The sequence below is a fragment of the Hippopotamus amphibius genome, chromosome 10 (genome assembly GCF_030028045.1).
Source record: "Hippopotamus amphibius kiboko isolate mHipAmp2 chromosome 10, mHipAmp2.hap2, whole genome shotgun sequence".
NCBI lineage: Eukaryota > Metazoa > Chordata > Mammalia > Artiodactyla > Hippopotamidae > Hippopotamus > Hippopotamus amphibius.
The window spans coordinates 69,733,603-69,877,781 of record NC_080195.1 but is presented as its reverse complement, the minus strand read 5'-3'; the positions used below and the strand labels follow the sequence as shown (position 1 = coordinate 69,877,781).

General features: G+C 38.1%; 2 protein-coding genes across 6 annotated transcripts; both read left to right on the top strand.

Annotated features, from left to right (window-relative positions):
- Positions 1–34,423: 34,423 nt before the first annotated feature.
- On the top strand, positions 34,424–97,169 carry TBC1D23 (TBC1 domain family member 23). Of its 2 annotated transcripts, XM_057696862.1 has the most exons (20): positions 34,424–34,620; positions 57,697–57,808; positions 59,109–59,214; positions 60,128–60,332; positions 65,096–65,219; positions 68,354–68,478; positions 68,570–68,616; positions 69,758–69,861; positions 71,341–71,463; positions 72,925–73,017; positions 75,567–75,737; positions 79,170–79,212; positions 81,423–81,532; positions 85,571–85,710; positions 87,032–87,076; positions 90,023–90,111; positions 92,105–92,161; positions 92,511–92,646; positions 94,445–94,639; positions 95,478–97,169. In XM_057696862.1, exons 1-20 carry the CDS (start codon positions 34,568–34,570, stop codon positions 95,557–95,559), a joined length of 2,160 nt encoding a protein of 719 aa, XP_057552845.1. In that variant the 5' UTR covers positions 34,424–34,567; the 3' UTR covers positions 95,560–97,169. The 2 variants fall into 2 exon arrangements, with proteins under 2 accessions (XP_057552845.1, XP_057552846.1); XM_057696863.1 differs by lacking the exon at positions 92,105–92,161 and having other exon boundaries at positions 34,428–34,620.
- A 7,124-nt stretch (positions 97,170–104,293) lies between these two features.
- Positions 104,294–123,458, top strand: NIT2 (nitrilase family member 2). 4 transcript variants are annotated; one of them, XM_057697524.1, is made up of 11 exons: positions 104,294–104,378; positions 107,838–107,956; positions 109,570–109,690; positions 111,100–111,188; positions 116,153–116,246; positions 116,753–116,827; positions 117,929–118,007; positions 119,436–119,534; positions 122,195–122,250; positions 122,604–122,680; positions 122,830–123,458. In XM_057697524.1, the coding sequence occupies exons 1-11, from the start codon at positions 104,372–104,374 to the stop codon at positions 122,848–122,850; spliced, it is 837 nt and encodes a 278-aa protein (XP_057553507.1). In that variant the 5' UTR covers positions 104,294–104,371; the 3' UTR covers positions 122,851–123,458. The 4 variants fall into 4 exon arrangements, with proteins under 4 accessions (XP_057553507.1, XP_057553508.1, XP_057553505.1 ...); XM_057697522.1 differs by lacking the exon at positions 104,294–104,378 and adding an exon at positions 104,385–104,695; XM_057697525.1 differs by having other exon boundaries at positions 122,604–123,458.
- The last annotated feature ends 20,721 nt before the right edge of the window (positions 123,459–144,179 follow it).

Here is a 144,179-nt window from a genome sequence, read left to right as displayed (position 1 = left end):
GGCCTCCAGGGCGGAAGAGATAGTATGTGCCCTCAGGACAGCACCAGCTCCCCACCCCCACGTGTGATCCTAGAGGACCCAGGTCCATGCTGGGTGCACAGAGGTGTTCTTAAGTTGATAAAAACGTAATCCTTCCCAGCCTGCCCTAAGGCCTTCCTCGTGAAGCCTGGTTTTTCAGCTGGTTTGTTTCACGGTTAGAGGCTTTATTAACCACATGTTAGTAAAGGAAAACCAGCTTCAGACAGCTGCTGGTGGTGGTCCTTCACAGGACGTCTCGCAGAATCCCACAGCGCCGCAGCCTGCCATTGTCAATGTTTTTTTTGTCTCTGGATGTTCCTAAGTGATAGGACTGCAAAGCAGATTTCTCCTGGTTTCTCCACTGGGTGCAACATAGGGAAGCCCTTGTCCCTTTCTCAGTGCCAGGAGTCACTCAGGCGCTCAGCCCAGGGTCCTTCTCCTCAGGACTGATTCACGAGTCTGTCGCTAAATCAGCCTTGGTTTGGCAAATAAGCACAGCCCTTTGAAGTCTTTATCGCTACTAATCAGGTTTCAAAAACCTTCATTCTCCTCCCTGTTTACAGCGTCAGTACTCTTTGACACTCCTCAGATAAATGCATTCTAGGATGAGCCACTTTTTATCTTCACTGCCCCCTGCCAGCCCCCTTAAGATAGCTAGCTATCTGGTAAACGATCAGAAGAGAAGAGGTAAAATTAAGAGATTTGGGTTGCAATAACTCAGTAGCAAGAGAAGCTCATCTAGGGAAAAAAAAAAACCAAACAAAAAAAATGTTTCTTGCAACGGGTCAGGCTTATACAATATCCCCATTCTAATCCTGTGGCGGTCAGTGAGATGACTCAAAGCCACTCTGACAAATGTAGGAACTCTTCAAAGTCTGGGGAGTGAAATATTGTCTTATACTGAATCTTCCTTTTTTGATTAGTGTGGAGCCTGTATCCTGCTTCCAAAGGCAGGATCCAGTTTTCTTATTCATTTTCACCACAGTTGGAATGGAAAAACTGAAGTCATTGCTCTGATGGCAAGAAACATCTTGTGGCGCCCACAGAGCCAGCAGTCGGTGCAGACAGGCGTAGGGGTGCCTTTTGCCCCTTTTCTGTATGGAAAGAGCTTCAGTCCACTGAAATAGATGATTTTTAGTGTAGGCTAACATGGCAGAAATAACTTAGACTCTGTTGATTTTTTTCTTCTTTGTTTATAAAGATTTCTCTGTTTCTTTCTTATAATCAACATCCATGGATTGGCCATAAAAATATATTCCTCAGTTTGAGGTCAGGAACTTTCTTGAGAGGTTAGGGAGATTCCAAAAGTTTTGTGGAAACTAGAGCTGCAGAACTCCAAAAAGTAGGTTGGGGTGGAAGAGACAAGAAATGCCTTTGTTTAGGGAAGGTGAGCAGATATTTTGGATTTCCATCTTGCTTCTAAAGCTGAAAATAGGGAAGGAAACCTGAAGGGGAGCAAGAGAGAAATGAAACAAAGAAATGAGGATGTGCCTGGCCCAGTTAGACGTGCCCTACCCACATTACTGTGTTTAATCTTCACAACAATGGGGTGAGGCAGATCTGTTACCCTCCCAGGAGTCACTTCCCTTACCCTTCTTCCCGCCTGTCAAAGCCCACTTCACATGGTAAATATTAAAATGCTAGATATATACTTTGCCTTTGGGTAGGAATGGCCAAGGGACCCAGTTCTGACTATGGTTAATAAGAGAAAGTCTGTTGGCAGAATTGGGAAAAGAAGAGCTCTCTTGTCACCTACCTGCCCCCTGCTTCCTACATATGAATGCAATTGTATGAAGACATGATGCCTGGAGCAGTAGCAGCTGTCTTGCAACCAAGAGGCAAAAAAATAATAATAATTTGAGGGCCAAAAGTTTTCATACTGAGGATGGTGGAATGGAGGATGGAAAGAGCTGGATTCTTTTTTTTTAAATAAATTTATTTATTTATTTATTTTATTGGCAGTATTAGGTCTTCATTGCTACATATGGGCTTTCTCCAGTTGCAGCGAGTGGGGGCTACTCTTCATTGCACGGGCTCCTCATTGTGGTGGTCTCTTGTTGCGGAACCCCGGCTCTAGGTGCATGGGCTTCAGTAGTTGTGGCACATGGGCTCAACAGTTGTGGCTCACGGGCTCTAGAGTGCAGGCTCAATAGTTGTGGTGCAGGGGCTTAGTTGCTCTGTGACATGTAGTATCTTCCTGGGGCAGGGCTCAAACCTGTGTCTCCTGCATTGGCAGGTGGATTCTTAACCACTCTGCCACCTAGGAAGTCCTGGATTCTTTTTGATTATTATTATTTTTAATTGAAGTATAGTTTATTTACAATATTGTGCTAGTTTCAGGTGTACAGCAAGATGATTGTTATATATATTTTTTTTTTAACAATTATTTTCCATTATAGGTTATTACAAGACATTGAATATAGTTCCCTGTGCTTTACAGTAAATCCTTGTTACTTATCTATTTTATGTATAGTAGTTTGTATGTGTTAATCCCATACTCCTAATTTATCCCCCACTTTGATAACTATATGTTATCTTCTATGTCAGTAAGTCTGTTTCTGTTTTATATGTAGATTGATTTGTATTATGTGATTAGATTCCACATATAAGTGATACTGTATAATATTTGTCTTTGTTTCACTTACTTCACTTAGTATAGTATCCTCTAGGTCCATTGCTACAAATGGCAATATTTCATTCTTTTTAATGGCTGACTAATATTCCATTGTATACATGCCACATCTTCTTAAGTCAGTCATCGGCTGATGAGCACTTGGGTTGTTTCCATGTCTTGGCTATTGTAAATACTGCTGGATGAACATTGGGGTGCATGTATCTTTTTTAATTAGGACTTTTGTATTTTCTGAATATATGTCCAGGAGTGGGATTACTAGATCATATGGTAGCTCTGTTTTTAGCTTTTTTAAGGAATCTCCATACTGTTTTCCATAGTGGCTGCACCAATTTACATTCCCACCAACAGTGTAGGAGGATTCCCTTTTCTCCATACCCTCTCCAGCATTTATTAATTATAGACTTGATGGTAGCCATTCTGACCAGTGTAGGTGGTACCTCATTATAGTTTTGATTTGCATTTCTCTAATAATTAGCAATGTTGAGCATCTTTTCACATGCCTATTGGCTGTCTGTATGTTTTCTTTGCAGAAATGTCTATTTAGGTCTTCTGCCCATTTTTTTGATTGGATTGTTGTTTTGTTTGATATTAAGCTGAATGAGTTGTTCGTATATTTTCAATATTAATTCCTTTTTGGTTGCATCATTTGCAAATATTTTCTACCATTCTGTAGGTGGTCTTTTAGTTTGTTGGTGGTTCCTTTGCTGTGCAAAAGGTTTTAAGTTTTATTAGATTTCCATTTGTTTATTTTTGTTTTATTTCTTTTGCCTTGGGAGACTGATCTAAAAAAATATTGCTACGATTTATGCCCAAGAATGTTTTGCCTATGTTATCTTCTAGGAGTTTTATGGTGTCATGTCTTATATTTAGGTCTTTAAATCATTTCGAGTTTATTTTTGTATGTGGTATGAGGGAGTGTTCTAATTTCGTTGATTGAAATATAGCTGTTCAGATTTCCTAACACCCCTTGTTGAAGAGATTGTTTTTTCTCCATTGTATATTCTTACCTCCTTTGTTGTAGATTAATTGACCATAGGTGTGTGGGTTTATTTTTGGGCTCTCTCTTCTGTTCCATTGATCCATATGTCTGTTTTTGTGCCAATACCATGCTGTTTTGATCACTATAGCTTTGTAGCATTGTCTGAACTCTAGAAGGGTTATGCCTCCAGCTTTGTTCTTTTCCCTCAGGATTGCTTTGGCAATTCTGGGTCTTTTGTGGTTCCATATAAATTTTAGGGTTGTCTGTTCTAGTTCTGTGAAAAATGTCATTGCTATTTTGATAGGGATTGCATTAAATCTGTAGATTTCTTTGGGTAGTATGGCCATTTTAACAATATTAATTCTTCCAATCCAAGATCATTGGATATCTTTCCATTCCTTTGAATCATTTTTGGTTTCCTTTATCACCGTTTTACAGTTTCAGTGTATGGGTCTTTCACCTCCTTGGTTAAGTTTATTCCTAGGTATTTTTTTTGACACAATGTTTTTTTGTTTGTTTGTGTTTTGTTTTGTTTTGTTTTAGGCTACATCGTGCAACTTGCAGGATCTCAGTTCCCTAACCAGGGATTAAATCCAGGCCATGGCAATGAAAGCCCAGAATCTTAACCACTAGGTCACTAGGGAACTCCCTGAAAACTTTTAAATGAGATTGTTTTCTTTCCTTTCTCTTTCTGATATTTCATTGTTAGTGTAATGAAATGCAACAGATTTCTATATATTAATCTTGTATCTTGCCACCTTGTTCAATTGATTTATTAGTTCTAATAGTTTTTGTGTGGAGAGTTTAGGGTTCTCTCTATGGAGTATCATATCATGTGCAAATAGTGACAGTTTTACCTCTTCCTTTCCAATTTGGAAAACTTTTCGTTCTTGTTCATGTATGATTGTTGTGGCTAGGACTTCTAATAGTATGTTGAATAGAAGTGGTGAAAGTGGGCATCCTTGTCTTGTTCCTGAATTTAGCAGGAAGGCTTTCAGTTTTTCACCATTGAGTATTATGTTGGCTGTGGGTCTGGCATAAATGGCTTTTATTATGTTGAGGTATGTTCCCTTTATACGCACTTTGGTGACAGTTTTTATCATGAATGGGTGTTGAATTTTGTCAAATGCTTTTTCTGTGTCTATTGAGATGAACATATGGTTTTTGGAGAGAGCTGGATTCTTCATGATATTGTTGAGACGACTGATTCAGTCCTGGAAACACATACCTCTAGAGACTTTTTTATGTTAGATATTATTTTAGTCACTTTTAGCTGGATATTCTGTTACTTGCAGCCAAAATCATCCTAGTAGATGAAATATGACTATTTCCATTTTACTGCACTCTGGATGTGTTTCATCTGACCAGAAAATTATATCGCTGATCACTGCAGTGGAAACAAAGCATAGTTTTTTTTTTTTTAATAATCTGTTGGAAATCATCTCTTGTGCAGTTCTGTAGCTTAATGCATTTCCTCCTCACCGTCCTTCACGTGTAGATGATAACATGTAACAGTCCATGAAATGGCCATTTACCACAGATAACCTATAAATAGGTTAACCTTACATTCTATTATTTCTTATTTCTTATGATCCAGTTGCTAAAAGATTGGCACCAATCCTCAACCATTAGTCTTATAATTTGGCTAACACTATTCCTAGCAGACTAATAGAAGTTCTGAGGCTGACACAACATATAAATCTACAATTATTGTCTCCTACCATGATGATGATGATACGAGATGCATGGTTTAGAATAGTTCTGTTGTTCAGAATGACTGCTAGCAAAGCCATCAGTCACACTTAAGCTTTCCCTCGCAACTATAATACGTTACACACACACACACACACACACACACGCACACACGCACTGTTAGAACCAATAAGAAATTTCAGCAAAAATGCAGGATACAAAATCAACACACAAAAATCAGTTTTGTTTTGTTTTATTTTGTTTTTAATCAGTTCTGCTTGTATACACTAACAATGAACAGTCCAAAAGGAAATTAAGAAAACAATTCAAGTTATACTAGCATCAAAAAGAATGAAATACTTGGCAATAAACTTAACCAAGGAGGTTAATTATGCTTGAAAACTACAAAACATTCCTGAAAGAAATTAAAGACACCAATAAATGGAAAGACATCCCATGGTTATGGATTAGAAGGTTTAATATTATTAAGATGTCAATACTACCTAACATGATCTATAGATTCAATGCAATCTTCATTAAAATCTCAACACTTTTTTTCAGAAACAGAAAATTCATCCTAAAATTATTATGGAATTTTATCAAGTAACCCCAAATAGTCAAAAAAAATCTTGAAAAAAAAGAACAACATTGGAGGTCTCACACTCCTGATCTCAAAACTTACTATAATTCTATGACAATCAAAACAGTGTGGTACTACCATAAAGACAGACATATACACCAAGGCAATACGATAGAGAACCCAGAAATAAACTCACATATATATGGTCAAATGATTTTCAGTAAGGGTGCCAAGATGATTTAATGGGGAAAAGGCAGTCTTTTTAACAAATTATGTTGGGAAAACTGGATCTCCAAATGCAAAAAAAAAAAAAAAAAAAAAAAAATACAGATGCAAAAAAATTAAGTTAGACCCTTACCTTACACTATGCACAAAAATTAACTCAAAATGATCAAAGATTTAAATATTAGAGCTAAAACATAAGAAAACAGAGTAAAAAATAAAAGCTTTAGGACATTGGACTTGGCAATGATTTTCTGACACCAAAAGCATTGGGCTTCATTAAAATCAAGAACTTCTGTGCATCAAAAGACACTATCACAGATGTAGAGGACTTGAGGATGCTGAGGGGTGGGGGAAAGGAAGGGGAAGCTGGGATGAAGTGAGAGAGTAGCATTGACATATATACACTACCAAAAATAAAATGGATCGCTAGTGGGAAGCTGCTGCATAACACAGGGAGATCAACTTGATCATTGGTGACGACTTAGAGGGGTGGGATAGGCAAGGTGGGAAAGAGTTGTGGGAGGGAGGAGATATGGGGATATATGTATAAATACAGATGATTCACTTTGCTGTATAGCAGAAACTGGCAAAACAGTGTAAAGCATTTATACTCTGATAAAGATCTGAAAACAAAAACAAACAAAAGACACTATCAACATCCCACTTCTGGGCATATATCTAGAGAAAAACTTGGTCTGAAAGAATACATGCACCCCAGTGTTCATTGCACCACTGTTTACAATAGCCAAGACATAAAAGCAACCTAAATGTCCATCAACAGAGGAATGGATAAAGAAGATATGGTACATATATACAATGGAATATTACTTGGCCATAAAAAAGAATGAAATAATGCCATGTGCAGCAACATGGATGGACCTATAGATTGTCATACTGAGTGAAGTAAGTTAGACAGAGAAAGAGAAGTATCGTATAATATCACTTATATGCGGAATATAAAAAGAAATGATACAAATGAATGTACTTACAAAACAAATTCATAGACAGAAAATGAACTTATGGTTACAAGGAGGGGAAGGGTGGAGGGAAGGGATAGTTAGCGAGTTTGGGATTGACATGTATACACAGTGTTATATTTAAAAAGAATAACCTACTAGGACCTACTGTATAGAAGAGGGAACTCTGCTTGATGTTAGGTGGCAGCCTGGATGGGAGGGGAGTTTGGGAGAGAATGGATACATATATGTATGGCTGAAAGAAAGAAAGAAAGAAAGAAAGAAAGAAAGAAAGAAAGAAAGAAAGAAAGAAAGAAAGAAAGAAGGAAGGAAGGAAGGAAGGAAGGAAGGAAGGAAGGAAGGAAAGAAAGAAAGAAAGAAGGAAAAAGAAAAAAGGAAAAAGAAAGAAGAAAGAAAGAGAGAATTACAGTATGATCCAGCAATTCCACTTCTGGGTATACACTCAAAAAAGCAGGGACTTTAACAGATATTTGCACACCCCTGCTCATAGTAGCATTATTCACAGTAACATAAAGGTGACAGCAACTCAAGTGTTCATGGACAGATAAATGGATAAACAAAATGTGGTATTGGTGTGCATGTATATATATACATATGTACAGACTGACAGACATATACATACAAACATACAGCTGATCCTTGTACAACTCAGGGGTTATAGACGCTGACCCTCTGAGCAGTCAAAAATCTACATATAACTTTTCGTCTGCCCTCCATATCCACAGATCAGGGTCCAAAGAACAATCAACATGGATCATGTAATACTGTAGTACAATTTAGTGAAAAAAATCCACATATAGGTGGACCTGCACAGTTCAAACCCTCGTCGTTCAGGGGTCCACTGTGTGTGTGTTGTACGTATATTTGTATGTATATACACACAGTAGCATGTATTTGAGCCTTTAAAAGCAATGCAGTTCTAGCACATGCTACAACACGGATGAACCTAGAGGACATTATGGTAAGTGAAATAAGCCAGACACAAAAAGACAAATATTGTATGATTCCACTATGTACCTACGTCAGATTCATAGAGGCAGAAAGTAGAATTGTGGTTGCCAGGGGCTGTGAGTGGGGAGGGGTGGGAAGTTATTGTTTAATTAGTACAGAGTTTCATTTTGGGAAGGTGAAGTAGTTCTGGGGATGGATGGTGGTGATGGTTGCATAACAATATGAATGTACTTAATGCCACTGAACTATACACTGAAAAATGGTTAAAAGGGTAAATTTTATGTTACGTATGTTTTACCACCAAAACAAAATCTCCGGGTCAGTATGCCATGCTTGGAATTTAGAATGACAGATACCAAAAAGCCTTTTTGAGTGACTTTTGCACATGTGCTAAGCACTTGATCAATCCAAATATCAGGAAGGAAGATGGAGTGAAAATGGCTGTAGCTTTCAGCTGCAGTATCTTCCAACAAGTTAGGACAGCATGCTTGTTGTGTGGGGTTCCTGTCTTGCTCTTTTCACTGGAAATGAATAATGTCCACATCAATGGAGAGTTCTATTAATTAGAGTTTATTGGTTTCACTAAAACAGTCCCATTATTTAACAACTCAAAAAGTTCTTCAGCCACAGACATCTTATGTCACTACAGCACCGAACAGAACTCTGTCTAAGATGCTCTGTAGATAACTTCTTAGCACAAGGAATGCATTTTCCTGGGAACACACTGGAGCCTCCACATGGCCCTTAAGAAGACACTGACCTCTTTGAAACTAGGACTGCAAGATCCAGGAGACTGGGGGCAACTTCCAGTTGCTCAGATTTTTCTGAACTCTGGTTCTCAAGAAAGACTAAATGAAGGAATCATCGGAAGACTCAAAATAGAATCTGTCACGTACCAGTCCTGTGAGGTAATGCATGATCTTGCGGAGGCATTAAGATGAAGGAAGACAGATAATCTGGGCCTCTTTTAACATGATTTATTGGCTTCCAGAGAGACTCTAAGATTGTGGAAAAATTCTCCTCTTCTATAAAAATATATTAAAATATATAGACCTATTGGACTCTTCTAAACTGAAAATAACAGTTAAATCCTAGGATCAAGACTAGCACCGGCATAAGGAAGGTGTTTCCGACTCTCCAACCTCTTTCCAGCCAGCTCAGATATCATCAGTCTTCCTGCTAATGCAGAAAGTCTGTATTTCAAGATTTCATCTTTAACCTCTTTCTGTCTAAAACATAAAATAGCATCTCCAGGGGTTTTAGATAGCCTATAGCTTCACGTAAGCTTTTTCAGTTCACACCAGTGAAAGTTTCCCATATGGACTGAGGTCAGTTCTTGACCTCTGGAATCTTTCATATGTTATCCTCAAGGTAGCTGCTTTCTTATAAATTAGCTGTGTATTTTCTGGGATCAACCACGTCCTTGGAAAACTTACTGCTTCTCATCCAAGAAACTTGGCCTCCATTCTGTACTCTCCAGAGACAGCTGTGTGAGTTTCAGGAGCAATAACTCAGGCAGAGGGTCCTCTGTGGTCAGGGGAGCCGCAAATTTGGATAAAGTTTCACTTGAATATTCATTGGCTTTAGTAATTTGGTAAGAATAGGAGAAGACTCCTAATTCCAAGGGGTCAAATATCCTCCCTGAAACTAAAATGGAAAAGATGAACTGACTCATGGAAAGGATTTTGTGATAAACCTAATGTCCTGGGACCACTTTTGTAATAGTACCTCCTCTTCTCATCACTCATTTCCCTTGTGCGTCTCTTGAATAATACCATTTTTAAGGATTTAATAAAGATTTCTCTGTCAGCAACCCAAGTCAAAGCCTCTAGAGGAACTAGCATATTGTTTGAAAAGTCCAGGGCCCTCAGTTTCAATGAAGTGTAGGAATAAAGAGGAGGTAAGGAACAAGATGTCTACTGGGGACAGACAGCCTGAAGCCAACAGCACCCTGGGATTAGAAAGCATTAAGAGTCATCAGCCCAGTGGAGATGTTTAAACAGACAGGGAGTCAGATGGTATTAACAGTTACATATATATATGGCAAATAAACATGTGAAAGGATGCTCAACATCACATGTCATTGGAGAATCGCAAAATGAAACAACGAGATGGCACTACATACCTCTTAGAATGGCTAAAATCCAGGCATTGACAATACCAAATGCTGACAGCAAAAAGACCAGTGGTTGCCAAGAATTTGGGGAAGGGAAGGAAGGATGAATAGGTGGAGCACACAAGATTTTTAGGGGATCTATGGAAACTCTATGTACTTTCTATTCAATTTTTCTGTAAATCTGAAAATTCTCTGAAAAAATAAAGTGTATTAATAATAATAAAAAAAAGCTGCTGACAAGAGGGCTGGTAGTGCCTATGTGCTTAAGGAGGGGCCTGGCAGAGATTTGCTTCTTCTCAGTCATGTGGAATATTTGCGTGTTTGTTAAATGGGAACCAAAGGGAAGTTTCCCAAAATGAGATTCAAGAATCACCTCCATAAGAATCAACTGGGTTGATTATTAAATGCAGACTCCTGGGCCAAAATTATTGAATGAAAGTTTCTTGAAGTGGGATCTGGAAATCTGCATTTAGAACATTTCAGTGATTCCTATGCACTTTAAGGTTTGTGACCTGTTAGCGCACACAGTACAAGTCTACAGTCTACCAATTGGTACACTCTACCAATCTGTTGGTCTTCTATTTTGTTTTGTTTTTGTCCACTAAATTCTTATATATGTAACAGGGCTGTGAACACAGGGGCTGTAGATGGAAAGCGTGGGATGGACACATACAAGTTGAGGCCAATGCACAACCTGTTTGGAGAATCTTCTGAGCCTGCATCAATCAGAAATGACCAGTGGGAAACAGTTCATGAGCTTCGAGTCAAGGAGTAATAAGTGGTTTCCAGGAAGAACTGTGAAAGCAAGCCAAAAAAGAAACACACACACACACACACAAAACCCCAAACCAAAACAAAAACCCAAAACAAAGAAACAAGAATATAAAAAATGAGCATTTTCCATCCCTGATGTTACATTCATGTATTTGCCAGATTGTGGTTTTCTTTCTACTTGAATAAATTACTATAATTGTAACCTGAGATGGAGGCAACAAAGCAAATGAAAATGCAGTAGGAGGGAGCATAAAATATCTTTCTCATTTGTCCCACATCCACTTGTGTAATAAAACAAGGTCCTTTTATGTTAACATGTGCTTTGTTTATTACTCTTGTTTTAGTGCTTGTAGCCAGATGTGTACCTATCTGTCTCCTTCACTAGGCTGTGAACTATTTAAAGGAGCTTATTTACCTCTGGGTTCTCAGTGTCAAGCACATGGAATGTAGTCTGTAAATATATGTTTTGTTAATTAACTAATTAAAACAGCACCTCAGGATAGAGTCACCCTCTCCGTTGGAACTGACGTTGTATAAACAAGGATAACTGAACAAAACCTCATCAGTTTAGAGCAAGTGGAGAGGAAGATCAGCAGTAAGGAAGGTTAGGGTCAAAGAGTGAGGAGGAAGATGACCATTGGTCATTAGATTTCCCAGAGCTTGAGCATTTTTGTCAGATCATAGAACAGACCCACAATTGTGCTTGTTCTGCTGGTAACTGTAGCCTTTCCTCTCCTCTATCCAACATTGCTCTTATTCTCAAAAAGAAACTGGTAGAACTACTTAAAAGAGCCCACAAAGTCAGGTGTAGTGAAGTCAGGTTATGGACATTAAAAAAATGGGATGAATTCTGTTCTTAGTGTTTGGGTTACTAACTTTGCGTAGGAAATTAGATTTGCATTTTAAATGAGTATATTTGCTGTGTGCTGCATTTTCCTAGCCTGTGGTATAGAGTTGAGCTCCTCTTAGTTTTTACAAATTGGGAGTAATTAATCTCTGTTGCCTGTAGACCTGAAGGACGTAATTAGCATTTCTGAGAAACACTCTAGCAAAAGTAGGAAAATTTAATTCAGTTTGGTTATTGGGCTTGCTTTTATTTGGATTAACAAAGGCATAGCTTAATTAAGGCTGCCCCAGAGGACAGTAACAGTCTGAAGAGTAGTGAAGTGACATATACATTATTACCTTCAACTCACCTTAAATAACTTTGGAAGAAGACAAGCTAGTAAAACAAAATTAGGAAACATCTTGCATTTGAAGGAGAGTTATGGTTTATGACATTATTTTACGTATATTAAAATCTCAACAGAGAAAATCCCAAGTGTTGGCAAAGATGTGTAGCAACCAGATGTCTCATACATTACCTGTGGGCATGTTAACTGGATCAACTATTTTGAACAATTGTTTGGCAATCTGCTAAAGGCCAAAATACATACAAGCTACTGCCAAGAAATCCCAATTCCAGATATATACCCAACAGAAATGAAGATATTTGTTCTCCCATTCATAAAGCCAGAAGCAAACACTATCCAAATGCCCATCAATAGAGAAAAATATAAATAAATCGTGATACTTTTGTAAAACAATACTATACAGTAAGGAAAAGGAATTACCCATAAACTGCACTAGTATGGATGAACCTCATAAATACAATGTTGAGTGAAACAATCAGGCATAAAAGAGCACATACCATGTGAGTCCTTTTATATAAAGTTCAAGCACAAGCAAAATCCATAGTATTAAAGATCAGGGCAGTAAATACTCTTCTGGCAGGGAGTAGTGACTTAAAGGGGTGTGAGTGATATTTCTGGAGTAAGGTGTCTTCTGTTTCTTGTCTTACATGTTTATTACATGAATGTGCTCAGCTGGAAAAAATTTATCAAGCTGTACACTTCTAAAGTGTGCACTTTACAGTATACTCTAATAATACTTTGTTCATAATCTCAGTAGATACACAAATCCTAGGAGGTTGTCAAGGAAGCTATTATTATGTCTCTATTTTATAACTGAAAAGAAAAAAAAAAGTGAGGTAAAGAGAAGATAAATGACCTATTTAAAGTACCTAAGTTACTTTTCACATTGTGGATCAGGGCTAAAACAGAGCTTTATCGTATTGAAGGTGAAAAAATGTTGTGCCTTGTCTTAATTGTGTTTTTTTCCTTCTTTGTAGAAAGGAGTGCTTTAGAATCATGTTACTAATTATATACCGACATCTCATACATCCCAACATGCAGATATAAAGAGTGGAGTAAAGGTATATCTCACTTCTTTTAGTACGAGTAAAAATAGAGTATATAGAAGTTTATTATTCTAAATTTACCAAAAGAGGTGACCATCTAAAATCATTCACTAGTAAATTTTTACTCTAAACCAAACCAAGTAAACCAAACCAAATAACCAATCACATCTTCAGGTAAAACCTATATTTTATATACAACATTGAGTACTTAAAGTTCTCATTTTCCATGTGAGGAAAACTGAGTAGGAGAGAGCTGAAATATCCTACATGGAATTAACTACCAGGGCTAATACTAACATAAAGCAAAAGGAAAGATGATTTCTTCCACAACTAGTCTTGGTATAAATTAACTGAGACAAATTTTACAATCATACAATCATTAAAAGGAGCTAGGAGAGAAAGTGGTGAAGCAATGGCAGGAAAGCCAACGATTTAGCATTGACTGTCCTCACAAGCACTGTAAACAAAGTAAAATGTTAATTTGAAAATGGAATTATAATTTATAAACAAATTCCCAATAGACGAGATTACTCTTCCCCTGTTAGTTTTAACCTTTAAAGTTATCACATGACAGACTTTATTCGTTTTACTCTTTAAAATGTTTCTTTTCTTACCGAGAAGCCAATAAATAAGCAATCTCAAGATGTTTTTGAAAACGTTGGAACAACTAAAATCTCACTTTTTAGCACATTAACTATTTTCATATTATCTTGCAAGTGATTAAGTATATTTACATCATGGTAATCCTAAGGTATGTACTTAATTTCTTTTTAAATGACCTTAGCAGTGTTATACATGCTCACTGAAATATTTTCAAGTAATAGAAGTATGTAAAGGAAAAGGAAAAGCTCTATTCCTTTCACTCTCACTCAGGAGTAAACACTGTTAACATATCCACCTTTTTCCTTGTATACTCATATATACGCACCTACTATTTTGTCTTTTGTTACTACCACTTAACATTTTGTTGTAAATATTTTCCCATGTGTCTGCAAAATTGCTATTTTAAAGGCTATATAGCATTCCTTTGTGTGGATGTAGTAATCAGGGCTCTTAATTGTAAGTGACAGAAACCCAGCTTAAACTAGCTTAACAAAAATAGAGACTTAATGGCCTGTGTAACTGGAGTAGACATGAGAGGAAGAAATGTTAGGATCCAGGACTCAAATTATGTTTTCAGGAATGTGCCAGCTGAGTCTCTGTCTCTCTTCACCTCTTGTGTCTGCTTGTGTATTGGCTTGTCCTTACTTGATTTTGCTGCAGCTGGGCTTTCTCCATGTGCCTGGCAACATGGAGTTGTATTTTTTCAGTTCTTGACTGTAGAAGTAAGAGGATGTCTTCCTAACTAATTCTAAAGGAAAATTCCTAGAAAAGGACTTTTATTGGCTTATCCCTAAACCAGTCACTGTGGGTTGTGGAGATGGGACAATTTGATTGGTCACCTCAGGTCATGTGCCTACCCTTATGGTTAAGCAGGGAGGAAGGAAGTGATAGGGAAGAAACATGCTTAGCAGCCAGAAATCATACCCTTCATAGATACTGTATGCTGGGCTTTGAGACTGTTTTGGCATTTTGCCTATGATTAATAACCTCGAGAATACCTTCAAGGGTATTACTCCTACTGGATTTTTTTCTTTATGAAAAATACTTTGGCACAGAATTCCTGAATCAAAGAGTATCACACAGACATTCCTATGGTTCTTGCTATATGTCACTTTATTGTTTTCCAAAAGAATTGTGCCAAAGAAACAGCTAATAAAAATGAGGGCCTGTTAAAACTTTTAAGTCCATTTATTAATTCAACAAATATTTGTTCATTTATATGCCAGGCAATATATCCATCCAACATGTCACAGAGTTAGCGAGTCAGCTATGTCTAAATTCAAACCTATCTGAGTGATCTGTCTAAATTATAGTAGTAAAAATACATGTCAGGAGACATTAAGTTCTGTTTAAAAGTCACTGTGGATCCTTGTGGGTGGGCAAATGGTCTTGAAATGGATCTATCAATTATCAACCTTCCTAACATGGTTTCAGCCATTTTGAATTACCCAAATGATTCCTTTTCATTCAAAACTTTATTGTGCAATATAATTTGTAATCTGAGGCATCATCACCCACCAGCTAACGTCTTCATTTCCCTGAGCTTTGGTTTGCTCATTTCTGATGGAGAATATCTGCCACGCTGTATCCTCAGGGCCACTGAGGGGATCAAAGGTGGAGAATGAGGGGTCAAGGAGACTAGGTGCTTAAGGAGTGATAAGAAGGTTTAGAGGAGCCAATGAGGTGAATGTGATAGGAAATTCAAAGACTGAAAAAATAAATTTGGGGAGTTCCCTGCTGGCCTAGTGGTTAGGATTCCGGGCTTTCACTACCGAAGCCCAGATTCAATCCCTGCTCAGGGAACTGAGATCCCACAAGCCACACAGTGTGGCCAAAAAATAAATAAATAAAATAAAAAAATAAATTTGGTAACGTGTAATATGAATGTAAGATGTTATGATCGAGAGAGGTTCTGCAATAGCAGCTCTTTTTTATATATAAATATGGCACAAAATTATAACTTCGGACCATAAATCTGGGTTTTGAAAATCTGTCATCACTTTGGCAAAAAACATAAGGAAAAAAACATTCCTGAACATGCCTCTTCCTTTAACTAGACGCTCTTGTTAGGTCATGACAATTTTATTAAACATATAGACAGAATGATGAGTTAATAAGAACAAGTGGGTGAGTTCACATAGAGTTGCTAACTTCCCTTCAGATTTTAGTTAAATTGATGGGCAAAAATTTATCATGTGAGGCACGAATAACAGGGCATGTGAATTGTATTCAAGTTTTAGCATTGACTAAACTTTTTCAGGGTTACAGCCATAGATTTTTTTCCCCATGACTGAAAGAAATCTTAGAGATCATTTAGTTCAAGTCTCTCATTTTATAGACTGTTTTGGTTTCATAACTTTAGCAGAAACTTTCAGTGCATGCTTCCATTTGGTTAATACCCATCTATTTCAAAAAGACATGTTGTGGCTATTTTTGAAAAGTACTTTATAGAGAAACCATTAGAACTATTATGGAGTGGTCCAAATTGTTTAGGAAAACATTTTCATCATGGAATCATAAGATTTAAAAATAGTTGGCATTTACACTAAAAGGTTCATAAAATGCTTTATGAATGAAGACCTCAGTAATCTTTGAAATGCATTCACAGTTGTTTGGTTCCATTATAAGTAATGGTAGGAATGGAAATTCTGGAATCTCACCTCTATTGTTGTTCAATTCCCAACAATAGGTTCAAAGGTTTGCTTACTTTTAGGATCCACGAGCTGCCTAGAAGCTTCTTTCTGGGGCTTGTCACATTACGGGCACTATTACCAAATGGTATCTGTTGACTAAATGCCAAAATCTGGCCGAAAATAAAAAGATTCGTTAAAAGCTTAATTATCACTTTCTGCTAAGTGACTTTTTTTTAAATTAATTATTTATTGGCTGCTTTTGGGTCTTTGTTGCTGCACACGGGCTCTCCCTAGTTGTGATGAGCGGGGGGGAGGGGCTACTCTTCATTGCAGTGCTCTGGCTTCTCATTGCAGTGGCTTCTCTTGGTGCGGAGCATGGGCTCCAGTAGTTGTGGCACATGGGCCTAGCCACTCTGCGGCATGTGGGATCTTCCCAGACTAGGGCTCGAACCCATGTCCCCTGTACTGGCAGGCGGATTCCTAACCACTGCGCCACCAGGGAAGTCCCTAAGTGACATTTTGTTTAACTCATTCTTTATAATTTTGTCACTAGTGTTAACGTATGTGAATATTGGCTAATCTTATTCTCATGGTAAGAAATAGAAGGCTTATGAGTTCAAATGGCTCCCAAATAATGCCCAAACATATTCTGAGTCATGGATGAACTCCGATCAAGGTAAAGAAGCAATTACAGTCAGATGTTTGAAGCGGAAACAGAAAATTCATGAGCTGGGCAATTATCCTCCCTATGCTATTCGGTACATTCTTTAGTTTTCTCTGGTCTCTCTTTTTTTTTTTTTTTTTGGTGGGATCTTCCTAGAGCAGGGATCGAACCCGTGTTCTCTGCATTGGCAGGCAGATTCTTAACCACTGCGCCACCTAGGAAGCCCCGGCACATTCTTTAGAAGCAAACAAAGCAAGTGACAACTATAATTTCCGTCACCATTTTGACTGAAGTATGGCATGGAAGATCATTTTCTTCTAATTCAAATTTGGTCATTAAATTGTTGTGAAGCCTTGGGTAATTGACAGCACTGAATACAGACAGCGCCACATGACGTGTACAGGCTTTGATGTGGAACAGAGTCTTAACACTGACCTTCAGCTGTGGTTCTGTCACTTATCTGACCCTCATCTGACTTTTATTGAGCGTCATTTGTGTGTCAGGCATCACCTGGGAAGTGGAGCTACAAAGTTACAGAAATGACATTTGCCCTAAGGAACTTTATTTAGTGGCAAGAGGTAGGCAACAAATCAATCTATAAAGCAGGAAGATTAAAACCTACAAAAAGGGAGTTCTGTGAGGACTGAGATGACATATATAAAATACTTGACATTGTCACCAGCTTGTAATAGGCATATGACGAAAGAAAGTTGTTCTTCATTCAACTATTTATTCATTCAATAATTTTTTTCAATGCCAGATAAGCTATGGCACTGTTCTGTGTATTGAACAAGAATCAAGGTAGTACAAGTCCTAGCTCAGCCCTCAAGAGTTACCATGTAAAAGTTGGAGGGAGAAGAGTTCAAGGGAGTATATCAATTACATAGATACCTTCTGCATGAGGCAGAATTGGATAATTGTCAATCATATCTTACACGTTAGACATAATGTAAGTGGAACAGGGAGACTAAGAGCTGGATGAAAGGACTACTGCAGTAAATGTGTTTATGAAACTGGCTGTCACTGAAGTGTAGTTTACCATTCAGTAGATTTACGTGAATTTTTCCAGTAAGGTTCATCACTCAAGTTTTAGAGGAAAGAAGACTGTGGGGTGACTAAATCAGTCTGACAGGCATGAGAGACAATCAAAGGGTGGAGAGAAGCAAGAGAAGGCAACATTAAAATATCAGACCCTTGAGTCTAAGCTGGTGAACCTTGCTAGAGAGGCCAGGGAAATCAGAAGGAGGGGGCTGTGCGGGAGAGAAGGATGGGGTCACAGAGGGTGGGGGGAGCATGCTCCGTGCTCAGAGACAGAGTGGACAACATCGAAGGGCAGACGTTTGTGGTAAGAGAAAGGGAGCTCATACTCTTGAGCTATAACCTACACCTGTAAGTGGCGGCCCCAAGTAGAGTCATGTTAGGGGCCCGCGTAGCAGACATGAGATAAACCACTCACGTCGTCCTTTTCAAGAAAGGACTTGCTGTTCAGCTCCGAGCAGTGTGGTGAGCGGACAGCCTCCAGCTGTTAGTTCCTTTAAGACCTGCTCTGTGTTGGAGCTGAGGTCACTCTCTTCATGGGGTGGCCCCCCGGCAATGACTAAGCAAGGCAGTGGTACAAGGCCCTGGCCATCCCCCTCCAGCGCAGGCTCCTTGAACTGGCCGTCATAGCTCTGTGCTCCCTGCTGTGCTGGCAGAGGAAACACCGCACTCTGACCACTCCCCTGCTCAAGCCTGCTTACTTCTCTTTTACAGGTGTCACTCCCTCAGAAAACCTTTTGTACTCCTAACTTCATCTCACCATCTGTTTCCAGAAGAACCCACCTGTAGAATTTTAAGTCCTGTCACATACATTATCTTATTTTGTCCTTACAATAACCGAGGTGGTCGAGATGGTAAGAACACCTGTGCTTTGCTTTACAAGTGGAAAAACTGAAACCCGGAACATTTAAGTAATTTGACCATGTTTACACTGCTAGGTTGTGCCAAAACTGGATTAGAACCTTCCTCCAAATCTTTTCCCACGCTTGGTGCTCTTTACCTTCGGGGTGTTAAGAGGAGTAATGAGTGGCAAAAGGAAGTCCTAAAGGAAGTCACACGTGGGTATCTGCCAGGCTTTGTAGAATGAGCATGAGACTGAAAAGTAAAACATCATCGTTGAAAATGCAACTCACTGATTAAAGAATTAAGGATCGGGACTTCCTAGGTGGCGCAGCAGTAAAGAATCCGCCTGCCACTGGCAGGGGACACGGGTTCGAGCCCTGCCCTGGGAAGATTCCACATGCCGCGGAGCAACTAAGCCCGTGCGCCACAGCTATTGAGCCTGTGCTCTAGAGCCCGTGAGCCACAACTATTGAGCTCATGTGCCACAACTATTGAAGCCCACGCACCTAGAGTCCGTGCTCCACAACAAGAGAAGCCATTACAATGAGGAGCCTGCGCAGCACAATCAAGAGGAGCCCCCACTCTCAGCAACTAGAGAAAGCCCATGTGCAGCAACGAAGACCCAAAGCAGCCAATAAATAAATAAAATAAATAAATAAATTTATGAAAAAAAAGAATTAAGGATCAATTAAGAATAATCTATTAAGAATCAATACATTTTGGTTAAAGAAGAGAATTATTGAAAATTTATTTGTATTCATTTTAAGGGTTCCTTTTGTGTATGTTTAGGACAACTGTAAGGTTAATGTAGTCTTTCAGGTGTTACTTCACCATCAGTGGATCAGACCAGAGTCCCGTAATTTCCACATTCAAGGAAAATGTTACAATCCCCTTTTGAAATCATACCAGCTTTGTTTTTTGTATTTACCATAAACAAGGTAATATGCACATAACTTTCTTTGTTGAAACCTGCTGATCATTCTTTTCTCTTTCTTTCTTTTTTCTTTTGAATTTTGAAATAATAAAACAGAAAAATAAATTCATGGTTGTTAAATAAAATTTGAGAAATACAGAAAAGTATACAGATGGCAATAAATGTCAAATGGTAATGCCACTGCTGTTAGTATTTTGGCTTTAGATCTTTGTAGCCTACCACCTGGTACACATATGTACCTTCATTCCCTTACCCTGACTCTAACACCACACTGCACGCCACCCCTAGGTCTGGAAATTGCAACTATGCTTCAACCCAGGAAGTTCATGCAAGTCCAAGTTCCCTTATACTGACAGGTGATGAAGTCACTGAAATCCACCTATGACTCCCAATATGAATTAACAGTATGAAACTTCTTAAATCTCTTCTCAGATCTCACAGGTTTAGATGCCAAGCTTAGTACTTCTGTGTTTATTTTTGTTGCTATATCCTTGGTATCCTCGGACACTACTACTGTGGTCCTTGATTGAAGGAGAAGGAGAAGCATCTTGAAAGGTGTCTTGGTTGACTTTTGGCAATGAAGGAAGTGTCACCTTTGAGACAATATCCTGATCATGAAGGTCAAGTTCTGAAGCCAGGTTGTACCAGATTGCAATTTTTTTTTTGGACCCTTTTTAAAGTCTTTATTGAATTTGTTACAATATTGCTTCTGTTTTATGTGTTGTTTTTTTGGCCCCGAGGCATGTGGGATCTTAACTCCCCAACCAGGGATTGAACCTGCACCCCCTGCATTGGAAGGCAAAGTCTTAACCACTGGACTGCCAGGGAAGTCCCCAGACTGCATTCGTTTTTTTTAAAAAAGATTTATTTATTACTTATTTATGTATTTTTATTTATTTTTGGCTGCACTAGGTCTTAGTTGCAGCATGCAGGATCTTTGTTGCAGCGTGCGGGCTTCTCTCTAGTTGTGGCGTGTGGGTTTTTCTCTTCTCCGGTTGTGGCACATGGGCTCCAGGGTGTGGCGCATGGGCTCCAGGGTGTGTGGGCTCTTCAGTTGTGGCATGCTGGTTCCAGAGCACATGGGCTCTGTAGTTTGTGGCATGCAGGCTCTCTAGTTGAGGTGTGTGAGCTCAGTAGTTGTGGTGCCCATGCTTAGATGCCCTGCGGCATATGGGATCTTAGTTCGCTGACCAGGGATTGAACCCACGTCCCCTGCATTGTAAGGCAGATTCTTTACCACTGGGCCACCAGGGAAGTCCCCAGACTGGACCAGAATGAACCTCTTGGAAACATCAGGACAAACCAGCTATGGGGAGCAAGGCTTCGAACAAAACCCATGTCTGTGTCATCCTGTCCAGTGGCGACCCATTGCAGGGAAGAATCCCATTTGCTTGAAGCTCAATGCTGGGACAGTGGATCTCTATCCTAGAAGTTATTCATATAGTAGCATGTGACTGGGAGAACTTAGTATTTGCTAAGGTAATGCCACATGCTTTTATGTCACACAAGTATGTGTGTGTAGCTAATCCATGGGAAATAGTTTCCTCTACAATATTTTAAAATTTGAGATGAGAAAAAGGAAAGGAATGTGAAATCAGAAGTACAGTAGTAGGGCTTCCCTGGTGGCACAGTGGTTAAGAATCCGCCTGCCAATGCAGGGGACACGGGTTCGAACCCTGGACTGGGAAGATCTCACATGCCACGGAGCAACTAAGCCCATGTGCCACAACTACCGAGCCTGTGCTCTAGAGCCTGTGAGCCACAGTTATTGAGCCCATGTGCCGCAACTACTAAAGCCCACGTACCTAGAGCCCGTGCTCCGCAACAAGAGAAGCCACTGCAATAAGAAGCCTGAACACTGCAATAAAGAGTACCCCCGCTCTCATCAAACTACAGAGGGCCTGTGCACAGCAACAAAGATCCAATGCAGCCAATTAAATAAAAAATAAAATAAATAAAATTAAATTAACAATTAAAAAAAAAAGTACATTAGTAAAAGTAGCTGCTAAAACACAACGGACATTCACAGATTCAAAAACTCTTCTTGGTGAAAGGAGGCCCAAGCAGTCTTTCTAAAGCTGCATTATTTCCCAAGTTGCCCTTAGCATGTCCTTGGGTCTTTTAAGGGACGGAAGGAGCCTGGCAGGCAACGTGGGCCAACCGTTCCCCTTTGGAGTTACGTGAGTGCCACCTAGTGTCACTTGTTAATGCTGAAGGGGCTTTGGATAGGACATATAGTTCATCTGAAGGAACTGAGACCCTGAGAGCAGAGGTGACTTAAGCAGGCCACATCAGTGATTAGTGGCTGAGCCAGGGCTAGGAATCAGATGCCCTGCTTCAAACAGGACAACTGGTGATAACCTCTGGAGTTTGGGAGTCAGGAGTCCTGGTAGGTGGACTGTACTGAAGAATAAAGCATAAACCTTCCAGGGCCTCAGGTGTCCCATGCGTTAAACTCCTAAAATCATACTTGCTTGTTCTGAAAGTCTCTGAGACACAGAGGTGACAGAGAATAGGATCTGAAAGTTAGTATATGTCCCCACAGGCATTTTGTCTGCTCTTCTCCTCCATGAATGCCTGCTCCTTATCCAACTGTACAAGTGATCAAATTATTTCCTACAAGCAAGTGCTCTGGTCCAAAGTCATCAGCCTTAATTCAGGGTGAGGCTTCAGCTATCGCCTTTTATTGCTTTCTGCCTTCAGCCTTTGTCAACAAAGCAAGTCTGACCCCATCTAAGAGACCAGTGCCATTGGAACCACCTAGGCTTTGACTTCCAGAAGTCAGGTGTTCTCCAGTTTTCCAAGTAGAGTTTCTGTTTCAAGATTTTAAATCTCAGCCAGTGGTACTTAATGCTGCCCACACATTAGCATCACCCAAGGAAATTTCAGAACACCTTTGTGCTTGGGTCTGACCCTAGACCAGCAGAGTCAGAATCCCTGAGGGTGAATTCCTACATTTTTTTTTTTAAGCTCCTCAGGTTATTCCAATAATCAGAAGATTGAAAACCACAGTTATGGGCTGAGCTTGCACTGAATAAGAGAGTAGAAGAGGTAAAAGTAGGAAAAGTGCGAGGTAGATAAGGTTTTTCCACCCAAGGTCTCAAACAGAACTTAGTGCTCAACAAACGACTGCAGAAAGGAACTTGTCCAAGGGGAAATGGTACAATGATACTGCGGGAATTCACAGTTGACTAATGATTTCAGGATTCTCTTACCGCCCTGCATAGGAAACATCTAAGAAGAACCACAAGTAAACTCAAAAGTAGGAGAGGCAGGTAGACTAGACAATATACATCAAGAAGAAAGGTTTCAAAACGTGAATACCATTAAAGCATTCGTTGCTCTCTGCTTTCCTTCTCCCTTCCCATTTTAAATTTCTTCTTTCCCCATTCAAATCACGTGTAGCGTATCTAAAAGCACATACAGCCAAGGGGCCTGCTGTATTTTGAAAGGCTGCCCTATCACTTCTCTGAGGAAGTGACAACTGAGCTGAGATGTGAAGTAAGAGCAAGGTGTATATGTGTTGGGGGCTGTGTGTTCGGGGTGGGGGGTTTCTTCAGGGCAGAGGCAGCATGTGTAGAGGCCGAGTGCTGAAAGGCTTATTCAAGGAACAGAGAGGAGGCCAGTGTGAGGGGAGGGAAAGGTACTATGAAAAGGGACTAGAATGTTCAGGAGGTGCCAAACCAGACAGGGCCCTGTCCACTCATTTTCATGTATCAATACATACACACCACACACCACTTTCACATACGTGGTCCACCACACGTTTTGCTGCCTTGCTTTGACCTACTTTTACCTCACCTTTAGTACCAGTGACTGAATGACCTCCTTAAGAAAGTCTGAAAGTGGTTTTTCTAAAATTCCAAAATTTATTCTTATTACAAACATAATACATGCTCAGTGGAAAAAAGTCTAACAATTTATCGCTGTACAAGGTTAATGTCCCTTCAAATCGTACCCAGCCAAAACTAGCACAGTTAACCATTCCACATATTCTTTTAGACCTTTCTATGTGCATGTCCAAATATATATCTCACTTTTTTTGAAAAGTGGAATTATACTAGACATACAATTTTGCAACTTGATCTTTCCCCCACCCTTTTGTTTTATTTAAAAATAAATAAAATGGTTAACACAATTCCTGGGGGATGGAGAAGTGACTTGCTGTTGCACCCAGCTTTTCAAGGCTAGATAGAACCAGAACATGCATCAACTGAACTTATTCTGTTAGTGGTCGGGCAGGGGGCGGATTTTAAGAGGATTTTTAATTAAAATTTTTTCAGCTTTTTTGAGGTGTAACTGGAAAAATGGGAAGATGTTTAAAGTGCACATGAAAAAAATTGTGTACATGGGGATGATTTGATATAAATATTCATTGTGAAAAGATTCCTCCCATCTAGCTAATTAACACATCTACAACTTACTTTTTTAACTTAGTATATGATAGACACCTTTCTGTGTCATTATACATAGCTTTACCTCATTCTATCATATTTAGCAGCAACATGGTATTTCTTCATATAGAGCTACCATCCAATGACGGACAATTAAGTTGACTTCAATTTTTTTTTTGCCATTGCAAGCCTAACAATACATCAACGAGCATCCTTGTATATACTCTTGCTCAATTGTGCAAATATCTCTATAAGATAAATTCTACAGAGAATATTTCAAAAGGTATGCATTCTTTAGATGTTGATGAGTATTTCCAAATTCTAATCCAAAAGCATTACACCAATTCACTTCCGAGAGTGGCATGTGAGAGGTCCCGTTGTCATTCTCTGTCTCCTGATTGGTTACCTCTCATCCTACAGAAAGAGTCAGAATCAGAATTTTAAAGGATTTGTATCCTTAGATGTAGTCCATTTTCTGGGCCACAGGCCTACTTTCAACTGCCTAATATATCCCATTTCCATCAAACCTCCATCCCCAACAGATCCCTCCCGAGGGCTCTGCTCCTGCTGTGGCCGCTATCATGGAGACCACACACCCCCTTCTTTTGTCTCTCATATCTGACCAGGAACTCAGCCTCTCATACTCTTTCTCTTCTGACAATCTTTCTCATTTTCATTACTTTTCTTCTAGCTCTGTGGCTAATATCACAGTTTAGGATCTTACTGGCCCCTGGCTGGTCTCCCGGTTTCTGATCTCGTCTACCTTCAATCCAGCTGAACTCAATCCCTTGTTCATCTTTGTAAAACTCTCCTTGGGTCATAGAGTCCTTTCCTATTTGAGAACCTTCAGTTGCTCTCCATTCCCTGCCAAATCCTGGCTGAACTTTCTCTCCTGTCACTCGCCTACTCTCTGAACCACCAACATGCCTGGTGCTTTTTTGCATTTGATCTTGTCACTCCCTCCCTGAAGTTCTTTTCCATATCTCTGCCTAACTGAACACTACCTACCCTGTGAGCCATAAACATATCCAGGCAAAGAGCTTTCCAGCTGGAGGGAACACTGGGGTTGCAGATTGTGTAAAGCCTCATAGGACATTGTAAAGATGATGACTAGACAAAGCAGTATCATTATCTGTGAATCTGCTGACAGATGATCACCAAATGCTTTATACAAATCAATTATTTAAAAAACAATAAAGTTTTTATGGCAGGAAGAAATTATTTTGCTTGAGGTTAAAAATGATGACACAAGATTTGCCTCTCCCAGGAAGGATTTCATTAAGCAGAAGCAGAAACATCCAATTGAGCAAGTGCACCTACTTGTGATATATAAGGAAGTAATGTCCTCCCTCTTCTTCATCTTTTGTGTGGCTTCATTAACTTATTTTTTAAATTTAATACAAACATGGCAATCATTTCTACTTCTAAAAAAATGTTTCTTAAATCATGATAGACAACTACTTGCCTATTTAACTTGAATTCAGATTTCATATTTATTCATTACTAATTCACAGGGTTGTTGGAGGATTAAATGAGTTAACAGAGGTGCTTAGAACAATGCCTAGCACATAGTAAAGGGTCTATAAGTGTTTGAAGTAATAATGTTATAGACACACACACACGATCCATCTATCCATCTACCTATGCAGCAGATTGCAGCTATGTATGTATCAAGTACTATGCTAGGCACTAGAAATGTAAAGACATATTAAGCTGGTCCCAAGGATATCATGCCTAGCAGGGAAAACAAATATACAAGCATATAATTCTGAGGAATATTTAAGGGGAAGTGATATCAAGGTAGGAATGAATAATTCTGCTTGAGAGAGAGGGTTACAAAAAAAATGTTGCTCAAGTTATATGGCTAAGTGTAATCAGCTGAAGGAAGTTAGAATGTAACAAAACAGAGGAAGCAAGCTTTAACAAAGACATAAAGCCATAGAGCAGCAGGGCATATTTGGGGCCTGTAAATATAGAGTGACTGAGGGACTTCCCTGGGGGTCCAGCGGTTAAGACTGCATGCTCCCAGTTCAGGGGGCCCGGATTCGATTCCTGGTCAGGGAACTAGATCCTGCATGCTGCAACTAAGACCTGGTGTAGCCAAATAGAGAAATAAATATTTTTTTTAAAAAATCAAGCAAGTGTCTTAAAAAAAAAAAAAAAATATATATATATAGAATGGCTGAAGCATATGTTAAAAGGGAAGAAGGGAAGATGGGAAGGTACTTGAGATTCTGAGAGTACTGTATCCATGATAAAGAATTTGGACATTCTTTACAGGGAATAATGGGCAACTGAAGGGTTTTCAGTAGACTTCCATTGTAGAAATATACAGCAAGAGGCACAGATTCAAATACCTCTGAGGACTAAGCAAATAACAAATGTGTAAATTGGGGGCTGGTCTAAAGTGGTGGGGAGTGGTGGAGGAGACAAACAGAGAAGTGTATAAAGATATTCAAGCGATTGAAAATGACAAGAGAATAAAAGTTGGTAAGTAAATCTAGCCTGAAGCCTGTCAGTTTGAACCCCTGGTGTAGAGCCTGTGTTGACTGCTTGGGGACAAGAGTGGAAGGAGGTTGGAGGCTAACTGAGGAATCCCTTCATGTAAAACAAAACAAGGAGCAAAAGCAAGAGAAAAGCTGCAGGGGTGGTAAAGAACGGCCTGACTTGAAAAGTGTCTAAGGAGGAAAATACGCCTAGGCCCATGATGCCCCATGGGAAGCAAGACGGAAAGAAAGCTAGAATGATTCCCAAGTTTCTGGCTTAGGTGACTAGATATATAATAAAACCATTTACCTCTATAGAAATGGTATGGACTGGGGAGCAGATAGACATAATGATGCATTTGGTTTTAGAAGTATTGAGTTTGGAGTGTTTGTGGGTCATCCAAGTTTAAGCTCCCAGTAGATGGCTAGATTTACAGATGCAAAATACAAAGGCCAGGGTTGGAAATACAGATTTAGGAGTTATCAGGTTACAGATGGAAATTAACAACAGATAAGTAATTGATATTGTCCAGAAAAAGTGTGAGAAAAATTATAGAGAAGAAATTCTTTATCTAAATGTTTTAAATGCTTTTGTTTCTGTGGTCATTTCTGTATTCATTATATCCTAAGAATTCTTTTTATTTAATTTTTAAATTCCTCTTATGTGAATTTGGAATGTAGAAATGACAGTGATAAGCTGTACAATTTTTTTTTCTTTTTCTTTTTTTTTTAGATTATTTTACTATTTATTTATCTATTTTATTTTTGGCTGCGCCAGGTCTTAGTTGTGGTACACAAGCTCTTCGCTACAGCACATGGGCTTCTCTCTAGTTGTAGTGTGTTGGTTTTCTCTTCCCTAGTTGTGGCATGCAGTCTCCAGGGTGCATGGGCATTCTAGTTATGGCATGTGGGCTCTGTAGTTTTGTGTCATACAGGCTCTCTAGATGAGGCACATGAGCTCAGTATTTGTGGCGTGGGCTTAGTTGCCCCAAGGCATGTGGGATCCTAGTTCCCTGGCCGGGGCTGAACCAGCATCCCCTGCATTGGAAGGCGAATTCTTTGCCACTGGACCACTAAGGAAGTCCCTCTTTTTTTCTTTTTCTTTTTTTTTAATCTAACTGAGGTATAGTTGACAACAATGTTGTGCCAATCTCTGTTGTATAGCAAAGTGACTCGGTTATACATATATATACATTCTTTTGTTTAACATATTCTTTTCCATTACAGCTTATCCCAGGAGAAAGGGTGTAGTTCCTTGTGCTATTCAGTGGGACCTTGTCCTTTATCCATTCTAAATGTAATAGTTTGCATCTACCAACCTGAGCTCCCGGTCCTTTGCTCTCCCTCCCCTCCTTCCCCTTGGCAAACATGAGTCTGACCTCTATGTCTGTGAGTCTGTTTCTGTTTTGTAGATAGATTCATTTGTGTCATATTTTAGATCCCACATATAAGTGATATCATATGGTATCTGTCTTTCTGACTTCACTTAGTATGATGATCTCTAGTTGCATCCATGTTGCTGCAAATGGCATTATTTCGTTCTTTTTTATGGCTGAGTAGAATTCCATTGTATATATGTACCACATCTGCTTTATCCATTCACCTGTCAATGGACATTTAGGTTGTTTCCATATTTTAACTATTGTGAATAGTGCTGCTATGAACATAAGGGTGCATGTATCTTTTTGAATTATAGTTTTGTCCAGGTATATGCCCAGGAGTGGGATAAGCTGTACAATTTAGTATGGGTATTAGAGAAACCAGTCTGTAAATAACATATTCACAGAAATTGTAATACATACCTGTGTTTTTTACACATATTGTTGAAAGTATATATCATGCAATTTTATCCAGTTACGTTAGATGGTTACTTGCTAAATTTTATTTGGAAAGACATATGCCTAAAAGAAAGGGTGAATATAAGTGTATGAGGTGAATGGAGACAGACTGTACATAACGATTAGCACAGCCATTGTCTAAGGATACTGTTTACATATTGTGATTGTGCGAACTCACAAAAAGCAAGAAGTTTTTAAAGTGAAGGCTAGTTCCAGCTAACATATTATTTACTATCTCTGTTTCTAACCAGCAGTGACTCAACCCTAATAAGAGCCTTTTGTCTGAAACATTTGAGAACAAGTTTGGAAAGAGGAAGAGTGAAGTAGGCTCCCACATTAAAGCATAACCGTCCCAAACCCAAGAATGGGTCAATCTTTGTCCAAATGTTTACTTTGGATCCATCTATATAACCTATTAAGAGTCAACTTCAATTAGCAGAGACAACTACTAGAAGGATATGGGAGAAATATTATAGTTTCCAGCTCTTTTTATCACTGTTCAACGCATTTAAATGGATTAAAAGCAGATGTTGAAATTGACGCTAACTGTTCACTTGTCATCTGTGAATGGGAATTAACTTGGTTTTGTTCATCATTAAATGAAATTTTAGACTTTAGTAGTTTAAAGAGTCTTGGAATGCTGGTCCTAACGGGAGTTTAAAGTTACAAATAACTGAAGTAATTTTGATAATTGTGAAAACGTTTGTCCTTGTAAGATAAGGAAAATTCCTGGGAAAGTTTAGAATTCTGAAACTCTTACATGATACTGAAGAAACAAAAATCAATCTTTTGTTATTCAACAAGAACTTTTGGGTGCGAACTACACTTTCAGCCCTGCATTTGGTGCAGGCTACAAAAGAACTTAAATATGGTTGCCATTCCCGGAGTTAAAGAACACAAGATGCTGTATGCCCAGATGAGAGAGCCTGCCGCTCGTTCTTTATAAGTGCAGAGTAAGTAGAACTTGAGGAGAGCTGAGATGATATGGGCAGGAATGTCAGGGGAAAGTTGATTGGGCAATGAAGAATGTACAAGATTTAATATTACCTCAAGCGGCAGCCAGCCTCTAAGATGGCCCCAAGTGATTCTTGCCTTTGGGTATTCAAGCCTTTTTGTAGTTCCCTCCCACACTGAATAGGGCTGACCTGAGTAACCAACAGGGTATAGTATGACAGAACTGATGGAGGGTGACTTCTGAGGCTGGGTCATAAAAAATATTGTGGCTTTGATCTTGGTCTCTCTTGAACTCTCACTCTAGGGGAAGCCAGCCTCCATGTTAAAAGGACATTCAAGTAGCCCATGGAAAGGCTTATTTGGAAAGAACCATAGGCATCATGCCAACGGTCAACACCAACTTGTCAGGTGTGTGAGTGAAGCCACTGTCCAAGTAGATCCTCCAGCCCCAGGGAGGCCTTCAGATGACTGCATGACTGCAACTCTGGCAAATATCTTGTCCATAACCTCAAGAGATCCTGAGCTGGAACATATAGCTAAGTTGCTTCTAAATTCCTGATCCACAGAAATTGTGATAAATGCTTATTGTTTGAAGACACTGAGTTTTGGGATAATTTTTAATGTAGCAACAGATCAGTACCCCTTATTAGGTCTTCATCTTCACCTAAGAATGCATGAGAGTCAAGAAAAGATTGCTTGAGTATGAATAAAAGATCAAGAGCTAGGACTACTTCTCTCTCCCTTTTTAAAAGAAATGCTGTAATAATATTATAATGAAAAATGAAATAAACACTACTACCCTAACATAATAATTGACCACACAGATGAGGTCACAGTCCTTACCTGCCCCCAATCCCAACCAGCTGTTTCTATACAGGTGAGCGACTTCATCTGTTCCAAAATAGTTCAAAAAAAACACTTCAGTTCATTTAACAAACATTTATTGAGAATCAACTGTCATAATATGACTTGAGTATATATAATACAATGGGAATTACATAATTATATGGCACAGAACACCAAATAACGGATAAAAAATATTCTTGTTTTTTATAGTTTCATTCAAAACAAAGAAACTTTAATTTTCCCATTATAAAAATGTAATTTGATTTTATCCAAAGATAATATAGAATAATACCACACCTTCCTGTTTGGGCCTGGGTATACAAATAGCTGTAGAAGTGCAGGCAGATAACACACCCTATATAGATGAGAGGATGTGCCTTTCTTGAAGACAAATCTTGGAATGACTGCGTTGTGCACAGATCCAGATGGTCACCACTGTTAGCATCAGCAGGTCTATAAAAAAAGAAATTCCAACTCCCTCTGTTCCAGAAGGATATAAAGATATATAAAAGCAGAGAGAGCTTCTAGTGTCATTGATGGAATTGTCTTATAATTAGGAGAAAAGAGTAATGTAAGAAAATACAAGGAGATAATTTCATAATAAAATCTTCTCTAGCTTTTGAAAAGTTTTTTTAAAATTAATTTATTTTGTTTTTATTTATTGGCTGTGTTGGGTCTTCATTACTGCACGCAGACTTTCTCTAGTTGCAGTGAGCGGAGGCTACTCTTCATTGCTGCACGCAGGCTTCTCAGTGTGGTGGCTTCCCTTGTTGCAGAGCACGGGCTCTAAGCACGCAGGCTTCAGTAGTTGCAGCACATGGGCTCATTAGTTGTGGCTCGCAGGCTCTAGAGCACTGGCTCAGTAGTTATGGTGCACAGGCTTTGCTGCTCCGCGGCATGTGGGATCTTCCTGGACCAGGGCTTGAACCCATGACCCCTACACTGGCAGGCAGATTCTTAACCATGGTGCTACTGGGAAAGCCCTGAAAAGCTTTTTTTTTAAGCAGAGATTTACTACTAGAATTTAACAAATTCTACTTGTAATCCCATGCTTATATTTTTAAAGCTCATAACAATTCAGGTAAAAGGCAGGATTTTGAGATTTTTTTAAAAGCACAGAAATACTCAAAAAGTTATACCCATAAAAACTTGTAGCCAGCTAGAAAATGTTCTTTGGGCATAGTGTTCTTTTGGCATAGTGATATCCTGGTCATCTCAGGAAGTGAGGCATGTTTGGGAAAATGTGGACAAACTGGATTCAGATGAAGAGGAAGTACTTATCAGAAAAGTCATCAACCAGGGGGTCTGCACTAATTCAGTAGCCTGGATATCAAACACAAGCAAACGCTGCAGAGAGTGAACCAGTGCGACCTGTTCAAGAAAGAGGAACCAAAGGCATACCAAGTTTCAAGGACTTCACCTAACAATCAGACTCCTAGAATTACCACTGGAGGAAGAGGATGTCATCTTGGTGGATATCATGAGTGAATACTCAGTATGACATAGAATGGTTTGATAAGCAAGGAACAGATGATACAAATACTCCAGAAGGTATCATCACTAAACAATTTCGATTGAAATCTTGTCCCCAAGCAGTATATATCTATATCATATTGACACTATCTAGGAACGGCTACATAATTTGTGGGGGGCCTAGTGCAAAATGAAAATGGGGGGCTCCTGTTCCAAAATTATTAAGAATCTCCAGGTTGCACTCCAATGAAGCTGACCCTGGCCCTATTAAAGAGAATGGAAATCAGAAGTTTTGATGTTACTTCTGCAGAATGACGAACTGCTTGAGAATGTCGAGTGATATATTTTTAATGGAATAATACTTTTACCACACGGAGTATAAAGCAGTCACTGGTTTAATTATAGTCAAAATGAATTACAATTGAGGGTTAGGATCACCTTAATCAATGCACAACTGCTTGTCATGTGACTGACAATAGTTTTAAAAAACATTTTAGGAAGCTTCTAAGAATCCAGTGACAGCAATTGAAGGGACTCAGCAGAAGTCCTAAATCTCAGGATGGTAATTTGACCCAGATTCATGCCTTTTATTCTTTCTGATAGCTGTCATCTAAACTCTCATTCCATATTAAAAGAAGTTTTCCCCATAGAAGGGCTGAGTGTCATGCAGAGACCCTGGGCTTAGAAGTGGGTGCAATAATGTGGTTCTGTATTATTTCTCCTTTGGGAAGAGAATGAACACGGTTTTGTTGTAAATGAAAGAGCTGTACTATGCTTTGTGCTTATCTAATCAAATAGTTTTTAAAATTATGAAACACTTTAGATACCAAAGTATCATCTCTATAAAGAATATCTGAACACCTACATAGCCACGTCGCAGCTCTTTAGAAACAAAATATTAAAAATATAATTGAAGCCATTTCCTCTCCTCCCACAAACGTAACTGTGAGAACTGCAGGACTTTCTGCAAGTAACAGCTCTGTCCAAACTCTAGCATGTTTTTCCGCAACTTAAGGCTGTGTCCCTAGGATGACCCTGGCCCCCACTGAACCCCATTAAAATGCCTGACTGAGAAACTGCAATGGCTGCCAGGAGAATTTACTGTTTGATCTAGCCAACACCTGATGATAGGCTACTGACCCCTCTTGGAGCATTTACTAGAAAGGGCTTACAGTTGTGAATATGTATCTCTTACAACTTAGAAGTGTCCTTCTCAAGGACCTGAGAGCCATTCCTTTGAAATGCAATCATCAAGGACAGGGTCTCTGTCTCCCAGTCTGTGGGAGGGAAGAATCCTAACCTCGAAAATTGCCAGCTAGCAGACACAGATGGTCTCATCACAATTACACTGACCAATGCTTTGTAATTTTTCACTTGTCTGACTCTGAGTTTCGCCCTCCCGGCTCCCCCATTCTCCTTTTAAAATCCCTAATCACCTCTGCACAAATCAGAATGGAGCTCAGCCCTTTCCCCTACTGTCAGTAGTTTCTGAATAACATCTGTTTCCATTACTTTAACTAATGTCTGACTGTGTTTATCTTTGGGAACTGCCATCCCAATTTTTCTATATATCATTCTTGTTCATGTTTTAAAAGCACATACATTCTATAAAAAATATATTGTGTTGCCTATTTTTAAAGCCAAATATAAATGACACCATACTTTACCTACCCTTCTGCAATGTTTTGTTCACTTAACATCATATTTTCCAGATTTATCCATAGTTACATGTGGCTCTACTTCATCAACATTGGGCCCAAGGCTTGCAAAAGCATTTCCCTAGGTCCATCCTCCTGAACCTGTGTCCACCCGTAGGCCCAGGGATGGTCAAGGGGAAATAAAAAGCTGGTGGTTTGGTGATAGTGGGGACCGAGCTTGGATGTGGAAGCCGAGGAGTCCACCAACGTGGAGTGAAGGGGGAGTAGGGTGGGAAGAGAAGAAACGTGGCAGCTCTTCCTGCTTGGAACTCCGGAATTCTAGAATTCTAAATTTGGACTTGACCAAATATTGTTAGACATGTTATAAAGGTGGGAGGCTAGAACATATTTCCTTTACTGTTTAGCATTCTTTTTTAAAACAACTTTTAAAGCATTCAGACATAAAGTATGTGTCCCCCATTTGTACCTTGGACCGCGCCCCACAAACACGGGTGCGTGTGCCTTTTCCTTACATCCCACTCTTTTCTAAAACACAGCTGTTGCACCAAGAAATGGCTCAGATGCGGCTATCCTCCTATCTCCACCTTCCTGTGGAATTCCCCCCTCCCCTCCTCCCCCCCCCGCTCCACGATTTATGACTGTCAAATCTGACTTTAAGCAAGACGCCAAGATGCAAAGAAGACGCTAACTGGACGCCAAGAAACGACGCTCACAAGGCTCTCCTACTGGGACGCGCGCCCTTGCCAAGCCCCGCCCACTGCGCCCGGCCAGGGCCCAGCGGCATCTTGGGACTTGTAGTCTTCGGAAGGGCAGCGGATCTCCAAGTCTCCTCCTCCAAGTTGCCTTTCGCCCTCGGGACGTCGTGACGTTGCGTTCCTCCGGTCCCTCGCCTCCTCTCTCTTCCTTTCCCTCTCCAGAAGCTCAGTCCTAGACTTCCGAGGACCTTTTACGACGTTGGGTCTGTCGGTCCCGGCGCCGGGTCCACTTTTCGGCAAAGTGACGTGGACGTCAACAGCAATGGCGGAAGGAGAAGAGGTCCTGCCACTGCCAACGTCGGCTGGCGACGGCTGGTGAGTGGAAGCCCCTGGCTGCTTCTCACTGCCCTCGTATTCCGCCTCGTCCCCACCCTGCCCGTCCCCGCGGCACCGGCAGGCGCCTGCATGGAGCGGGAAGAGCCGTCCTCGAAGGCCGGCGCCCTGCCCCGCCCCCTCTGCCTGCCGGGTCCGCGCGGGCAGCCCCTTCCTGCGGGAGGGGCTAAGGCCGGACTCGAAGGGAGAGGGGTGTCGTCCAGGTGCCGGGCCTCAGTTCGGCTCTCCCGCTTCATCCTCCGGGTTCCAAACTGAGCTGGAGAAGGGTGGCTTCAGGGCTGGATTTGGCCGGAGTCCCTGGCCCCCCTGAGGAGTCAGTGTAGGCTGGTGAGGGTTTCGCGGACGCAGATCTCAGGCACTGGAATACCATTTGAAGAAAAGACCGCTTGAAGTGACTACCGCAACCTTTGCCTGAGGGTTCAGAGGTTGAGAGATAATACCCACGGAGGATCCCTCCCGCATATTTGAGACATTTTTTGTCCTAATTTTTATTTCTCGTTTCGCGTCTCCACAGTTTCCACCCTTCATCTCTTTCGCAGAAGTCATCTTTTTTCCTTCCTACCACTTTCCTCACAGCTCGCTTTCAGAACTTTGGGTGCGATATAAAACATTGCTCTTGCTGTGCCCAAGCCTTTGTATGCTTACCTGATTTATACTCAGGGTTGTGGACGGGACCTCCGACAATTTTTGGTAGACTTTAGTTACTCAGTGTCGTCAATCTCTGGGAAAGTCTCCTACTTTTGAAATAGTTGATCTTCCCAATACACTTTTAGGGACAACATCATACCAAAAAAAAGGTGTAACCTTTAGAGGTTTGTCGAAGTTTTACAGTTGATGTAAGTGTATTGATAACATGTATTAGATAGTTTTAGATTTGCTGGTTCACCATGTGTGTACAGCTCATTGGCACCCTGTTTGTCTAATAATAATCCAGGACATTTGTAGACATGGAGTTTAATCCCTCAGAAAGAAATGGAAATCGTTGAAGGGATAGATAACATAGTAATTGAGAAATCCAGCTCTTAATTAGCGGACTTCAAGCATCACCTTAGTACATGCACTCTGCAAGGTCTAGGATGCAAACTTACATGATCTAGATGTAGTTTCTTTTCTCAGTTTGCTTATCTTGGAGTTGGGGAGCTGTAACAGGTACACTAAGTAGGAAGGTAAAATTACTCTGGTTCTTTGGGTGTGTGAATAAGTGTTATGAAACTTTAGGGAGACAGAAACCACATCCACTTGGACTCACAGGGGAAAGCTTTAAGGGGCTGGAGGTGCTTCAATTAGGCCTTGAAGAATGAGTAGGATTTAGACCAGCGCTGTCCAGTAGAAGTGTAATGTGTACCATATATGTAATTTAAAATTTTCTAGTAACCACTTTAAAAAGAAACAGGTGAAATTAATTTTAATTATCTATTTTACTTAATGGAGTATACCCCAAATATTATTTCAACGTGTAATCATTGTTTAAAAAATACTTTTACATCTTTTTTGTACCAAGTCTTCAGAATTCGATGTGTATTTTACATTTACCATACATCTCAGTCTGGTCTAGCCACATTTCAAATGTTAAATAGCCACATGTGGCTGGTGGCTAACAATGCGGGGTCAGATTAACAGAGCAGAAAGGTCTCTGTGTGAAGTGATAGCGTGAGCAAGGACATAGACAAGAAAACTAAATTTGTTTGGAGAGTGATGACTAGAACATCATGAAATTTGCTGTTTTGAAAGAGTTGTATTATAAACTGGCTGTAATCGTCTGATTGAAGGCCACAAGTGTTTCAAGAGATAGAGTGTCTTTGAGGAGTTCTTAGGTTAGGAGGATTGTGAGCAGGTGTCTGGTTCACAGGGGCAAGGACCATGGAGTGAATGGTTGCTAGAGGTGGCATTCGTTCTCTTCTAGTGTTGCTGTATCTTTGGTGAGGCTTCCCACTTTTGCTCTTTTTATTTTCACGAGTGGAGGAACCCTGAGTGTTCTCTGATTTTTATTCTCCCTCCATTGTCTTCTAATCTTTCTCCTTTTTCTCTACTCACTCCACTTACTGGTCCTCTAGAAGTGAATTTGAATAGAGTCAGAAAAGACATTTAGATTTGGAGCCACAAGTTCAGTAAAGCCTCTGTTCTTAGAGTGCTAGTGAATTGGGTTGTTACAGAATGGAGAGGCTTTATTCTTTTTAAAAAAAAATGCTGTGACATTTTTATTGTAATCTTTTTAGATAGAAAAATTTTCTGAAATGTGTTATACATCTCATTGCCCAACCAAACTCATCTTAATGATTTAGGGTCATTCAGTTTACAAATGTTAGTGTATAAGAATAAAACTAGGTCCCTGTCCTCAAGGAATTTGTGGTCTAGTTAGAGGAGGCACAGTTAAGAACATTACTGTTACGTTTCTGTAATACACTGAGATCTTTAGGGCCTGTGTAGGCGAAAAGGGTAGATTGTTGCTGTTTAAATGGCCCCCTATAGCCATCCCTTTTTGAGATTGCTTTTGATTAGTTTTTCCTGTTTTCTTTCTTTGTTGTCAGTGTTATCTCCCAGGTTGTTACTGATCTGTGAAGCTGGGTAGCTGAACTTATTAAATTATCTATATTCATTTGTAAAAGGGCTCAGGATGGGGCCTGAAGAGCTTAAAAGATGTCATTTTTCCTTATTTACTTTTATTTAGTTATGTTCTAGATAAGTGTTTCTCAAAATTTAAACATGCATTGGGATTACCTGGAGAACTTGTTAAAATGCAGATTCTGATTCAGTAGATTTGCCTGGGACCTGAGATTCCATATTTCTGACTCACCAGCTATTGGGTGATGGCATTTCTGGTTCATGGACCATACTCTTGTTATCAAGGCTCTAAATGATGTATATTTCCGAATGCATTGGTCAGAGGAGTTTATCTCTCTATATGTTATATTGTATCACTTAACACATTATACTATATATATTACATAATTATACTTTAATTTATCTGATTATATGATTTATCGTTGCTCTTTAATTTTTTTACAAGATTATTTTAATTTTATTTTCTGTTTTATACATATTAGTGTGTATGTCAATCCCAGTCTCCCAGTTCATCCTCCCCGCCCCCACTCTCCCCCCCTTGGTGTCCATACGTTTGTTCTCTACATCTGTGTCTGTATTTCTGCCTTGCAAACTGGTTCATCTGTACCGTTTTTCTAGATTCCACATATATGCGTTAATATACAATATTTGTTTTTCTCTTTCTGACTTACTTCACTCTCTGTGACAGTCTCTAGGTCCACCCACTTCTCTACAAATGACCCAATTTCGTTCATTTTTATGTCTGATTAATATTCCATTGTATATATGTACCACATCTTTATTCATTCATCTGTCAGTGGACATTTAGGTTGCTTCCATGTCCTGGCTATTGTAAATAGTGCTGCAATATCATTGCTCTTTAGATAGTGAACTTCTCATGGGCAGTGCTGATGGCAGCTGGCTTAGTAAATGTTTTATTTTCTGAATGTGTGCATGAATGAATACAGACTTTTGTAAAATCATGTCCAGTATTAAACCAAGCTGTCAATTCATATAAACTTTCTGACTCCATTGTTTTTGTGAGCTGTGTAATTGTCTGCTGGTGTGTAATGCTCATGTATTATGGAAAGCCAGGGTTATCAGAAACTGCCTCAGCTCTTAAACTTTCTGAAACTGCAGCCATGTAAGCTCAGAGGGCATGGAAAAACCCTTGTAAAAATGTTTACAGTTTGAAATGGTTTAAACTTAATTAAAAAGTTAATATAAGCTACAGGTTTGAAAATAAAAGAAATGTTAAATTATTACAGTTCAAAGGTGGGTCATTATTCTTCTTGGTATTAAAGAAACCAGCTTTGAGATTGAGGCTTTCATTTTCTGAGGCTTTCTTTCTGAAATAATTCCTTAAGATGTAAAGTCATGATTTAAAAAAAATTTTTTTTGGTGTACATATTGATTGTACAACAACTTTCAGTATTATGAGTTTGCTTAGTTAAAATTTTTTGTACAGCTCTTCTTAAATTGTTGCTAAATTTTTATTAAAATTGTAGAAATGTCAGTTCCATAAAGAAGCTTCTATTGTAATTTGAAATGTGAATAAGAATTGTTTTGAAAATAATGGGGTCTTTTTCAAAGTTTTGTGCACTTTGTAAATAGTACTCTCAGTGCTTTCCATTTCACAAGCATTCAAATAGAGATTTAAAAATGTCACTTAGGGAGCAGGAGATTGCAATTTCATACATGATATAATCAATAAATACATTTAATATGAAAGAATGAAACCTCTTGCTTAAGAAGAATATTGATAGCTTGTAGTTCTAGTGCCGAGACCAGCTCGGCGACTCGAGGTGAATGACGGGTGCCGCAAGCTTGAAGAAGACACAGACACAGACTGAAGAGAAAAGTGGGACCGGGGTGGCTCAAGACCTCTCGGATGAAGAGCCCTGCTGACTCATCCCAGGTTGCTTTTATTGAGTTCATGGGCTAACATTCTCAGGTTACACCCATAAACAATCAAAGGCCTCACGTGACTGAGGCAATGATCTTTGTTTACTTCCTGGGTCCGAGTTGAGCAGGTGTGGATTTGAGCTGGGAGTGGAGAGCAAAACAGCCCTGGGGGCAGGAGACCTCTCTCAGATATTGGGGGTCTGTGCCCCACCCCTGTTGGCCCCTCTGCGACTGTGCCTGTCTTAGGTTGTTCCTCCCTTGAGGAATCTTACCCGTCTCTGGCTAACCAGTCATCCTCCAGGGCCAAACAGGGTGATATAAGGAAGGCTCTATGCACCACCCCTGTTGGCCCCTCTACGGCTGTGCCTGTCTTAGGTTGTTCCTCCTCTGAGGAATCTTACCCGTCTTTGGCTAACCAGCCGTCCTTCAGGGCCAAACAGGGTGATGTTAGTCTCCACGCCCCGCACCCTCAGCTCCTCCACTGCTCAAGCAGGACATTCTGAATCCCATTGCTCGGCCCACATACTTCAACATTTTCAAGGTTTCAGAAAGGTTCCCGAATGTCTTCCCACATTCTAGGAAGACTAGATATTACCTTACAAAAAAATGAGAAAATGGACCTTGTTGGCTTGAATTAGGAGTGTTTGTGACAGCTGTTTGATTTTGTAAACTATAAGTAGAGGGCAGACAAAAATTAGAAATTAAGAAGACATTTTGTTTATACTATTTACATTAATGTTGTTATTATAATTCAGATTTTACTGTTTTTAGAGGTAATTCCTAAATAATAATTCACTTCTAGGATTTTGTTCCTGTGGATGTTTTAGTATCCACAGGTAAGAGTTAGTAATTGGTTTTTGCACACTGAAGAAATATATTCAATTAATTTATTTCCATTTATTTGTACTCACTGCTGAGAGTACAGGTGCATTCCCTAAGTACAGTGAGGCAATTCAGGTAATTCTGGAGCACTAGTTAATTGTTCTGGGATACACAGCCAACTCATGAGTAGGTGTCTTCTGAACAGAATTGGTATGCTTGGCAAATGATTTCTGCTGCTTATGGTGAAATGTGGATTCTACTTGGTATAAACCAGAGACATCCCCCACCCCGCCATGTATCAAAAAGCAAAATAGAGGTTAGCAAAGCATTCCTAATTCATTGAGCAAAAATTAACTGAATACTGGTTATATTCAAGCTGCTATGTAGTATGTTAGGAAAAAATTGAAACATTTAAAACCAGAAGTGTGCATTGTTCTGACTTGCTTGGGCACTTCAATGTTTTCATCATTTTAGCCCTGGGAATAATATGCGAAGATATCTTCTGAAGATACTTAAGTACTTGTGTTGTTGGAAGTTACATGCTTTAGCAGAGTAGAATAGGATTATACAGCTTGGAAAGGGGCAATGCTTGAAGTGACTTATTTAGATATTGAAAATTACACATGGAAAACAAATCAGTCCTGTATGTTAGGTTCATGAGAGCAAACTGTTGTTTGTGGAAATGTAAGAGCAGTAAGAGCCAATTAAAAGAAAACCCATTTCCTGAAATTTAACGTATATTTGTTTTTAAGGATGTCTCACCTTTTTGACCTGAGTTGAGAAAATGATGACTAATTAAATAATTTGTTTCACACCTTAAGCTGACATAGCATTTCGTAGTTGGGTGGGAATGCTGTAGCATGTGCTTTCCTTACTTTAAAGCAGTTGTTACATAAAACTAGTTGCTATGGTGGTATTTAATAATTTCACTAAGAAGATATAAGAAAATACTATATGTTGGCATGGAGTTTTATCCTTCGTATAATGCTTATATGTACTATCTCATTTTGGCTCTTAGAACAATTCTATGAGAAAGGGAAATTATGAATTATTATCCTTTCCTTGTTAGAGATGAGAGGACAGGCATAGGGAGGTTAGACAGTAGACTCAGTTAGTGGAAAATGTGGGACTTAAACTCATGACTGTTTAAGCCCTGTGCTCTTTCTAAAGTCGATTACATATACAGTGTATAGTTCACAAATACTTTAACAGGCAGCTAGAGAGAACCCAGTTAAAAATATGCTAATCCTATACTGAACCACGTGTTTAGAAACATACAATATTGAAAGTTGTGCTTTGTTGAACATACATGTGTATTATCTGTGGCACCTATAAGGCTCTAAGGATATGCATAAGCTAGGAACCACATTGTCTTTCTTGTATCCACAAGAAGGGACAGTTCATGATTGATACGGTGGGATATGAAACAGACATTACATACTATAACTTTATATCTCTTTGGTTTTCATGTGTTCTCATATCTCTTGCCAAAAATAACTTAGATTAGTGTTTTTATCTTAAGATATTATGGTTACAAATATCATCTAGATTATATATGTCTAATATATATTTAATTAAATGTATTTATGTAATAAATTGTATGCTAAATATATGTAAATATATAAGTAATACAATTATATGTGTATATATCATATATGGAAATAAAATTATAATTTTTGATTTACTTATTTAGTCTGTTGGAGCACAATAGTGGTATTTAATTAGAACATATAAACAATTACACAGTTTTAATAACTTTATCACCTCAGTTATTTTTTCATTGTTTTTATTCAGTGATGTTGAAGAAATAAGAAAGTTGCCTTTGAAATAGCTTCCTTGTGGTTTTTGTCCCTCTTTAAAGAGTTTCTAGTCTGTTTTGAAGTATAAAAGTGACACCCAAGGATGTATTCATCTCATATGGGTGTGCACTTGAATACCAGACATTCTTGAGCTTATTTCGTAGGTCCATTTAGATTTAACCACTGACATGAAAATAAATGAGATCCTTTTTTATTGAATAAGTTATCACTGATGGTTGGAATTCAGGTTAAAAAAAATAAATCCATTATGTATTTCTTTGCCAAACTGTGATCTCCATTGGTGAAGTACCTTTGGAAAGAATTGCCCAAATGTTGCAAAGTATTGTCACCTTATTTGCAATAATTTTTCCTTTATCTTCCAAAATGATAGTTTCAAGAAAAGGACTACTGGTGGTATTTCTTTTCTCGTTACATTTTGAGTGAAGTGAAAATTTGAAATAAAAACAGGTAATGTGCTGTTTTGTGTTGACTTGTGCTGTTTTCATCCCATTCTTTCTTTGAAGCAAAAGTTACACACTACTTTCAGTTTCCAGATAAACTAGTGCTTTGGTTGGTAGGTGCAGGGGAAGACCCTGATGCATTTCTTTGTGCATTAAAAATGCTAGAATGTCACTCTATGTGTATAGAAAAGAACAGTGTGTTGGGGACTTTTTATTTTGAGGAAGCATGGAAGAGGAAAAGAATTTAGAGCACTCTCTAAAGTTAACTTCTCTTTGGTAGAGAGAGTCTTCCATTTTGTAAGCCAAGTCTTACAGCAAATGCATTGCAACATTACACATATGGTAAAGTTATAAGCAGCTTTTTTTTTTTTGTAATGCTTACACAAAAATGCCTGAGTTTTTTCTTAGCAGAGGAAGGGGCACCATTGGTATACCATTGGTGCAATTTGATCTACATGGCTGTGGATCAAAAATAAGTTTTTGAAAATTTAAAGCATCTGGTCCATTTGTACTGTAGTTAATTTTAGTAGTTTACAAAGCGACCTTCTGTAATCTCTACCTCCTTTGCCTATTGCACAGTGCTGAAATATTGTAGCTATCATGTTTTTTTTTGTCCTCTCAAACCAAAAGGAGGAGATTTAGCACCTTCTTTACTTGGGCAAGATCCTAGTTAAACACAGATCTGCAGAGGACTACAGTATTTGACAGGGGAATCTCCCAAAGCTGCTTTTGTGGATCTGATCCTGATACATAGTTTCACTATTTTTTTCCCCAGGCTGGGTGATGGGGTGTTTTTCCCCTAGGCATTCAAATATACATTTTGTTAAAATACTGTAAAAAGTGTGTCTGACTCTAGCAAGAATCCAGATAACTTCAAGATTTCACAATTAACAAACTGTGCTCTCATGGACTATAAGGTGTCATGGTCATTTCCAAATGTGCCATCATGCAATTTGCTGTTCGAATGCTTTGATAATTTGAGATTGGTATTTAAAAATAAGTTGCATAGCTAGAGAGAAAGCTCGTGCACAGCAACGAAGACCCAACGCAGCCAAAAAATAATAAAGTTCTCAAAAAAATAAAAGTAAATTGTTAAAAAAAAAGTTCCATAGTACATATTATGGTCACCTCCATCCACATCTACTCTACAGGTGAATCTGTAACAAAGTTCTATTTCCATTTCTAACAAATGTCACACAAAGTATTTAGGAACAAAATAAGGATTTTTGATGTGGTAGTAATTTGTAACAAGTGTGCTAACAATAGTAGCAAAATAAGTTCAAACAAAGCTTTGGTGCTGATGTCTCATGACCTGGGCATTAAGAAATAACCAGAAGTATGATGGCACAGATTAAGTCATGAAAGCATAACTCAGCGTGTGCAGCTTGCCACTGTTACTCATTGTTATACAATTTGCTAGTACTCACAACTAGTTAGCTGGCCTTTTTTGAGTTTTAAATAATTGATCAGAACCTGTAGTTTTGGAACCCAGGAATACAGAGGGCTGACTGTACTATGCCATTTTATATAAGGAGCATCTTCGGATTTTTGGTATCTGCAGGGAGTCCTGGAATTAATCCCCAACCAATACTGAGGGATGACTATACTGCTGCTAACATCAGAGGTTTGAACAATATCATTTGCAGTAGAAATAACATATTTAAGGTGTTTACACAGCAGGTGTTGGGCTTATATTGATTTCCCCAGTAATGAGGCTTTTGTATTTTTATTTTAATCACATTATAGTGTATCTTAGATCTTGACCACTTTAAGACACAAAGTTAATTTTTAAAAAAATTAGTAATTTGGGTTTTCTCTAGTTTCTCTGTACTCTGCATTTAAGCTTAGGTAATTATATATATTCTAGGTCCTACATGGTCTTTTTGAACTACTGTAATCTTTGATTTTTAAAAACAATTACAGAAAAGAATTAGATTTTAAAGAATTTTGAAAACTAGTGAAGTTGACTTAGCTTACTTGATAGACTGAGAAGCTTCATGAATTAAAACTATTTGTTTCTAACCCAGAAAACATTCTATCTTAAGTTTTTTAGCAATTTATCTCAGTATTCTCGGGTGACAGAGTCTGTTCTCAAGTTGAATAGGCTATGGGAAACCATACTGGCCATCTAATAAGTTGCTGGGACTGATTGCTAATTGCTTAATTCTAGGGCTACTTCATTATTTCGTATGTATGCTTTCTATTAAAAAAAAAAACACTTATTGAGTGCTTACTTTGTCTTTAATCTTGACTAGATGAAGAGTTACTTAGCATTCCTACACTCGTGTTTTCTCTTGTCCTCTAATTTTAGTTTTTTCCACATTTTACTATTGTCTCATTTGTGCCTCGGAATTTGTATCACGTGTACCCCGCAGTGGTTCATGTGAACAGCAACTCACTGTCTGACACTCTTCTTTTTTGGGAAACAGTGAATCTTCAATGCCTGTGGAGTCTTGTGTAGAGACTCTCCTTAACAAGAAAGTTGGAAAGGACAAATTCAGGCAAGGTGTCATTAAGGTGGAATAAAAGAGGAGTGGGAATGATATTCTAGTAGAACAGAAGATAATTCATGTGCTGTGTAAATACTCTTCACCTCTTTCGATTAGATGGTACCTGATACTATTTTTTTTATAGGTGAAGAAACGGAGTTTGTATCTTAGGTCACACAGCTGTTAAAAGTGTGTAGAATCTGATGTCATGTTTTCTGATTTAAATTTTATATTATTTTCTCTGTAACACAGTGTTTCTAAGCCTTTATATTCCTAATTCTGGATGCTTTTGCTGTTGAGCTGGCATGGCAACTGTTTAGGAGTCTGTTCCTTTCCCATACCGGTAGTTAGCAAGTAGTATCTATTTGAGAAGTTAAAGAGACAGGCAAGCTCTTACCCGCTTAAAAACCCTAAGGTGTGGCTTGGACACTTCATAGTGATACACTCCCTTCATTGAAGTAGTAAATGAGGGTTGATACAGAGGCTTCCTCTTAAAGCTCCAAATTAAAGAGTCTCTAAACTTTTTCTAATGAAGAGTTACTTTTTTGTAACATTTTTATTGAGATGTAATTTATGAATCATAAAATACATCTGTTTAAAGTGTACAGTTCAGTGGTTTTAGTATACTCCCAGAATTAAGCAGTCATCACCATGATCTAAGTTTAAAGTATTTTCATTACCCCCAAGAAACCCCATACCGATGAGCATCCCTCTTAATCCCCTGTCACCCCAGGTCCTAATAATCTACTTTCTGTCTCTATACTTTGCCTGCTTTGGACATTTCATGTGAATGAAATCATATAATATGCAGCCTTTGTGTATGGTTTCTTTCACTGAGCATAATTTTCAAGGTTTACGCATGTGTTGCATGTTATCAACACTTCATTCCTTTTTATTTCTTAGTATTCCAGTGTATGAAAACAGATTTTATTTATTCATCAGGACAAATGGATTGTTTCTGCTTTTTGGCTATTATGAATAATATAGTACTGTTATAAATATTCTTTAAACGTTTTTTGTTGTTGCCTTTTTTAATGTGATAAAACATACATAACATAAAATTTGCCCTTTTAACGTGTACAATTAAGCGACATTAATTACATTCACAATGTTGTGCAACCATCACCACTATCTATTTCCAAAAATTTTCGTCATCCCAAACAGAAACTCTCTACCTAATAAACAATAGCTCCCTATCGCCCCCTACTTCCAGCCTCTGGTAACTTCTATTCTACTTTCTGTTTGTATGAATTTGCTTATTTTAGGTACCTCATATAAGTGGAATTATACGCTATTTGTCCTTTTGTGACTTTTTTTTTCCACTTAGCATTTGTCTTCAAAGTTCATTCATGTTGTAGCGTGTGTCAGAATTTCCTTCCTTTTTAAGGCTAACATTCCATTGTATGTATAAACCACATTTTGTTTATCCATGTGTATACATCAATGAATACTTGGTTTCCACTCCACTTTTTGGCTGTTGTGAATAATACTGCTCTGAACATGGATGTACAAATACCTGTTTGAATCCTTGGTTTCAGTTCTTTTGGGTATATACCCTGAAGTGGAATTGCTAGGTTATATGGTAATTCTGTGTTTAAAGAACTGCCAAACTTTTCCATAGTTGGCTGCACCATGTTGCATTTCCACTAGCAATGCACAAGAATTCTAATTTCTCGAGATTCTTGCCACCCTCCCCCCCCCCCCCTTTTTGATACTGGCCATTCTAATGCATGTGTTGTATAGTATCTCGTGGTTTATGTACAAGTTTTTGTGTAGTATATGTTTTGTATTCTCTCCAGATATGGTATACATATACCTAGGAGTAGAATTGCTGGGTCATATTGTAACTTTATGTTTAACATTTTGAGGATGTGTCAAACCAATTTCAAAAATAGATGTACCATTTTACATTCCTACCAGCAATGTATGAAGGTTCCAATTTCTATTACGACTTTTTGGTATCAGCCATCCTTGTGTGTATGAAGTGGCATCTCATTGTGGGTTTTCTTTCTTTTTTTTTTTTTTTCATTGTGGTTTTGATTTGAGTTTCCCTAATGGCTATTGATGATGTGTGTCTTTTCATGTACTTAACAGCTATTTGTGTATATTTTTTTTTAGAAGAGTTGTCAGATGCTTTAGACAAGTCAAATTAAGGTAAAGATTTGATTATTAGGAAGGAGCATAGGGAGAGTGGTCCCTCTGGAGTTGTGGGTGTCAGAGAAGGAGGAAGAATGATTGGGTGGGTAAGAGGAGGAGTTGAGTGGAAGATGAGGGAGAAGTGGTGACATATGTTGTCAAGAATACTTTCAGAAAGCTTTGCTGGGAAAGGAACAACCAAGAGTTTGGTTACCTATGTGGAAGGAAAGTTTGGAGTTTTTGTGGTTGTCACTGTTGATGTTGTTTCTAATAGCAATACTTGAGCATATTGGCTCAGAGGAAAGAGCCAGTAGAGAAAAAGAAGTGGAAGATAGGAGAGAGGGGATAATTGGTGGCCCATGGGTCCAGAGGAGTTGGGGTGGTGGGAGGGGTGAGGGAGATAAGACCCAAGTGAAATTATCAGTCTTAAACTAGAGAAAGGATACCTAGATGTCTGTGCATATAGGAAAGAAGGAAATGATGTCTGGAATTAATGTTACTTATATTTGTTTTTGGAAAGTGACAGAGATCGAAGGGAAGAGAAGCCTGTTGGCCGGTATTTTCTTTTTAGAGTCAGAAGTAATGTCACTTATGAGGTAAAGTGGCTGGGTAGGGAGTCTGAAGAAAGTGATGAGTAAGAGAAAATTTTCAGGTTGCATTGATACCTAGAAGAAATAGACAGTGGTGAATCTATGATAGCATCATGAAGTTATTTTATTTATTTTTTTGGCTGTGTTGGGTCTTTGATGCTGCGCGTGGGCTTTCTCTAGTTGCTGAGAGAGGGGGCTACTCTTTGTTGCAGTGCAAGGGCTTATTGCTGTGGCTTCTCTTGTTGTGGAGCATGGGCTCTAGGTGTTCAGGCTTTAGTAGTTGTGGCACGCAGGCTCAGTAGTCATGGCTCGTGGGTTCTAGAGCGCAGGCTCGGTAGTTGTGGTGCTTGGGCTTAATTGCCCCACGGCATGTGGGATCTAACCGCCCAGGGATTGAACCTGTGTCGCCTGCATTGGCATGCAGATTCTTAACCACTGTTTCACCAGGGAAGTCTCTCAGGAAGTTATCTTAATTTGTTTTCCCATGAAGTTCGCATCGAGTAGAGTATAGGAACAAAGAAGACAGAACTTGTTAGACTAACCCAATGATAGGAGTTTGCAGCTTTCTGAATGTGGCAGGAAGAAAAAGGAGTGAAGTTCAAGGTGTTAAGAATGTGCTTGAAGTCTTAGGCCATGGAGTTAGTACAGAGAACATAAAGTGAAGCCACGTGAAAGTTCTTCTAACAAATCTGTGCCACCCTTCTACCCTCTACTTTTAACTCCTTACACAGGAAGCATGGGGAGGACATTCCTTCTCCAAAATTAATTTTCTTCCATGCTCAAAAATAGAACCAAATATTTTTACATCTTTTAACTTCCAAGTTTATCATATATGTAAACTTTTAGAAAAGTTTGTTGTCAGTATGGATTGTATTTGTTTATCTTTTTTTACACTTTCAGTATTCAGTATGAGAGTACTAAAATAAATATACATGTTACATATACCACATTGTTTTCTTACTGATTATGTGAAATATTCTTTGTTAAGTAGTAGCCACTTAATACTTAAAGCACATGTATGTTTGAGGTGGGAATTATTATTTTTTTTCTCCTTGCAAATATTTGTTCATTTTCTAGGATACAGATAATAATCCCCCCTCTAGGGACTTCCCTGGTGGCGCAGTGGTTGGGAATCCGCCTGCCAGTGCAAGAGACATGGGTTCGATCCCTGGTCTGGGAAGATCCCACATGCTGTGAAGCAGCGAAGCTCATCCACCACAATTACTGACCCGGTGCTCTGCAACAAGAGAAGCCACCACAATGAGAAGCCCAGGCAGTGCAACAAAGAACCCAACACAGCCAATAAATAAATAAATAAATAAATAAATAATCCCTTTCTAAACAAAGCAAAATGAAAAACAAATGAAAACTCCCCTGTAAGTAAACAACTAGAAATAAACTTTTAAAATATCCTTCCCCATGTGTATGGGAAAGAGTGGATGGGAAGTGGGGATAGTGTGCTTTTTCTCTTAAACGTGCTTGTATGCTAATTTTAAAACTATTTTTCCTTAAAAACTCAATACATGTCCTTAATATCATAAACATTTTCCATGTTATTGTTTTTTAGCATTTTAAACTGTTGCCTAGTATTCCATCTGCTGATTTAAATCAGTTCATCATTTTAGTACAATTTACCTTGTTTGTAATTTTTCATAGTTAAAATAAGCACTGCTTTAAGGATACCTGTAGCTGACTTATTTTGCTCATTCTTAATTATTGCTTGGTGAAAGGTATATATGTTAAAAAGAAATCCGTAAATGTTATTTAAAATATTCAAGCAGTACATACAAATATAATATGTATTATAAGTATACTCAAGCTGTACTGACTGATGCTATGTGAGAACGGAGTTTCCTTCCTGTTTCATTTCTCTGAAGTACCTACCTTTCACGGTTTTTTCGTTCAAATGGATACTACCATAATTCTAAATAATGTTTGATGCCTACATTACCTAACTTTTAATATTAAAGAGTATTGATTATTGAATTATTCTTGAGGGAATTTGTGCTAAGGATAAGTGGGAAAAGAGGAATGCAAGGAAAATTTAGAAAGTACATAAATACTAAGCAGTAGAGGGACAGTCAAGTCAATTACTCAGCCATTAAAAGTCTTATTTCTTAAGAATATTGAATGACTCAGAGAAATGTGTATTATATTTTTGAAAAATATAAATAAGTGAATCCTGCAGAGCATAAAATTATATACTCAGTATAATGCAGTTTTTATATGTGTATGAGTTTCTGTACACACACACATTTACTTAAACACATACATGTATATGAAGAACTGAACATTTACAGAATGTTAACAGTGTTTATCTCATGGTAATAGAATTGTGGGGTTTTTAAAAATTTTTAATTGGAGTATGGTTGACTTACAATATTGTGTTAGTGTCAGGCGTACAGCAAAGTGAATCAGTTATACACATACATATATTCACACTTTTTTAGATTCTTTTCCCTTATGAGCCATTACAGAGTATTGAGTAGAGTTCCCTGTGCTATACAGTAGGTCTTTGTTATCTATTTTATATATAGTAGTGTGTATATGTCGATTCCAGTCTCCCAGTTTATTCCCCGCTCCCCCCCCCCCCGCCCCGGAATGTGGTTGGTTTTTAAATTTTTTTATACGTTGGCCAAATTCTTTAAAATGACTTTTAAAAAATGGGATAATGTCCTTAAAGTAATACAAAGATCATGTGTTGAATTTTTGCTTGACTGTTTTACAGGAAAAAGGCCACAATAGAAAATATAACTGCCATACAGACCACTTAGCTGTTCAGCATTAGAAAAAGCCATTTTAGAGTCACACACTTCCCTCCAAGCCTTACTTCTTCACTCATAAGTACTAGTCACAAGGGGTGCTGTTCCTATGAAAATGAACAAAAATCTCACCAAGATAGTAAAGAAAGCAGAAAATTTATCCACAGAAGCATTTTCACATATTAAAGAGAGGCAGTATTTTAATGCATTTATTTGCTTGTTTTAACTTAAAGATAAATCATTTGTGTGATCCCTAAATAATTTTGAAATTCCATATAAAGAAATACCATAGTAACATGCTATCCCAAGTTCTTTATTAATAATAACAGCATTAACTTTATAATGATGAAATATATTTGTAAGAATTGTAAGGTGCCTTACATGTTTTTAATTATCTTTTTTTGGTAATATAATTTAAATGCAAGAGAATGCACCAATTTTAAGGGTACAGTTTGATGAGTTTTACCCAGCGTGTACAGTCATGTAGCCAGCACTGCACTTCCATCACCCCAAGACGTTCCCTATACTGCTTTGTAGTCAGTTGCCTTCTTCTGTCCTCCACCCTGGAAACCACTAATCTGTTTCTATCCCTATAGTTCAGCCTTTTCCAAAATTTCGGTTAAATGGAACCACTCAGTATATACTAGTCTTTTTTTCATTAGAAACATAATACTTTGGAGATTCATCCATGTTGTTGCATATAGTTTTTGCCTTTTAAATTCTGATTAGTATTCCATTTTATACTGCAGTTTGTTTTTCCAATGACCAGTGTGAAGGACATATGGATACTTTCCATTTGGGAGCTTTTATAAACAAATTTGCTGTGAATATTCATATACAAGCCTTTGTGTGAATATATGTTTTTGTTTTCCTTAGGTATATATCTAGAAGTTGAATGGCTGGGTTGCATGGAAAAAATTGTGTTTAACTTAATAAGAAACTGCCAAACTGGATACCAAGTTCTGTTCTATTTTGCATGCCCAACCAGCTATGTATGAGAGTTGCAGTTTTGCCCTGCAATAAATAACACTTGTTACTGTTAGTCTTTTAGTTTTTTCTGATGGGAATGTAGTGCTATCTCATTATAGGTTTAATTTTTATTTTACTTTCCTAATGACTAATTATGTTGAGCTTCTTTTCGTGTACTTATTTGCCATTCATATGTCTTCCTTTGTGAAGTGTCTGTTCAGATCACATGCCCATTTTTTGTTAATCAGGCTTTTGTCTTATTAATGTTACCAAAAGTGGGGGTGTGGCTGCTCGCTGCTCTGAAGCCAATAAAGAGGTATGGTGGAAAGGAAGGTTTGTTTTATTTGGGGGAGCCCAGCAAAAGGGGGGTGGGGGTGGGGGGCTTACTCCTGTCCATAGGCTGACTCCCACCCACTGACAATCAGTGGGCAAGACCTTTTATAGGTGAAGGGAGGGGGCGACATGCAGAAACAGCACAGTCAGCTCTGACAGTCATCTTGAAATTGGTCATGCGGTGGTCTGATCAGCGTCATCTTGATTGTTTTGAGTATAGTTAATCTTTGGTTCCAGGATTGGTTTGTTCCCATTTCTTTGAGGCCAGCTCTCGGAATTGTGGCAGCTTACGTCATGGATGCAATCTGGTCATCAAATAGTTAACTTCCTCCACCTGGTGGGGTTTTTTTAGTATCTGTAAGACAGCTTTGAAGGTATGGTTCAGAATATTATCTATTGCCCATAAAGAGGAACTAAAGGTCCTTGACTATGCTTAATGACTAAAACTATTATTATTTAGTCATCATGGACTGTTTTCCTTTGTTTCTGCATTTTCTCACTTCTCTGATTAAACTTATTCTTTGGCTAAAGTTTTTCCACAGACAGAAGGCTGGCTGAGGACGTAGGGGCAAGGACCATAAGGTCCTGCTCCATTTCATTAATTCGTAAGCATTTGTTATATTTTTCGGACGCAGTCCTTTATCAGAAATTTTACATTTTTTTTGTCTCAGTCTCTGACATGTCCTTTCCTTGTTTTTCTTTTCAAGAGAAGTTTTTAATTTTAATGAAAGCTAATGCATCAATTTTCCTTTTTATGGATCACCCTTTTTGGTACATATCTAAGAACTCCTTTGTAACCAAGGTTACAAAGATTTTCTCCTGTGTTTTTCTTTCTAAAAGTTTTATAGTGTTGTTCTTGCTTTCAGATCTAAAACCTGCACTGTGCCTGCCTCTTGTCTGTGCTAATTTGAGATCCTTTCTCACTCTTCCCATTTGATTTTTTACTTCCTTTTCTGCCTGTTACTGGCTTTGCACACCTTCTGATCAGAATATATCCTTCTGCCTTTTCTGGGGACTCCCAGTTACAGTCCTGTCCCATTTCTTCCTGGAGGTCAAAATACATTGGAAATCCCCTTTGATTTTGTTACAATAAGAAAAAGGCAGTTTTTAAAAGCCAACTATTGTTCAGTAATAATAACAGTAGTGATAGTATTCATGGCTTCTATTTATTGAGGAATTATTATGTGCCAGCTATTGCACTGAGTGCTTTGTGCTCAGAAATTTGTTTAAGCATTAACTGACCTAAGGTAGGCTGTGTTTCTATATATGTTACTTGCTTAAGATTACATGACTATTGAGTTGGGCCAGTATTGGATCTCAGATCTGACTCTAAAGCCTGGATTCATGAACTTTTATGATATATTGAATAGAGTTGAGTTTTTAAAATTATGGTAGAATATACACATAAAACTTATAATCTTAACCGTTTAAATATACAGTTCAGTAGTGTTAACTATATTCCCATTGTTGTGTAAGTAATCTCCAGAACTCTTCTCATCTTGTGAAACTGAACCTTTATACGCATTAAACACAAACTCCTTATTCCCTACCGCCCCCCCCACCTCCAGTCCCCGGCAACTGCCATTCAATTTTCTGTCTCTGAATTTGACTGTTCTAGGTACCTCATGCAAGTGGAATTGTACACCATTTGTCTTTTTTTGTGACCAGCTTATTTCATGTAGCATAATGTCCTCAAGATTAATCAGTGTTGTAGCATGTGTCAGAATATCCTCCTTTTCTAAGGCTGTATGATATTACGTTGTATATATATACATATATATGTATACATACACATACCCCCTATTTTGTTATCTGTTCATCCATCAAAGGATATTTAGCTTGCTTCCACCTTTGGCAGTTGTGAATAATGCCTTTATGAACATGAGTGTATAAGTATCTGTTCAAGTTTCTGCTTTCACTTCTCTTGGATATATATCCATAGGTGGAATTGCTGGAGCATATGGTAATTCTGTTTTTAAATTTTTTTGAGGAGTAGCCATACTGTTTTCTAAAGTTTTACATTCCGTTTACATTTCCACCATTTTACATTCCCCATCAGCAGTGCACAGAGCTGCAGTTTCTCCATATCCTTACCAACGTTTATTTTCTGTTTTTGTTTTTTAAAATAATAGCCATCTTAATGGATGTGAAGTTTTAATAGACTTGATTTTTAAATTCTTCCAGATTCTCTTGGGAAGAATGAATAAGTAATAAGTATTATGTATACATCATAAACTTAACCAGTTGAACTGTTGATATTTATGTTCAAAATTAAGAGACAGTCATAATAGCCAAAAAGTTGAAACAAATCAAATGTCCATTAAGTGATGAATGGGTAAAATGTAGTACATACATACAGTGAAATATTATTTGGCAATAAAAAACATGTGCTGATACGTGCTACAACATTGAAAACATTATGCTAAGTGAAAGAAACCAGACGTGAAGACCACGTATATATGGTTCCATATATAAAATGTCCAGAATAGGTAAAGGTATAGAGACAGAGAGTAAATCAGTGGTTGCCAGGCTCTGGGAGGTGGGTGTGGGAGAGTGGAGAATGGCTGATCATTAATATGGATTTTAAGTGCAGAAAGATTTACGTAAAAAAATTTTAGGCGATGGACTAAGTCTTGTTTTCATTTCCTGTTTGGAGTGTGTACAGTTAAACTTTTCAAACATTTTGAAATTATAGGTAAGAGAAGTGTTTAGAATATGATTAGGAGGAAAACAGAATTTAGAAAAAAATGTAATATATAGTTATTTTTTCCTAGTGGCAGACTTTCTGTAACTTTAAGTTTTAGGAACACAATGTACAGTATAATCTAGTTGCTTTAAAAATTAAAATTTTAAATACAATTCAATGTACAGCTTATTTAGAAAATAATTACAAAATTTCAAATTGAGCTTATTAATCCTAGAAGCATTTAGAAATGAATGCTTAATTTGGTAGTGTTTGAAAATTCATGTCCCCTCATCCCCTTAACTTGTGTTGTACAAATGCTTCAGTATGCTAGAAGTTACTCACCATTTAGTTGAGAAAGAAAAATCTAATTCAGTTCCTAAGTTAAATATAAACATTAAAATAATTTCATATAAATTTAGTCACATTGTTTGCCTTGCTGTAATTCTAAAACAACTTGGCACTGAAGAGCCTTAAAGAATGACTCTGGGTTGGTGCTTTAGATTGTACCTATGGTGCTGTGGTCAGTGGCACTGAGGTGGCTGTAAGGCTGGAAAACAGGGAGAACATGTGGAGGGAAGGTGCGAGTTTATGGGCTGATCATATTATGAGTTATTCTAACAGTGGCCATCTTCACCTGAAGCAGTTGTGCACAGTGCTTTGTACTTGGGAGAGAGCAACACATAGCTGTTGATTAAAACCTAATGACCCATGAAAATAAGTAAATAAATAAATAAATAAAGCAACTTGGGTTACAATGCTTAGATTAGGTGATTTTGCCACAGAACATCAGGTATAGAGAAATTCTGTTAGGTTTTATTTAAGTGTTGAAAATATGTCATTGATAGATAATTGACAGCAACTTATACATTATACAAAAAATTGTTACAGTTTCAAGGTCACAGAGTCAGGAAGAGATGCCTTTTTGCTTCTTTCCAATCCCCAAACTTTGGATTTGTTTTGTCTTAAACCTTTGAGCAAAGAAGACAATTACTTATTTGTCATGTTTACTGGGGTAAATGGACAATGCCTATACTTTTCTATTTTTAAGACCTGTGTAAAACTTTTAGCTTGTAAGGATAGTAAGAAACCATCATAATCAAAGAAGACTTAAAAAATCATAACCCACCCAGTCATATTCCACCAGACATACGTTTTTCTTTTGAATATTAGATATTGCTTGTTCAAAAGTAAAAAACTTGCTTTCGGGGGAGGAAAATTCTGTCTGAGAGCTCAATGCGATAGAGTTCCTATTCTCTTGCTAGGAAGTTGACTCCTTTATGAATTATTTAACTTCACTGTTTTCAGCTCTTTTACTACTTTTACACACATTTGTAATTTTGAAGGTCTAATAACTAAAGCTTTGAACACCTTGTTCAGAAGATAACATTACTTTTAATTATTTAGTTTATGAGAAGTGTCTTTGACTACGTAAGGTAGAGAATTTTTTGGTTTCTTGGTCACGGTTGTGTTCCTGGAAACCACATTTGTGGTGCCCTGGGGGCAGCATCAAGTAACCCAGTAGCAGCTGTATCAACATTATTACCATTATTATCAGGTACATTGAGGATTGGACATTTTGCCCCAAAGTTTTGACTTTGTTGTCTAGAATAGTAAGGGATTTGGCAAAGTTCAAAAAGATTTTGCACTGAAAAATTCCAGGGACTTCCCTGGTGGTCCAGTGGCTAAGACTCCACAATCCCAATGCAAGGGGCCTGGGTTTGATCCCTGGTTAGGGAACTAGATCCCACATGCTGCAACTAAGAGTTCTCATGCCTGAGCTAAAGATCCCACATGCCGCAACTAAGACCCTACACAGCCAAATAAATAAATATTTAAAAAAAGAAAAATGGAAAAATTCTAGTTCTTCATTAATTTGGTAAAAAGAATTTTATCTCATTAAATGGTGTTTTCAGTTCATTTACACATTTAATCATTTAAAACTGTGGTATTTATTCATCAAAGAGTCCATTAAATTTTCTTTGTTTAATGATTACAAACAATCGTTTGAATTCTGCCAGGCTGTCTTGTACATTTTGGCCAGATAGAATAGATAAACCCCAGTCTTTATCAGCTATAGACCTTAATTAACTGCTTCTCAACAGTAGACATGAAGTCTCTTTCTTTCACTTTCTGGTCCAACACTTTGGTGACTGTATAGCAAAAGAACGAAATGTTTCTTGTGTGGTTACTAGTTAGATTCTTAAACATATGAATTTATAGTAGCTTTGTTAAGAAATCTTTCAAATTTGATCACTGTTTTTCTGTCAGATATGATCCCAAGTGATAACATTTTCATTTAATTCCTTTCCCTTAAGGGAGAAACACTTTGGGAAATTTATACAGTTAAACTAATATTCTTGGAATCCTGTGAATAGAGGAAGGGATTTACATTATCTTATTGAGAGAATGTGTAATGGGAGTAATTTATTTTCCTCAAAAACCACAAAAATGACAAAATCCTGTTTTTCTGATCCTAGTGGGATGCTCCACCTTTTAGCCTGCTCCAAAGAATTTTAGAAATTGTCTGGCTAAGTTTTTATTTGTACAGATTTTTTATGTTTTGTATAGTAAAATTATAAACAATGACTGGAATCTTAGCTTTTGAGAATTCTGAGGGAGTTAGCTATTTGAAGTAGCTATTTCCTGGCTAAAAAACGATTCATACATTTGTGAAAGTTTTTTTAAAAAGTATTATTTTAACCATATACAAATGAAAACAAAATTTACTTCATACTTACTTTTCTCCTTAAATATAGTAGACTAAACATAACTGCTTGATGATTTACTTGATAATTTACTTGATGATGTGGTATTATTTTAATGTATAATAAATACAGTGATGCCATTAGAGTATTTTTGTTCTTCTAACGGTTATTGAATATTTACTGTAAGCCAGGGACTGTTCTAGGCATGAAATCTGTATACCTTAAATCCCATGCCTTGAATTCTAGGCCCAGTTTTATGGTTTTCCCTTCTTGCCACTATCTGGCATAATGTTAAGAGCATAAATTCTGGAACCAGACTGTTAAAATTTGAATCCTGGCTCTACTGCTTAATAGATATGTGACTATAAGCAATACAACCCTCCTTTGCCTCAGTTTTTACATCTGTAAGCTTGGGCCAGTGATATAACCTACTTCATAGAGTTATTGCAAGAATTAAAAAAAAAAAAAAAACCAACATGTGAAACAAACGTTTGGAACAGTGGCCGGCACAAAGTTAGTGCTGTAGAAAATTATTAGTCTTATCACTGCTATGAATATTACTATTACTATGACTTCTCAATATTATTTGCCTTATTTCCTGTTTTTAAATTTCTTTAATCTTAGAAAACAGATAACTAAGCTTGCTAGAACTAAGTGCAAAATAAGAATAAATTGACTGTATGAAGCCTGAGATTTCCTTTCAAGAAAACAAAATGCAGTGTATGCCTTGGCATTACATTTTAGCTGCCAAGAACTTTTCTTTCTTACATTATCTGTAATAGGCCATACTTATAAATGAGTATTGAGGAAGGAAAAAAAAGAAATAAGATTTATCTTAACAAATGGGACTTGTTTTTCAGGGAAAAAGATCTTGAAGAAGCTCTAGAAGCAGGAGGTTGTGATCTTGAAACTTTGAGAAATATAATTCAAGGGAGACCACTGCCTGCTGATTTGAGGGCTAAAGTTTGGAAGGTAACTGGAAACTAAAACAAATAGAATGTAATTACTTAAGAATAATATTTTAGAATTTTTATTTTCAGTTGTCTTAGTTGCAGAGGCACATGACACATTTAGAAAATTTATCAAACAGAGCAGCTTGCTAAAATGTATGTTTCTGTAGTGTTTGGTATATTTAATAATTTAGGTTTTGAAAAGCAGTCTTTCTTTTGTAACCATTAGAAATGATGTTTTTGAAGATTGTTCAATGAAATGGGAAAATGCAGCAAGTGAGTAAAATAGGATATATAATTGCAGATATGGGATGATCTCAGCAATGTTTTTGAAGAAAAAGGCCTCTGGGTGTTGGAATTACGGGAGATTTTCCTTTGCTTTTTTTTCCGCTTCAGCTGTTCTCTAGTACAGGTGTATTATCATTTTTGGATTTTAAATTAAAAATTTTTTATGATTAAAAAAGTAGTTCCTTTTGTTAAAATATGTGTAAGCAAAGGATAAGATAAAAAACCATCTGTTATCTACTGCTTATAGGTAAAAAACATAATAGTGCCTTGGTGACACATTATTTTTTCCCCTTTGCACATAGATATGTAACAGAAATGGAATTACAACTGTACATAGCATTCTGAATGTTTTATTACAGAAATGTAAAACACATATAAAAGTAGAGAGACCTGTTAGTGAAACCCCATGTACCCATCACTTAGCTTTAACTGTTATCAACATTTGGCCAGTCTTGTTTGATTAGTGTTAGTATTCTATCCTTTCTTCCCCACCCCACCCACTGGATTATTTTAAAGCAGCTCCTTGGTAGCGCACTAAAATATTTCAGTATGAAAGTCTAAAAGATAAAGGCTTTTAAAATAACCATAACACTATTAAATTGAAAAGAATAGTAATTCCTTAATGTGTCCTCAACATGGCTGAAGGGACAAGGGAGCTAACTGGGGTCTCTTTTATAAGGGGGCTAATCCTATTCATGGTCTAATCACCTGTCAAAGGCTTCAGCTGTAAGTACCAAAGCATTGGGGATTAGGTTTCAACATAAATGAATTTGGGGGAGAGGAAACAAACGTTCAGTTTATAGCATTAATGATGTTTGCTTGAAATAAATTTACATATATATTATGTAAATATTCTGTGTAATTCATTTTATTCACTGGATTAACATGAAGTAGTAAAATTTGATATAAATACATTAATTTGTAATCTTTGAAGTATGCATTATTACTAAATTCAGGCCTCCACTACTATAACATATTTTCCAAGAATGAGAAATAATATATGAAACTATTTGCTTTTTTAATCTTTCTTCCAGATTGCTTTAAATGTTGCAGGAAAAGGAGATAGTTTGGCATCATGGGATGGTATTTTAGACTTACCAGAACAGAACACTCTTCACAAAGATTGTCTGGAGTTTATTGGTAAGTTTAATAATTGTTTTCAAATGGTGAAAAATTTTGCAAATAATAATTTTTGGATGGAGTTGCTCTTTAGTAGAATTAACTTGTTATAATTTGGAATATGTTGAATTTGTAAAGGGCTAATAAATAGCTTTAGAACTTTTTTTTTGAAATTCTTAGGAAATAATGTCTAATATTTTAAGAAAGAGAGTCCAGTTTTTAGTGTTTCTTTTGCATTATGTTTAATTAAACATTAACATAATTGTGTTTAATTCTTCAAGTACCTTTACAGTTTTGTGGCAGTTTTAAAATAATTTTTTGTATAATTGAATGTCTGCACGATTGTATACAGCCCTCAGATTAAAGGGGGCTGTATTCCAAAAGTTTATAAGTTGTAAGTTATGATCTGCTGTATAAAAAGTATTGTAAATCATGGGTGAATAGGTTTCCAGTCACCCCACAAGGTCTTTTGAAGATTAAATTATTTTGGTTTATATTCCTCTTTTTTAATTCATCTATAGTCCATTGGTATCTTTTTGTTTCTCTGTCATATTTTAATTAAATTATTGACTAAATAGGCTTTTATGTGCTAACCTCAACAGAAACATTGCTGATGTGGGCAAAGGAAAGGGAATTTGGTGGTGGAGAATGAATCACTTTCCCTCCCCCGACAAAGCTATAGTGGCAGCTGCCCATTATGGGGTAGATGGTAATCCGTTATTTGGAAAACACTTTTTTGCTTTCCAGCACATACACATACACACACACACACACTATATATATAAATATATATATATGAATATAATATATTGCCTTTGACATACTCTAAATGCAGTAAGATAGTATTGTATATTTGTAAACATGTATTTTACATGCCCAATAACTGAGCATCTAACAGGCCCTTGGTAACTTTATTTTGACACTTATTTTCTAGACCAGCTTTCAGTGCCAGAAGAGAAGGCAGCAGAAGTACTTTTGGATATTGAATCTGTAATTACCTTCTATTGTAAATCACGTAACATTAAATATAGCACGTCCCTTAGCTGGATACATCTACTCAAACCGTTGGTGCATCTTCAACTGCCACGCAGCGATTTATACAACTGCTTTTATGCTATCATGAATAAGTACATTCCCAGGTAAAATATGATTGAGTTGTTATAGTTATAAAAATGAATAAAGGTCTAGCTTGTTTGGAACTAAAGTTGATGGTAAAGTAAAAAGTTCAAATAATTTTTAAGGTTGTTTGAATCATAGTTGTTATTTGACTATTTTTGTGGTTATAAACATTTTTGAAAGGATCTTTGGTTAAGAATTTATGCAGTGGAATGTTACTCAGCCATAAAAAGGAATGAAATTGGGTCACTTGTAGAAATGTGGATGGACCTAGAGTCTGTCATACAGAGTGAAGTAAGTCAGGAAGAGAAAAAACAAATATTGTATATTAATGCATATATGTGGAAGCTAGAAAAATGGTACAAATGAACCTATTTGCAGGGCAGGAATAGAGCTACAGACGTAGAGAATGGACATGTGGACACAGTTGGGGGTGGGGTGGGGCGAATTGGGTGATTCAGATTGACATACATGCACTAACATGTAAAATAGATAGCTAGTGGGAACCTGCTCTGTAGCACAGGGAGCTCAGCTCGGTGCTCTGTGATGACCTAAATGGGTGGGATGGGGGGTGGGGTGGGGTGGAAGGGACGTGCAAGAGGGAGGGGGTATATGTATACATATAGCTGATACACTTCGCTGTACAGCAGAAACTAACACAACATTGTAAAGCAATTATACTTCAATTAAAAAATAATAATATATGCTTCTAGAGTTTATGTATGCAGTATAACTCTTCATACTTTTTTGGTGGTATCCCTATTTTGGTTTCTTTACTTATAAAAATATAACATTATAGTGTCTAAGTAAAAAGTAAAATTTTTGGAGTGCTTCTGCTTTAAATGAGGTGCTGGGGTTATAGCTTGGAATGTAGTCCTAGAAATACAGGCACTGAACAAGTAATTAGAAGTGCGCTGAGTGTTAGTGAAATACAGAGTGCCATGGGAATGTACAGTGGAGGTGACCTAACTTGCCCTGGAGGTCAGGGAGGTCTTCTCTGGGAAAGTGACACTTAAGTTGAGTCTAGACAGATGTGTAGGTTGCTGTGGGGCGGGGGACAGAAGGGGGGTGGGTAGTAACAGGGGCAGCACTCATGAGGTCAGAAAGAATTCTTGTAGTTCTCAGTGCTGTGGATCAGGTAGTCAGGATTTTAGAGCCAAAAGGAAGTTTCCACATAATCTAGACCAGTGGTTTGGCTGCACAGTGCACCTTTGATGCACATTGGAATCATTGGGGGGTTCTTAAAAATCCTGAAGCCCATTTTCATATCTAATCAAATCTCTGAGGAGGACATCCATCCATTGATGTTTGTTTAGGCTTAGAGCTTCTCGGTTGATTGCAGTGTGCAGCTAAGGTAAGAGAACTGCTATTCTGGAACTTGACAGTTAAATGACTACCGTTTTTCTATTTTTTGTTTTGTTTTTTTTTTTTTGCTTTTCTATGTGATAACGCACTATGTTAGGTGTAGGTGCTTTGTGTATTTTCTCATTTAAATAGTGACCACTGTAAGGTAGGTGTCTCTGATTTACAACTTCAGAAACTGAGGCAAAGAAAGACATTCAGTGACTTATTCAGGATTCCACTTCTGGTATATGACTGAGTCAGGATTTGAACCTAATTTTGATTGGACACCTGTCCTTTAACTGATAAGGTTCTTCACCCTGGTTGCTTATTAGAATCAGCTGAAGAACTTTTTTTTCTTTTTCTTTTATAGCTTAAGATATCATTCATGTATTACACAATTCATCCTTTTAGTATGTACAATTCAGTGGTTTTTAGTATAGTCACAGAGTCGTGCAGCCATGGACGCAGTCATTTTTTAGAATGTTTATGTCACCCGCAAAAGAAACCCCATACTCATTAGAAGTCAACCCTCAGTTTTCCCCCAATACTCTCAGCCCTAGGCAACCACTAATTTTTCTCTATGGATTTGCCTATTCTGGATGTTTTATATAAATGGAATCATATAATATGTGGTCTCTGTGACTGCCTTCTTTTACTTAGCACAGTGTTTTAAAGATGCATCCCTCTTATAGCATATATCATTATTTTTTTATTGCTGAATAATATTTCATTGTATGCACAATATAAATAAAATACCACATTTTATTTACTCATGCAACGGTTGCTGGACATTTGGATTGTTTTCACTTTTTGGCTATTATGAATAATGCAGCTGTGAACATTTGTGTACAAGTTTTTTGTGGACATGTATTTCATTTCTTTTGGGTATGTACCTTGGAGTGGAATTGTTGGGTCATATGGTAAATCTGTGTTTAACCTTTCGAAGGATTGCCAGACTTTTCCACAATAACAGCAGCATTTTACATTCCCACCATCAGTGAATGAAGATCCCAGTTTCCGTACATCCTTGTCAACATTTTTTTTTAAATTATAGCCAGACTTAGTGTGAAGTGGAGTCTCATTGTGGTTTTGATTTGCATTTCCCTGACAGCTAATGATTTTTAGCATTCTTTCATGTGCTCAGTGGCATTTTGTATATTTTTTTTGGAGAAATGTCTGTTCAGCCAAAGAACTTTTAAAACATGCTGGTCCTTGAAGTTTCAAATATAGGTAGACTATGTAGAGCCATGTAGGTTTTGTGTGTTTTTTTTATTTGTTTGTTTTTGTTTTTTTTTAAACTCCCTGGTGATTCTAGTATACACCAGAGTGCAGAACCTCTGTGCTACTGTGAAGCAGTAGTGCTTCATGTTAAGAAAACAGATCCAGAGATGCCAGAAAACAGGGCTAAAGTCATGGTAAAGCTGAGACTGAAATTCATATTTGGGAGTCGTTCTGTTATACTAAGTCTCTCAACTGCTTATATTTTACCACCTCTCAGTGTAACAGAGCTAGTAATAGCAAGGGACGTGGTGTTCAGCTTTCTCTCTACAGAATGTTGGTGGTGGTAGTTACTAATAGAAGGATTGGGCTTTACATTGAGTTATGTAGCATATTTCTTGTTGGGTTCCTCCAGTTACTGTTTCCATGTTCCACATGTAACGCAGTACTCCAGGCAGGGTCAGTGTTAATACCCCTGCTTAGGGCCCAGCCCCACAAAATGTTGCTAGCACAACTCTACTATAATATATCTTCTTATTACAGGTTCAGATACAACATGGGTAGAATTCTATCAAGCACAGTGCTTTGCAGTGGAGTGTAACTTTGCAATACGCAGCTATTAAATGAATAGATGCTGTTGCAGTGGCTGACTCCCTGAGATGTCTCACTTTTTCTGAGGTTGAGACCATAAACTAGGCCATTGTCCTTACAGTGTATGTCCCTACTCTGCTTACAACCTGTGTTTATGTGTTTTGGTTTAGCAGTCTGTTGCTTTGCAAATACAGAGTGGGGAAGGTATTCAGACTGAGGAGGAGGTAATCTTGCCATTATGAATCCAGTTCTATCTTTGGGCATCTGAATTACCAATTTAGGGCCTTCTCTACAAAACTTCCCTGTTACCTGCAGTATTAAAAAATGGCAGATAGAGGGTCGTACCAAATCCTGGCATTGACCTTAGATCTTAGTTTTGTAGAAATTATTTTTCATTATTTCCACTTGCATAGCATTTTGAAACATTCTTTATCAATGCTTTTGTGTTAAAACTGACATTTGTTTTGTTAACTTTTTTACGTGAAGCTTTTTACCTTATTTCAGTTTTTTTTTTTTTGGCCACACCCTGCAGTATGTGGGATCCTAGTTCCCTGACCAGGGATCGAACCCACACCCCCTGCAGTAGAAGCTTGGGGTCCCAACAATTAGACTGCCAGGGAAGCCCTCCAATTTCTTATAGTTTGCTTCTTTTAGACTGTACATCTCCCAATACACTGCTTGTTGAAATATTAAATTACATATGTGGAAGGGTAATATGGCATAATGGTTTAATGCCCAGTTTCTGTGTACAAGTCTTGGCTCCATCACTTCTTAGCTACATAACCTTGGGTGGGCTGCTTGACCACAGCTAAGCCTCATTTTTCTCATCTGTAAAGTGAAGATGGTAGTAGTATCTTTCATAGAGTTGCTTGTAAAGATAAAATGAGGTAACTTTGTAAAGTGTCTATTATAGTTTCTGGGACATGGTATTTCCTCAATAAATATTGACTTTTATTATGATGGCCTGTGCTTTGAGCTGTTTACATTTTTAATGATTTATTAGACATAGGGCAACAAGATAAGAAGTAGTACACTTATTCAGTTAGGTCAATGTTTGGCCTCTCCCAGGATTCACTCTGAGTACCTGGTACCCAGGCCACTACAACAACTTCTAATAAGGCTCTGGGTCCACTATTTTGGAATGTTCATCTGTGGCCATTTCAGACTTGTACCTTTGCTGAATGATTCCTAATTGAGTACATTAACTGTGGAGCTAACTTGAAGGCTTTCTAGGAGTTCCTTCTTATTTGGCAGGGAAGAAGGGAGCTGGACACCCTCAGGACTCTCCAGATCTCCTTTTGGGATCTAAAACTTATCAAAAAAACCTAAGTGGTCCCACTGTTTTTTCATTGGTCCCTGTAGTCCTTTCTCTTGAGTGCTACCTGGGTTCACCTAGAAAGAATCTCCCTTGAGTTGCCTGTAGACCTGCTGTTTCTACAGCCTTTCTTTCAGGTCAGGCATATTAGTTGTTAGCAAGAGAGGTCTGCATGGTTGTATCAGATAGGCTTGCTGTCAGTGCTGTGGTGTTCAGATGTTCTGGGGTAGGGAGGGGAAGTATTGCAGGAGGATTGGTTACTGATATGATCATTTCTGACCTATTAATACAAGAAACTTTGCTTCTTTTGTTTTTTAGGGATTGTTCCCTGAGAGGGAGACCATTTCATCTTTTCCGATTACTCATCCAATACCATGAGCCTGAGCTTTGTTCTTTTCTTGATACAAAGAAAATTACTCCTGACTCCTATGCACTCAACTGGGTAATAAAGTGAAAGTAGGAACACTTAATGAAAAATAGCTTTCTATAAAACTATAGTTAGGTCCCCCCCCAAGGAAGAGAAAGAAAAGCACCAGATTATAGACCGTTAACTATTTAAACCAAAGGAGTAAAATTATTGGCAATTCAAAAATAATTTTTTTGCTCTTCACTTACATTAGTTTAAATTATTTAATATGAAGTTTAGCTTTTTGTTGTTTTACAGATACATGTAAATATATGTGATATGTTTACTTAGGTATCATATATGTATGTAACATATGTAAATATATGCTATGTATTCGTTCACTTTAAAACTTTGATTAAATTGTTGATAGTATGTATTTAAGAATTGATATCCAATGACGAGGAAAATAACAAGGTTATCAAATGATTAGTATAAAGAATATAAAATACATCTCAGTGTTCTGTCATTCTATGTTTGTATTTTTAAATGTGAAATTTTATCATATTAGGTCAGTGGTTCTCAAACCTTTCGGTCTCAGGACCTCTTACACTCAACATTTATTGAGGATCCTCAATATATGTGGATTATGTTGGTTAGAAATTAAGAAATTTTAGCCATTTTTAAATTCATTTAGAAGTAGTGGTAAATCCAATATGTTAACATAAAGAGCCTATTTTTAAATGAAAATTCACTATTTTTTTTAATATCTTCTTTATTTCCTTTATTTTTTTATGAGTATAATTTTATTTATGTATGTATTTATTTATGTATTCATTTATTTATTTATTGGCTGTTTGGGTCTTCCTTGCTGCATGCAGACTTGTTGGGCAAGCGGGGGCTATGCTTCATTGCGGTGGGAGCTTCTCATTGTGGTGGTGTTTCTTGTTATGGAGCATAGGCTCTAGGCACGTGGGCTTGCCCTCAGTAGTTGTGCCTCATGAGCTGTTGAGCACAGGCTCAGTAGTTGTGGTGCACGGGCTTGGTTGCTCCTCAGCATGTGGGATCTTCCTGGACCAGGGCTCGAACCCATGTCCCCTGCATTGGCAGGTGGATTCTTAATCACTGCACCACCAGGGAAGTCCCCAAATTAGCTATTTTTAAAAAAGAAAATTAGAATAGTGACATTTAAAAAATATTTTTGCAAATCTTATTAATATTTGGTTAGAGCACATGCAGGTACATTCTCATATCTGCTTCTTTATCCAATCTGTGATGATACCATATTTCATGTAGCCTTTGGAAAATTCTGTTGTCCATTCATCAGAGAATGAATATGAAAAACGCAAAATCTGAGTATTATTATGAAAATAGCATTGACCTCACAAATCCCCTGTAAATACTCTTGGGGACTTCCAAGGCTCCTCAGACCATAGTTTGAGAACTACTCTTTTAGGATAACTTGAAGATCTTTCTAAAACAGTGATTGGGTTCTAGAAGAATATATGTATGTTCAAAACTTTTAATGTATTCCTTAATCATGTCTTACCTAACTTTTCTTCAGAAAGGATTCCATTTCTGCTACTTATTAACTGTGTGATTTAATACACTTAGCCTCTGAGCTTCGATTTCTTCATGTGTAAAGTGGAACTAATAATAGTACCTATCTCAAAAGGTGATGGGATGAGTAAACAATCAGGAAATGGTGACTAGAGAAGCCTAACTGATTTCAGCTCTGGCATACTACATGTCAGGCTGCAGCAGCCTACTCTTTCATTCCCTCTTGGCTGCAGTCTTATCATTTTGAGTAAAATAATAAAATTGTAGTTTCTCTGAGATTCATATCTTGCTGTTAAATTTACTTATTTCTGTTGAAGTAAGAAACTTTCTTTTAAGCATTCTGATACTTTAGTAGAGGTTTCTCTTGTCACATCATGCCTGGGAAATGCCATTTCTGTGGCCAGAACTCTGAATTAGTACTCAGTGCTGGTAGCAGATTTTAACTGATTACTGAAACAAGCAGTTTCTCTGTGTCGATGCCGCAAGTAGTTCATTCTTGTTACTAGTATCATGTCTATGGAATGGAGTCTTTTTTTTTTCCAATCATGAGATGAAACAAAATGAATTTCTAAACTACCTTGCTATTCTGTTTGTATTTGCATCTTCTGTATTTGTAATAGTAATTTTTAAACAACTACAAAAAACATTAGAAGCATTATGTACTTTAAAAGCTTTGTGATCAACTGTGATAGCAGTTACATCAGCTGTGGAGTCTCAGGCCTTTATTTCTAGTCCAAACATCACCACTCACTAGCTCTGTGAAGTTAGGAAGGTTATTTAATACAGGTTTGTTTTCTTACCTATAATGTGGGGATGAAAATGTCTATTTTGAAGGCCTGTTGTGAGAATATTTAGAATGAGATATTTAATAAAAGACATGTGGCAGTGATTTAGTACCTGACGCAAAATACTAAACGTGTGTTCTCTTTAGCTTCCTTTGGCCATTAAAAATGTTTGAAATTTAAACCTCTAGGTGGAATTGTTTCTGTATCTAATAAAAAGGGAATAATCTAAAAATATCACTGAATTTATGCAATTTAAAATACAGTTGGGCTCTAGAGAAACTTTATGCATTAACAGTTCTTTTATTTGAAGTGAAAACCATAGAGCTCCTGAAAAGTTTTGAGGGACATGAGTGTTGTCTCATCTATTTCAAATGATGTACAAGTAAGAGTGGGGAACAATATGCCTTTAAATTGTCATTACGGTTTCATTTGGTGCTCTTAACTCAAATTACCATGCTTGATGCTCACAATTACCTTGCACGTTATGTACTATCATAGTTACCCTTATAGAGCTTGTGGATAATTATGCTAGTTATCATGCTGTGGCAGATATGTGCTAGTTACTTTAGATGTCCTAGGTTAGTTATCTTTCTCTTTACCACAGTAGTGGTAGAGGATGGGTAGTAGTATTTTTTTTTTAAACAGAAGTTGAAATGGAAGCTCTAGAGGTTAAGTGACATGCCCTAAGTCATACAGCTAGTAAGTGGCTTCATTGTACCTTGAATCCACATGTTCTTCCTTTGGATTATATAAATAAAATTAAGGTACATGTTAAATATCAGGTACAGACAATTTGATGTAATGCTACTTATACATTTGCCTCAATACTTTTAATAGAACAAGTCATTTCCAGTGGTTTATCTCTCTCATTTCATTTCCTCATTACAGCTTGGAAGCCTTTTTGCCTGTTACTGTTCCATTGAAGTCACTCAGGCAATATGGGATGGATATCTGCAACAAGCCGATCCATTTTTTATTTATTTCTTAATGTTAATAATCCTTGTTAATGCAAAGTAAGTATCAAGTTGGCTAGATTTTTTTCATCTCTGTTCTCAGGGTGCTCTGTTAGTATTTAACTCAAATTCATTTGATTCTCTTTTACAGAGAAATCATTTTAGCGCAGGAGTCTGACAGCAAGGAAGAAGTTATCCGTAAGTATCATTTAATGTGGAAAAAACATTTCAAGTCACTTAATTTTTTAAAACTCAGTTTCCTCATTTATAAAGTTAGAAGATTAGTCTAGGAGAGCTCTGGGGTTCCATTCAACTCTTAAACACTCTCTAGGTACAGACTTAAAGACTGTTTCCCCTGATTTGCCACCCTCATTCCTTCCTTCCATGTGTTTTTCACTCTTTCAGTTCTTTTCCAAATACTAATTCTTTGGTTTCATTGTTCAAATAAATTGCTCTCTTCTCTTCTCTCTCTCTCTCCCCTTCCCTTCCTTCTTCCTTAATTTACTTTTGACTACTCAGCTCTTGTAAGTATCTCCATTGTTGAAATCTTGGTTTTCCTTTTGGGTTCTCTGACTATAGCACCCACACAGATTTAGTTATTTACTCTCTGTAGTGCCTGGCACTTTGTACTGTCTGTGTTATAGTGTTTATCTTACTACATTATAATGATTTCTCTTCACAGTTCTCAAACAAGACAAAGTTCCTTAAGTCAGGAACCATTTCTTAGTCATTTTTTCCCCAGGGGCCCTGACATTTAATATGTGTTTGTTAAATATAAATCACAGTATTCCAATCAAGGCTAATGAATTTAATTTTTTTTTTTTTGGCTGTATCGCGTCTTAGTTGTGTCGCGCAGGATCTTTCATTGCGGCAAGGGCTCTTCGTTGTAGTGTGCAGGCTTCCTTCTAGTTGTGGCATATGGATTTTTCTCTCTCTTGTTGAGGCACGTGAGCTCAGTATTCTTGCTGTGCGGGCTTAGTTGCCCTGCGGCATGTGGGATCTTAGTTCCCCGACCAGGGATCGAACCTGCGTCCCCTGCATTGGAAGACGGATTCTTTACCACTGGACCACCAGGGAGGTCCCGGGGCTTATGAATTTGATTTGATTGCCAGACACCATCATTCACTAACAGCAGAATTGTATTAACAGTTTCAGTTCCTTTGGGGAAAAAATCCACTTCTCCTCAAGCAGTTTTCAATGTGTCACTGTTGAGATTCCATTTATATAGTTAACAGTGTTAAAGATAAACCAACTTTGATTTGTAAATAATGTTCATTGTTGTGTTCTTCACAAACAAAAATTATTTTGCTATTGTAATACATTTATAATCCTATTTCAGAATTCTTGGAAAATACTCCATCGAGTTTGAATCTAGAAGATATAGAGGACCTTTTCTCTCTGGCTCAGTACTATTGCAGTAAAACACCAGCTTCATTTAGGAAGGTATCAGACAAGAAATGACCTACTTCAGTATTTCACATTTTGTGCATTGTTTTATGTTTATGTTGTATCTGCTTCAGTTAAAATACTCTAGGTTGTCATTCTTTTCCTTTTATGTGTTACAGTTTTGTGTTTTGTGTGTGTGTGTGTGTGTTTTACTGTAAATATTCTCCCTAATGGAGGAACAGACGTTATAAAAAGATAGTATACAAATATGCTAGGCACCATTTCACCTTTACTCTGATTAATATTTCTGATCATGAGAAAATTGACTATAAGGTATTTCTTAAATTAATGCTTCCTTGACTTTAAAAACTATAAATATTACAAAAATCTGATGGAAGATGTAAAATCATGCCTCCTTTATCTGGAGTTCAGCTTTGTACAACTTTAATGATGCTAAGCCATCTTTTAAACAAAAAAAGATCACTTAGTTCCATAGAGACCTAGAACCTTTCTCAGATCAGACAAGTGCTTTCAAGAGAAAGGGTACCAGAGGAGGGAGTATGGGGATGTGTGTATAGATACAGCTGATTGACTTTGGTGTACCTCAGAAACTGGTACAAGAGTGTAAAGCAATTATATTCCAATTAAAAAAAACAAAAAAGAGAGAAAGGATACCAGATTAGAAAGCAAGTGCTGTGAGCTCCTAGAAAGTAAAAATCTAAGAAGCAAAAGCTAGTAATGGAGGAGGCACAGGAGTACCATTTATAAACAGTTTGTGACCTCAAGTGCTCATGAGAGTATTATTGTCTTTTTTTTTTTTTTAAGGTGTTCTACCATCATAGTTGTTAGTTGGAAGTTATCATGTCACTGAACCATTAAGATGAGATTAAATTATGTTCAATACAGTGTGTTCAGGAGGCAGATAAAGGAAACCTTTTAAGAATATTTCCCTCAAAACTAATTAATTACGAAAGAAATTTGTTTCTAGGGACTAGTTTCAGCTATTTTAATAATTGCCTTATGTAGATCACCGCAGTTTCCAACAATGTTGATTAAGGTAGATGGGTGGGGTAGTATACTGATACTGGATGAAAAACAACTCTTATCTTTCCAGTCTTTGAAGAGAGTAGCTTTTATTTTTCAGACATAGTAAATAATCTGCACTAGCAATTGCTAATTAGAGCAGATTTTAGCAGCATATTACACAATTGATGCCGTATTTTTGTTTTTATTACATTAAAATATAAAAAGTTGTAACAATTTAAAAATTTACTATCTAAATATAAGTGATAGTATAGAAAATAGCTGTGTAGAATGTGTTATTTTTTCTTAGTCTTTTGTGTGAACTCTAACAGAGACTTTGTATGTAGACTTTTTGTAGCTTTTAGTCTATAAGATTTGAGATAAGTTAAATCACATGACAAAGATGTTGTATAATTATTTTACCTTTTATCTTGGTCTATTGAGAATAGTTTTGGGAAGAAAGTTTGGTTTTATTTTTTCTTTGTAATGTTTTAAAAATTCTTCTTCACACAGGATAATCACCATCTATTTGGTAGTACTTTGTTGGGAATTAAGGATGACGATGCAGATCTGAGTCAGGCTCTTTGTCTGGCCATCTCGGTGTCAGAGATCCTTCAAGCAAATCAGCTTCAAGGGGTAAGGAAAAAAACCCCACTGTTTGTCAAAGGACTATCCCCTTTAAATGCAAGGAATCAACATTTCCTCCCTGCTTGTTGATTCTCACAAAATTAATTTACTATAACAATATAGTTGTTTTGCTTTTTTTGAGTGGTTAGTGTGTTAAATCTTATGTCCATATGCTCATTTTTAAACTGCCAGCTTGTGTGTTATTTTACTTGTCAACAACTAATTATTTTTGACACCAATTTTTGTAAATTGCCAAATCTTTTCTCATATTTTAGCAAAGTTACTGAATGTTATATAAAGTACTTAAAAGGGTGGATTTAGCATTTAACAGTTAAATTCTAGATACTTATATAGCTAGTTGAATTACATGGTTTAATGCCAAAAGGTGTGTTACAAAGGAGAATTGAGGGTATTGCATAATTTTCTGTCTATTGCTGTCTTCATGAAAATCTTTTTGCTAATAGTGCAACATTTAACCATATGTGTGTATTTGGAAGGTGGGATGTATTTCGAAGATGGAGAGAAGAGGAACATGGAAAGACAGGCCTTTTACAATAGATCTTTTAATTTTTTTAATTTTTAAATTATTTATTTATTTATTTGGCTGCATCGGGTTTTAGTTGCCAGAATCTTTGTTGTGGCATGTGGGATCTTTCATTGCGGTGTGTGTGGGCTTTTTGTGGCGTGGGCTTCTCTCTAGTTGTGAATGCAGGCTCCAGAGCATGTGGACTCAGTAGTTACAGTGTGTGGGCTCAGTAGTTGCGGTTCACAGGCTTAATTGCCTTGTGGCATGTGGGATCTTAGTTCCCCAACCAGGAATCGAACCCGTGTTCCCTGCATTGAAAGGCAGATTCTTAACCGTTGGACTACGAGGGAAGTCCCTGCAATCTATCTTTTTAAAACAAGCATTTCGCGTATTTTTCTTATTAGAACTAGTATTAAAAAACAAATCAAAACATGTAATCCTGTTTAAAGGGACCCATGTGAACTTCTTCAGTTCAGACTGCCATTGGAGAACCTCCTCTCACCCTCAGAAGACATTTATTTAATCCTTATGTGAATTGCATTGTTGATAAGTTTGTGGGCTTATTTTCAGAAATAGGAATTGTATCTACATCTGTGTTTTTAGCTATATAGTGTTTTTAAAAGTGTTTAACATGATATACGTTAAATTATTAAATTCCAATTAATTAGTTTTATAGCTCAAAGTTACATTCTTCTGCTACATATTTTATAACTTTCTAGTGAAGACCAGTATATACAAAATGTTTTAACTATTTAAAATGAATAAAATTATTTAAGATTTTGAGGTTATTTTCTTGAGTCTGTACTGTATGGGTCCTCCTAACTATATGTGAGATCCATTTTTTAATCAGTCTGTTTCCCCTTCTTTGGTTAATTGTTAATACTATATTGTGTAAAATGTGACCCACATGGCAAATTTTATCTTGTCAAATGTTTCCCTTTTAGGAAGGAGTCCGGTTCTTTGTGGTGGATTGCCGTCCTGCAGAACAGTATAATGCTGGGCATTTATCAACTGCTTTCCACTTAGATTCAGATCTGGTTAGTATGAATGCTGATTAAAGTTTTTTTTTTAAAGTAAGAGAAGAAATGAATTTTTTTTTCTTTAACCCTTAAATAAATATACATGTACCAAGATTGGGGATTTTTTTTTTTCTGCTTAAGCAGGGAGTCTCTGCCCTTATAAAAGTGTTGCTCTCAAGTTTTCACCCAGGACACCCTTTTGGCATCATAAAGGGTAGATGAAAACTGTTAACTGTGGCTTACTGTTGCTTACCATTGTTATATCAGTAAATTCTAAACTTCTTACTGTGAGCTATCTGATGTAGCACTCAGTATAGTGCCTTGCACTTAGTAAGTACTCTATGAATATTAGCTCTTATTATGATTGGGTAATTAGTCTATAAGCCTTTTTTTCATCATGAGTACTTACGCATATAGTAACGTGATGTTTAATAAGGGTAGTGTCTGGTGTATAGGGCCTCAGTTGTTCAGACTGCTATCCTAGGGTCACTTGAATTGAAGGAGTAGATGAAGTAGGTTATTAAATATTGTCAGAGATGCTTAAAGCATTTGGTAGGACTGGGACTGACATCATTTAAGCCCTTCTGGGGTTATTAGAGCCTCAGGGATGGAGAACACAGCAAGAGGAGTAACTTCTTTTGCTGAGCTTTCTATCTGCCCTTCTTCCCAACTTCTCTGAAAAAGTTGATGCTGAGGCTGAAAGGGCATGTTGAAAGGTGTAGGTGGTGTCAAGAGAAAGCTCGTGGAAAATGGAGGTAAAACAACTCAGAGTTTGGGATGCTATAGGTGAAGAAGGCGATCCTAGCTTGTTTGCATCCTAAAAGTGAACTTTGTGCCTTTCTCTTCCTTGTTTGATCTAGGAAGACCTAGATGGTCCTTCTTTTATGCTTATTTTAAAATTTATTCAAGTTATTCACGAATGACTTGATTATTCTTGTTTTTGTTTTATTTTTTTTTTTTTAAAGATTATTTATTATTTTTTTGGGGGTACACAAAGTTCAGTCATCTGTTTTTATACACATATCCCCGTATTCCCTCCCTCCCTCAACTCCCCCCCACCCTCCCTCGAGTCCCGCCCACCCTCCCCGTCCCAGTCCTCTAAGGCATCTTCCATCCTCGAGTTGAACTCCCTTTGTTATACAACAGCTTTCCACTGGCTATCTATTTTACAGTTGGTAGTATATGACTTGATTATTCTTAAAAAACTCAATGAATATCTCCAGAGTTAACAATTGTTGTCAGCTTGTTTAATCATCCAGACCTTTAATATATATTTACATATTGCTTGTTCACTTTTTTTTTCCCACTTGATTTTTCACTTAACAGTTCACTTGCATTGCATTTTCACTTGACAGTTTTTTGGAGATCTTTTCATTTTAGTACATTCTTTTTAATGGCGGTATAGTGGTCCATGGTACAGATATACCATAATTTATTGCCTGATCGATGTACGTTCAGAATGTTTTCAGTTTTCTTGTAATAAAACAACGCTATAGTTAACATCCTTGTACACACTTTGTGGACTTGTGCAAATATTTCTGTAAAATAGACTTCTAAAAGTAAAATTGTTGGGCTGAGAGTTGTGGGCCTGTACAGTGTTACTAGAATCTGCCATGTTGCCCTTTAAAAAGGCTGAATCAACTTCTACTTTACAACTCTGAGTGAGGATGATTGTTTCATACCATCAGCATTATTGGACATTACCAGTTTTTTATTTTACAAGAATGGTAGGTGGAAAATGGTTGTTACTAGTGATGTTGCGCATCTTTTTTCAACTGTGCTGTTAATTTGTACTTTTTTTAATCAATACAAATTGATGTCTGTGGTTTGTCCATTTTTCTATTGGATTTTCACTGTGCTTTTTATGAACAGTTTTTGAATAAATTTTTATATTTATTGGCATGCTTGTTTTCTTTAGAGTAAGAAATTAATTTTTTCATCCTTGTATCTCTAGTACCTAGAGTAGTGCTGATAAATAAATGGCTTCCATTATTTCTGACTCTCCTCTAAGAAATGCATGGTTTGTCATGTAAGTGGAAACTTAAAAAATAGAGCTTGTTTCGATGTAAAATAGAGCTTGTTCTGATGCATTGTTTTGTCATGGACTGTTCCACTCAGTGTTAAACTTTTCTTGTCATGATACCTAAAGACACTGAAGCTTAGAAGACAAACAGCAAGAACAATTTTTTTGTCTAGTAGATATTTTCTTTGCATAATTTAATCTTTCTGTGAATTTTCAACTTTTGTTTTCTGATGTATTATAGATACATTTATACACATTTCTTTTATCCCAGGGATTTTATTTATAAGAGCCTTTATTTTGGGAATTCCCTGGTGGTCCAGTGGTTAAGACTCTGAGCTTTCAGTGCCAGGGGCCCGGGTTTGATCCCTGGTGGGAGAACTAAGATCCCACAAGCCGCTTGGTGTGGCAGAGCCTTTATTTTTTTCCTTTATTTTCATAGTGGCAGTTTAAATTTTTTTTTTTCCTCCTGGGAAAATATTTCAAGTTTTGCAAATGTGTAAGAAACACAAGCTTGTGCCACATTAAAATTTTTTTAATTGTCTAGATGCTCCAGAATCCATCCGAGTTTGCACAGTCAGTAAAATCCCTGCTGGAAGCACAGAAGCAGTCCATTGAGTCCGGCTCCATCGCTGGCGGGGAGCACCTCTGTTTCATGGGCAGTGGCAGAGAAGAAGAAGACATGTATATGAACATGGTCCTGGCACACTTTTTACAGGTATGCCGACCGATTATTTCAGTTTTCCTTGGTTATTGCTATCACCTGTGAGAAATTCTTTTAGGTAATTTTGTGCTGATGTCTGCCTTGTCAAATTTATCTGTATTTTTTTTTAAACACTTTATTGGTTTTGTGTCTTGCCAAGAAAGGTCTCCACCATTCTCACGTGCTTATGTGTTGTATTTTTTATGTTTAAATCTTGGCCCATCTGGACTTATTTTTGTGTAACAAGTGAGGTAGGAATCAAAAAAATATTTTCCCCAAATAGCTAACCAGGTGCGCTGTCAATGTGAAATATTACCTCTTTAATGTACTGAATTCCTCAGTGAATCAGGGTCTATTTCTGGATTATTCTTTTGCATTGTTCTTTATACCTGTTCATGCCTTAGTACTTTTTACAGTTGCTATATAATTCATTTTAATACCTGTACTTCGAAATCAAATAAATATACGTGTATTTTTTGTGTGTGTTTAAATGTTGTCTTCAGCACTAGTAATTTATATCTGATTTTGTACAACCTGTCCTATCTTTTCTGCAAAGCTTCATTCAGTGATGGCTCTTTCTTTATACAAATGGTTTTTTATTAGGTATTCTTTGGTAGTTTATACATTGAAGTTCTCATTTTGTGTGACCCTGAACTGTGGAATCAGGAAGACAGTAGGCATGCTGTTACACAAGCCACTCAATTTGCATCCGCTTTACTGAGGATCTGGTTTGAGAAAATTAGTCTAAAGGACAATCCTTGAAAGATAAAATCGGAGAAGGAACAGGGTATTTGGGAGCGGGATTATAAAATAAATTTATGCTTTACTGGAGGAAAGATTTTAGAAATTTATACAGAATAACAAAAATAGGGACTCAAACTCATTTTACTTATAAATGCAGTTGGCATTCTAAAAATGTTCTGGTACAAGCTATATATTATGCAGGGTGTCAGATGGCAAGAATTTGGAATATTGTGGACTTCTTTTATTTTTTAATTTATTTTTTTAAGACAACAAAATGTATATATTCTTGGTCATTCTCCATGTCTAAATGGTTCTTTTATCATACCTGCTCAGGCAAGTAGGTTGATAGTGGTGAATGATGACACATTCAGCAGAGAGAAGAAAATGTAGTGAATTATACACTGGCTCTTAAAGTTTTCATTCAGAGGTGGCCTGCATAACTTCACTTTAAATCATAAATAACATAGTTGTGCATCACTTAAAAAACAAAAATCCCACAGAAGTGCAATACTGTATTGTACCTCTAAGAATCAGAAATATTTGGTAAGAGATCTAATGATTAACCTCCCTGAAAAAAAGATTTTAAGAGAGTCATTACTAACATTTGTGAAACAAGGAAACCAAAGCTCAAAGAGATAAACTTAAAGTCAAATCAAATACTAATCTGTTTCTAAAGCCCTTTTCCCCCATTGTTAACATTTTTAATTGGATCTTAAGAGTACTTTATTAAAGTAATCATAAATAGTTTATTATTCTCCATCATCATTAGCACATGAATGGTGCTTTTCTTAAAAGGCGTGTATTTATATGATGTAATAAACATTACTATTTTGCCTAATCGAAGAACTACTATATTACCATTAAGCTGCATCTGCAACACCTCTCTAGTCTCTCATTCCCCTGCCTCTCCACCCCTAGAGGTAATCACTCTCTCAGGTGCCAGACAAGGGTCATCCTTATAAGTAGAACTTTCCAAGGACAGCAGTCTCAGGTCTCTGTTCTGCACACTGTATAACTAAATTGCATTTAATTTGGCTATATCACATTTTCCCTCTGGATGTGAAACTTATATTATGAATAATGTTGGCAAATCATGACGATATCTTAAACACATATATTTTTTAAGAAGTCACATATGGTAAAAAAAAAAAATACAGTGTGTACAGTGTGCTTAAAGATTTTTACACAGTGAAATGTTTTGCAATGTGCAAAATAGGAACAGGAGGGAAAAGAGCAAATCTTATAGACAAATCTAGGTAAGGTTGCCAGGTTACAGCCTAGCATCACTATTCAACTTTTTAGAATTAATAACTGGAATGATAGAAAGATACAAAGAGGCCCAAATCTATACAATGTAATATTTTTAAAGCCCTCAGTTAATAAGAAACTTAAGTCCCCAAATACTATAGTCTTATCATTTTCTAGTATTAGGAAATAGGGCTAAGTTTTTGATTGTTTCATCCAAAATCATGTAAAGAATAAACCACAGCTGTATTGAGACATACTGATGGTAAAACATGAGTAAAGAGGACTTCATTAAGCTGTGGCTCTCCCAAGTATGTAAAAGTCTTTCAAAACTCAATGTTATAGCATCTGCTATTTCCTTTGTTTGTGCTATTCTTTTCTTCCCTCTGTCATATACACCTCTGCATATCCTATGCCTATTAGAACTATTCTTTTTTTTGTTTGTTTTTGTTTTTTTATTTATTGTGGACTTCTTTTAATAATTTTAGTTTTTGATGTGGTTTTAGAAATTTTCACCCTCAATTTTTATCATGGGAAATTTCAAACAAACCCAAAAGTAGGGAGAATTGAACTCTATAAATTCTTTGTAAAGACATAACCACATTATCATTATTATACTTTATTATAAAAAAAATGTCATGAGTGGTCAAGTTTCCTTGATTTTCTCAAGATCTAAAACAAGACATTGTACTTAGTTGGTATCTTTTAAGTCTCTTTTATTTTATAGGTTCCCTTTCCTAATTTTTTTCTTTGCATATATTTGCTTGGAAAAACTGGTTACTTTGTCTTATAGTTTCCCACAATCTGGATTTTGCTGATTGCATTCACATGGTGTTTATCAGGTTCTATCCCTGGTATGTCCTGTAGGCTGGTAATTAGACCTAGAGACGTGTTAGATTACTTTTTGGGGGTGGGGGGTGGGGAGGAAGTCTTGGGTAGTGTGTATTTCCTCAAGAGGTAAATACTGCTTAGATATTTTTCTTTCTTGTGCCTTTGTTTATCATTGCTTAGATTCATTAATTTTTAGTAGTTTGTAGAATGTTAACCTTCTGTCACTTCTTCATAATTACCTGTAATGTTTGCTTTTGTATTTCCTTTTTATAAAGGACCCAATATATTTTTGAAAGCTTTTAAAAGTCATTCTAGTTACATTTGAAAATACAGTGTAACTGATTTTGGTTTGACTCTTTATTGCGCTGTTGGAACTATAATACAAATAAAGTCACAGTCTCATTAGTAGCTATGAAGTTGTCCCCTTCTTCCTGCTCAAGCACCAGACCTTATAGTACACAAGATAAATGTGTGCACTTCTCTGTGCCAAAGTCCAAACTGTCAAAGAAAAAACCCCAGAAATTTAGGTATAACCTTTATATTACCTTTGTCAGTGTTTATAGAACTATCAGAAGTTTCAATTAAATTGCATTTGGGAATAATTTTAAATTTTATTTTCCATTTCAGAAAAACAAAGAATATGTGAGCATTGCCAGTGGAGGATTTATGGGTAAGGTTTTAATTTATTATCCTTTTGTACCTGCTTTTCAGAGGAAATCACATTGTCACTGGAGCTGATTTGGAATGACCCAGATTAGTTATAGGTACACTTTCTCTTCAGTCATTCACTATTTTCAGAAAAGGCAAGGCCAGCAGGACATATAGATAAAGACAGACACTATAGGCAATTGCAGTGAGTGCGTCTGTAGTGGAAGACTATTAAAATGGATGTGTTTAATTAGCTTGTATTTGTAAAAAATATTTTTGTAAAGATGGGTGAAAGACTGTCCACGTGATTTGTTTTTGTGGAGAAGGAGGGATAGATAGGACTGGGAAACAAGAGTAGGAAGAATACTTTTCACTGTAAACTCTTTGTGCTGTTTGCTTTTTTGTTTGGTTTTCATTTTATTTTTGAACTACTGGAAAGTATTAGCTGCTGAAAAAATGTTGACTGAATGGAAGAAAACAAGCTGTTTTCAAATTTGCAGATAATATTTGGTAATTCAGGATAGTAAAATGACAGAATCTCTACAAGCTAATATTTGAGAATTTATGAAGGAGTAGGTCAGGTAATAAGATTAAAAAAAGAGACTGTCTTTTTTTTTTTTTTAACAGATTATGTTATTTAAGGGCACAAACTTGCAACCAGTAGATAAATAAGTCCTGGAGTACTAATACACAGTATAGTGAATATAGACAACAATATTATAATCACCAAACTTGCAAAGAGACTAGATCTTAATTATTTCCACCACAAAAAAAATGGTAATTGTGTGACATACAGGTGCAGTTGTTGCTACAGTAGGAATCATACTATTATATATGTGTATCAAATCAACATTTTGTATACCTTAAATTTACAGTGTTGTATGTCAAATATATTTCAATTAAAAGACAGAGCCTTTCATTAGGAAAAGAGATATAAAAATATTGAATTATAATTACTAGGAAACTTAATAATAAAATCTAATATTTGTTGGAGACAATACACTTCTGAATTTGAATCATAAGAGTCTTGTAAGGATTAAGTTCTGACTTAATATGTCTTCTTATGTTATAACTTAGAAGATTTGATAGGTTAGGTTCTATTTCTTTCTTGGTCTTTGTTGATATTAGCAAGAATTATTATCTCCTATATATCATGGCCTGATAACTAACTATCCTAGAGGCGCATACCCAGAGTGATCTACAAAAGGGCTTATTTTAATAAGTACTAGTGTTAAGCAAGTAGTAAGTAGCCTAAGGCCCAGTGTTATTTATTGCAAGTTCTGACAACATGATACAAAACTTGGTTATTAAGCTTCTTCCCCAAAGTGTCTAGAAAGCATTCTTTTATAGCACAAATAGCCTAGGTTTTAGGAACTTTTTTCTAAACTATTAATTATTTCTTTTTCAAGAGTAATCGCTCTTTCCATAGCAGTTAATGCCTAAGACCACTTCTTTATCATGGGAAGGATTAACTGATGTCTCTTTATGGTAAACAGAGGCCACTATAGGTTTCCTATTAATCTTTCATGTCATAAAAATGTTGCTAAGATTATTTATTAATAATTGAAAGATTACCTTCCAAAGAGGAAAACATCAAGCCTATATATATAGTTATTGTTACCCTTAGGGTCAATTAAGAAATGTTATATGTGTATAGAGAGAGGGCTTTAGAAGGAAGAGGAAAAGGAAGGCTATCTGTAGCCTGGAGTCTTTTATTCCTTTACAGAGGTGCTGAAAGAAATAGCTGTGATTATGCCTTTGGGTTTTTTTTTTTCTTAATTTTTATTATTTATTTATTGGCTGCTTTGGGTCTTTGTTGCTGTGCATGGGCTTTCTGTAGTTGCTGAGAGCAGGGGCTACTGTTCGTTGCACTGCGCGGGCTTCTCATTGTGGTAGCTTCTCTTGTTGTGGAGCACGGGCTCTAGTCGAGTGGGCTTCAGTACTTGTGGCACTTGGGCTCAGTAGTTGTGGCTTGTGGGCTCTAGAGCTCAACCTCAGTAGTTGTGGCACACGGGCTTAGCTGTTCCACGGCATGTGGGATCTTCCCCGACTAGGGCTCGAGCTCGTGTCCCCTGCATTGGCAGGCGGATTCTTAACCACTGTGCCACCAGGGAAGCCCCTTGGGTCTTTTTTCGTTCAGCTATGACATGTTTATTGTACTTCTCTGGTATTAAATCTTAACAAAGGCGTTGATATGTCAGGATTTTTTTCTTCTTCCTGTTTATCTTTAAGCACTGCAGCAGCACCTGGCAGACATTAATGTGGATGGACCAGAAAATGGATATGGCCATTGGATTGCTAGTACCTCAGGCTCAAGGAGCAGTATCAGTTCTTCTGTTGATGTAAGTGTGTATGTAAATTGTGTCACCAGATTTGGATAAATGTCTAGAAAAGGTGATTAACAACTAAACACCCACCATAACAGAAATGGAGTAAAAATGTTTCAAATACATACAATGAGGAATCATATTATTGTGAGGTTAATGAAATGGTGGGAGCAGGCCTGCACAGCTGAACGAGCCAGCAGTTCTGGTGGTCTCTCTGCTGAATTCAGATTTCTCCCTCTCCAGCTGCAGCTTGGTATCACCTAGTGACAATTTTCTACTCCAGCTTAAATGTCAGTGGAGATAATTCTGAGTCCTGTGACTAGCTCGGACTCTAAAGTGAGCTGGTTCTTGGAATCTCCCAATTAGTTTGGGCCAGGAGAATGCTCAGGTTTATGGTCGCATCTCCGGCATACTGTGTCTATATCCCTCCTGGCCACCACAAACTTACATGATTAAAACTTCACTCCACTCAAATTTGAGAATGGGCCAGGCAGAGGAAGACAGGAACCAGTTGCCAATCCCATTATATTTGATATTTAGTAATTGAGATGTACATTACTGCAGGAATTTGCAATAGTGGGTAAATCCATTCTGTTCTACTTTTGAAATATTTGGGCAATAGGTCTTTTCTGTGTTTTCAGTATTTCATGTCATTTGAACTAGGTGTCATTAAATCATTTTCTTAACAAGTAATGGTCCTCATCTACCTAATAATCATTCTTTAAGTCAGAAATAGAAGGGAATCTGTGGTATAGGGTGGTGGTTACAGGCTTGGGCTTACCAGTCTGACTCATCTGGGTATTCAGGTTTTGTCTTCACAGTTTACTTACTTTATGATCTACAGCAAGATCTTTTCCACTCTGGTTTCTCCATCTGTGCAAATAGGGATGATGACAACACAACTTTCTTCACAATAATGACATCACGATTAAATGTGCAAGTGAATGTAAAGTGTAGTACCTGTCACATATTTTATAGTAGTAATTATAAAATTGTAACTCAGATGATTAATTGAGGCTTTTCTTCATCCATGTAAGTCAAAGCAAAGTATTGTCAAATTATCAGCGGTTAAGGCTTCTCTGAGAATTATGTTTTCAGCTTGATCTTCTAGGTATCTAGGAGCTCACCATTTATTTAATAAATATTTGCTATTTTCATTTTGAATATCTAAATAGTATGGATATATTATATGTTCAGTTAGTCCCCTATTGTTGAATATTTACATTGCTTCCAGTCTTTTTCTGTTATATACACTACTACAGTTAATTCTTGTAGTAATATATTTGCATATGACATGATTATTTCATCCTAGAAGTGATATAACATGATCAAAAGATTACATATCAAAATCCTTAGAATTCGGCATTGTCAAATTGCCCTCCAAAAAACGTTGTTCTGTTTTATATTCCCACCCACAGCATTGGATAGTCTTTCTGTTGAACTTTTTAATCTTCAGATTTAAAAAAACAAGGATTGGGGCTAGTAAAGAAACTGTCTTAAAGATGTGTTAGATTCAGAAGTACCAAAGAATTTCCATGGTCAGTTTAATTTGGTTTTGAATTTGGATATGGCAGTGGAAACATGATTTTTGTGTTATTTACTTAATGACTTATATCTCTTAAAAATAAAAATAATACATGTGCATTGTAGCATCATATATAAATATAAACAAAATTACTTCTAACCCAAGCATAGATAACAGCTGTTCATATTTTGAAATATTTTTTTAAAATCTTTTATAATGCATAATTTTTTAGTGTTTTATTTTAAAAGTAATGATCAGTGTACATGTAGTTTTTTTCCTCATTTATTTCATTTTATTTTTATTTTATTTTATTTTATTTTATTTTATTTTATTTTATTTTATTTTATACATCTTTATTGGAGTATAATCGATTTATAATGTTGTGTTAGTTTCTGTTGTACAACAGAGTGAATCAGCTATATGTATAGGTATATCCCCATATCCCTTCCCTCTTGAGCCTCCCTCGCTATCCCACCCCTCTAGTTCATCACAAAGCGCCAAGCTGACCTCCCTGTGCTATGCAGCGGCTTCCCACTAGCTAGCTGTTTTACATTTGGTAGTGTATGTATGTCAGTGCTACTCTCTCACTACATCCCATCCGCCTCTTCCCCGCCACGTCCTCAAGTCCATTCTCTACATCTTCATCTTTTTTCCTACCCTGTTGCTAGGTTCATCAGTATCATTTTTCTAGATTCCATATGTATGAGTTAGCATACGGTATTTGTTTTTCTCTTTCTGACTTACTTCACTCAGTATGACAGATTCTAGGTCCATCCACCTCACTACAAATAACTCAATTTTGTTCCTTTTTATGGCTGAGTAATATTCCATTGTATATATGTGCCACAGCTTCTTTATCCATTCATCTCTTGATGGACATTTAGGTTGCTTGCATGTCCTGGCTATTGTAAATAGTGCTGCAAGGAACATTGTGGTACATGTTTCTTTTTGGATTATGGTTTTCTCTAGGTATATATGCTCAGTTGTAGGATTGCTGGATCATATGGTAGTTCTGTTTTAGTTTCTTAAGGAATCTCCATACTGTTTTCCATAGTGTTTGTATGAATTTACATTCCCACCAGCAGTGCAGGAGTGTTCGCTTTTTACATATAGTTTTATTTTCTGCTTTTTCACTGAACATATGAGCATTTTCAACTATTTTTAAACACTTTTTTTTAAGCTTTTTTTTTTTTAAGCATTAGTATTAGTTTTCTATCAAATAGTTCCTAAATCTAGGGCGTTTTCTGATTATTTCCTTCCCATAAATTCTGAAGAGGAATTAATGGGCAGTAGATAGGCACATTTTTAAACTTTTGACATCTACTACCAACTTGCCCTGTAGGGTATGAGGGAGCGATTATATATAATTCAAGAATTATACTCACATCTACTACACTAGGTACATAAGAATCACTTTTCTTGAGAAATTAAAGGGCTGAGGGGCTTCCCTGGTGGCGCAGTGGTTGAGAACCTGCCTGCCGATGCAGGGGACACGGGTTCAAGCCCTGTTCCGGGAAGATCCCACATGCCGAGGAGCAGCTAAGCCTGTGTGCCACAACTACTGAGCCTGCACTCTAGAGCCCGAGAGCCACGACTATTGAGCCCACACACCGCAACTACTGAAGCCCACGCGTCTAGAGCTCGTGCACCACAACAAGAGAAGTCACCGCAGTAAGAAACCCACGCACTGCAGTGAAGAGTAGCTCCCACTCTCCACAGCTACAGAAAGCCTGTGCGCAGCAATGAAGACCCAGTGCAGCCAATAAATAAATAAATAAATAAATAAATAAATTTTTTAAAAAAGGGCCGAGTAATAATGTTTTAAACAGCAAAAATTTAGAAGGAATAAAGGTTTAAAAATTTAGCTATATGAATGATATTCTGATTATAATTTTGCTTTTTTTTAAATAGAGTAATCTGAGTTAAGAAAAGGTCAATAACTTTATTTCTTATTGAATATAGAAGGTAATTTCAGGCTCCACACATTTGTGTGTGTGGTACATACCCTCATTTTTCATATCTACCTTCCATTCCTAAAATGCTTTCACCCAGTATATCAGTCTTCTGGGGCTGCCATAAAAAAATCAACCAACTAGGTGGCTTACACAACAAATTTATTTGCTCTTAATTCCGGAGGCTGGAGGTCTGGGATCAAGTGGTTGGCAGGTTTAATGTCTTCTGAGGCCTCTGTCTTCGGCTTGCAGATTACCACCTTCCTGTGATATTGGCACCTGCCCCTTTCTTCTGTGCATGCGAATTCCTGATGCTCCCCTTCTTCCTGTAAGGATATCAGTCATATTGGATAGGATCCACCTATATGACCTCATTTAACGTTAATTTACTCTTTAAAGGCCCTGTCTCCACATATAGTCACTTTCTGAGGTACACAGGTGTTTAGGACTTTAACATATGAATTTATGGTGAGGGATGCACCCAGTTCAGTGCATAACATCTATATAACCTTTAGCAATAGTGTGTCTTTCTAATCATTTGGAGAGCAGTTAATTCGTCGTTTTTTTTTCCCCCAGGGTGAATCTTCTAATGGCTCAAATGATAGAGGAATGAAATCACTAGTAAATAAAATGACTGTTGCTTTGAAGACAAAATCTGTTAATGTCAGGGAAAAAGTTATCAGTTTTATTGAGAATACATCAACTCCTGTGGACAGGTGAGTTGCTTATATAGTATGAATTTGTGATGAGTAATTAAAACTAAAGAAAAGTATCTTATAGTAAATGTTAGTTAAATAAAATGTGTTCTAGAAAAGGATTTACATTTTTCATTAGATGATTCAAGTTTTCGATACCATCACAGAGATGTTCTTTATTGCTGTAAAATTTTACCGTAAAGATTACTCTCTCTTCTCCCACTGCTCACAGTAGGAGGCAAGTAATACTTCTGCCACTTCATGCAGTTCATTAGAAAAAAAAATTGCAATGCTATTATGTATATTATACTTCATATAGCAGCTGCTTCCCATATGTCAAATGGTTGTGAATCGTCAGCTAAGCGCAGTAATCTCATAGCAGGACTCTCTTTCTCTGCTTCAGGAATTTAAAAACTAGAATATTTGGTCATACTAAATAAAGCAGAAACCCATTTTCTAAAGTTTAAGAATTCAGATCTTCGTAGAATTTTGTTCACAGCGTGTGTGACCCCTGTTTTCCCACGAATTACAAACGAAGTAGCATGTAACATGATAAGCAAGTTTAAGAATGTCTGTTATATTGTTTCTTATTGGAACTGAATGCAGTATGCTCCCCCCCCCCCACATGTTAGTCTCATTGATGTTTCTTGTTCTTAGAGTTCAAAGCTAACCTAATAATTCCAGCGCCAAATTTGTTTCTAAGCAAGCCTGATCTTGGAAATGTGTTAGAGTATTTAATTTCATTCTCATGTCTTACTTGCAGTATCCTAGGAAAGTTGAAGTATTTGACTTTAAGAACTGAATATAAGGAATTTACTATTTTTCACTTTGTTAAATACAGTATATATGCATACAGAGGTATATTTTTTTTCCCATTTAGTAAATAGCAAAGAAGATTTAGGTTATTTTTCACTAATCCAAAAAATTGTACTTTGTCTAAAGTGGACAACTGATAATATTAAAGTGTTTTATCAAGCCTGAAAGGGTTTCTTTGCTCATTAAAATTATGTCTGCTTTCAAAAGCCTTTTTTTAAAAAATACTTTTAGTTAGTGCATTCTCAATTAGGGTATTATTGTTGCTACATTTTGTAGCATGAACGCTTAAAATTTTATTTTAAAATGAACTGTTGATAATTCTAAGTTGAAAAAAACTGTTCTCTTTGTTAAAGAATCACTTGAAACTGGCTTTTCTTCAGTTTTCTCTGTACTTGGGATGATTAAAACATTTTTCTTTTTAATATAAGCTCTGGGTTAGAAAAGCTGACTATACTATATTTTTGTTTTAAAACTGTTGCATTTTTAATAATCATATTGTTCTGTCCTCTGCCTCAATTTGCTATAGAATGTCTTTCAATCTTCCTTGGCCAGACAGAACATGTACCGAGCGGTAAGCCAATGAGTAGAGCAGCTTTACTGGACCATCCTTTTCCTTTAGCATGCCTCATGCTGTCTATAAGCCTCATGCTGTCTTGGCTAAAATTTCATGCAGCTGTTTCAAATGCAAAACTTTTCTCATTCTGCTTTTAGGAGTGTGTGATGCTGATATGTTTTCCTTTTGGTTTTTTGCTTGATCATTTTAATTTTTTTCCTTGCCTTCTTTATATCTCCCATTCTTCAGTGAAAATCAAGTACATTCAAACCCAACAGCTTCATAAAATCTGCAGTTTTTATTCTGAGACAGAGGAAGATGAAACAAAAAAAATATGTAGTCTCAGAGTTGGAAGAGTATTAGCTTTGGACATCATTTATTTCTGTCTCATGACCTAACAGTAGAGAAAATTGTAACACCTGAAAAAAGGCACAGTTTATGGTTCAGATTTTTTTGTTATTTCATTTATACTATGTAATTTTATAATATCGCTAGATTTTTCTTAATAAGATGTATATATTTAAGTTGGTGAGTTAACATTATATGAATCGGTTCCAAAGAACTACATGGCTATAGTGGACATGTTAGTACATAATCCATTTCTTCTCTGACCCCAATAAAACAGGGTACATGTCTTTAGATTCCACAGCTTTAAAGTTTAGAAATCTGCTGGGTCTTCAGTTAGGATAAACAAAAGAACATTATACTGTATGGCTTTACAGTTTTCAATATCACAATTTTTCTGCAATTTGTATTTGAGTATCAGTTAGAGCAATACATATGAATACATTTAACCAGAAATTCTAGTCATACTTTGAATGTAAGTTAAGCTTTGGGATAATGGAGTTGACTTTTTTGACAAATCATATCAATATTTTCAGTGAATTAGAAGTTGCATTTTTAACAATAGTTTACTTTCAACTTATAGATAAGAGTTTTTATTTACTACACAATGCCAATTACAGAGCTTCTATGGCAATTTTATAATTTTAAAGGAGATTGCTTCTTTTAAAATTATAATCTATTTGTGAATCATCTGTTTTGTTACAGGACCATTGAATTAGTCTAATTTTATTTAACTCCCAAGTTTTATCCCAAATAATTTTTTAAAAATTCAGATTATCTTCTCTAGTCCACAGGCAGATATATCCATTTGGAAAAAAGAATTTATTGAAAAATTAGAATAAGTTGGGTTGGTTTTCGAGCTCAGTAAATAAAGTTAAAATCTTGTCGAACTCCTGTAGATTTTGTTTGTGCAAAAAAAATACATATACTGCTTTTTAAAAAGAACCCAGCCATTTAGTTTCATTTTTTGACAGTCTTTTAAGAACTTTCTCAGTTGTCTTTAGCAATCTTATTTATAAAAACTGTGTTGTATTATATAAATCTTGATCAATAGCTTGCCTTTTTATTTTGGATGTCACTTTATTCATACTTATATTCTGGTTCAAGCATTTACTGTAGACAGTATCTTTGTTGCTTTCTATATTATATCAATTTAATTATGCTTTAATGTCAGGAGAGAACCAGTAACTTGATCTCATACAATTTTATAATTGTACAGATTTGATCTCTGTCTTCTGGAAAAATTGATTTCTAAGACTAAGTAAAGACACATAACTTGATTTTTTTCCACACTGAACTCTCTCTCTTGATACATGACAAGGAAAAAAAAAGCCACAGTTTTCCTTCATCATAGATTATCTTAGCTGAACTTTAACCGACCAATAAATACAATACTCTTTATCCAGAAACATGTAGTATTTTGTTGAAATATTTTAATTTTACATCTTCGTTTATTTGAAATTACCTGAAAAGTAATGTGGTATTAATTTTTATATTATGCGGGTGAGTTAAAAATTATCCATACTCTGGCTGTGGAATTTATTTATTTATTTAAAGATTTATTTGTTTATTTATTTATGGCTGTGTTGGGTCTTCGTTGCTGCACACGGGCTTTCTCTAGTTGCTGTGAGTGGAGGCTACTCTTCCTTGCGGTGCGCAGGCTGTAGGTGCATGGGCTTCAGTAGTTGTGGTACATGGGCTCAGTAGTTGTGGCACATAGTCTCTAGAGCGCAGGCTCAGTAGTTGTGGTGCATGGGCTTAGTTACTCTGTGGCATGTAGGATCTTTCTGGGCCAGCGATTGAACCCATGTCCCCTGTATCGGCAGGCACATTCTTAACCACTGCACCACCAGGGAAGTCCCTGGCTGTAGAATTTATGGACATTTTAATATAACCAGAGTGCAGATAATGTTTGACTCACCCTTGTAAAAAGAGAGAGGTCATACTTCTTGCAGAGCTGATTGTTTGAGTTTACATGTTGTTTATGTTTCTGCCATTTGAAAATGAAGGGCAAATGCATTTTCATGGTTTATTTAGGTAAAAGAAGTAACATCTTAGTTTCTATTAAAACAAAAGTAACAGTAATAAAAAATGGGGGGAAGAACTTTAAGACATTTGTATCCATATGAGAAGCCTTAGGCACTCCTACTGGAATTTGAATATTTGGTTTTGTAAACTTTTTTGTCTAACAAACATATATGTAGCACTTCCTGTATGACAGGCATTGTTCTAAGAGCGTTACCAAATATTAACTGATTTAATTTTCACAGTAAACAGGAAGGGTGGATATTGTTACCACCACTTTACAGATAAGGACACAGAAGCACAGAGAGGTTAAGGAACTTCCCAATGCATTGGTTTTACATGAACAGTAAAATTGTTTAAACTTTAATTTTTACAGATTTGAAAACATTCCGCATACCAAGACCTTATGCCACTTTTGCTAAGATAATTTATCTTGTTTCAATTTCCTTAACATAGCTATCCTGAAACTGGGTTGTACGTGGTGGGCCGGGGGTCAAAGAACATTTGTATTTTGTTTTAATATTCAGATGATACTTGGTGAAAATCTTTGGTAACTTAAGTGATGATTTCCCTCCTACAATTCTTTGAATATAGGCATGTGAGCAGCAGTGACAGAGTGGGCAAGCCTTACCGTGGTGTAAAGCCTGTTTTCAGCATTGGGGATGAAGAAGAATACGACACAGGTGTAGTGCACTTATTTACAGGCTGCTCTCCTCAGGCACCATGAGTGATTACAGAGATCATTCTGGGACAAGCTGAAAAACTGCTTAAAAAAAAAAAAAAGACAATGAGCTTCTGTAGAGGAGACTGGAGAGTCTGTGGTTTTCCTATTAAGAGTTTGGTTTTAGACATCTTCTGCTGTAGAAATGCTGAGTAAGCTGTTGATTATAGGAGTCTTTAGCTGAGGAGAGAAGTCTAAGATGGTGATAATCTGGGAATTATACGTGTATAAATAGTGTTTAAATCCATGGGATTGGATTTAAATCCCCTTGATCCACCCAGGTAGGAAATTTAGAGTTGTAGGGCTGAAGTTCCGGGAATTCCAAAATTGAGACATCTGAAAAGAGTCTTTTGAAACTGGAGGCAATATCCTAAAGGGCCACAAGATGGGGATATTGTGTCAGGGAAATTTGTCATCCTCTGTGATTGTCCTTTATATTTAAAAAAATAATTTATTACTTTGGTTCATAATTCCACTGCCCAGATTACCCTGGTTAAGTAATCATAATTAATATTAATGTGTATTGTTAGAAAAAATAAATAAAAATATGCATGATATGTAAAGTATATGTTGTATATAAAGGTACAAAATAAGAAAATATTCCCAAATCTCATCTTGCTTTTTCTAGTTAGTAATACGTTTTGTATTTTCTACTTCATCCCACATACCTTCACAATTCTCTTTCTATTATACAAACATATCATAATTAAATCAGTCTTCTCCCAGTTGACACTGGTAATTTTCCAGTTTTATTTCTGTTTCAAATAGCAATGGCTATCTTTATGCATATATCTAGGTGAATTTTTGCAAGTATATCCAGAGGGTAAATTCTTAACAGTAAGATTGCCAGATTAGAGGGACTCTCTTTTGACATTTTAATGGATATTACAGAGTCACCTTTCTGAAAACTGCATTGAGGTAAATGTAATTTTCTATATGTTCTTTTTTTTTTTTTGGAAGCAAATACACAGAATTTTTATTTTCTCCTACACAAAATTTTTATATTCCTGTATATAAAATCTAAAAATCTCTTCTATATTGTAGCAAAATAACTAGTACATTGTATTTTATTTCTATATAAATTTTTCCTCAACACCTTCTCTAGCTATTCTTTATCTTGTTTCATGCACTTCTATGTGCTATTTGTAATTGTTTTCTTTTCTCCTTTTTCCTTCCCCTTTTGCCATTTTCCTGTTATCTGTCAGTGTCTCTCTCTAAATATTTTTATTCCATTAACAAAAGGGAAGAGGGAAATGGATGAATAAATGATGGTATATTTTCGCATACCATACATGTATATAATTTACACTCTGGAAAATCACACAGTAATGAAAATGAGAAAACTAGAGTTATGGGTGTTAACATGGATAAATTTTACAATGCTGGGAATAGGGTAGCAGTTGCAGAAGAATACAATTGAACAGTTTACTATTTATATAAATTTTACTTAAAATGCAAAACACTACTGTATATTATTTAAGAATATTCATGTTTGGTTAAAAGTAAAGATGAGATACCAAATTCAGATAGTCACTTTTCTTAGTGGGAAAGAAAAGGGGGATGTGACCGGACAGAAATCCATGAGGGCTTCACTTTTTTATTTATGCTAGAAGTGAATATATGTGTGAGGTTTTTTTTTTATGTCTTTTTATGTTTTGATTTCTTAAAAAGCAAAGAGAAGAAAATCTACAATTATTAACACTAGGGAGTGTAATTCCCCTTTCTTAAATTAGAAAAATAAAATAACTATAATATCTTATATTTCTCCTGCAAAAAACCCCACTAAATAGATTCTTACTTATTTATCCCAGGATGGACTTTTGTTGTTGTTGTTATTTTCCTTAAAATCAGAAACCAGCAACTCTGCAGATGGAGTGTAATCTATGAAAATATTGAATCACTATGCTGTATACCTGAAACTAATATAATTTTGTAAATCAACTATACTTCAATAGAAAAAAAAAGAAACAAGCAAGAGAAAGAGAACTCTACCATCTTTGCCTTCAAGATAGGTGCTAATATTATTAGTGGACAATTCTGCCATCTCTCTACAGACTAGTCATAGATTAGAGTTATATAAGTCGAAGAAAGTTGAAATTCCTCACATAGTTAAATCTTTTAAAAGTATATTCTCAATATTTTTACTTGATTTTCTTACCATGTAGAGTGATGTTTCATAATAATGCTTTTATGTTAGTACCAATGGCATAAGGAAATATAGTAGCTGGGTGAGAATTGATTTTTTTTTTTTTTCCAAGCTCTATGTTTAAAATACTACTGAAATTTTTTTCAGGCTATTTAAGAAATGTATCATTTTTAAAGTTGGTGATACCCACTTTTAACATCTTAAATTCTTTACAGATGAAATCGACAGTTCTTCAATGTCAGATGATGATAGAAAAGAGGTTGTGAACATTCAGACTTGGATAAACAAGCCAGACATCAAGCATCATTTTCCTTGTAAAGAAGTGAAAGAAAGTGGACACATGTTTCCTAGGTACTTTTTAAAATGCCTTCTTCAGAAGTAAAATTGGATTTAGGGAAGTAATGATATAAAAGTTAACTGAAGAAAAAATTTTATGTATCCAACTACAATAAGATATAATTTCCTGGGGGCTTCCCTGGTGGTCCAGTGGTTAAGACTGAGCTCCCACTGCAAGGGGCACAGGTTCGATCCCTGGTGGGGGAACTAAGATCCCGCATGCCACACAGCAAAGCCAAAAAAAAAAACAAAACAGTAAGATATAATTTCCCTCTGTCAACTTGTATTATATGTCTTTTTAAAAAATATTTCTTATGTAATTTTTTTATTTTGAAAAATTTAAATAGGAAAATTGAAGAAATAGTACATTGAATATCTTTATAAGCCTCTCTGAGACTCATCAACTTCTGACTTTTTTCACAGTACCCCATCTCTCTACTTACGTTTGTATATACATACACACATACACACACACTTTCTGTCAACCCATTCAGAAGAAGCTTACAGATATGACACTTAACCCTGAGTGCTTCAGCACACATCCCCCAAGAATATGAATAGTCTCCTGTACAACTCCAATAGCACTATCATGTCTTTAAAAACTCAAAATTAATGAAAATCATTCAACATACAGACCACATTCAAATTTTTCAGTGTTTCCAAAGTATTTTTTAAATTAATTAATTAATTTTATTGGCTGTATTGGGTCTTTTTTGCTGTGTGCGGGCTTTCTTTTAGTGCGCTGAGTGGGGGCTACTCTTCGTTGTGGTGCACGGGCTCCTCATTGCTGTGGCTTCTCTTGTTGCAGAGCATGGGCTCTAGGCGCGTGGGCTTCAGTAGTTGCAGCACATGGGCTCAGTAGTTGTGGCTCACAGGCTCTAAAGTGCAGGCTCAATAGTTGTGGCGCATGGGCTTAGTTGCTCCACGGCATGTGGGATCTTCCTGGAGCAGGGATTGAACCCGTATCCCCTGCATTGATTGGCAGGCGAATTCTTAACCACTGTGCCACCTAGGAAGCCCCAAAGTATCTTTTATAGTCTTCATTTTTTTCTTCCTGATCCAGAATCCAGTCCTGTTTCACACATTGCATTTGCCTGTTTTCTTTAGTCTCACTCAGTGTATGACAGTACTGCTCCCCTCACCACACTTCCCTCTTTTCTTCATAAAGAATAAATCCTTTGAGTCTAGGGCCAAGTGTTCTACAGAATGGCCCACATTCTGGATATCTGATGTTTGTCCTGTTGTATTTCATAAGAGTGTGTGAGTATTATCACTATACTAAAAGTGAGCTGAGACGCAAAGCAGTGCGTGTGTGTTAATAATTCTATCCCTGTTTTGCCCTTAGGATCCAGTTACAGAATATTATTGAATATGTAAGATAGCCCAGGTATTGCTTAGTGGTCTTTGATATAAAGTATATGCTATGGTATGTTGAATGAGGATAGTTTACTGTTAAAAGTCTGAAAGGTAGGATATTCCAAATGCCATATAGAATAGATTCTAAAAGTTTATTATTTTAATGATTTCTAATTGTAGTTTTTATTAATTTAAATATAAACTTTGCTCTTAAACAGTTACAGGATTATCTGTTAATGAAACATTAATTTTGAATACAGCTAAAGGAAATTAAAAGCTGTTATTAGGTAGCTTATTTGTTTATAGATGATCCTTTGCCTTCACTTTTTAATTCAAAAGTAATTTCATCTGGAGTTGAACCTTTTTTTTATAATGGGGGCTGTTGAAGTAACAGCTGTTTTGAATGACATTTCTTTAAAATTATTTTTGTTTTTTTAATGCTTTTGTCCCTCTCTAGTCATCTGTTGGTTACTGCAACACATATGTACTGTTTAAGGGAGATTCTTTCACGGAAAGGATTGGCTTATATACAGTCTCGACAAGCACTAAATTCTGTAGTTAAAATAACATCCAAAAAAAAACATCCTGAGCTAATTACCTTCAAGTATGGAAACAGCAGCACTTCAGGAATAGAAATCTTGGCAATCGAAAGGTAAGATTTTCTTAGGATGATGTTATGTGAATTATTAAATTAGTTCATTGTTAAACATGGTTTGCTTCTCTATTTTGGGGAATGGATGGTGGAACAGGATACTTGAACCATTAGTGTTTATTAGTGGTCTTGCTATCTTTTTCTTACAGATTCGTAGTAATATATGGTTTAGCCATTAACACATAATTTCCTTAAGTGCAATAGCTAATTTCACAAACTTTTTGACAGAAGCGTCTTTAGGAATAATCTACACCAGTGCTGCACTAAATGCTGGTTTGCAATAAATAAGGAGCTTTTCTCAGAATGTAAGTCAGTGTTTTTATTTTCCTTCATTAAAAATTCTTGTTTTGAAAAAGTGTCGATGAACTAAGCGGTGTGCTGGATGATGTAGTTAATTTACCGTCTGGTACAAGCTCCTCCTTATTTCATTGTGGATCAGTGACAGACAGTTCATGGACTGGCACAAGGGCTGTAGACCACACTGCTATTGAAGCTAAACCATCTTTAATCTTACAGGTAAAAATGTGAAGCCCAGAGGGGTTGAATGACTTCCAGATCTTCACACTCAGCTTATGTTAGAACCAAATATAGCTCTCCTGACTCCTGATCTCCGGTTCATTCCCACCTTGCTCTACACAACAGGAAAAATCACCTTGCTTTTGCGTTTAGATTTTCTTTCTTTCAAAATAACACTTTTGAGGATATGTTAAAATAAGTGATGGGGAGTACATAGGAGGGCATCTTTGCTGGCTTTGTAGGTTACTTCCGCATGGGAAGTGACATCTAAGTTGAGTCCTGAACAGAAGGCACTATATTAATATATATTTTTCCCCCATAGGTATTTGATTCCAAATGCAGGAGATGCTACCAAAGCCATAAAACAACAGATCATGAAAGTTTTGGATGCTTTGGAAAGTTAATATAAAAGAAAATTATTTCAAAAGAAATTAAGGCAACCAAGAGAAATACGGACATATTTTCCTGACTGAATACTAACCGGAGACTTTCATTTGCTTATGGGGTGCTTGAATAGCAAGTCTAAGAAAGTGTAAATTATTATAATCAATCTCTGGACAGTTAAATTTTTTTTAAAATTTTCCTTTGCATTTTCGGTTTCTTAAAATGATTTCTTATAAAGGTCAGTTATTAAATGACTTTGAAGTAACCGACCCTGTGCCCTTATGAACTAAGGGTGCAGAATGCAGTTCTGTTTTGAAGAGCTGTTTTAAGGGAACATGCATCAGTTTCAGATTTGAAAACAGCCATACACATATATGTATTTGCAATGTCTTCACTGAAAATTAGTGATAGAATTCGTTAAAGAGACCCTTTTAATTGCTACATTTAGATTTACCCAGTGAGCAGTATCAGAAACTAAAAAGTATTACATAGATTAATAATTAGCTTGCTGTTTCTGTTCTTACAAAGAGTGAAATCTTTTTAATGAAATGGGTGAAGATTCCAGGCAACTCAAATGCAGACCAGCTAGTGAAATGTTGAAACAACAGTTTCTAACTCATCTTTGCACCATTAGCTAATAATTTGAACACTGAGTTACATAAACTTCATCCTAATTGTTTCTAAGGAGCAGTTAAAAGCATTATAATAAGTAGGTAGGCATGTTAAGATTAAAATTAACACTTGGAGGACAGAATTGTATCTTTAAAAATGTCATTGGTCTTTGTTACGAGATGAATATTTGATTTAGGATGTTTCAGAACAGGTGTTGAGCACACATGGATTTATCCTCGGTGAGATTATGTCTGTGACCACACTAATATCCACTTAAAGAAAAGCCAGATGATCAGAGAGCTGTATAAACCCATTTTTATCATCACTTTCTGAAATTTTTCTCTCCTTTTGGTTTTTGTTCTCTTAACTAAAGTTCCAGTGGTTTGAAATGATTTTTGTTCTCTTAATATAACAAAACTGAAAAGTGGTCTGCTTTACTTTGCAGCTTTCTCAGTTTAATTCATTCATTGAGGTGATCCATTCATCACCAAACTAGACACATTTGGTGAAAGAAATCCAGGAACACGTTTGGGGCCATGGAATGACTGCTTATAACATCTATTTGGAAAGTAGCAAATCCTCACAACCTTCCATGTCCTAAAATGTAATGGATTATCTCTAAGGGGTTGATAGGAGAAATATTTAAATGTATCCTGTTTACAGCCAGATATTTTAATTTACTTAAGGGAAATCAAGTGAATAAAAGGTAACATAGTTCAAGATATTTTATTCTAATATCTAAATAAAGACAGTTTATTTGAATGGTTGAAGACATTTGCATGAAATTGCACCTGTTGCAATACTTGATATTTATAACTCTCCCCACAACTGTTGTACTGCATTTTTCCCCTTCTTTTGGTGCCCCTTTTAGAAATGTCCCAAAGTCTCATTTCTTGCCCATTTCAGCCATGGGACTTTTTTCATAATATTAATGTAAAGATGTTTGTGTTACTCTTTATAAATTACAGTTGTAAATAAATCAGTACAGTTTGCTCAAAACTTTGTTCTTAATGACAGTGTGTCTCTCTTTCTCCCTTTCCCCCATTTGTAAATCTCTATAGATATCACAAAATTAGGAAATTAAGGGCTGTCCTTTCAGTGGAATTTAAATGTTCAGATTTCAGGTTTGAAAGTGTTAGGTTCCAGTTTCTGTTCATCTAGGTGAGGACAAGGAAAGAGGTAGTTTAAAACTAATCACATTACATACTACATGTAGTAAATTCCTCCTTTGGACTGCTCATCTGAACTTCAGTTTCCTCATCTGCAGTAGCCCAGTTGTTAGTCATGAATATCAAAAGAAAATACATTTCATTGACTGTATGAGGCACTTATGCAGCTTATCCTCCCTTCACTGGCCCAATAACCAGGGAACTAGAATTCACTCTGGAATATCCACTTCTTGTGGACCCTCAAGGATTGCAGGGGTTGCAGCATTATGAGATTGGTATTTTCTGTATTTTCAAGATGAGAAAACCAAGGCTCAAAGAAATTGAGTGAAAAGAAAAAGTACCCCTCTTCTCTCCCCAATCCTTGGGAATTATTATTGCTTATTAAGATGCAAAATTAATCCTCTATGTAAAATTTGATATCACTTGCCCACCATTAATAAAACATGTTTTCTAATAGGGATGATAAACTTGTATATACTCAACCATGTTTGCCACTGGTATGTTTCACACAGGAATTTTAAAACTCCTTAGCATGATATTCTAACATACTAACCTAATAGCCATAGATTGACAGTTCTATTCTATTTAAAATTGACAGTTTGCCTTGGGGGAGACCCAGCTCCATAGGTTAAAGGTGTGGTGAAAGGAATATCTCAGCTTTACCATTAACATCTCGAACTTAAAAACAAAAAATTTTTATTGAAATATAATCCACATACCATTAAGCTTACCCTTTTAAAAAGTCTACAATTTAGTGGTTTTTGTATATTCAGAGTTGTGCAACCATCACCACTATTTAATTCCAGGACATTTCATCACCCCAAAAAGAAACACTATACACATTAGCAGTCACTCCCATCTTCGCACTCCATGCAGCCTTTAGTAACCGCTGATTTACTTTCTGTCTCTGGATTTGCCCATTCTGGATATTTCATGATAAAAGAAATCATAAAATAGGTGGCTTTTGTGTCTGGCTTCTTTCACTTAGCCTAATTTTTTCAAGCTTCATCCATGTGGTAGCATGTGTCAGAATTTCATTTCTATTTATGGCTGATTAATATTCCATTGTATGGATATATCACATTTTATATACTCACTGATTAATTGATGGACATTTGGATTGCTTCCACTTTTTGGCTAGTATGAATAATACTGCTTTGAATATTCACATACGAATTTTTGTGTTGACCTGTTTTCAGTTACATGTTTTCAGTTATCTTAGGTATCTACGAGTTATTGTCATGTTAATTCTACATTTAACTCTTGAGGAACTTCCAAACTAATTCCCAGAGGGGCTTGACCATTTTACATTCCAACTGACAATGTATGAGTGCTCCAGTTTCCCTCCTTCCTTGCCTTTTCTGCCTTCCTTTCTTTTTTATTGTACCCATCCTAGGTTCTGAAGTGGCATCTTGTGGTTTTCATTTGCATTTCCCTAACGACTCATGGTGGTTGAGTTTCCTGTGCTTATTGGCTATTTGTATATCTTCTTGGGAGAACTGTTGATTAGGATTTCTTGCCTGTTTTTAAATTGGGTTATTTGTCTTTTTATTGTTGAGTTGTGTTTTTTGCATATTCTGGATGCACACCTCTTTTCAGATAGATTTGGAACCCTAAAAGCTTTTAGTTTTGGTGACATCCAGTTTATTTTTCTTTTTGTCACTTGGTGCTTTTGGTGTCATATCTAAGTAATCAGTTGTCTAATCAGAAGTAATGAAGATTTACTCCTGTATTTTCTTCTGTAAGTTTTATAGTTTTATTTCTTTTAATTAGGTCACTGATCCATTTTGAGTAATTTTTGTATATGAATGTTTGGTAGGGGGTCCAACTTTTTCTTTTCATGTGGATATCCTGTTGTCTCAGCATTATCTCTTGAAAAGATTATTTTTTTCCACCTCAAATAGTCTGGGACCCTTGCTGAAAATCAGTGGACCATAGCTGAGGGGTTCTATTTCTGTACTCTCTATTGGTCTATAAATATATTCCTGTGCCAGGACTACGCTGTCTTGATTACTGTAGCTTTGTATTAACTTTTGAAGTTGGGAAGTGTGAGTCCTCCAACTTTGATTTTTTTCAAGATTATTTCTTAGTTTCTCATTTTTCATAGTCCTTTGCATTTCCATATGAAGTTTTAGATTAGCTTATCAGTTTCTGAAAAAAAAAGTAGCTGGGATTTTGATAGGGATTGTATTGAATCTGTATATCAATCTGGGGATTATTGCCATTTTAACAATACTACCTTCTAATCTGTGAACATAGGATGTCTACATTTGTTTAGGTTTTCTTTAATTTCTTTCAATGATGTTTTATAGCTTTTCAGTGTACAAGTCTTAAACTTATTAAATACATGACTGTTTTATTCTTTTGATGCTATTGCAAATGGAATTGTTTTCCTAATTTCATTTTCAGATTGTTCATTGCTAATGTGGAGAAATATAATGGATTTTTGTAAATGGATCTTGTATTTTCCAATTTTGTTGAATTTTTTATTCTAACAGTATTTTGTGGATTCATTAGGATTTTCTCCATTTAGGGTCCTATCATCTATGAACAGAGATAGTTTTACTTTTTTCTTTCCAATCTGGATGGCTTTTATTTCCTTTTTTACATAATGACCCTCACTAAAGCTTCCAGTGCAATGTTGAATAGAAGTGACAAAAGCAGGCATTCTTGTCTTGTCCTGATCTTAGAGGGAAAGCATCTGGAATTTCACCATTAAGTGTGAATTTCCCATAGATGGCCTTTATCAGGCTGAGGAAGTTTGTTTCCTAGTCTATTTAGTGTTTGTATTAGTCAGCTCAGGCTGCCATAACAAAATATCATAGACTGAGTGGCTTAACAAAATATCATAGACTGAGTATTTTCTCACAGTTCTGGAAGCTGGAAGTCTGAGATCAGGGTACCAGCATGGTTAGGTTCTAGAGAGCTCTCTTCCTGACTTGGAGATGGGCACCTTCTCATGTGTCTTCATATGTCTTTTCCTCTGTGCTCTCAAAGAGAGAGTTCTCTTGTTCTTTCTTCCTCTTATAAGAACACTAATCCCATCATGAGGGCCCTATCCTCATGCTTGTATCTAACCCTAATTACCTCCAAAAGGCTCTGTCTCCAAATCACACTAGTGATTAGGGTTTCAACATACGAATTGTAGGGGAACACAGACATTGCCTATAACAGTATTTTTATCATGAACGGTGTTGGATTTTTGTCAAAAGTTTTTGTTTGTTTGCATCTATGGAGGCGGTCACTTGGCTTTTCTCCTTTATTAATAAGGTTTATTACATTAATTGGTTTTCATATGTTAAACCAACCTTCTGTTCCTGGGGTAAATCCCAGTTGGTCATAGTGTGATCCTCCACAACAATCTTAGGTTGTGTGATATTATCCCCATATTATGGATGAAGAAATAAAGGCACAAAGAGGATAACTGATTTCTAAGATATATAGCAAATAAGTTTTAGAGCCAGGATTTAAAACCAGACCATCCAATTCCAGAGTTCATGCTATGACTGCTACACTATGTCTGACATCTTTGCTGTATCAGCTCACTGCTCACTTTTCTCTCTTCATGTTACCAGCTTTACTCCATAGGTACCTTTCTAGCTCATGTAGGTATTTTATTTTTTTAATAAATTTATTTATTTTATTTTATTGGCTGTGTTGGGTCTTCATTGCTGCACACAGGCTTTCTTTAGTTGCGGCGAGCGGGGGCTACTCTTCGTTGTGGTGCATAGGCTTCTCACTGCAGTGGCCTTTCTTGTTGGCCTTGTTGCAGAGCACGGGCTCTAGGTGCGTGGGCTTCAGTAGTTGTGGCACATGGGCTCAATAGTTGTGGCTCATGGGCTCTAGAGCACAGGCTCAATAGTTGTGGCACATGGGCTTAGTTGCTCCGTGGCGTGTGGTATCTTCCTGGGGCAGGGCTTGAACCCGTGTCCCCTGCATTGGCAGGCGGATTCTTACCCACTGCGCCACCTAGGAAGTCCTCATGTAGGTATTTTAAGTTGCTGTCCCTATGCTGCTAATAACTTGCCGAAAGTTACGTGGCCTTAGGGTGATGAAGCAAAGTTTTGAACTCTGGTCCTCTGATTTGTAGACAATTGCATCAGAAATTTGGAAGAAGTTATACATCTATTTACACACACACACACACACACACACACCCCCCCCCTTCTCCTTGGACTCTCACTCTGTGCAAAGCTCTAAACCCAATATTATAATTCCCAAGTTTGAGTCTTTGTTTTTTGTAGTATCAAACATTCTTCTAGGACCTCATCCACTCTTAAAAGTTTCTGCTTTTTTTCTGTTGCAGATGATTCCAATTCTTTCTCCTGATTTTCAGTCCTTCATCTCTATTAGTATCTGTATACCTACCTCATCCCCAAAATTGAACTCATGTTTCCCCAGACTAACTTCCCTAATACTATGAAGGATTGATTGGAGTACCTAAGATGCTGGTGGAAAGGAGACCAGTTATGAGCCTCCTGTAGTGGTCTCCCCAAAATGTGGTTGGTGGTCGTGGGGACAGAGAAAGAGGCAGCAATCAAGGGGCACGTCAGGAGAGTGAGAAGGGCCCTGTCCCTAGCCAGAGGTTGGGGAGGTGGGTAAAAGACTTGAAAGACAGAGAAGTGACTTAGATTTTTGGGAGGAGGGGGTGGGGAGCAGAGAGAATTGGAAAACAGTATAAAGGGTGGTGCCTATGAGTGAAAGAGGAAAGCGGGAAGAAGAAGCTCTTTTAGAGGGGATAAATTTAGTTTCGGACAGTTGAAATTGAACTGGTATCAAGATATAAACAGAGATGGCTTACAGGCAGCTGGAGATGCTGGAATAGCTCCTCTGGAGTAAAAACAGAAATCTGACCAGGACCAGCCTGGACATGGTAATTAAAGCAGTGAGACGTGGTCGTCAACAGCGGAACTTTAGCTGGGCTTTAGAGATCCATTTAGTGTAGTAATGTTACTCTTTGGCTACTTTTCAAATATCAGATGAAAGGGAACATGGAAAAGTGAAGGCAGAGGTGCTGCGGTTGACGGGGCAGGGAGTGGAGTGGTGGGAGGAAGGGCTGCACACAAACTCAGCCTACCCGCCTCTCTCTCCTTTTGCGTCTAAATCCTTTGGTATTACCGGTGATGAAAAGGTCCTGAGAGTGATGTGATTTGCCCTAGGTATTCACAAAAAATAAGTGGCAGAGCCAGAACTGGAATCCAGTGTCTAGCTTTTCTACTATGCCCAGAAAGTTCTAAGTGAAAGCTCAAAAATAGTTTCCATTTTTATTACCTTCCTCTTCTCCAGAATCCGAGTCAGCAGCTTCACTGCATGCAATGTAAGGAGCACAGTACCCACAGGCTCTTGGTCTTGATGGCTTTTTGGTTCTCCTGCCTCTCGGATGGCTCTTTCCCAGGCTCCACAGGCCCCACTTCTCCCTGTGCTTTTCACAATACACTTGAGTGCTGTCATCCACATTCAGAGCTCCGTCCTGATCTAAATTTCTGATGACTCCTAAAATCAGTCTCCAGGCTGGCCATCTGAGCTTGGGGCTTATGTCCAACTGCCTACTAGGCGTCTCCACCTGGATGCACCAATAACATGTCCAGCGGTGTTTGGAACCACTGGTGGATACAACTTTATGCCAATACACCTGCAAGTCTAAAGGAAATGGGTGACTTCTTTTTACAGATTGAAAGTGGCCAATATTGAATAAGGAACCTCAATAGGCTATAAGTGTAGCAGAATTTAAAAGGTTATTAAAGATTTTCCTGCTGCAAAGCCAGGTCCAGACAGTCTGTTAAAGCTTCAAAACCCCCATAATTGCTATGTATTTCCTCTTGAGTTTTTATTATGAAAATGTTAAAATTTAAACTTTTTAAAAGTCCTAAAATAGTACGATGAACAGCTATATATCCTCATCCTAGATTTAATAATTAATATTTTGCCATATTTGGTTTCTCTTTATAAGCACATATTTTCCTTTTTGCTGATCATTTCTAAGTCAGACATTCTGACACTTTACCCCTAAATACTTCAGCATGCCTCTCCTCAGAGTGAAGACAATGCCTGGCATAATCAGAGTTATCACACAAAATTCATTAAAACATCAAATACCCAGTGCATATTTAAATGTCCCTAATTGTCCCCAAAATGTTTTTTACAGTATCCTTTTAAAAACTAAGATACATTTCAATACAGTTTAAACTATTCCAGAGCATTAAAAAGGATAGCAAACTTCTACTCATTTTATGGTCTTTGATCCCCGAACCTGACAAAAGCACAAACACACAAAACGCAGAAATGAAAAAGCAGGGACTTCCCTGGTGGTGCAGTGGTTAAGACACCACGCTCCCAGTGCAGTGGGGGGCGAGGTTCCATCCCTGGTCAGGGAACTAGATCCCATATGCATGCTGCAACTAAGGAGGCCACCTGTTGCAACTAAGACCTGCTGCAACCGAATGAATAAATAAATATTTTTTAAAAAGTCAAAAAGCAATCCTGCCTAAAATATAAATGCAACTATCCCAAAACAGTATTAGCAGATTTCAGCATATTAGAGAACTGAGTTGTTGAGGACATTGTCTGAACCCAGTTTCTCTTTTCCCCTTCCCAATCACGTAGCAGCCGTGTAGTCCAAGCCCACTGTCGTCCTGAGGGCCTAAATCAACCTAGATAATTCTGTCCTCCTCACGGCGACTAGTTCAAATAGGCCAAGGCAATCAGCATGCGGTATTTCCCCTGGCCACAGAGGTGATCCAGCGAGCAAGAGATTCAGCCCTTTCGCTGAGACTCGAAGAGGCCGGTTGTTAAACATTCGCTAGCACACCACTCTGATTTAGGTCGTCCCTTGCCTTCCGAGTCTCTCACTACAAGGCTATCGCGTAAACTGCGGGCGATCACGAGCTGTTCGAAGCGCGATGGAAAGAAGACACGCGCTCGGCGAGGCCAGCGGGCCCGGAGGCGGGGCGGGGTGAGGGCGGAGCCTCGGACGCTGCGGCCCCGCCCCTCGCGGCGCCGGCTCCGTGGCCCCGACAGCTCCGCTCAGCCCGCGGCGCTTCCCGGCAGAGCCATGGCCAGTAAGTAGCGCCGCGACCCGCTCTCGGGCCGGAGGGGAGGCTTCGGGTGCGGCGCAGGCGGAGGGGCTCGCCGGCTCAGCCCCTCGCCTCCGCCTCGTGTCCCCGCCGCGCCCGCGGCCTTCCTGGCTGCGGAGTCTGCTGGGCTGCGGGCCTGAGCGGCGAGGAGGCGGCCGCGGGGCGCAGGGCCGCGCACTCCCGGGGCCTCCGGGCTTCCGGGCGCGCTGGCGGGGCCACGGGAGCGCCGGGCCTGTCCGCTGACAGGGCGCGCGCCTTGCTCCCCCGCCGGGCTCGGATGACACGTGAGGCAGCGGTTCCAGGTGAGTTCCGGGCCCGCCTCCTCCGGCCTCACCTGTGCGGGAAGCGGCGGGGGCAGGTGCTTCTTTAAAATGCTGATTCCGCACGCTCCCTGCGGTCTTGCCTGTTCCTCACCGCCACCCCCGCTCCGCGACCCGAAGACTGTTCCCTTTCGGTCAGGCTTTCAGTAATTGTGATACTTCTTCAAGTGTGCGAGTCTGTCCTGTGGGACTCTTGGAGACCCTTGCAGGGTTTTAGGTTGAGTTTTGAACTTGGGTTTTGCAAAGGCACCAACCCTGATTATTTGTAGCTTGAGCCCTGTCAGGTGAAATGAAGCAACTGTTTTCTTTGATTCGGGCTTGTGTGGTAAGAGGACTGGTTCACGTGCTCCACACTGCGCCCCCCTCACACCCACTGGAGAATGACCTCTTCTCTCTCTCTCTCTTTTTTAGGGTGTACAATTTGGTATTTTTTTTCTTATTAGTAATATATATATGGCAATTCCAATCTCTCAATTCATTCCCCCCCCCCCCGCCCCCCAATGACCTCTTGAACAGAAAACCTGGGCAAGTTTTTTCTGCACCTGGACCTTGAGCTTTCAGGTTAGGTGTTACATGTTACTTACACATCCCCATTCTGGATCAGCCCCAGGGATGAGTTTCTAGCTGTGTTTGTTCCCAGATCTTTGTTGCCTGATTCTTTTACATGGGGTAGTGGAGTGTCCTGGGCTCAAAGTCTGGAGACCTGGATTATTTCAGTCTTGGCTCAGCCCGTGTCAAGTTGTCTGTCCTTTAAAATGGACATAAACGGTTCCTACCGAGGTCTAGTGAGGCTCCCTCAAGATGATAAGTCTTGTGGAAGTGCTCTTTGTTTTTCATTTCAGCCTCCTGGAGCGCAGTGCAAGTTGGTGGCTGAATGAAGCTTCAGGATCAGGGTATAGAAGTCCTTTCACACACCTCCCTCTGAGTGTGACTGTATCTTTCAGAAGAGGCTAATGGACTTGAGAGCTGTGGTTCTTGGTGGGGTTGAGGGTAGTGTTTTCAAGTTACGTGACCTCACCCATACCCACCCAAAGACAAACAAGAAGGTGCCCATTCTGTCTGCAGTCCAGCTTTTGGCTTGATTGTGGCTATGCCACTTACTTTGTTGACTGGCTTCATGCTGCTTTCCCTCTGCAAGCATCTTGTTTCCTCATCTACAAAATACTGTTAGCGATAGCTTACAGATGCTTATATGTGTAAAGGACCCACATGTTCCTTATGCTGTTTCCGTGTTGGTCCCTTCACTTAAGATATTTTATCCTTTTTTTCCCTTGGTAAGTCCTTGATTTTCAGATTACAATGAATATTAGTATAGCCAGGGACCTGAAAATGAAAAGTATTTTCATTTTACAGCTGAGGAGGTGAAGAGACTAGTGTTTCGTCCTCAGCCTCAAGAAACTCCCCAGTGGTGGAATTGTCCTGCCTCAGCCCCTCTGTGGAGTGGGTGCTTTGCAGAATGTCGGGCAGTCTCAAGCCTGGTCCAAGACAGCTGCCTTTCTGAGTGGGATGTGGGAGAGAGGAAGCCATCAGCAGAGCCATGGCGGACTTCACCTTACCCTCCCTCAGAAGCAGGGACAAAGCCCAGCTTCCGAGTTACAGTGCAGACCTTTAGTGGGTATGAGATGTTTTGGTGACAGGCTTTGGTGCCCCAAAATAATCATCCCAGCTTTTGTTTCCTGTTTTGTTTTCATGCAGTCTTTGAAACTATTTGACAAACTGCATTCAGGGTTAAATTTAGTTCTCACTGTATTTAGGAGAAACCAAGGAATGGAACATCTGAGTTTTCCTACTTTTAGGATTAACCCTGAGCCAAACAGGTCTTCATCAAAGGTTGGGGTCTGTCAGTGTTGCTTCTCTGGGGATGTTTTTACAGTTACAGGAGAGCCCCAGAGAGAAAAGTCACTCATGGTGGGATTTCAGACTCCACAGCAGAGGTGGGGTAGGGTAGCAAGGCCAGGCCATTACTGATAATTCCTGAAGTTTTGCAGAGCTTTGTGGGTTACGACATGGTTTGGAACCTTTAATGTAGCCTTCCATCAGACTGTGAGCAAAAACGGTGTCAGTCAGGGTCCAGGCAGGACTTGGAAACCACACCAGTGACTTGAACAGGAAAAAATTTATATAGAGGACTATTAGCCAGTAAAAGGGGATTACTGTAAAAGCTGAAAGAGAACTCTGTAGGAAAAGCAAATGTAGGGTGTGGCTGCTACCTCAAGGAAGGAATAAGCCTGGAGGAACCGCTGACCTTTTTGCCCCAAGGCTGACAGCAGGTCTGGTTGGCAGGGCTGGCTACATAATTTGCGGGCCTTAGCGCTCCAATGAAAATGTGGAGCCCCTTGTTCAGATAGCAGGAAAAAGCGCCGTTCGGTTTTCCTTCCACAGTGTTTCTCTCAGTCTCTCATGGTGTTTTTCATTTGCTGCTTAAGGTTGTGCTTCTTTGGGCAGGGGAACACTCACGGGGTGAGTGCAGACCCGCCCCCGGGCGCTGCCCTGTGACTAGGCACACGTGCAGCCCACCGGCTGCCAGGTTCCCCTGCGCCAGCAGCTGCAGCAGTGCACTGTATCCCAGGTGGTGATGGGAAAGTCGACACAGGCAAGTCCACGTCCCATGGGCCCGCTGCCTCAACTCACCGTGGGGCGGAGACTTCCAAAGGGACGTCACCTTCTACACTGGGAGGTGCTCAGCACCTGGACTGGGGGTAGACTGGAGACCTAAGATCACATAATAAGGGATAGTTCTGTACTCAAACCCAGTCTTCTTTCTTCAAGCCAAGTTCTCACTTATAAGGGAGAAGCTGGCCCTGCCTGCTTCACTTCAGACTCTTGAGCCTGGAATGAGCTTTTCCCACGGATGTGGCTCTGTCTCCAGGTGGCTCAACCTCAGCGTTATTGGCATTTAGGACTGGATAATTCTTTGTTGTCAGGGACTGTCATGCAATATGGCGTGTTTGGCGGTGTCTCTGACCTCTGTCCACTAGATGCCGGTAGCACCCCACCAGTCGTGATCATCAACACTGTCTCCAGACATTGCCAGATGTCCTGGGGGGCAAAATTATCTCCATTGAGAAGTGCCCCTCTGCAGTCAGATCTTCTGACAGCTGTTTTCTTTTATCTTCATCCTCAGCTTTCCGCTTGGCCCTCATCCAGCTTCAAGTTTCTTCCATCAAATCAGATAACCTCACTCGAGCCTGTGGCCTTATCCGGGAGGCAGCAAAGCAAGGAGCCAAAATAGTTTCTCTGCCAGTAAGTACGGAGGCAGCCACCCCTTTCTGGGAACTGTTGTCCCAGCAGAATAGTGTCCGCTAGCGCTGGTTGTCTTTCTGGGTCCTGGGGTCCAGCAAGGTCCTTTGGGGCCTCAGGATTGTTCCATGTTTGTTTGGACGATGACCCTAGCTGGGTCTTTGTGATAGGCCAGCATAGTTGCAGGTCTTTAACTTTAGGTCACCTGCTGGGTTCAGAAACCTAGTATGCTGAAGGACTTACCTAAAGCTAAAATACCCAGTGCCTCGGATACTTACCTTCTTTCCTTGTGTACTTAAGTCTTTACAGGACCAGGATGTATTGATTTTAGCGCTGAGTTTCCAACATCTAAAAATAATTGTTGAAAATTGTTGAAAACTGAAAATTATTAGAGACATTTAGGAAGTCTTCCAAAGTGTGGTAGCCTGTGGTAAGCTAGTAGGACTCTGCATCTGTTTCCTAGGTCATCTCTTTTAGAACAGAATCAGCTAAACCTTGCGCCACATTTGTTTGTCAGCAAGTACAGGGTCGGCCCCAGAGAAGGTCCTGCACGTGTCAGGACGTGCATCTACTGGCAGAGGCCTGCTGGGGTCAGTGGTGGAACTATTCTAGACCGTCCCCTCCCCCACTCTGGGGAGGAGGCAGCCCTTTGCAAACCATGGAGAATTTTCAGGGCTACCTTGTATTTTATTTTAGGCTCCAGGCGTTACAGGTGTAGCCAATGAGTAGGAATCTTCAACAAGGAGGCTCGAGATCTTAACATTCACCAGTCATGGGACTCACCTGTACTTGTACTTGGTCTCTTGTTGGTTTAAGTTGCTGGGGGTCAGAGTGTAAAGGCCAGGATTGAAAACACTTGAATCCTGCACGTGTCCCCTCTGCTTAACACGTGTCTTGTACAAGTTGGTGCTCCTCAGCCTTGAGTTTCCTAGCACAGCGCCTGGTGCACAGGCAGTCTCAAGAAATGTGAAATGAACAAACCAGAGTTGAAATCTAGTAGTTTTGCTCTTATCACAGAGCTGTGGAGACATATTTCAGGGGAGTGAGATTTTGCAGGATCAGAATGATAGTGCTGGAAGGGAGCTTAGAAACAGCTCATTTTATACGTGAGGAAATCTTAACCTCTGTGGTTTTCAGAGCTTATGTATTTTTAAAAAAACACAGGCTTTATTGCTTTATATAGTTAATAGTATAGTTTTGAGACTGTAGATTCATCCTAACACCTAACGTCCTGTGAGTAAGCCCCGTGGTAGTGGGGCCTGGGTGCCCAAGGCTGGGAAGGTGTAGTTCTGCAGACTCGGAGAGGCAGGTATAGTTCTGCGGACTCAGGGAGAGGAAGGTGTAGTTCTGCAGACTCAGGGAGAGGCAAGTGTGGCCTTTTGCCAAGGTGACCAGGATCTGGGAGAGCACACTGACTTGTCTCCTCCAGCCCCACCTGAGGCAGGGGTTGAGTCCTGTCTGTGGCCACAGGCTCTTTAGCTCTGAGGTGTCCGTGTTTTTCTTATCAGCTGTGTTTTACCCCTGTGAGAGCTATGTCTTTTTACAGCAGAACTTTAAAATGAGTTGGGTTGTTTTGGTGTTTTCTTCCGCCTTGTTCATTTCCAACATTATTCTAGGAATGCTTTAATTCTCCATATGGCACGAAATATTTTCCTGAATATGCAGAGAAAATTCCTGGTGACTCCACACAGAAGCTTTCTGAAGTAGCAAAGGAGTGCAGCATATATGTCATTGGAGGTAACTTCCTACCCTCAAGGTATAATAGCGTAAACATTAAAACCGTCTGAATAATTTTTTGTTGTTATGTTTAAACCATGGAATACAAATTAGCCATTGAAAAGAATGAGGTAGATCTGTATTTACGAATGTGGAAGGATCTTCAAGACACTGTTCAGTGGGAAAAGAGCAAGTTTAATATGAAATGAACAGGTACTTCCATACAGATTAATGCCCACACAAAAGAAGGTTGTATCTTTTTATATGTATTTATGTATGTAAAACATAGTAAATATTGTAGTAGGACACACACCAAACTGGTGATGATTTTCTCTGGAGAAAGAGTTCCACAGGGGCAGGTGAAAATGTGGAAAGAAAAACCATATCTGAAAGTCTTTCATTAATACAGTGTTAAGAATCCTCCCTGCCCCTTAAGAGGCCTGATGCATCAAAGGTAACTTAGAGTATTAGGCTTAGTGAAGTAAGTCAGACAGAGAAAGACCAATATTGTATGCTATCATTTACATGTGGAATCTAAAAAAAGAAAAACGAATGTATATAACAAAATGGAAACAGACTCACAAAGAGAACAAACTAGTGGTTACCAGTGGGGAGAGGGAAGAGGGGAGGGAGACTGTAGAGATGAAGGATTATAAGATATAAACTACTATGTATAAGATAAATAAGCAACAAGGATATATTGTGCAGCACAGGTGAATAGAGCCATTATTTTGTAATAACTTTAAATGGAGTATAATCTAAAAAAAAAATATTGAATCACTATATTGTATACCTGAAACTAGAATAATACTGTAAATCAGCTGTACTTCAGTCTAAAAAAAGTGGCTTTATTTATGTTGTTTTGTTTAAAGTGTTCTCTTTGTTTAAATAAAAATACAATAAAACTGTTTAATAGAACAAACAAAATTATTTCTGTATTATGATAAAGTAAGAATTAGAAATGAATAAGAGGTGGAGAAAAGAAGGCAAAGCAAGAAGAGATAGACCTTCAGGAACCATATTCAGTGATGGAAAGACCGGTTACATTCCCACCTCAAAGCCTTTTTGGGTAGTTATGTTGCAGGACCTGGAGAATTTAGGTTGAGCAACAATGAATTCCCCATGTTGCGCCAATGCTTCAGATTAAGTGTTGCTCAAGATCAAAGCTGAATTCAGAAGCAGTTTGGTTATTTTTGAAATCTTTCTTTGCCATCTGACCTAATTATATTTCACCTACAGTCTGAAGTTGGTCTCTGAAAAATTGTATTTGAGAAGAAAAAAGCATGATTAAATAACCCTTAGAAGATAGTACACTTTATTGTTGGACCCAAGTAGATAGTAAACTTTATCAAGCCTTTGTCATCTTATCATAAAAGAATGCTTTATTCAGAATGTTTTCTGTGTCTCTGTGTTTCTCTTCTCAATGGAAGGTTCCATTCCTGAAGAGGATGCTGGGAAATTATATAACACCTGTGCCGTGTTTGGGCCCGATGGAGCTTTACTAGTAAAGCACAGAAAGGTAAGTAATGTGGCAAGTCTCATTGCCTCTTGAGAATTTGCTTTGATGTTCCCAATACTTCTTATCCTATGGTACACACATCAGGCTTTTGATTAGTTGGCACAGGTGGGTATTCTTGGCTGTTGGCATTTTGCTATAAGTTGTAGACTCAGCCTATCAATTTCAGCCAAGGAAAAACCTACAGGAATTTTGATTAGGATGGTATTGAACATATAGTAATCACTTGGGGACAGTTGACATCTTTGCGGTAGTAGTGCGTGCATATACATTTAGAATTGTTAAGTCTGCTTGGTAAATTTATCTTTTTATCATTGTGATATGTCTCTTTTTTATTTTCTTTGTAGTACTCTTTGTCTTGAAGTTTATCTCTGATATCACTATAGCCACTCTAGCTTTCTTATACTTACTGCTTGTATGGTACATCTTTTTCTAATCCTTTGTTTTCAGTCTATATGTCTTTATATTTAAAATGTTTCTCTTGCAGACAGCATGTAGTTGGGGCTAGCTTTTTTTTTCATTCTGACAGTCTTTGCCTTTTAACTATAGTGGTTACTCTATATTTAATGTAATTATTGATATGGTTGGATTTTAAGCATACAGACATTTAATTATTTTTCCCTTTGTTCCTCTTTCCTGCATTCTCTTGGGTTGAGTAGCGGTTTGCTTTTTTTTTTCTGAAAGTTGTTGCCCTAGAGATTACAGTATACACACTTATGTTGTCACAGTCTACTTAATTAATAATATATTTCTTCATGTGAAATTTAAGAACCCTGCAATCTTATAGGTCCATTCTTTATGGTATGGTTGTCATATATATTGCATCTATATACATTATGAATCCCACAAAACACTGCATTTTAATTTAAGTAGTCATGTATTTTTTAAAGAAATTAAGAGAAATATTTTATGTTTACCCAAATATTTACCATTTATTGTACTTTTCTTTTCTCCCCAAGGATCTTAGTTTTGTCTGATATGTTTATCTTCAAACAAAAAGACCTCCTTTAGTACTTTTGTAGTGAGGATCTGCTAGCTATGAATTCTCTTAGTTATTTTTTTTTATTTTTTTAAGTTTATTTTTATTTATTTATTGGCTGAGTTGGGTCTTCATTGCTGCACATGGGCTTCCTCTAGTTGCTTCGAGCGGGGGCTACTCTTCATTGCGGTGCGCAGGCTCTTCATTGCCGTGGCTTCTCTTGTTGTGGAGCACGGGCTCTAGGCACGTGGACTTCAATAATTGCGGCACATGGGCTCAGTAGTTGTGGCTCACGGGCTCTAGAGCGCAGGCTCAATAGTTGTGGCACACAGGCTTCGTTGCTCCGTGGCATGTGGAATCTTCCCAGGGCCGGGCTCGAACCCGTGTCCCCTGCATTGACAGGCGGATTCTTTAGCACTGCACCACCTAGGAAGTCCCTCTCTTAGTTTTTATTTATGAATATATCTTTACTTTGCCTTTATTTATTTTTTTAATATTTATCTATTTGACTGTGTTGGGTCTTAGTTGCAGCGCGCAGGCTTCTCTCTAGCTGTGGTGCCAGGGCTCTAGAGCACATGGGTTGAGTTGCCCCGTGGCATGTGGGATCTTATTTCCCCGACCAGGGATCGAACCCGCATCCCCTGCATTAGAAGGTGGATTTTTAACCACTGGACCACCAGGGACGTCCTGCCTTTATTTATTTTTTTAATTAATTAATTTATTGGCTGCATTGGGTCTTCACTGCTGCGTGGGCTTTCTCTGGTTGCAGCAAGCTGGGGCTACTCTTCATTCCAGTGCACAGGCCTCTCATTGCGATGGCTTCTCTTGTTGTGGAGCATGGGCTCTACGCACTTGGGCTTCAGTAGTTGTGGCTTGTGGGCTTTAGAGTACAGGCTCAGTGGTTGTAGTGCATGGGTTTAGTTTCTCCGAGGCATGTGAGATCTTCCCGGGCCTGGGATCGAACCCGTGTCCCCTACATTGGCAGGTGGATTCTTAACCACTGTGCCACCAGGGAAGTCCGCCTGCCTTTATTCTTAAAAAAGATTTTTGGTGGAATAGAATTCTGGGTTGACAGTTTTCTTTTTCTTTCCTTAGAAGTTTGAGAGATATTATTCATTATTCAATTATCTTATAGCCTCTTTTTTCGCCACTGATATGAAGTCAGTGGTAATTTGTATTGTTCTCCTATGTGCAGTTTGTTTTTCTCTTACCTGCCTTCAAGATCTTTTCATAATCTTTAGTTCTCAGTATTTTGACTCTTATATACCTAGATTTGGTTTTCTTTGTATTTATCCTGCTTTGTGTTTCTTGAATCTGTAAATTTAAGTCTTTCACTTCAATTGGGAGACTTGAGGGCATTATTTTGTTAAATACTTTTCTGTCCCATTCTCTTCTTACGGGACTCCAGTTTTGATACTGTTCACCAAACCAGGTCACCAAGGCTCTGGTTTTTCTTTTTCTTTTTCAACCCTTTATCTCTGTCTTCTTCAGACTGGGCATTTTCCATTGATCTATCTTCAGATTCACTGAGTCTTTCTTCTGTAATCTCCTCTCCTATAAATGAATCCAGTGAAACTTAAAAATTTTAGATATTGAATTTTTTACTTCTAAAACTTTTCATTCTTTTTTTACAGCTTTTACTCTCTACTGTATTTCCTCTTTGTTTATTCATTAAGGGCATATTTCTCTTTACTTTCTTGAACTTAGTTTCAATAGCTGCTTTAAAGTCTTTGGTAATTATCGCCTCTGGGTCTTAGTGGGGTCTGCTCCACTGCTGCTTTTTCTTTAAGAGTTTGGGTCATTTCTTTGTGTATCTAGTACATTTGGATTGTGTACTGAATTATATGTTGCTGAGATGCTAACTTCTACTACATTCCCGTGAAAAGTATTGAATTTTTTATTTTAGCAAGTCGTTAATTTGGGTGTACTCAAACACCAAACTCTTTTTCCTTTGTGAGGTGGGTAGCAACTTCAGCTGCCCTGTTCTATTGTAAAGTTGTTTAGCTGTAGCTGGGCTGCTTGGAGTCGGCCCCACACGTCTTTAGTTCATTGGTTAGTCAGAGATGTGGACAGATTTTATATGTAAGATTTAGGGCTGTTCTTTGGCTTTCTCCTTTTCCGTATTCCCCCCTCACTTCCCAGCGGCTGTGGAACTCTATTCTCTGGCTCCTCAGCCGCTGTGATTGTGGGTAGTGGTCACCGCCACTCCTAGCAGCCGCTGGGGCGTTGCTTCCCACTAAAAAGTGTAAACAAATGGGAAACTCACCTGGCACTATTCCCTTCTTCCAAGTGTTGACTTCTCTTCAGTTTTTGCCAGATTTTAATTATTCTTAAGTGCTTTTAAGTAGTTGTGTTTTTTGTGTTGTCCAGAGTTTATAGTTACCTGTGAGAAAGCTGGTCTGATAGGAGCCACTCTGACATTAGTGGAAGAGGACCCAGCATTGAGCTATTAACCCAGTTCTTTAAAGTGCATGTTTTCAGAATTGAGTTTTCCAGTCCATGAATATAATATGTATCTCTCACTGCATTTACTTAGGCTTTCTTTAATTTCTCTCAAAGTTTTTAATAGTTTTTTGGGTATAGTCTTGTACATCATTTACTAGATTTATTCCTAAGTGGTATTTCTTGATGCCCTTTCATTTTCTGTTTCTTGCTAGTATATAGAAGTGCAACTAATTTTTATTTATTTATTTATTTATTTTATTGGCTGTGTTGGGTCTTTTTTGCTGTGTGTGGGCTTTCTTTTAGTTGCGGTGAGTGGGGGCTGCTCTTTGTTGTGGTGCACGGGCTCATTGCCGTGGCTTCTCTTGTTGTGGATCACGGGCTCTAGGCGCGTGGGCTTCAGTAGTTGTAGCACATGAGCTCGATAGCTGTGGCTCATGGGCTCTGAAGCGCCGGCTCAATAGTTGCGGCGCACAGGCTTAGTTGTTCCTCGGCATGTGAGATCTTCCTGGAGCAGGGATCGAACCCATGTCCCCTGCATTGGCAGGCGGATTCTTAACCACTGCGCTACCTAGGAAGTCCAGAAGTGCAACTAATTTTTAAAATATTGACCTTGTATATAGTACCCTTGCTTACACTCATTCATTCTCTTCATTCATCTGTATATTTCCTTTGACATTTCTTAGGTACACAGTTATGTCATCTGAGAATAATGGCTTTTAATTGTTTCTTTCTAATCCTTATCCTTTTTATTCCTTTCCTTTGCCTTGTTGCTTCGGTTAGGATCTCTGGTACAGTGTTGAATAGCAGGTGTACTTACTTACCTTGTTCCTGATCTCAATAGGAGAAGTGTTTTAATGTTTCATCATTAAATATGTTTCCTTCAATGATTTTTTTTTTCAGATACTCTTTATCAGATTATGGGGGTTCCCTTCCTAGAAGAGTTTTTCTCTTCTGTATTTTAAATAAGAATGGATGTAGAAGTTTACCAGATGCTCAGTATGCACCTCTTAGGGTGGTCTCCTTTATGTTGTTCTTGTGGTAAATCACACTGATTGACTTTTTAATGTTAAATCACATTCGCTCTCCTTGAATAAATCCAATTGGAAGTGATATATTTCTTTTTAATACATTGCTGCATTGGGTTTGCAAAATTTTACCTATTTTGGATTGCTCACCCACGCTCCACCTCTCCTGCCAATGTGACAGTTTGATTCTGATTCTGAGAAGGCTTCATTTAGCACTTATATTGAGTAAACAAGCAGCACATCAATTGCTTTCCATAAGAAATCTAGTGGTTGATTTGCACACCATCAAGGAAAGAAGGGTCATTAAACCTACAGAAACATTTTTGCAGTTCCCTGTGTTAGAAGTTATTTTGATATGCTGTCAGTCAGCTTGTGGGGTGGGTTGTGGACAGGTTAGGGGTGCTGTTTATACAGTTGATGTTAGAACACCCCCATAGAGGGCCATGGAAAGATGTTTGTTATTACTACCATGAAATTTGCTGGAGAAGAGATAACCAAATCCGTTATTTGTGCTGCAGCTCCATCTGTTTGACATTGATGTTCCTGGGAAAATCACATTTCAAGAATCTAAAACATTGAGTCCTGGTGATAGTTTCTCCACATTTGATACCCGTACGTACCAGATAAGTTCACCTCTTTTAGCAGTCCCTGTAGAAGAGGATCTGGTAGTCCTTTGTTTCCCACTTATGTCCCTTCCCATCCTCTTTACAAAACCTGACTGAAAGGCCAGAAGTGAGAAGGGCAGAGAGTGGTCAGAGATCTGGAAAGGTGGGGCTGAATGGAGAACTAAGGGTTTGATGTGATTTTGCTCTTCCGCTTGGTCACAGCCTTTTATTAGTATGAGAGCTTCCAGCCTGTGCCCATTAGGCCGTGATTGAACACCTCGCACTTGGGTAAGAAGCTTGCAGTGAGCATGAATTTCTCATCTCTGCTCTGCTGATGTAAATGATGTCTTCATGAGGTGAAGTCCAGGCAGGAACAAGCTTATACATTTTCTCCATCCATGGGCCCTGCATGAATGTATTCCTGTCATTGTTTTTTGATCATTAGATCATGGAGGCTTTCCCCTGCTGCACGAACTTAACTTTTTGTTTGTACATTTTCTGTTTGGAAAACAGCTTACTGCAGAGTGGGCCTGGGCATCTGCTATGACATCCGCTTTGCAGAACTGGCACAGATCTATGCACAGAGAGGTGAGGCAGCACTACGGTTATGTTGTGTAAATCCTTGGAGGTTTGATTTGGGCTGGTCTTTGTGGGTAGAGGGAACCCTTGGTCAGAAAACCTGGAGGAGAGGTCTTAATCTGAGAATTCCATGTGAGTTCTCAGACTTCTCCTGCACATGGACAGTATGGTTTTTCGGAGGTTGTAATTTAACACACCACACAGCTAAGGCAGAAGCCATCCTCCTAAACTAAACATCTGTTCTACCCTTTGAGCCCTTCCTGCTACTATCTTTGGAAAGAGTCACTCGGGGCCCAGTAGAAATGGTCTATGTACACATCGCTTTCACCACTCACTAGTTCTAGATATTGGTACAGTAGAAATGTGGTCAGTGATATTTTGGTTCAGAGGAGCGTCCCACCATCCTGGAGAAGCACCAAGTCAGATCAGAAGATCTGGGTTCTAGTTCCAGTTCTTCCCCTCAATTGGCACAATACTTGGGGTAAATTATTTAATCTCTGGAGAAATGTGGATCTCCGTTTTTTCATAGGAATGGTATGAGGAGAATAAGAGAGAACTTATAAAGTCCTCATATGGTACTCAGCAAATACGGGCATCCCTACGAGACTGCCAAAGATCCTCTGATTCCAGTTTATCTGTCACTTAAAGTGAAGTGGGTGCGACTGGTTTGACTCCCTGCGTCAGCAGAAGGTGCTCAGCACGAGGGCCCTGGGTTGGCAGTCTCAGTTGAGTCTTAGCAGGAAGCAGTAGAGCGCCTGCTCTGCCCCTCATTTTAGTTTACAAGCATCCCATCACAGGTCATGGTCCTTGGCCATGGGAGCTGACCACATGGTGCTGAGAGGAATGTGAGTGACAAGTTCTCTACTTTTTTAAAGCAGAGTCACACGTTGTGGTTTTAGTTGTCAACACCACTTTTCTTGTGTGTGTGTGTGTGTCCCTAGAGGAATTTACAGCTGTGCTAAATGCTACTGACACTCTCTGACTTGACTGATTCTTTTTATGCTTGGTGAAGTTTGAGTTTGGTCCCCTCTGGGTGAGGAACAGAGGGAGGGGCTCGTGTGGTTGAATGTCCACCTGCATCTGCTCTTCTTTGGCCTTTCTCTCCCCAAGGCTGCCAGCTGTTGGTATATCCTGGAGCTTTTAATTTGACCACCGGACCAGCCCACTGGGAGTTGCTCCAGCGAGGCCGGTAAGAAAGCATCTCAAGCATACCTTCAAATGTCTCAGTGTTTCTTTGTGGAAACATTTCCAGTTTGGTGGAAACACCAGTCTTCCGCGTATGGAATGCTACCTCTGACTCAGGGTGCCCCGGCATCCAAATGCAGTTCAAAAAGGTGACTCTTTCCATTTTCCAGTCCAAAAGGAGGGCTTCTGCGGTAGGGCACCTTCTCCTCAGAAGCCTCAGCACCAGTCTCGTGGATTTTGGGGGCTGTGATTTTTGCATTTCCAAGAGCATTCGCTGTATCAGGTGGGCAGTGACTTCATTTTTCTGTGTTCAGACGTGGACGGGTATCTCTGATACAGTTGCTAGCAACTTTTACAGAGAATTGACGACCCACAGAATGTGAGTGTCAGTGGCCCCAGAAGCCAAGGCAAAGGCAAAACAAGAAATGCTGGTCAGAGATGATGGGTTTTTTCTTTAAAAGATTTTTAAATTGAGGTGTTACATACTTACAGAAAAGTATACTAGGTTTAAGATTACAGGTCAGTGAGTTTTTACATATGTATTCACCTATGACCAAGGTCAACATCTAGAACATTTCTAGCCCCTTGGAATGCTCTGTTTTGCTCCTTCCCAGTCAGTGCTCTCCTCTCTCCACCCAGGGGTAGCTGCTATGCTCACGTCTGGAGATGATGGTAATTTTGATTGGAAGGGGATGTAGAATTGTTTGGCTGGTTGCATGGTAGAAGGCAGGGTAGGGGTATGTGATACCATGAGGGTTAATAAATGCTGCCTTGTCAAAAGCAAGAAGAACTTGGGAGAGACTAGGATGACCTGACGTGAATCTGTTGATTGAGCCCAGAGGGCTCTGGGTCAGGTGGCTTTGGTGTACCCAGGCTGCCATCTGAAATTCTTGCCTAATTTGAGATGATGGGACTGCCACGTTGGCATGCAAGTGCCCTGCAGCCCTACAAGGTGTGTTGTCCCAGCAAGGCCAGTCCATGGTCTCTGGTCGCCTTGACTGCATTAACCAGAGAAGCTCTGTTCTTTGCATGTTACAGGTTGGCTCAGGCCAGCATTTCTTAACTGTGGCAGTATTGACATTTTGGGCTACATGACTCTTTGTTGGAGCGGCTGTCCCGTGCATTGTAGGATGTTTAGCTGCACCCCTGGCCTTTACTCACTAGAAGCCAATAGCTGTCCCCAATCGTGACAGTCAAAAATGTCTCCAGACACTGGCAGATGTCCCCTACTGGGCAAAACGGCCCTAGTTGAGAACTGGCTCATGCAGTAAGATCTTTTTTGAAGAGATGGTTCTGTGGCTTTGGACGTTTCACACCCAAGCCTTCCTGTCCTGTCCTAGTTTTTGAAAGAAGGATCAGTACACTTAGGATAAAAAAAAAAGCTGCAGGTCTATACCATATGATTTACCTCTTTTCTGTCCATTGACTACAGGGCTGTTGACAATCAGCTGTATGTGGCCACGGCATCTCCTGCCCGCGATGACAGAGCCTCCTATGTTGCCTGGGGACACAGCACCATTGTGAGTCCTTGGTGAGTTGGCTGTGCAGGGACAGTCTCACGGGGAACTTGAGAGAGATGGCGCTTGGGCAGGTGGGTTGTCTGATTCCTGACTGGCCCTGCCCCTCCCACTGCCCCCGTCTCCCCACATGCCTGCCAGGTCTCTAGCGCTCTCTGTGAGAATAGCTTCCACGTCAAAACCAGGTGAGAGAGAAACGGTCCTGCTCTCCTGGCTGAGTGCTTGGCCTCAGCCCTCTTCTGAGCTTCTAAGTGACTTTCTGTGTCAGCCAAACTTGGAAACAAGGCAGCAGTCACGGGTGGGTGGTCTTAGTAAAAGAGGCTCCCAAACTCTTGGCTTTTGGTTAAAATTTAGACTGGGTCACTGATCCTAGGGCAGGAATGAGCTGCAGAGTGAGGATTTTGTTCCCTGTGTAATAATTAGAGGAAGGTGGAGGATGGGTTGAATTAAGGGGAACTGTGAACTTGTCCTCTGTGAGTGGGTAAAGCATTTTATTACTTGGTAAAACCAGCATGGAAGTCTGCCCAGATACGTACACAGTCCTATGTTAATAGACATATCTTACCGACATCTGTACAGTTTACATAGTACTTTCACACACGTTATCTCAATGTGAACTCTCAGGGACTTACCTTTATTTAGTCCAGTTTTTAGATGGTAGACTTGAAGTTCACAGGATAAAGTGGCTAGAACTGGTGCTTGGATCCAAGACTTTGGAATTCAGAACTTAGGTTTATCCTGTACTACTTCTCATATGTCTGTATGAGTATGGAAACACAGACACACACACACACACACAGATATGTATTTCTATAATTTCAGAGTAAATATACCAGTGACAAGGCTGCAGAGGCTTAAATGTCACTGTGGGGTTCCTAAAGTTTCTCTCTTCTGACTTGATAGGACCAGCAGATTAAAGTGGGTGGTGGGGAAGGCCTTGGAAGGGTGACCAGTGAGAGGTTCCCGGTGAGCCTCTTGCACGTTAGGACTGGGGAGGCATTGGAAGACTGGAGGGATTGAGCTGGCTTCAATCCTTAAGTTTCCTTGAACTTGACTCAGGTTCCTCTGCAGATGCTAGGGATCGGCTTCCTGACCTTTGGGCAGCTCTGCTCACCACTGGTTCTCCTGCTGAGCTCTGTTACTGATCAGCTGCTGCTGCTGACACAAAGTAGTTGTATAAGGTTTACCTTTATTTCTTCCTTTTCAGTGTTCCCCCCGTTTAGTCTGGGAGCCCTGTGGCTTATATCGGCGTTGGAATAGGCGCCCAGGGTTAACACGGAGATCTTTGAATGCCAGGGCAAATGGGGAAGAAATAGAAGAGACTAGAAAAGATTCAGTTAAATGGCATTAATGATGGTGTTTGTGGTTCATTGTGCGAAACATCTGTGGCCATCTGGTAAATGGAACCAATTGTTATGTTGGATTGTTGTGTTAGATTACTTTGTTTTGTGCTTTGGAGAAATTTCATTTCACAGATATGCTTTTGAAGCCCTGTTTTGGGCCAAGAGACTCAGCACTGGAAATAGTTTTCCAAATCAGCTTTTCCTCAGATTTATGGAATGTTGCTGTTTCCAGTGTGGGGTTCCTACCAGCGAATGGTTCTACTGCTTCTACCCAAGCCCCATAGGTTGAAACATTTCCCTCAAAACCTGAATGCCATTAATATAGGGATCTAGGGATCACAGACACGAGACCACAGATCCAGGCAGATCTGGCCCCTGCACAGGCCTAGCCTCGCCAACCCCAGGGTTGGGTAGCAGTCTTGGGAGCTGTGAAGAAGCAGAGCCAGACTACCCTTGTAGAGGGGTCTTGAATGTACTCACGAGGGGATAGATGGAGCTTCCTGTTGGTGATAGGTGTCTATTCCCAGATGTTTACACCTGTCGACAGAAGTAATCAATAAATAATCTATAATAGGAATAGAAAAGTTTTATTCAAGCCAAACTGAGGGCTGTCGCCGAGGAGATAGCCTCTTAGATAGCTCTGAGGAACTGTTCTGAAGAAACATGGTTTGCAGGACACTTTTGTATCTTGTCAGAAAAAGGAACATCAAACATGACGGGTACGTTCCTTCAAGATTTCAAAAAAAAAAAAAAGATCAGCATGTATACAGCGAGTCAGTATGGCCTTGGTGCTTGGGAGAGGAGCCTTATATAGAAGGCGTGTTAGCATTGACGTCTCAGGAAGGGAGGCACTTATCTCCATCTTCAGAATGGACATCCTTTACTTCTGGACAATGCACCCTTTTCTTTAATGGTGAAAGCAGATGTACAATGCATGTGTGATAGGCCACAAGACAGGCTGTTCTAGTTAGCATAGTTTAAATGATGTGTAAGCCAGAATGACTTCCCCATACCTCAGTATGTGAAAATTTCTTCCATCACATCTTACAATAACTACCATTTCTTAGCAAGTTTGCAGTTTACAAAATATACTCCATAATTTTCTAAGTTCTCACAGAGCTCTTCCACTTTATGGATTAGGACATGGAGATTCCAGATGACTTGCCACAAGGCCACGCAGCTACTTAAATGGTAGAACAGGAATTTATGCCCTACCTTTCTGTTTTAAATCTGATTCCTTCCCCTTTGGCCTGCGAGATGGGGAGGAAAAACAGATCTTGAATATCAGCAGACATCAGAATTCACTCATTCTTCCCCTGAATCTTTTTCAGGGGGGAGGTCCTCACCAAAGCTGGCACTGAGGAAACGATTGTGTATTCAGACATAGGTAAGATTTGCTCTGGCACAGTTTAGGTCTCTGGTGTCCCCATTCTCTGAGGCTGGATTCCATAGCTGTGAAAATGGAGGGGCTGTCACCTGGAGGGACTCCTTTATGCCCCACCCTCCTCATTTATCCTTGGTTCTCTGGCCGAGCCCTGGGGCTGTATCTGAGCCTGAGTTTTCTTGGTTTGGTTTGAAATAGCTACAGGGGCAGTGCCAGATTGTCTGTGCCTCCAGACAAGGCCTGTGAGTAATTACTTGCTGAGGCGCTAGTTGTTTTTATACTGTTTGGGGAAAGAAATTCCTTTCGGTCAGTAAGGAATTACATCTTACTAATGGTGCACTTTTCTGTTTTTGCAGACCTGAAGAAGTTGGCTGACATACGCCAGCAAATTCCCATTTTTAGACAGAAGCGATCAGACCTCTATGCAGTGGAGGTGAAAAAGCCCTAATGTTTATGTTTCCAACCTGTCATGAAACAGGAAGATAAGTTTCTGCAACGTAATCAACTCCCTTCTGAATTCTTTAGAATTCAGATTCTTTTTTTTCTTTCTTTTTTTAAAAATTTCAGCCTTTTCCCTTTCAGGAAAAGGAGGCTCTCTATTGAGATGATGGAGCATCAGCTGATGCTGCTATTCTCCACACCACATTGGATAGTCAAAAAGGACTCAGGCTGGCATTGAAGAGCAGAAGGAGGAGGGGCTGGCTGTACACCTTCCAATCTTAAGTTGTCTCAAAGCAGTTAGTAAAAGTATCAGATCTTGGTATCCTTGAAGGCTGATTCACCTGATACAAATATATTTGTGTCATGAACCTCTTATCTGATTGCTGGAATTGGAATCCATTATGTAGAAAACTTGGTCTTTGAGCAGTACCTTAAAAGTTACATTTTTGGTCTGTGAGTAGCTACCGGAAGCCAGGAGATGGATCCTTGGTGTTTGCTAAAGGAGATGGCTGCCCCACCCTTCCTAGCAGCCTCTGGGCCCTTCAAATTTAGGAAGGACCTAAGGATTTAAGGCCCCCTTAGTTTTAGGGGAAAGAGTGTTTCAATAATGAGTCCCCTGGGAAAATGGCAGTGGCATAACTTAGTCAAGGCAACTGAAGTCTGAGTCTCTGCAAATATTTTGATAGGAATGAGTGTCTGAAGTCTCTTTTACCTTTTGCTTTTGTCCCTAGTAACACTTTTAGCTTGATAAAGGCAAGTTTTTAGCCTAATGGTTTTCAGAATCCTTTTACACAATTAAAAATTAAGAATTGAGCTTTTGTTTATGTAAAGCTGGTGGTGGGTTGGTAAATGTTTAATGACCAGCTCTCAGAAAAAGTAAGTTTTGTAGTAGCATTTGCCAATTTCCATGGTGTAGTTACTGCCAAATTCAAGCTATCAGTGTAACACTTCTAAACACAGAGCTGGGAATAGATGTGCACAGTCGGCTCTTGTGAGCTGGTGTGATTCTGTTCTAGGACACCACTGTTTGCATATATATAGATATTTGCCATATTGGAAAGTAAAATTTTAAAAGAGTTCATGAACACACATCCCATTCGCTGTAAGAATGATGGCATTATCATGTGCGATTTAACCTTTGAAAAACAGCAGTGGGGTTCAACAGTGAAAAAGGCAAATGACTTTAGTGTACAGTTTGGCAAAATTTGACATACATGTAACCACTTTAATCAAGATAATGAATATACCTACCACCCCTAAGAGCTTCCTTGTGCTCTTTCATAATCTCTCTGGCTGCTCCTCTCATCCCCAGGCAATCACTGATCAGCTTTGTCACTATAGATTAGTTTGTATTTTCCAAAATTACCTAAAAGTGGAGTCATACTATACTTTTTTGTCTTCTTTCACTCACCATAATTATTTGGAGATTAATCCATGTGTGCGCGCTTCAGTAGTTCATTCCTTTTTTATGGCTGAGTAGTAGTCCTTTCTATAAATGTACCATGATTTATCTGTTCACCTGTTGATAGACATTTGAGCTGTTTCCAGTTTGGGGCTATTACAAATAAAGCTGCTAGCTACATTTTGTACAGATTGTTCATTTCTCTTGATAATGTCTAGGAGTGGAATGGTGGGGTCATGTATATTTCACTGTCAAACTGTTTTCCAAAGTGTGCCATTTTATTTGGCAGTCTTTCAGAGTCCCAGGTACTCCACATCTTCATCAACACTTGGTATGATGAGCTTTTTAATTTTAACCATTTTAATATTCATGTAATATTATTTCATTTTGGCTTTAATTTATATTTTTCTAATGACTAAGGATGCTGAAGCATTTTTTCATGTGTTCCTTTGCTGTCTGTATATCCTCTTTGGTGAAGTATCTGTTCCTATCTTTCCTCCCTGTTTTTATGGGGTTATTTATCCTCTTATTGATTAATAAGGGTTCTTTATATACTCTAGATAAAAGTTCTTCACTAGGTATTAATTTTTACAAATATATTCTCTAAGTTTGAGAAAAAAATGTCTTCTCATTTTCTTAAAAGTATTACTTGAAAAGTAAAAGTTTTAAATTTTCATGAAGGCCATTTAATTGCCTTTTTTTTAAAAAGTTTGTCATGAACTTAGGTCTATAACACATTTTTTTATTTTTAAATTTTTATTTTATATTGGCATATAGTTGATTTACAATGTTGTATTAGTTTCAGGTGTACAGCAAAGTGGCTCAGTTATATATATATACATATGTCTATTCTTTTTCAGATTCTTTTCACTTGTAGATTATTACAGAGTACTGAGTAGAGTTCTTGTGCTATATAGTAGGTCTTTTATGTATGGTAGTGTGTACATGTTAATCTCAACCGCCTAATTCATCCCCCTCCCCCTTTCCCCTTTGGTAACCATAAGTTTGTTTTCTAAGTCTATGAGTCTGTTTCTGTTTTGTAAATAAGTTCTTTTGTATAATTTTTTAAAATTCCACATATAAGTGTTATCACATGATATTTGTCTTTCTCTGACTTAACTTCACTTAGTATGATAATCTCTAGGTCCATCCATGTTGTCGCAAATGGCATTATTTCATTCTTTTTTTTATGGCTGAGTAATACTCCATTGTATATATGTACCACATCTTCTTTATGCGTTCATCTGTCCATGGACATTTAGGTTGCTTCCATGTCTTGGCTATTGTAAGCAGTGCTACAGTGAACATTGGGGTGCATGTATCTTTTTGAAGTATGGTTTCTTCCAGATATATGCCCAGGAGTGGGATTGCAGGATCATATGGTAGCTCTATTTTTAGTTTTTTAAGGAACCTCCATACTGTTCTCATAGTGGCTGTACCAATTTACATTCCCACCAACAGTGTAGGAGGGTTGCCGTTTTTTCCACACCCTCTCCAGCATTTATTATTTGTAGACTTTTTGATGATGGCCATTCTGACTGGTGTGAGGTGATACCTCATTGTAGTTTTGATTTGCATTTCCCTAATAACAAGTGATGTTGAGTATCTTTTCCTGTGCTTTTTGGCCATCTGTATGTCTTCTCTGGAAAAATGTCTATTCAGATCCCATTTTTTAATTGCGTTGTTTGGTTTTCGTTTGTTTTTTGATACTGAGTTGTATGAGGTCTTTATATATTTTGGAGATTAATCCCTTGTTGGTTGCACTGTTTGCAAATATCTTCTCCTAGTCTGTGGGTTGTCTTTTCGTTTTGTTTATGGTTTCCTTTGCTGTGCAAAGCTTTTAAGTTTAATTAGGTCCCATTTGTTTATTTTTGTTTTTATTTTCATTACTCTGGGAGGTGGATTCAAAAAAATATTGCTGTGATTTATGTCAAAGAGTGTTCTGCCTATGTTTTCCTCTAAGAGTTTTTTATAGTATCTGGTCTTACATTTAGGTCTTTAATCCATTTCGAGTTTGTTTATGGTGTTAGAGAATGTTCTAATTTCATTCTTTTACACGTGGCTGTCCAGTTTTCCCAGCACCACTTATTGAAGAGACTGTCTTTTCTCCATTGTATATTCTTGCCTCCTTTGTTGTGGATTAATTGACCATAGGTGCATGGTTTTATTTCTGGGCTTTCTATCCTGTTCCATTCTGTTTTTGTGCCAGTACATACTATTTTGTTGACTGTAGCTTTGTAGTATAGTATGAAGTCAGGGAGCCTGATTCCTCCAGCTCTGTTTTTCTCAAGATTTCTTTGGCTGTTTGGGGTATGATCCATTTTGAGTTGGTAATTTTTTATATATGGTGTGAGATGAGTCAAGATTTTTTTTTTTTCCTGTAGCTATCCAGTTGTTCCATTGAATTGTGTTGGCATCTTTACTTTTTTTTTTTTGGCACACGGGCTTAGTTGCTCCACGGCATGTGGGATCTTCCTGGAGCTGGGATCGAACCCGTGACCTCTGCATTGGCAGGCGGATTCTTAACCACTGCGCCACCTAGGAAGCCCTGTGTTGGCATCTTTATTAAAATGAATTAGCCATAATATATCTTTTTTTTAAAGATTTTTTTTGATGTGGACCATTTTTAAAGTCTATTGAATTTGCTACAGGATTGCTTCTGTTTTATGTTTTGGTCTTTTGGCCGTGAGGCATGTGGGATCTTAGCTCCTTGACCATGGATCAAACCCACAGCACCCACACTGAAGGCAAAGTCTCAACCACTGGACTGCCAGGGAAATTCCATGGCCATATATATCTTGATCTATTTCTTGATCTATTTTCATTGATCTGTTTATCTATCTTTACAGCAGTAACTTACTGTGTTGATTACTGTAACTTTATAAGTCTCGAAGTCAGATAGTATTAGTCCTCCAACTTATTTTTCAAAATGGTTTAAAGTCCTTTGTATTTCCGTATAAACTTCAGAATCAGGTTGTAAATTTCTACAGAAAAAAAGCCTATCAGGGTTTTCATTGAGGTTGCATTGCATCTATAGAGCAGTTTGGTGGAAAGTTGGCACCTTACCAATACTGAATCACTGACTCAGGAACATGAGATATCTCAATTATTTAGGCCTTCCTTAATTTCTCTCAGCAGTGTTTGTTAATTCCAGTGTAAAGGTAATGCAAATCTTTTGTCCGTTTTATCCCTAAAGACTACAAGTTTTTTTGATGCAATATTGTTTTGTAAACAATTCCAGTTTTTCATTGCTAGTGTATAAAATATAATTTATTCCTGTATGTGATCTTTTATCCTGAATCCTTGCTAAACTCACTTACTTTAGCAGCTTTTTTTATGTGTGTATTCCATATGATTGTTCACATAGATGATCGTGTCTGCAAATACAGTTTACAAAATAAATAAGTTTTTTCCTTTCCAATCTGGTTCTTTTATTATTATTATTTTTTTTTTCTGGCCTGTGGCATTGGCTAGAACCTCTAGTACAGTTCTGAATAGACTAGTGAGTGGACATATTTGTGTTGGTCCTGATCTTAGAGAAATCATTTAGTCTTTCAAAGATGCCCTCTGTGAGGTTGGGGAAATTCCCTTCTATTCCTAGTGTGTTGAGTTTTTATCTGGAAAGGGTGGTGAATTTTTTTCAGATGCCCTTTTTGCCTTTATTGAGACAAATATATATTTTTTCTTCTTTAGTCCATGTTTATACACTGTGAATTACATTGATTTGGGAATGGTAAACCAGCCTTACATTCCTAGGATAAATTTCACTTGACCATAATATATTAAGGTTCTTTTTTTTTTTTTTCCTCAGTGACTGCAACTTATTTATTTACAAATTAATTTAGTAGCCCTAATATTTGCTTATATATATATATATATACACACACACACACATTATACATAACAAATGAGAATATGTATAAAATTTAGATTATATCTTTAAAAATACCATTTCAAACTGAGAAAATCAGCCTGAACTATGACTTAAGAATTCACTTGCTATATCTTGACCCTAAAACAAATGTTAACTAATTTCCTAATTCTGATGATCTGGAAAAAAAAAAAGAAATTAAAGGGCAGAATTTTAGGTAGAATAAACATAACATTACTTGAATATTGCGTTTCTCCGAGAAGTTCTTTAGCTTAATATTCAAAGAGGCCAAAAATGTGGCAGCCATGTTCAAATCTGCCATAAGTCACAGTGACAAGAAAGCAAATAAAGAGTAATTATTAGATGAGCTATAAAGGCAAGAATGCTATTAGGCTAAAACTGAATTATTAGACTGCTAACATTCCATTTTCTGTTTCGCTCAGAAAAGAGGAGCTGTCTCATCCACTTGAAAGGTTTGTGTACCTATCACATTTGTCTTTTGCACTTTTCTTTTTCTCCTCAAACTGTTCCAAGAGGCCTTTTGATTTTCCAACTGACAAAGGAAGAGGAAATAAGCCTCCATCTTTTGTATCTTCTCCAAACATCTGGGGTTTTGTTTGGTACTTTGTGAAAATACTAGGTTCGCTATCTAGAGAATTCTGTTGTGACTGTTTTGGATGTCTCAAGTTTACACCAGAGTCCAATGGTGTTGACAGGGTCTCTGAACTTTCTGGACAGAACTGGGATCCAAAAAAGAACTGGGAATCACTGAGACTCGAGTAAATCAGTCTGATTATTATTCCAGTTAGATGACTTAGTGGCCCCAGAGCCTGAGGGAATACTGAGCATCTCTTTGATGTTCCAGACATTAAAATCCATGTCTTGTGATGATTATTCCTGGGATTGTGGGGATCTGCCTGGAGACTGCTTGCTCCTATGGAGGCTGCCTGAGCTTAAGGTTCTTTTAAAATATATTGTTGGGGTTGATTTGCTAACATTTTAAGAATTTTCTTTCCTTGTAATACCTGTGTCTGGTTTAGGTGTCAGGGTCTGCTGGTCTCAGAATGACTTAGGATGTATTTCCTTCTCTTCAGTAGACTGAGAATTATGTGATAATTTGTATCTCATCTCTTAATTTTGATTATTCTGGCCATTTATCAATTTTATTGATCTTTCATTAGAACCAGCTTTTGGTTCCATTGATTTTTATCCGTTTTTCAGATTTGATTTTGCTTATTTCTGCTCTTATTTTCTTTCCTCTGTTTACTTTGGGTTTCATTTGCTCTTATTTTTCTAGTTTCTTAAAGTGGGTGCTTAGGGTCATTGAAGACCTTTCCTCCTTTCTGATAGAGTTGTTTAGTGCTATAGATTTCCTTCTAAGTATTGCTTTAGTTGCATCCCCAATCACTGATATATTTTCATTTTTATTTAATTTAAAATATTGTCTTATCTCCCTTTTAGCATCTTTGATCCAAGGGTTATTTATGTTATTTCAAATATTTGGGGGTTTTCCACATCTTTCTGTTATTGATTCAGATTTGATTCCATTGTGGCCAGATAACATACCTTCCATAATTTGAATACTTTTAAATTTGTTTTATGAGATTTGTTTTGTGACCCAGAATATGCTCTGTCTTAATAAATGTTCTGTGTGCAGTAGAAAAGAATGTGTATTCTGCTGCTATTATAGGTGAAGTGTTCTATAAATGTCAATTAAGTCACATTGGGTGATAGTGTTTTTAAGTCTTCTATATCTGTCATCATTTTCTGTCTAATTTTTCTACCAGTTATTAACAGAGGGGTGTTGATATCACTGAGTATAACTGTGGAGTTGTCTGTTTCTCATTGCAGTTCTCTCAATTTTTGCTTCAGGTATGTTGAAGCTCTTATTAGATGCATATTTAGGGCTTTTATGTCATCTTGATGAATTGGCCCTTTTTTCATTATGAAATAACACTTTATTATTTTTGTTCTAAAGGGACTTTGTCTGATATTAATAATGCCAGTCCAGCTTTCTTTTGATTAGTTTTATCATGATATATCTTTTTCCATCAATTCTTTTAATTTTAACCTATTTGTGTCTTCATATTTAAGGTGGTTTCTTTTAGGCACCATACAGCTGCATCATGGTTTCTTTATTCCCCCCCCCTTTTTTTTTTTAGAACTTTTATTGAGATACAGTTAACAGACAATAAACAGCATATATTTAGAGTGTACAATTTGGTATCCCAATCTCCCAATTCATTCCCCCCCAACCCTCCCCACTTTCCCCACTTGGTGTCCATGTGTGTGTTCTCTACACCTGTGTCTCTATTTCTGCCTTGCATTTCCTCTTTCATAGTTATTAGCATTTGCCTTATGTGTTGAGGTGCTCCTATATTGGGTGCATATATATTTATAGTTGTTATCTCCTCTTCTTGGATGGATCCCTTGATCTTTATGTAATGTCCTTTCTTGTCTCTTGTAATAATTTTTATTTTAAAGTCTGTTTTATCTGATATGAGTATTGCTACTCCAGCTTTCTTTCCATTTCCATTTGCATGGAATATCTTTTTCCATCCCCCCACTTTCAGTCTGTATGTGTGCCTAGGTCTGAAGTGGGTCTCTTGTAGACAGCATATATATATGGGTCTTGTTTTTGTATCCGTTCAGCCAGTCTGTGTCTTTTGGTTGGTGCATGTAACCCATTTACATTCAAGGTAATTATTGATATGTATGTTCCTATTACCATTTTCTTAATTGTTTTGTTGTTGTTTCTGTAGGTCCTTTTCTTCTCTTATGTTTCCCACTTAGAGAAGTTCCTTTAGCATTTGTTGTAGGGCTGGTTTGGTGGTGCTGAATTCTCTTAGCTGTTGCTTGTCTGTAAAGCTTTTGATTTCTCCGTCGAATCTGAATGAGATCCTTGCTGGGTAGAGTATTCTTGATTGTAGGTTCTTCTCAGTCATCACTTTAAATATATCATGCCACTCCCTTCTGGCTTGCAGAGTTTCTGCTGAGAAATCAGCTGTTAACCTTATGGGAGTTCCCTTGTATGTTATTTGTTGTTTTTCCCTTGTTGCTTTTAATAACATTTCTCTGTCTTTAATTTTTGTCAATTTGACTACTATATGTCTTGGCGTGTTTCTCCTTGGGTTTATCCTGCCTGGGACTCTCTGCGCTTCCTGGACTTGGGTGGCTATTTCCTTTCCCATGTTAGGGAAGTTTTCAACTATAATCTCTTCCCATATTTTCTCGGGTCCTTTCTCTCTCTTGTCTCCTTCTGGGATCCCTATAATGCGAATGTTGATGCATTTAACATTGTCCCAGAGGTCTCTTAGGCTGTCTTCAGTTCTTTTCATTCTTTTTTCCTTATTCTTTTCCACATCAGTGATTATCACCATTCTGTCTTCCAGGTCACTTATTCGCCCTTCTGCCTCTGTTAATCTGCTATTGGTTCCTTCTAGTGTATTTTTCATTTCAGTTATTGTGTTGCATATCTCTGTTTGTTTGCTCTTTAATTCTTCTAGGTCTTTGGTAAACTTTTTGATCTTTGCATCCAGTCTTTTTTCAAAGTCCTGGATCATCTTCAGTATCATTATTCTGAATTCTTTTTCTGTAAGGGTGCCTGTCTCCTCTTCATTTAGTTGTTTTTCTGGGGTTTTATCCTGTCCCTTCATCAGGTACAAAGTCCTCTGCTTTTTCATTTTCTCTGTCTTTCTGTGGCTGTGGTTTTCTGTTCCACAAGATGAAATACTGCTGATACTGCTTGATACTGTTGTCTGCCCTCTTGTGGAGGAAGCTATCTAGGAGGCTGGTGCATGCTTCCTGATGAGAGGGACTGATGGTGGATAGGGCTGGGTGAGCGGAGCTCAGTAAGACTTTAATCTGATTTGGTGGGCAGAGCTCAGTAAAACTTTAATCTGCTTGTCTGCTAATGGGTGGGGCTGTGTTCACACTTTGTTGGTTGTTTGGCCTGAGGCTACCTAGCACTGGAGCCCACAGGCTCTTTGGTGGGGCTAATGGCAGACTCTGGGAGGGCTCATGCCAATGAGCACTTCCCAGAACCCCTGCTGCCAGTGCCCCCGTCTCCTCCGTGAGCCACGGCCGCCCCCCCACCTCCACAGGCAACCCCCCAACACCAGCAGGTAGGTCTGGTTCAGTCTCCTATGGGATCACTGCTCCTTCCCCCTGGGTCCTGGTGAGCACATTTTTTTGTGTGCCCTCCAAGAGTGGAGTCTCTGTTTCCCCCAGTCCTGTGGAGGTCCTGCAATCAAATCCTGCTGGCTTTCAGAGTCTGATTCTCTGGGAATTCCTCCTCCTGTTGCTGGACCACCAGGTTAGGAAGCCTGACATGGGGCTCAGAGCCCTCACTTTAATGGGTGGACTTCCGCAGTATAACTGTTCTCCAGTTTGTGAGTCACCCACCCGGCATTTATGGGATTTGATTTTAATGTGATTGCACCCCTCCTACTGTCTCATTGCAGCTTCTCCTTTGTGTCTGGATGTGGGGTGTCTTTTTTGGTGAGTTCCAGTGTCTTTCTGTCGATGATTGTTCAGCAGTTAGTTGTGATTCCAGTGCTCCTGCAAGAGGGAGTGAGTGGATGTCCTCTTACTCTGCCATCTTAATCCTCTCTTCTGCATCATGCATTTTTTATCCAGTTTGATAATCTCTGCCTTTTAATTGGGGTTTTTAGACTATTTAAATTTAATGTGATTATTGATATGGTTGCATGTAAATCTACCATTTTAAAATTTTGTATATATCTCATTTGATCTTTGTTCCCCTTTTCCTTCTCTTCTTTCTCTTGGATTAACTGAATATCATTCTTTGATTCACTTTGTCTCCTTTGTTGGATTATAAGCGATAATTCTTTGTGGTGTTGTTTTAATTCTTCTTTTGGGGTTTGTAATATGCATCCTTAACATATCACAGTCTACCTTCAAGTAATATCACAGTTGATATGTAAGAACCTTACAGCAGTATACTTCATTTCACTCCTTTTTTTATTGTCATATGTTGTACTTCAACATATGTATAAACTCCACAACACGTTGCTGTTTTTGTTTTAAACAGCCAGTAATCTCCTTTTTTTTAATAAATTTATTTATTTATTTATGTTATTGGCCGTGTTGGGTCTTTTTTTTTGCTGTGCGTGGGCTTTCTTTAGTTGCGGTGCACAAGCGCTACTCTTTGTTGTGATGCGTGGGTTCCTCATTGCTGTGGCTTCTCTTGTTGTGGATCACGGGCTCTAGGCACGTGGACTTAAGTAGTTGTGGCACATGGGCTCAATAGTTGTGGCTCACGGGCTCTGAAGCGCAGGCTCAGTAGTTGTGATGCACGGGCTTAGTTGCTCTGCAGCATGTGGGATCTTCCTGGAGCAGGGCTCGAACCCGTGTCCCCTGCATTGGCAGGCGCATTCTTAACCACTGTGCCACCTAGGAAGCTCTAAACAGCCAGTAATCTCTTAAAGAGATTTTAAAAGTAGGTAAAAGTCTTCTGTGTTTACCAATGTATTTATCATCTCCAGTACTCTTCATTAGAGTAGATCCATTTTCCTTCTGCTTGAAGGACATCTTTTAACATTTCTGCTAGTGTAGGTCTGCTGGTGATTAATTCTTTCAGCTTTTGTATGTCTGAAAAAAGTTTTATGTTGCTTTCATTTTAAAAAATATATTTTTACTAATTATAGAATTCTAGGTTCACCTTTTTTTTCCTTTGAATATTTTAAATATTTTACTTTACTGTCTTCTGACTTACATTCTCAGAGATGAAATATACTGTTATCTGTACTCTTTATTTCTCTGTGTAATGTCTTTTTTTTCTCTTTCTGCTTTTACGATTTTCTTATCACTGATTTTACAGAATTTGATTATGGGATGTGCTTTAGTGTAGTTTTCTTCATGTGTCTTATGCTTGGGGTTTTATGAGATTCTTTCATCCTTGGGTTTATGTTCTCATCAAATTTAGAATATTATCAGCTATTATTTCTTAAAGTATTTCTTCTTATGAACCCTTCCCTTTGGTGATTCTAAGTATACATATATTAGGCTGCTTGAAGTTGTTCCAGTAACTCACTGATGCTGTTTCTTTTTTCTGTGTATTTCATTTTGGCTGGTTTCTATGTCTTTAGTGTATGTATCTTTCCTTTGTCAATATCTGATATACTGCTAATTCCACCCAGTGTATTCTTCAAATTAGATACTATGTTTTTAGTCTTTAAAAAATTTTGATGTATCTTTTAAAAATTATCTTGCACCTCTCTGTTTTGCATACCTAAATTTTCCTTTGCCTTCTTGAATATACAGAACATAGCTTTTACAACTGTTTTAAATGTCCTTATCTGCTAATTCTATCAATTATGCCATTTTAAGTTTTGTGTGTATTGATTGACCTTTTACTTCTCATTTTGGTTCTATTTTCCTGCTTCTTTGAATGTTTGGTAATTTTTTATTGAATGCCAAACATTATGAATTCTACTTTGTTGAGTACTGGTTATTTGTTTTCCTACAGATATTCTTGAGCTTTGTTCTGGCTGCAGTTAGTTGGAAATGGCTTGTTCTTTTTGAGGCTTTGAAGATTTATGATGTGAGACCTGAACACTCTTTTAGTGTAAGGTTAATTTTGTCCTACTACTGAGGGAGTGTTCTGGGTGTTCTACTCAGTCCCCTGTGAATCATGAAATTTCTGTTCTGGCTGGTGGGAAGATGCACCATTTTCAGCTCTGTGTGAGCTCCGAGGAGTGTTTCCCCTTGTTCTTTTAAGTGGCTCCTGCCCTGCTTCAGGTAGTTTCTTCATACATATGAGTGGATCAGTACTCAACTTTAGACTTGCACAGGGCCCTCTGCAGATCTCCAGAGTTCTCTCTGTGTGGAACTGTCTCCTCTCCGATACCTCTGCCATCTTGGCCACCCAGGCTGCCAACTCTGCCTTCTCAATGTGGGGAGAATGTGAAGCTCCACCTGTGTTTTCACTCCCTGTGCTGCAAACTGGAAACTCAAGGAGCTGGAGTAATTATAGGGCTTACCTCTTTTGTTTACTTTCTCTCAGGATTGCTGTACTGATCTGCAGAGTCTGAAAAATTACTGTTTCATACATAGTCTTTTTAGTTATTTCAAGTGGGAGGGTAAATCTGATTCCTGTAACTCCACCTTGGTCAGAAGTGAAAATTCCCAAATAACTTCTTAGTATTATAAAAATACTTTCAACCTCACAGATACTTTTTAAGGATGTCAGGAACTTTAAGGTAACCCTGGACTGCATATTGAAAAACACTATGTCCTAGGAGGCCCAAAGATATTTAAACTTTACAGCTTTAGTATGAAACCATTTTTTAAAAATAGAAGATCTTCAGTAAACTCCTCATCTATAAGAGTGATGAAAGAATGATTTGGTTGATGTGTGTGTAGTGAGTCTAAGATTCCTCCCCCTTGGATTCCCTCTTAGTTTCCCCAAAATACCTTAAGGCACTTAAAAAAAATTGATTGATTGATTGATTGATTGATTTGGCTGTTCCAGGTCTTAGTTATGGCACGAGGGATCTTCGTTGGGGGGTGTAGGATCTTTAATTCATGTGGGATCTTTAGCTGCAGCATGTGGGATTTAATTCCCTCCCCAGGAATTGAACCTGGGCCCCTTGCATTGGGGGTTCAGAGTCTTAACCACTGGACCACCAGGGAAGTCCCAAGGAATTTCATCCAAAGAGTAGCCCTGAATAGTTGGAAAACCAGTGGACAAGCCATCCTAGCTATCTGGTTGAAGCTATGTAAGGAAAGGCACTTTACTTTTTTCTAAAAATTGAAGTATAGTTGATTTACAACATTGTATTAGTTTCAGGTGTACAACATAGTGATTCAATATTTGTATAGATTATACTCCATTTAAAGTTGTTATAAAATGCTCCTATCTTGCCCCTCCGCCACTCCTTTCCCCACTGTTAACCATTAGCTTGTTCTCTGAGTCTGTTTCAATTTTATTATATTCAATTTTTAGATCCACATGTAACTGATAACATGAAGTATTTGTCTTTCTCTGACTTATTTCACTAAGCATAATACCGTCCAGGTCCATGCATGTTGTTGCAAATGGCAAAATTTCATTTTTCATGCCTGAGTAGTACTCCATTGGGGTGTGTGTGTGTGTGTGTGTGTGTGTGTGTGTGTGTGTGTGTGTGTGTGTGCGTGCGCGCGCGTGCGCATTCCTTATCAATTCATCTATTGATAGACTCGTAGGTTGCTTCCATATCTTGGCTATTGTTAATAATGCTGCCATGAACGTTGGGGAGCATGTATCTTTTCTTAATTAGAGATTTTGTTTTCTTCTGATATATACCCAGGAGTAGAATTGCTGGATCATATGATAGTTCTGTTTTTAGTTTTTTTGAGGAACCTCTATACCATTTTCCATAATGGCTGCACCAATTTACATTGCCACCAATAGTGTACTAGGGTTCTCTTTTCTTTACATCCTCACCAACAATAAGGTCCTTTTGTATGATAGCCACTCTGGCAAGTGTGAGGTGATATTGTGGTTTTGATTGGCATTTCTCGGATGATTAGTGAGCATCTTTTCATTTACCTCTTGACCATCTGTATGTCGTCTTTGGAATATTTAGGTCTTCTCATTTTTTAATTTTTTTTTTTGATAATGAGTTGCAGTTTATTTTGGATAGTAACACCTTATGGTCACATCATCTATGAATATTTTACATTCAGTAGATTGTCTTTTCATATTGTCGATGGTTTCCTTTGCTGTGTACAAGCTTTTAAGTTTAATTAGGTCCCATTTGTTTATTTTTCCTTTTGTTTTCTTGGCCTTAGGAAGTGGATTAAAAAAAATATTGCTATGATTTATGTCAGTGTTGTGCCTCTGTTCTTGTCTAAGAGTTTCATGGTTTCCAGTCTTACATTTAGGTCTTTAATCAATTTTGAGTTTTTTTTTAAATAAATTTCTATGGTTTGTTTATTTATTTTTGGCTGTGTTGGGTCTTTGTTGCTGCATGTAGGCTTTCTCTAGTTGTGGCGAGCGGGGTCTGCTCTTCGTTGTGGTGCATGGGTCTCCTTGCAGTGGCTTCTCTTATTGTGGAGCACAGGCTCTAGGCACGTAGGCTTAGTAGTTGTGATTCCCGGGCCCTAGAGCACAAGCTCAGTAGTTGTGGTGCATGGGCTTAGTTGCTCCTCAGCACGTGCGATCTTCCTGGACAAGGGATCGAACCCCTGTCCCCTGCATTGGCAGGCAGATTCTTAACCACTGCACCATCAGGGAAGTCCCTGAGTTTATTTTTGTATATGGTGTGAGTAAATGTTCTAATTTCATTCTTTTACATGTAGCTGTCAAGTTTTCCCAGCACCACTTATTAAGACACTGTCTTTCCCCCACTGTATATTCTTACCTTCTTTCTCATAGATTAATCGACCATAAGTGTGTGGGTTTATTTCTGGGTTCTCTGTTATATTGCACTGATATGTGTTTGCTTTTGTGCCAGTACCATATTGTTTTGATTACTGAAACTCTGTAGTATGATCTGAAGTCAGATGAGTGTGATCCCTCCAGCTTTGTTCTTTTTTCTCAAGATTGCTTTGGCTATTCAAGGTCTTTTGTGGTTCCATATAAATTTTAGGATTATTTGTTTTAGTTATGTGAGAAATGTCCATAGGTATTTTGATAGGGATTGCATTAAATCTATATATTGCTTTGGGTAGTATGGCCATCTTAACAATATTAATTATTCCAATCCAAAAACATGGAGTATCTTTCCATTTCTTTGTATTGTCTTCAATTTCCTTCATCATTGTTTCATAGTTTTCAGAGTATCAGTCTTTCACCTGCTTTGTTAAGTGAGTTCCTATGTATTTTATTCTTTTTTTTTTAAAATTATTTATTTATTTTATTGGCTGTGTTGGGTCTTTTTTGCTGTGCATGGGCTTTCTTTTTTAGTTGTGGTGAGTGGGGGCTGCTCTTCACTGTGGTGCGCAGGCTCCTCATTGCTGTGACTTCTCTTGTTGTGGAGCACAGGCTCTAGGTGTGTGGCCTTCAGTAGTTGCAGCACATGGGCTCAATAGTTGTGGCTCACGGGCTCTAAAGCTCAGGCTCAGTAGCTGTGGCACACAGGCTTAGTTGCTCCGCGGCATGTGGGATCTTCCTGGAGCAGGGATCGAACCTGTGTCCCCTGCATTGGCAGGCGGATTCTCAACCACTGCGCCACCTAGGAAGCCCTATTTTATTCTTTTTGATGTGATTTTAAACAGGATTGTTGTCTTGCTTTCTGATAGTTCATTATTAGTGTATAGAAAAGCAACAAATTTCTATATGTTAATCTTATATCCTGCAACTTTACTGAATTTGTTTATCAATTCTAATAGTTTTTTGGCAGAGACTTTAGGGTTTTCTACATATAGTATCATGTTATATGCAAATAGTGACAGTGTTACTTCTTCCCTTACAATATGGATGCCTTTTATTTATTTATTCTTGTCTGATTGCTATGGCTAAGGTTTCCAATACTGTGTTAAATACAAGTGGTGGGAGTGGGCATCCTTGTCTTGTTCATGATTTTTAGAGGAAAAACTGTCAGCTTTTCACCATTGAGTATGATGTTAGCTGTGGCTTTGTCAGAAATGGTCTTTATTTTGTTGAGATATGTTCCCTCTGTACCAACTTTGAGAATTTTACCATGAATGGATGTTGAATTTTGTCAAATGGTTATTCTGCATCTATTGAAATGACGATGTATTTTTATCCTTTCTTTTGTTAATGTAGTGTATCACATTGATTGATTTGCAGATAGCAGACCATCCTTCATCCCTGGAATAAATCCCACTTGATCTTGGTGTTTGATCCTTTTTATATTTTGTAGAATTTGGTTTGCTAATACCTTGTTGAGGATTTTTGCATCTGTATTCATCAGAGACATTGGACTGTAATTTTTTTGTGGGTGATGTCTTTTTTTTTTCCGGCCGTGCCACTTGTGGGATCTTAGGTCCCTGACCAGGGATCAAACCCATGACCCCTACAGTGGAAAAGTGGAGTTCTAACCACTGGACTGCCAGGGAATTTCCTTTTTTTGTTATGTCTTTGATTTTGGTATAAGGGTGATGCTGGCCTTATAGAATCAGTTTGGGTGTTCCCTCCTCTTCAATTTTTTGAAGTAGTTTAAGGATAGGTATTTGCTCTTCTTAATGAATGGTGGAAATCCCTTGTGAAGCTGTCCAGTTCTGAACTTTTGTTTGCTGGGAATTTTTTGATTACTAATTAAATTGCACTACTGACTGGTCTGTTCAGATTGTCAGTTTCTTCTTAATTTATTCTTGAAAGATTGTACATTTCTAGAAATGTATGCATTTCTACTAGGTTGTACAATTTGTTGGCATACAATTGTTTGTAGTATTCTTTTATGATTTTTTTTTTATCTGTGATATTGGTTGTAATTTCTCCTCTTTCATTTGGGTTCTTTTTTTCTTAAAGAGCCTAGTCAAAGGCTTGTCAATTTTGCTTATCTTTTCAAAAAGCCAGCTCTTGGCGTATTGATCTTTTATATTGTTTTTTGATTTTTATCTCCTCTTTGATCTTTATGACTTCCTTCTGCTGACTTTGGGCTTTGTATATTCTTTTGTAATTCCTTTAGACGTAGATTGAGATCTTGTTTGTTGAGGTAGGTCTGTTTTGCTATAAACTCTCCTCTTAGAACTGTTTTTGCTTGCTGTATCCCATAGATTTTGGAAGGTTGTGTTTTTACTTTCATATGTCTCGAGGTGTTTTCTGATTTCCTCTTCGAAAAGATACTTTCTTTACCTTTATATAGCATTCCTACAACAGAAAATAACAGATGGATTCTAAAACTTGTTTTTGTATTTCATTATAAATGCATGTCTTCTTGTCCTTTTGTTGTTATCAGGTCATCTTGCCTTTTGATATGTTTGAAGACTATGAAAGGAAATAAATGAAGTAGGCATCTCCTATTAGTATGTAATATTTTATTCTTAGAAAGTAAGTGGTAACATAGTCCCTGATTTCACCTTGAAGAAAATATCAAAATGAACCTTGGATTTGGTCCACCTGAATTGGAAGAACACTGTAGTCTGAGGCCATGAAAAAGTTAACAACTGTCATTTCTGTATACTCCCTGACTTTCAGTGAGTTAGGCAGTGATGCCTTTTGTGTAATTTACTTTTAAGTATGCTATCACATTCTGGACATCTGTCACCTGCAGTTTAGATAAGGCAACACATTTAGCTAATGGAACTAATTCCCTCACAAGCATGATAACAGATGCTGAAATAAATCAGGATGTGCAGTCAGTCATGAAAATGTGGCTTGACTCTGACAGGTATTTGAAGTTCAGAGCTAACAGATAACAGGTGTTGCGTTGGTTGCAAATGAATAAATTACTGACATTCCATGGTTTAAAATGACCGAATAGTAGTCAGATTGTGACATCAAGTGTATATTAGGGAAGGACTCCTTGCTGCCACCAAGTTAGGTCTGTGCAAAGTACAAAGTGAAAACAAGTTTAGATGCGAGTTTAGGTTTCTGGATGAATGTTCTGCTCTACTGGCACTAGTTTTTTTTTAAGTCTCCTTAAGCACTGCTGTAAAGGTTTTGGTGGTGAATGGTTTGGTAAAGCCAGGGGATAGGGAAAAGATGTGTTCTGTGATGTCTGCATTGACCAAACATATTGCCAGGCTTAATAAGGGCTTTTTCTCTTTTATGCCTTAAGAAACACCTTTGTGTTAGTTTCTTGTCAAAATATTATCTTCATTCAGGTCTGTTTCTTCTTGAGTGGGGATTGGAGGGTAAGTAAAAGATAGTTGTTGAAGAGAATTCACTTTAGGATAAAATGGTTTTATTAAAATCAGGAAGTAAAAAATTAAACCCCAGATCTAGTCAAATTACTAAAACACACATGCAAGGACATTACCTCTTGTTCAGTGATTACTTGGTAGCTGGTTCATAATTCACCAAATGAATAAGAATCTGGAAAAATGGAGCACGGCAGGCAAGGTGCAGTGTTGCGATAGTAGCTCTTCTTGAAATATTTTAAAACCTACAAATGTATTCGTGTTCAACTATTCTTACTATTGTGTCTGAAAGATCATTCTGAAAGTTTCTCCCTCAAAACAAAAACCATGCCATCCTTTTTCAAAAACTCATTTTTTCACCCAGTTTCTTAAAGGAGTCATTTCTGCTCACTAGTTACAATTCTTGTCTTTCAGTTACTTTTCAGACCTTTGTAGCCAGATTCTCCCCTCACCATTCTAGTGACACTTCTCTGGCAAAGATTACTAATGATCTATTTGCGGACCTGTCCATTTGTCCCCTTGAAATGCAACACCACCAGTGTGACCTTGGTTGACCAGCTCTCTGACCACTTTTTCATTGCTACCTTTGTCCCTTAGATGTTGTTTTCCAGCTTTATTTTTGTCCTTTTTGTCCTGATGTAATCTCATTTACATGCATGGTCTTAAATATATGCTTAACTACATGCTACATGTGTAGTTCCACTGCTGGTGCGTCCTCAATTGTTTTTAAAAAAGAGCTTCATCTTGCTGGATTCTAACTTGGATGGCTTTTTCTCCGCTCAGACTTATAATGTCCCTTCACTTAGTTTCTCTGTGTGTGGTTTTGTGGTGTGCCCATCTTTTAGAAAGCTCCTTACCTAAATCCTAATTATTACTCAAGGCCTAGCAGAATTTATTACTGTTATGTATTTCCATACCACAGTGTATATAACTATGGCAGCAAAGGTCACCTTAATTTTGGAGCTCCTTGAGCCCCCTCGTGGGTGCTCAGTAAATGCTGAGTTGGAGTGAATTCATTCCTACAGTTTGTACTTGTATATGTGCAAGTTTTCTGGTTAAATAACTTCTATATATTCTGGAATGTTTCCCTTACCCTAAGGGATTCTAACCTGGGAAGATCTAGGGCATGGTGTAGCTTCATATAATTTAGAGCTGGATGGGACCTTCATTTACTTAAGATCACACAGCCAGTGGAAAGTTGTGTTAGAACCAAGGTCACCTGATTCAAGGTCACTATGCTGTTGTCCAGAATAGACACTGTAATCCTCTAAACTTATGAAAGATTAAGCTTGAGATGAGTAAGAACTAAGAACCTGTAGAAGTGGGTAGTCCCTTCTCCATAGGTCTCTCTAGTTTCTGCATGTCTCACAAATAGAGGCACTGATAGCTTCTCTTCCAGACTATCCTTTCAAAGATGTTTGTATAAAGTAAACAGCTTTAAAAGATAGAGACTCTCTTTCAGGTGCATAATAGGACAGGTCTGTTTACTAACCAGTACAATAAAAATCTTTCCCTCTGATGCAAAAGTTAGGCAGGTTTGCATGTGGCCAGCTCATTAAGATTTGGTTTCCTAAATTCAGAGTTCCTCAGCTGTGATACAGACCCACTCCATGTGCAGCCTCCACCTAGATGACTCCAGGTCACCTCCATGGGCTGTGGGGTGCAAAGCAAACATGAAGTTCATGTTGCTTACTGCGCTCTAAGTAATTAAACCCATCATCTCTAACCCAGGATCTCACATCTTCTGTCAGCATTCATGAAACTACAGTTTGGAAGAAGGGTAAAATCTTAGACCCTTCACAGTTCTTGACATAAAGCAGATATTCTGAGAAATAAAGTTGGGTAAAATTTGCTTCACACACCAGTTCATTGATAATTTAGACCATGGGTCATCCATGCAGAGAATCCCACCTGCTCTATCTGGTCCCCCTTTGCTTTAAACTTTCCAGCCCCCAAAATGCTGTCCAGGAGTGTTTCAGTCATGGTCTCCCTCCCCTCCGTTTGCTCTACAAGCCCTATCTGCCAAACCCTCCCATGGCCTCTAGCACAGCACTTGCAGAGTCATGGTATATTCCAGTGCTAGAAGAAAAAAACCAAAAACTGGAGAAATTGAGCCACATGTCCCCGGGCTCTGAAAGGTAGCTGTCATGTTGGCCCGCAGCCTCTTCCCACCTTGAACTTCCTCTCCTCCCTTGGTTGGCACCATTCCTGTCCCAGTGATCAGCAGGCCCTTGAATCCCTTCTAGTATGAAGGCCATCTAGAAGGGTCTAATAATACTAGCTCTCAACCCCCAACAGAATTTGTGCACTGTATCCTTGAAATAAACCAGACTGTACTTCTTTTCATACTACCTAATTTTAAGAGTTTCACAACATTTGGAAATAGCATCTTTGATGTTTCTTCTAGGTATTGGCAGAGTCATCTCAAACTTTTAACCGCATGAAGAGCTGGCTTTTGGCCTGGTGATCATACCATGATCACGTGTATTTTCCATCACAGATGCTGCAGCTTTTGACTAAACCTCCACTCTGCTCTTAAAACACCTCTGGCTAAAATTTAAGTGCATGTGAAGTCATGCTGAACTTTGCGATACTCAAAATAATTCCTTTAAACTATAAGCTGCATTGTACAACAGCCGAAGGAGTGTTAGTTTCCTGTGGCTGTCCTAACAAACTGCCACACATTTAGTCACTTTAAAACAACAGAAACTTACTCTCCTGTAGTTCTGAAGGCCAAAAGTCTGAAATCTGTTTCGCTGGGCCGAAATCAAGGTGTCAGCTGGGCCAGGCTCTGCTCTTGGGCAGAATTCATTTTTTGCCTTTCCAGCTTCTGGTTGCTGCCAGCATTCCTTGGCCTGTGGCCACATCACTCTGATCTCTGCCTGTTGTCACACTGTCTTCTCTTCTTCTGTCTGAAATCTCCCTTTTACAAGGACACCTGTTATATCTGGGGTCCGCCTAGATAACCCAGGATATTTCCCCCATCTCAAGACTCTTAATAACACCTGCAAAGTCCATTTTTGCCATATAAGGTAACAGTCACAGGTTCCAGGGATCAAGATGTGGATATCTTTTGATAGACCGTTATTCATTCTCTCACAGTGTTAAGGCTTACAAATAGATCAAGATAAAATTCTTGTCACTTTGTTCACAAATCAGTTTTGCAGAGAACTAAAGGTTAGGCTTGATTATTACCCTTTCCATCACCACTCCCACATTATTTCTTTATAAATACAAAGACCATACAACCGAGTTTACCCAGGACAGTCTTGAGTAATTATTACTTTTATACTCAAAAATTTCTTGGGTAAATTATATAGTCTTCCTGTTTCTAAACAGCCTTAAGAAGATGACAATTAGTTGCGCTCTCCTGGGAAAAAGGACTATTTAAACTACTTGCTTTGAGATCTGTTCCCTATTTCTATCACAAATACTCAAGGGTGC

What these genes read in the sequence shown, in the direction of transcription:
- NIT2 (XM_057697522.1), top strand. Translation starts at nt 104,671, where the DNA reads ATGACACGTGAGGCAGCGGTTCCAG. An exon ending in TTTCTCCACATTTGATACCC is followed by an intron (nt 116,247 to 116,752) that starts GTACGTACCAGA and finishes TTTGGAAAACAG; the next exon opens with CTTACTGCAGAGTGGGCCTG. An exon ending in AGCACCATTGTGAGTCCTTG is followed by an intron (nt 119,535 to 122,194) that starts GTGAGTTGGCTG and finishes AATCTTTTTCAG; the next exon opens with GGGGGAGGTCCTCACCAAAG.
- TBC1D23 (XM_057696862.1), top strand. Translation starts at nt 34,568, where the DNA reads ATGGCGGAAGGAGAAGAGGTCCTGCCACTGCCAACGTCGGCTGGCGAC. An exon ending in ATGAATAAGTACATTCCCAG is followed by an intron (nt 60,333 to 65,095) that starts GTAAAATATGAT and finishes TTTGTTTTTTAG; the next exon opens with GGATTGTTCCCTGAGAGGGA. An exon ending in ATAATCCTTGTTAATGCAAA is followed by an intron (nt 68,479 to 68,569) that starts GTAAGTATCAAG and finishes TCTCTTTTACAG; the next exon opens with AGAAATCATTTTAGCGCAGG.